Below are 144,179 nucleotides of genomic sequence, written 5' to 3'. Positions count from 1 at the left end.
CTCTCTCCAAACTTTGACGTCATATACCCCTCCAATAGGGAGTTTCCACCATCTCAATACATTCTTCAGGTGCACTTTCTTGTGGCGAAGTAATAATATGTACCCATAATCTTTGGACAGAGCTGAAACTTGCAGGCTTCACTGTGGGATGGAAAGTACCAAATTTCAAACCAGTTTACCTGTTACATAGTGTGTGTTACTTGAAAAAAGTTTACAACAGCTAGGCCATATTGGTAGGCTTTAGTCTTCCCCAGCTCTGACTGCTTACACTATGGAATAAAATACACCGATAAGCCACAACATAAAAACCACCTGCTTGAACCAGTTTTTCAGATTCAAAATGTAAACTGTGTAAACACTTAATATTTCATTATGATATGTGTACATATGTAAGCAGATAAGCATAAGTAAATTGCATTCAAAAGTTAAATTTTTTAACTAAAATTGAAATCTTGTAAGCTCATTGGGAGGGGGGGGCGTGCATTGTCAATTTAAATATCTTGCCACATACTGGTGTTCATGATGTTAACAGATGCTCCAGGACCTGTAGAATATTTCATATTTAACAAGAAATAAAGATACCTGCCATATTTTGAAATGCATGGCATCTAATCCGACATCAGTTTCACCCTTCTTCCCTCAATTGGAATTACATGGAATTAAAACATTTTTAAATATGAAAATTCTACAGGTCCTGGAGCACCTGTTAAGACAGATATGATCATGAACACCAGTGCGTACCAATATATTTAAATAACAAAACAATGCTCTATTAATTAAGTGTTTGTAGACATATTTATACAGTTTATAGCATTTTTAATCAAGAAGAAAATTGGTTTAAGCAGGTGATCTCCATTTCAGATAAGCTTTTTTTTTTTGACTATTTATTTAAAAATTCTAAATTCTAAATGTATGGTGTTTTGGGGCGTCAATTTATGTCAATAATAAATTTTGTGAACTTGCCTTAGATGCACGATTACTTGGTATTTAGCAACATACACAGGTGGATACGAAAGCTGTGTCTACATATGTTTGATAAATCTGGTGGAATTTGTTACACATACATTTGCACACAAATTTCTGAAAATATTGATAAATGAGACCCACTAAATGGACCTATCAGTTATGCCAAATTCTCTGAATTGACCACCAAACTTGGTCGGAGGATGTCAGTATGTCCTGGAACAACGTGTTTCTGATAAATTAATGAGCATTGCCAGTTTGATGAAGAGTCTATGATTGCTCAAAATGTTGCTTCATGACATTTAATAAATTATAATATTTAGGAGGCAGGACCAGTTTAAGCATGCAAGTGTTAATCCTCAAGATTGTTTGCATATTACCATGGTTTTTTGATTCCAAAAACAAAAACTATCTGAATGACAAACTTTAAGTAAATAATTGCTTTCACAATATAAGCTATTATTCAGTTGCTCTGTTTTGCTTCTGTCTTTCCCTGAAACAATACTTGAAAAGTTTCTGAAATTTATCTTGGGAGCTCAGACGTGACATATCTTAGGGCTGATTAATGAATGATGAAAGAAATAATTAATAAATGAATGTATGAATGAAGGAATAACTGACTACTTGGTCATCATGTGCATCTGAAACACTGTAAGCTGTTTCACTGTTGGCTCTTAGTCACTGAAATGATTCTTTCAAACCAAGATGAAAAACTACTTAACTCTTTATATGTTCCAACATATCCAAGTTGGAGGAGCTGAGCAATCTGATATTCTGAGTTCCCAGGAGAATACTCATATGTTTTCATTGGTGAGATCACACACTCATAGTCCTCATCAATCATTTCATTTCTGATTATTGTTTTCCTTGTTTTTGATCCTCCTCCGATGACAGAGTATTGTCCAGGAGTTTTCTGCCATTCGTCATAGTGTTTCTGGAGTCTCACTAACCCAGCATATCGTGATAGGTTCTGGTTAAGCTGTGACAGAAAACAAAGTGGAGAAATGAATTAAGGAAGATTCATAAGTTTCATAGCATTGGTTTCATATTGACAATGTATGAGTTGTGTCCTTTAATATGAGTAAATAGGAGGTTTTACTGCTTCACATTTGCATCCATGTTGTCACTACAAGAGAGAGATCTGCTCTCAATTGGTCTTCCCAGAATAAAAAAAAATGTTCCTTCCCAGAAAGATTATCATTCATAGCCATAACCATTATATTACAAAAGCTCCATCACACAATCGGCTTCATTTACATTTCAAAAAGTGAACATTATTAGTGTGGTTACGTCAGCAACCACAGTCTCTGCAAATTTCTGCAGGCTACTCCTCCTTCAGCTTTTAAGGTAGACATGCCACTCCAACTTAATAATATTCCGCTTGGTTCAGTGCAGTGCACTTATAGAAAGCTTCTTTCCAAATATTGAAAGCTTTTGAAGAAATTCTTCCATTGATAATTAATTGGGAATGTAAAAACTTGTTTAACAAAATAACTCTTGAGCCCTGTGATGACTTGGTACATATGATGCTCTTTCAGCTCGACAAACCATTCCAACTTTGTTATATTCACCTTGTCTCAAGAGTAGATTGCTTTATTTTGAGTGGTCTGCCATTTCTATACACCAATCATTGAATGATAAAGTGAACACTTAATTTGGATAATAATGTTTGGTAGGGAAATAAGGCACAATTTGGTGACATAGTGCTATTATTTGACAGTCTACACAATGCTAACATTCTCTTCTGGTAACAGCTAAACAACTGCTGATGCAATCACACAAAAAGTATTCATAAACTTTACAGGCAGACCCAGGAGGTGAGTAGTGAAATGAAGTAACAAAATGGATGTAATAAAGCATATGGAAAAACAATAAACTGGGATACTGGTACATTTACATTTTTTTCATTTAGCAGACTTTTTATCCAAAGTTATTATTATAAGTGCATATGTTTCTCAACAAGTGAAAAGCACCAAATCCATAAATAGCAAAGCATGCTTGTCGTGCACTAATAACCAAAAACAATAGTCAAGTAAATGCAAGTAAAAAAAAGGCAATATAAGAGGGATATTGGGGGGTAAATCATCATCTGAGGACTAAAGTGTGTTTTCTGTCTGCGTCAAAATATGGGGGGGATTCTGCTGTTCTGACAGGGGTAGGCAGGCCATTCCACCACTGCAACTCAACCACCTGCTGTTCCTAATAAGGGCACTACAAGGTGACCAGTCCTGGCAAACCGGAGTGGTCTTGCCGGGGTGTAGGGAGCAATTAGTCTGGATGTACAGTCTAACTGCCAACCAATAAAGCAAGCAAAGAAACAATCACTAGAAACACTCGATACATCTGTGGGAGAACAACAAGCTGTGTGTTGTTGTTAAGATTTACAGAGTTTGAATTATCACAGGCAAAGGAAATCATGGCTTACCTCTCTTTGTACTGCATTGCGCAGAAGTTCTGATTGTTGTCGGATGTCTTGTTCTCGACCAATAGTCGTTGCCTGGATGACAGCATGGTACAGGCAGTTCTGACCATCAGAAAACACTGGAATCTCTGAGCCATCTGGGTGGACAATTGTGTAATGGCCAACATGGGGACTTTGCACTCCTCGGGCTCTGTCTGTCATTCTTTTGAAAAAGCCCCCCTCACTGAAAGAGCAGATCAAAAATATTATATACAATTTATTTTTAGACTTTCAAACACTTTGTTAAGCTATTAGCAGCCAAAAACAGCAATATCCTTCTGAATGTTCAAGGTTAATAAAATGTCTAAAATGTAAATGAAGAGCTCAGAAGTACGTACTTTTCAGCATTCTTTGGCTTTTTGGTCAGTTTGAGAGTGATGTATCCTTCTGACGGGTTATTGCCAGGGTAGGTATTCTCATAGATTGGTTGTCCATCTTTGTTGGACATTATGACCTTTATACCTTTGCCCTGAAGCAGGCTACTTTTTGTGAGGACATAGAGGTCCAGTTCAGAAGCTGGATGATCTGTGCTAGAAATGCTACTTATATAATCCTGAAGAGTTTGTGTTTCGACTTCAGACAAATTCTCTGTTACAATCTTTCCTGTGGATTTCATATTATATCTCTGATGCTGCTCCTGGAAAAAGTCTTTGGTTTTGTATCTGCCAAATACATTGCTTGAGGTATTTCCAATTGCCTCTGTTGCCTTACTAATCTTCTTCCGGAAAATCCCTTTCATAAGTGTTGTTGTATGTGTGGTACATGCCTCACTGAATGCCTGGTATACCAGGCCTGAGATTGTTTCCAAAAGCTCATCCTTCAGGCGTATCACATCAGGGAGATTATGTCTTTTGTCATCATTATTGTCATCGTTCTCAACATGCTGCTTAAATTCTTCAATCAATTTGGAGACAAATTCATTGGCAACCTTATTTGTTGGGATCGAGTCCAAGATTTGAATTAGCACTGTGCTGTTCTTTGCTATCACAATACTTCCATTGATGATTGCTTGGACCTTGCCAGGTACTCTTGCTTTGTCCAAGAGTTCTGAAGCTTTTCCACTCACCTCAGCGAGTCTGTCAATAACCTCATGTACAGTGGTGCAGTCTGTCATGAGACTAGGAATAACACCATTGACCATTGATTTTGTCATTGCATCAATGTCTTTCTCGTTACTTTTGTCAATCTTGAAGTCCATATCTTCTTTCTGCAGAGCTGACATTGGAACACCAAGGCATATGAAGCATGTAAGTGTGTGATTCAACTTAATATTTCTTTTTATTTCATCTTCAAAGGATTTTCTAAAAACAGAATCCACAAGTTTCTTCAAGGCAGCAGTAAGTCCTGCATCAATTGCGTAGTTCAATGCATAGACTGTTGTCTGTTTAACAACCTCTTGCCCAGCATATTTGCAAGCATGTTTTAAAGTCTGTTTCACCACAATATCTGTACCCATCCTCTCTGTGCTTCTAGACACTGAAGAGACTGCTGACATGGCAGTGGCTTTAATTGACATAAATGTGGTTTTCCCTGATTGGATGACGCTTTTAGCAACAGAGGAGAGGGTCTTTGTTCCATTTAGTAAGCCTTTTGTGGCATTGTATACAGACTTGACAGTTGACTTGATTGCTCCAAATCCAGCAGTGAGCAATGATATTCCAATGCTGATGCTTTTGGAGATGGCCCAGGACGCCCAACTAAAAACTCCAGTTTTCATACCCATAAACCCACTAATCATGTCAGAGACACCCTCAGTAATGAATCCAAGACCAACCTGAGAGGCAGAGCCAAAGGATAATGCACAAACAAGAATACCACCTAGAACCTGGGCTACACCAAGTAGAAAACAAAACAAAGCACTCAGATTAAATTTTGGTTTCTGTTTTACTTCAAACACAATTCCAAGACCATACTCATACATGCTCTTGAGCTCATTTGTGGTGGCAAAGTCCTTCTCATCTGAGAGTAAATATACTGAGGATTCTTCAGTGATGGCATCAGAGTTATTTCTCTCAACTTCTTTAAGTTTGTCCAGAGCATTGGCTATGTACTCTCTCCAAGCTTTGAAAATATCCATCCGAGCTTGCATCTGGCTTTGAAAATTGCAAGCACCATCATGATGCGGCTCAAAGTGTCCTCTCATTGCCATCTGACCAGCAACTGCGGTATTTGATGTCTCTGAAATGTAGACATCCACAGTCTCCATTGACTCCTCAAGTAATTTCATAGCCTCTGCTTTATAGTCTTTCTTTGCCAAGTTTATTGTGATGTAGGCTTGGTTGTAGAGGGCCACAGCTCTGTAGAATGGATCGCATTCTGCAACCTTCTGCCAGCAGTCTTTTGCTCCATAGTCACACTTTGTTTTAGTGCGACAATGCAGGTCAGTTCTAATCACAGCTTGTTTGAGATAGTCATAGAATTTATGGCTTTGACCCAGTAAAATCATCTTGCAAGTACTGGTCAACTGTCCAAACAAGTCAGCTTCCAGGTCAGAGAAATTCTTGTGTTCAATAGTATGCTCAGAAAGCGTGAGCCACAATGCCCAGGCTTCTTTGAGAGCATCAAGAGCAGGCTTGTAATCAAGTTTCTTACCTTGACGTCTGATAGTATCTTCCACATTATGTGCCTTCATTTTTAACAAGTTATCTCTCTCTTGCTCTGTATAATTTTTGTCAAATTCTTTAAGAAATTTGCAAAATGTGGCAAACAGTTTTTCCTTCATTTCATTTACCAGCAGCTCATTAGATTCCATCTCAGAAATGCGATGGACTTCATATTCTTCTCTTAGCTGCCTCATGATCTCCACTGGTTGGCCTTGGTATGCTGGTTCCAGATGGTCAAGGTGGAGTATCATCTGCACCATACCAGGGTTTCCTTTCCTAGCTGTACGTCCAAACACTTGTTTCTCCACTCTGCGGTTACTGGGAAAATGTGTGAGGAGGACAAAGAGTCCACCACACTGATTCACCTCATGATCCACTTTTATGTCTGTGCCACGTCCTCCCAAGTTTGTGGCAATAATGATGTTTCCCTTCGTAAATGTTGTTTCCTCAATGTAATCCCTTTCACTGATTGTGTACATGGTGATCTGTCGACATTGAGGTTCCATCTTCTTCTGAAGCTCATTTGCAGTCTTCACATCTTCACACACCACCAAGACCACCTGCCCCCTGTCCGCAGCTGCCCATGTCTTCTCGCAAATCGCCTCTACCCAATCGGAGTAATCACCACTAACCTGCTGGGTAGGGAGTTCAATCACCTTGTTTTGGCGATGAGATGGTATCAAATAACTGTCTGTTTTGTAATGCCTTTTCAAGAACACTTTGTCTGAATCCCCACCCAATGTTCCAGATACACCAAAAATTCCACTTCCTTTGAGGTATCTTTTGAGGAACTGCATATTGGACATATAATTTGTTACACTGGACAGAGAAGATATTGATAGCTGGTGCTTCATCTCCAGAAACTGCTGCAGGCCATCGCCCCAGCGTTTGTTCTTTTCCAACACTCCACTGGCTTGGTAGTCCACAGGGACAATGGCATGGTAGAGATGTCTGTCAGACTCACTGACATCGCTTGGCATTGCAGCAGATCAATCATGGACACATCAATCATGTACTCTCTGCCCTGTGTCATTGCAATGGCCTTCAAACCATTACTCACAAACACTGGCAATCGATTCTCCAAGTACTGCTTAAGGAATGAGGGGATAACTATAAAACCTTCAGTGTCTTTTGAGTTTGGCTCGCACACATCAGAATACTTGATTTTAGATTTCAGCTCTTGAACAGATGCCTCGATGAGTGCTTTTTCAGACATTATTTCACTTGCATGACCATTCTCCAAAAGGAGCATTTTGATGTTCATGTCTTTGTCCATTTTTTTGTCATGCAGTGGTGCTGCTTTATTGTTTGTAACTCTATAACATTTGATGGAAATAGCCTGTTCCAAAGCTGTCTCAAAAATTGAGAGCAGATCATGTTGTTCTTCCACTCCAATTTTTGTCATGAATGTTTCAATGGCTTTCCAGTTATCATCTTGAAAATCATTTGCTTTATCCTCCTTTTGTACCTCTGACTCATTCTGCATCAACTGATCAATGTCATCTTGTTTGTAAAATCCTAACTGTACCCCTGGGAGCAAAATGTCAAATTCTGAAAAGTGTTCTGATGCTTTTGAACCCATCACAGACATCTTTGCAGCTTTGTGGAAATGCTGTAGTCCAGTCATCCATTCCGTCTGCCCAGTTTCCTCCATTTCAATAGGTCGACAGCAGCACAGCATGGACCAAATGCTTGCAAGGACTTGCTCAACATGCCTCATGCCACTGGCATCATGTGAAAGAAATGTCATCTGAACACTACAGTCCAATGTCATGTAATCTACCTCATCAACTATTACCAAGTCAAATTCCCTATCCCCACGAGTGATTTGTCTTTCAAATTCCTGTCTCAGTGTATCTGCAGCAAAGTCACTCACAGTTCCATACACAATTTGATTAAGGTAGGCATCCTGTAGTCTTTTTTCATGACATTCAGGTGCACTCTCATTTTTCAGTGGTGGTGGTGGCACAACAGAGGATGTTATGCCAAACATGTCATAGAGTTTTCTCCATTCCTCTTGGTCACGTCTTGCAAGAACCGGAGAACTGGTCACAATATCAACCTTGGCTCCTCTGATGGCCTGGATCACTGCAAACATAGCTAGGATGCATGATTTCCCTTCGCCAGTACCAATTTCAAGGAGGCATCCTTTATCTTCAGTTGACTGTGATAGGAGAAGTATTAGTAAAGAAGCCAGCTGGGTGATTCTGGGTAAATATCCCTCAATATTCTCTCCTCCCTGACTTTCAGTTGTTGAAGATTCTTTAACAGCCATGGAGATACCAATAAGGACATCTTTGAGGGTACGAATGTCTATCTTGGTGAAATTCAACAACTTGATATTATTTTTCACACGTATAATCTTTATTCCTTTGTTTGCATCACTGAGATTCTTCCACGTGTATAGTTTTTGGTATTCAGGAAGGTCCTCTGCTACTTGTCTTAATACTTCCTCAATAACTGAGACAAAATTGTCTGGGCAATTTGTATCTTGAATTTCACTCAATATTGAGTCGATGTCTTTGTCAGTCTCTCCTTCTACAATCCCTTGCAGTGTCTCACATGGATATTTATCTCGTAGGGCAGAGAGAGTGAGGAGGAGCCCAAGTCTATAGGTCTGCACTTTATGAAGAACTGACTCTGTGGTCTTCTGGTCCATGCTACTAACCCCTCTGAGAAAGAGCATTATCTCTACAGTTGTCCAGATGCCACTGAACAGGATTTGACTCAAGTGATTTTTGCTGATCTGTGATACATCTGGGAAGAGGTCAAGAAATGTAAACATAAGTTTACTGGCCAGAGTGTTATTGACAGCATTAAGTTTCTCCATTAAACATAGAAATAAACTGTAGTTTTTATTCCAGTTGAGGTGTGTTTTCTCTTCTTCTTGGTTGTCTTCCAGTTTTAGTTGAGTCACTGCCTTGACTAAGCTGAACCTCTCAGTTAGTGACAGTTGTGTACTCTGGAGTGCTGTCTCCAGGTTAAACACAGGCCAGATGGAAAGGCCTTGTTCTTGACAAAATTGAACTATCAGTTCTGTCTGAAGGTTTCTCATTCTGTCTTCTAAAGTTGCATTTACAGATGTTTCATTCTCAATTATCTGGTTTTCCAAAAGTAGGTCGTTGAACCTCTGCCTGATTTCATTTGACTAGAATCAGAGAAATCAAATATGTGAATTAGTAAAATTTCAAACTGTAAAAGCATATACTTAAAATGAATCTGGGGGCAGGGCATTATGAAAAACCTCAACTGATAGCTTGAAAATTAATAATTGTCATTTTAAATTCCAAGCTACTTTGGTTCGCCAATCATATCCCCCTTGTTGTGCTACAGGTTAGTTATGTTGCATAATGAATTTCCTCACTACAATAGATATACAAATTCTACACACCCTTATTGAAATTGTCATGTTTTTCCGACTTCAATCTGACCATGCAACCATCAAAAGTGAAAAGCATGGGTAATCATTCGGAAAGACAATTGAAAATAAGAAACCTACAATACTTTGGTTGCATAAGTGTGCATAGCCATTTATTATGGGGGTTGTAGCTGTGCTATCAAATCAGTTATACTGTGACTTTGAAAGTACATTTCGGTTTATCATATTCAAGAGATTAATTCGATAATTTTATCAGTTGCATATATTGGTTAGAAAACAACACACTGTACCTCATCCCGATCTATAGCAGCTGCATGTTCTTCTACAACTTGCTGTACCACATGGGTGTGCTGATGATGTGTCTCCTCTCCGCCCCGACTTAGACTCAGGTTTATCCTTGACTGTACTTTTGACAAGTTAATTCTAGCCATCTCATTTTCTCTGTTGATTTGTTCTTCAATCCGCTTCTCTCTCTCCATGCTAATCAAACGCCGCAGTTCTGCTTCTTGTCGCAACTTTTCATTTTGTTGCTGTTGCCTTCTCAGAGCTTCTTGATGTTGCTCTTTTTGCTCCTGGCGAATGCGGTCTTCTTCAATTTTTGCTTTTGGGAAAGGGAATGAGCCATTAAAAAAGGAGCTCCATTCAAAATGTATTTAAATAATTTTTCTGCTGTTGACCCAGCTATCAGATGACAGAGGAATAGTGGAATGTTACAGCGGAATGTTTCTGAAGTTTCTGTTTGTCTAACAAAATAATTCACTCACAATAAGCATTTTTATATGATATGAATAATTATAATATTAAATTGGCTTATTCAAATAATTTTGCCACTCAAAATCTCAATAAAATATTAATTCATGGAATAATAAAGTAACAAAACACACTTTACAGGCGTTTGCTTTCATTTCCGCGCACAATACGAACAGCTGAGACGACTTGTGAAGTTTGTTCCGCTCCCACAATAAAACTGACGTCCGAAAACTTTGATAAATCCTACATTATTTGTGGAAATGCATTTCCGAAGAATTTAGGGGGAATTTAGTTTGGCTCATGTTTGATAAATGAGGCCCACTGAGTGTATATCCAGTACCCACTATTCTATATCCACTATATCCATCTCTAGATCTGTTCAGGTGGCAAGTTTATTCCATACTTTTGGCAGCTATTTGACAGTATTTAAAAAAAATAAAAAAAATGTTTTAATCTTACCATAGTTGGGGCAAGTAGCAACTACACTGTGTCCGCTACAGTGCAGTTCAATCAGAGATCGGTCCAGACTTTCTTTAATGGTGAATGTGTTACCCCAGCCAGTGGTGGCTGAGGTGAGACAAACTTCTCTCTGATCCCCATATTTCAGCTTTAGGCATTCATGCCGGGTTTTCTGTATATACTTTGCTTTTTGACAGGCGGCCAGAGTTTCCTGGTGGGAAAAAATAAATTTTATGTAGTTTTGTATCTTTCTTATACATTCATTTTTTTCATGCATTACAAATGTTTTTTGATATTCATTCGAGTGAGTGAGTCACAAGAAAACGTACTGAACTGTGGATCTGTGTGTAGTGCCAAGTGTATGGGGTCTCATTCTTCACTGTGATGTACGAGGGCCCGGACCCCATGGTTCAAGCTCTAGAACACAGAAAGAAAGCTTTATTTCATCAAGATTTTACTAGCAGAATTATATTACAAGGGTAAAGACAGGGTAGGCGCAGACCTTCATTTGTACATGAACCCTGAACAGAACAGTGTTACAAATGACAAAAGAAAAAGCATAAGTACTCTGTTTAGAAACAAAGGCATTCCAGAATCTCAAAGGAGGAAATAATAATCACTGTTTTATGTCTTACATTCACTGAGCATTTTATTATACTAATACTTGGTTTCCACAAGCTGTTGAAAACATTCCTTTGAGATTCTGTTCCATGTTGACACGATTGCATCACGCAATTTCTGCAGACGTGTCAGCTGCACATTCATGCTGTGAGTCTCCCTTTCTACCACGTCCCAAAGGTGTTCTAATGGATTCAGATCTGGTGACTGGGAAGGCCACTGAACAGCACTGAACTCATTGTCATGTTCATGAATCCATTTTGAGATGAATTTTTCTTTGTGACATAGTCCATTATCATGCTGGATGTGGCCAGTAGAAAATTGTGGCCAAGAAGGGATGCACATGGTCAGCAAAAATACTCAACTAGGCTGTGGCATTCAATGATCAATGATTGATTGGTGTAGGAGGGAGGCGAAGTGTGACTCTGCCATTTGTGAGGTGGGGGTTCTGGTGTGTGTCAAAAGGGACAAAGGACAATGCTGTTTGTAGTACCTTTTGACGAGTTCCAGACCAGTGACGCCAAGAAGATAAGGGATAGATATATGGTGGGTGGATGAGCGGTTCCCGGGCAATTAGGCCATGAGGGCCATTAAAACTCCCGGGAAAAGAATGTGCCTAATATCTTATGACCCCACACCTGGTCACTTCCAGGGGGAAAGACTCCGGGCAGTACCACAGTGCCCTCCTTTGGGCACTGCTGTCATTACCCCAGGGACTACTCTCTTGGATGAAAACCTCAAAACTGTTGTTGAGATGGTCAATAGACCCGGTACAATATTGTAAACATTGCCCATGTGATCCTTGTTGTATTGCATTATGCCCATTGTAGTAATAACATGAATTACATGTAAAATGGATACACAGGAGGGAGGTTTCATGATAACTGCATCATAACAAAACATTAGGAAACCATAGTTTCAATCACTCAAGGGAAAACCTACATGTCCTCTCTTGGTAATCATCTCATTTTCCCTACACAACAACCCCCAACGGTGTGGGTCTAAATTCCAGATTCGACAACCCCACCAGTCTAATTTATGGCACTGCCGCCTGGATCAAACACATGATTTGGCATAAAAGCCAGGGAGACAAGCCTATCAGGGAAGATCGCACTCGACTTCCCACACTATGCATACTTTGTATATGTGTGTAGCGAAAGCAGGCTCGGTAAGACAATGTCACTCTATTCTTTTTATCTTCAATTTGTCTTTTCGTAATTGACTGTGTGATTCTACGCTAACTGCCTACCCGTCTGCAAATAAATTATTTTGTTTGTAACTTGCGTGATCTCCATGACTCTAATTCATCTTGTACCTTTTCAGCCTAAATTACAACTGAATATTGAGGGGGACAATGGGGACCAAAGACTGACCAATCGGCAGTCCCTTGGCACAGGTGATAGTTCTAAGCTGTGAGGCCAGCAAGTTTCTGCCAACGTAAAGGGTCAGCTAGGCACGGCTCTTGTGGTTTGACGCGAAGGGAACCCCTGGGCGTTACGACGCTGGTTCCTGTCAAATTACTCTAAGGAGCCCAGTTAATGCTACGCCGACCTGGGCTCGCAACTATCATGACAGTGTTGCATGTATTGTGTTGACTGGACCCTCAGCCTCTGAGTTCTACACCGAACTGAGATATTCAGCAATAATGTTAATCGCGAGAACATATATTGAGTAATAGTGGCGCAGGTACGAGTCGAGTGTAATACGTGGCAACAGACCCAGTATATTCCTAAACATAATTGTGCTCTGTTCGTGTGCGGAGGATGATAATTAAAATCTTTCATTCACTTCCAAACAGCCAGGAAAGAACACGTCGTCCCTTCACCTCCAGCTATTCCCTCATAGGTCTAGCTGTGCAGGTTCTACAAGTGGTGACCCCGACGTGATCAAATTTCATTATGTAAACAAACTTCATCCATGTAAGATTCGTCTGCCGAGGCTTACAATGGGTGAGGTGTCTGAAGTTTGTTCCTTCTGGTGGTGTTGTTGCATTCCGGCATGATACCCGTTACCGCGGGTGTGTGGTTTTTCTTCCATCTGGTTTTGCTGTCCTTGGTGTGGTGAGTAGCACAATTTATTTCATATCGGCATATGTCTGGGAGAGTTGTGTTATTTCACTGCATGTACACTGTTTAGGGAATCGACATATCCTGTACAGGGCTGGGACCGTAGAATCCAGTCATATTTGCAGGTTACTACCTCTCAGGGTATGTAACGTAATTATTGGAGGAGGTAAAGAGAGAGATGTGCTTGTTTTGTAACGGCGCTGTGTTGCTGTGGCTGTTAGCTTAAAGAGCAAGAAGGCTTCGGTAGCAACATGTTTGCAAACAAGCATGTCACAGAGAAGGTAAAAGTGTTTAGATCTGTATGTAGAGATGAGTGGTTTATGAGCTGGTAAGCTTTGAAAGTTGATTAATAATACATATATGTGTGCGGTCTGTTAGGATGCGCATATATAATATTAATTTTGGAGTAAGCTTGAGCTCCGTTAAAGGTGGCAAGTTTCTCCATTATAATTGCAGAAATTGTTATAAGTTGCAACTGGGTGCTAAATCAGGGGTATAGCCTAGGTTCTAGGTTCCAGACCTAGAAGCGGAGTCTGGGGAGTGCTGATACTAAACCCAGGGTGTCTGTGTTCCACGGCGGGTATACTTCTCAAGCCTTTTGATTGTGGTGGTTATAACAAGTATGGTGTTTAAGACTTGAGACTATCGGGTATCCGTCCGTAGGGAGCAGCAGTTTTAAGTCTCAGTGATTGAGGCCTGTATCAGTGGTTGCGATATCTCTGTATACTAGGCCCGATGTTACGTCATAGGGCCGCTGGGTGCCACTGTAAGCCAGTCATAAGTAACATTTGGTCTCATGCGCTGGTCAGCTTGCTGACTTCCCCCTCCTGGAGCATACATTGTTAGCCCCCACCGTTGGCACGCATGCCTGTGGGGGAGAGCTAGAGAAGGATTCTTAGAGGCGCCTTCTTGGGCCCTCTTTTCTCACATTCCAGAACAGGAATATTGGAGATGGTATAAAGATGTTTCATGATAATCCCAGGTCAGAATATGTTGATGTTTGATGTTATTCTGATTGGTTCAGTGCGACTGGTATAATGGTCTAGTTTTTGTAACAGTCTACCGTTGATATCATAACCATTCAGGAGCCGAGGGGAAACTGGGCAAAAGCTGTCTCTGTAGAAGCCATGTGTTTTAGCCCCCTGCCTGGTGGGCCTGGCTGTAAATTATAGATGGGTGACTCACTTTTAGGGTCAAGAACTAAGGCCTGGATTTCGGAGATAAGGAGAAGAAACCAAACAGTCTGGGATGTCTCCTTTCCTTTCATTCACCCAAATCAGGTTTATCCCAAAGGTATATTACCATGAGAGGCACAAAGACATATTTACAGCATAATGCAGTTATCATGAAAACTCCCAACTACAGCATTCATAGATATGATGGGGCGGCCTGTAGCATAGTGGTTCAGGTCAGGAAGGGCTGCCATTTGTGAGGGGCCTAAGAGCTGGGGTTTCAATGTTGTTTAGACTACCTGTTGGGGAGTTAAGATGTATGAGTGGTCCAAGGCCAGTTGGGTCATGGGAAAAGAATCCTCCCAAACATTGGTGACCTCCCTGTGACCCCATACCTGGTCACTTCCAAGGGGGAAGATTCCGGACAATGCCACAGTGCCCTCATTTGGGCACTGCTGTCATTACACCGGTGACTGCTCTCTTAGATTAAATATTCAAAACTGCTATTAAGATAGTAAATAGACCCGGTAACACCTTGAAAACATTGCCCATGTGATCCTTGTATTATTGCATTAAGTCTTATGTAATGGTAACAGGAATTGCATGTAAAATGGATAATCAGGAGGGACGTTTCATGATAACTGCAACATAATAAAACATAAGGGTAATCTGTTTGGTATGGATGTGATCTGATAAAATCAAGGAATCGGATGAGATACATTTCATACCAAATGGAATTTAATAAACTATAGTTTCAGTATCCCAAGGGAAAACCTACACGTCCTCTCTTGGTAATCATCTCATTTTCCCTACTCAACAACCCCCAACGGTGGGGGTCTAAATTCCAGATTTGACCACCCCTCCAGGTTGATTTATGGCACTGCCGCCTGGTTTCAAACGTATGATTTGGCATAAAAGCAAGGGAGACAGACCAATCTGGGAAGATCGTATTCGACTTCCCACACAACATGTCTTGTGTATGTATGTATGTATGTATGTGTAGCAGTGGAAGATCGTATTCGACTTCCCACACAGCATATTGTACGTGTATGTAAGTATCAGGAAGATCGTATTCGACTTTCCATACGGCATATTCTATACTCTGTGTTTGTGTGTAGTCCAAGCAGGCTAGGTATGATTATTTACTCTATCTCTATTCTTAATTTGTATATTTTATACTTGATTGTGATATTCTAAAGCTAATAACCTACCTGTCTGCGAATAAACTATTTTGTTTGGAACTTGCGTGATCTCCATGACTCTAATTCATCTTGTACCTTTTCAGCCTAAGTTACAACTGAATACTCAGGGGGAAATGGTGGCCAAAGACCGACCGATCGGCGGGGCGGTACACCTGTGGTAGTTCTAAGCTGTGCGGCCAGCAATTTCTGTCCCTTAAGGGTCAGGGGACACACGGCTCTTGTAATCTGGTGCGAAGGGAACCCATGGGCGTTACGGCGCTGGTTCCTGCCAAATTAGCTCTAAGGAGCCCAGTTAATGCTACGCCGACCTGGGCTCGCAACTATCATGGCAGGTTTGCATGTATTGTGTTGACTGGACCCGCAGCCTCTGAGTTCTCCACCGAACTGAGATTTCAGCAGTAATGCTAATCCCGGGAGCATATATTGAGTAATGGTGGCGCAGGTACAAATTGAATGTAATCACTCCCGAGGTCCGCGTAAATTGCAAACCCAAATTCCTAAATTATATTTTAAATGGAGTCAGATAAACAAGTAAAACTATAGTAACCACTAAGCGTACAATACGGCCCCGTTTGAGAACGGAGAATATTAAGAATTGTACTGATCCGTTTCTGGCCAGCTATAAGCGGGATATGGGGCAGGTCAATCCATATCCGACCCATGGCAACGGACCCAGTATATTCTTAAACATAATTGTGCTCTGTTCTTGTACGGAGGATAATAATTAACCCAACTAATGTTCTCCCAGCAACGCCAGAAGGACAAGCACGCAAAACCCCCTTCGGCCCCCGCTAAATTCCGTCATTGGGTTAGCTGTGGGGTTTTACACCACAGCAGATATAAGTCTCCACCCCTCTGATGCGCTGCTACAAGGTTGGGGAATATTCTGCACGTGGTGCCTATGTCTAGACCTCTGAGACTGGGGTCGGGTGTCGCCTCACAGAATTTCTGTCTTTCTGAGCTGCTGGAAACTGAGTCCTCTGGCATGTGCTACCTGTATTGGCAACAGTTGTATACTTGTAATTAAATACATAGGCTATAGTTTGGAAAGCATTTGTTATAGGCATGTGGATAGTTAAATATACAAGTGTTCTGTAATAAATGTCAAATAAACTTAGCCCTGGTAGGGATACATTCTTAATAAAAAGGATGAATTCCCTGATTACATAATTTATCCTATTCGGATAAATTAAATTATTTAGGCATAGGCCAAATGTATAGTGCATCTTGGTGTACCATATTAGTTTCCTCTGCTTCACTTTGTGTGCTCTAGTTGCACCACTGTGAATGCAGAGAATTTATATTGTTATATACGGTATACTGCATGTCTGTGCATGTCATTTAAGAATTGTTAGTTAATAACACTAATATACTTACTTGGATGCCAGTTAGATTAACTGAGACATGTGTATACTTAAAAATCTAATTGTATGTTTGTGTGGTTTCTCCCACTGACTCAAAATATATATATTAGAATATTTTCTAGACCTTAGATAAACTAGTTAATACCATGAAATGAACCCTTTAAAGTTTTCACTGATTTACAGTGACCTGTGGCATCTGTGCCTATACGGTGAGGTGTTTACAACAGGAGAGGTCTTTATAGCCCAGTAACACTGAATTGGCTTATATTTTTGAAGGTGTTCCAAATGAAAAATGTTTAAGCAAATTTCAGAGTAAAAGAGAAGAAGCAATTCCTCCTCTTACATCTCTGGGCATAAAACTTAACAAGAGGGGGGTCATTTTTTGGCAAGGACTGATTTATGGGTCATTCTACTCCCCCCACAGTTTCAAACTTCTCAGTTCCTCACTGCCCCCCTCACAGCTCCCACTGCTCCCTTTGTGCGTCTTGTCTCTCCTTCCCTAAGTGTTTGTCACGTGTGGTGTTTCTTGTTGTAAGAGCAGTGAACCTGCACTCTCAATGGTTTATCTTGAGGGAGTGTATGATTTGTTTTGTTTTGATGTATTGTTTTTGATCCATTTTTTAATTTGATTGCAGATTTATGCAGACATTCACCCTGCATAAATGTGTATATTTTTATTGTTTTTAATCATTCTTTAATTTGATTACGGATTCATGCAAACATTCACCCTGCATAAATGTGTATATTTTTCACGTTCATTATCATGGCATGTTATGTTTCATGTTTAGTTTGTGTTACCATTTCCTTCTCAAATCTTGTCATGTGATGTTATATTGTTTATTATTATCTTTTATATAAATCCTATATCTAATGCATATATGGTGCATTGTAACAAGAATACTGAAATCTCTGCATGGCCGTGTCGCAACTCGATGGTTTAACCTCTGATTCAATATAGGTAGCAAATCAGGTGGCCACTGGTTTCTAACACCTCATTAATAGAAATATCATGAAGGAAAACTGGTCGGAAGCGCAGGCGTTTCTCTCCATCAAAACATTAATTATTCCATCAGACCCGTCCCATCGCGTGTGGCCGAGCCTGCAGAGCTTATGTTATGTGTCTATGTACTTTAACTACCTCCTGCACCAAGTGTAATAGGCTTGTCACCTTTCCTTTTATTCACCCAAATCAAGTTTCTCCCAAATTGTAAAGTATATTGCCATGAGAGGTACAAAACCATATTTACAACGTAATGCAGTTATCATGACAACTCCCAACTACATCATTCATAAATGTATCTTGCAAACTTTTTCCCATGATCACACCAAGCTTGTTAAAAGTTCAGTCCACCCCGCGGATGAAGAGTGCGGGCTGTAACTGATCTGATGGGCTTGGTGCAACAGATCGTGCATGGCCTGACCATCATTACACTATCCAACGTCTTAGACGCTCCTGATGGAACACACTCCAACCTACACGACACCTGATCTCAACCCTCTCCAGGTATCCTCACAGTCAACCCTCTCCAGGTATCCCCCCACAGTCAGTCCTACGACCCGGGGTGTCCAAAGGAAACCATCTGAGGGATTTTCTATGACCCCTCGGGAGGACGGTCCGAAGTGTCTCCCACTGGGTCAGAGGGGGGAGCTGTAGCAGGGAGGCGAAGTGTGACTCTGCCATTTGTGAGGTGGGGGTTCTGGTGTGTGTCAAAAGGGACAAAGGACAATGCTGTTTGTAGTACCTTTTGACGGGTTCCAGACCAGTGACGCCAAGAAGATAAGGGATAGATATATGGTGGGTGGATGAGCGGTTCCCGGGCAATTAGGCCATGAGGGCCATTAAAACTCCCGGGAAAAGAATGTGCCTAATATCTTATGACCCCACACCTGGTCACTTCCAGGGGGAAAGACTCCGGGCAGTACCACAGTGCCCTCCTTTGGGCACTGCTGTCATTACCCCAGGGACTACTCTCTTGGATGAAAACCTCAAAACTGTTGTTGAGATGGTCAATAGACCCGGTACAATATTGTAAACATTGCCCATGTGATCCTTGTTGTATTGCATTATGCCCATTGTAGTAATAACATGAATTACATGTAAAATGGATACACAGGAGGGAGGTTTCATGATAACTGCATCATAACAAAACATTAGGAAACCATAGTTTCAATCACTCAAGGGAAAACCTACATGTCCTCTCTTGGTAATCATCTAATTTTCCCTACGCAACAACCCCCAACGGTGTGGGTCTAAATTCCAGATTCGACAACCCCACCAGTCTAATTTATGGCACTGCCGCCTGGATCAAACACATGATTTGGCATAAAAGCCAGGGAGACAAGCCTATCAGGGAAGATCGCACTCGACTTCCCACACTGTGCATACTTTGTATTTGTGTGTAGCGAAAGCAGGCTGGGTAAGACTATGTCACTCTATTCTTTTTATCTTCAATTTGCCTTTTCGTAATTGACTGTGTGATTCTACGCTAACTGCCTACCCGTCTGCAAATAAATTATTTTGTTTGTAACTTGTGTGATCTCCATGACTCAAATTCATCTTGTACCTTTTCAGCCTAAATTACAACTGAATATTGAGGGGGACAATGGGGACCAAAGACTGACCGATCGGCAGTCCCTTGGCACAGGTGATAGTTCTAAGCTGTGAGGCCAGCAAGTTCCTGCTGACGTAAAGGGTCGGCTAGGCACGGCTCTTGTGGTTTGACGCGAAGGGAACCCCTGGGCGTTACGGCGCTGGTTCCTGTCAAATTATCTCTAAGGAGCCCAGTTAATGCTACGCCGACCTGGGCTCGCAACTATCATGACTGTGTTGCATGTATTGTGTTGACTGGACCCTCAGCCTCTGAGTTCTACACCAAACTGAGAGCTTGGTACCCATGTGATAGTTCTAAGCTGTGAGGCCAGCAAGTGTCTGCCAACGTAAAGGGTCGGCTAGGCACGGCTCTTGTGGTTTGACGCGAAGGGAACCCCTGGGCGTTACGATGCTGGTTCCTGTCAAATTATCTCTAAGGAGCCCAGTTAATGCTACGCCGACCTGGGCTCGCACCTATCATGACAGTGTTGCATGTATTGTGTTGACTGGACCCTCAGCCTCTGAGTTCTACAACGAACTGAGATATTCAGCAATAATGTTAATCGCGAGAACATATATTGAGTAATAGTGGCGCAGGTACGAGTCGAGTGTAATCACTCCCGAGGTTCGCGTAAATTTCAAACCCAAAATTTCTAAATTATATATCTTAAATGGAGTCAGATAAACGAGTGGAACGAGTGTAACCACTAAGCTTTCAATACGGCCCCGTTTACGAACGGAGAATATTAGGAATTTTACTGATCTGTTTCAGGCCTGAGACGGGTGCGTGGGGGTTGGACCCAAAATGCACGACTCAGAAACAAAGGTTAGATAAAGTCCCGTCAGGGCTTTATTCGGGACGAATCCCAGGAGCGTAGTCAAAACAAGCAATGTCCATACACGTAGATCCAGCCAAACAAATATTAAACAAACAAACAGCACGGTGCCGAGGGAAGAGGCAAACTCGTAGTCGGTAAACGTGCAGGGTGGTCCGGTAGCAGGAGAGCTGTCAGCGGGGCAGATGTACAGGCGGACGGCAGGCAGAGTCGTAGTCGAGGGCGATGCGGAAGTCGAAACCATAAAACAATCAGCGAGGCAAAAGTACAAAGACGGTAGGCGAGGACGTGGTCAAAAACAAACAATGGTCAAAGAAACAATAACAATAACAAATCAATAACGATGGTCGGTAAAACAGGCTTGGATCTTAACGTGAATCAATCAGAAAATAATGCTCAAGAGTTGCGTAGTAAAACTAGAGGCAGACAATTTCGCGAAGAACAGTTGCGCGACTGGGCTATAAATGCGGGTGTAGACAGGTGTAGACAATTAGTTAGAGCGTAGCAAGGAAATGGAAAACAGGTGTGATGGATGACAAGTTTAACAAGGAGATTAGTAATCGTTAGTAATAAACCTATCCTGCCCTAGCATTAGTAAATTAGTAAATGACATGCACGAGAAACGTAAGGTAGCATGAACACATGATTAGTTTGGTTAGTTTCTACCCAATCCTGATCTAGCGTTAGTCGTTTTAGTAAATAGACAAATGGAAACAATTAGGGAGTGAATGACAGAAGGAGCGAGAGAGAAAAGGCGGAACGCAAGGTTTGCGGAAAGACATGTAAAAGTGTATGCATAAACAACGACCAGTTAACGTAACAATAAACATAAATCAAAACATAATACAAAACGAAACTAAGACGATAACCATTCAACATAACAAGGTAATATAATCGTAACGAAACATAACTAGACATGACGAGAAAATAAATCGTAACAAGAAATAAACTAAACAACATGACGAACCTAGACTAACATAATACATGATAAGACACTACGTGACTAAGACAACAGGAATAAACATAAAACTAGGCGAGACAGACCTGAAACGTGACAAGGCCAGTTGTAAGCGGGATATAGGGCAGGTCAATCCATATCCGACCCGTGGCAACAGACCCAGTATATTCCTAAACATGATTGTGCTCTGTGCGTGTGCGGAGGATGATAATTAAAATCTTTCATTCACTTCCAAACTGCCAGGAAAGAACACGTCGTCCCTTCACCTCCAGCTATTCCCTCATAGGTCTAGCTGTGCAGGTTCTACATTGGTATTAACGGACCCAAAGTGTGTTGAGAAATCATTCCCCACACCATTACACCACTGGCACCAGCCTGGACTGTTGACACAAAGCATGTTGGGTCCATGAATTCATGCTGTTGGTGCCAAATTCTGACCCTACCATCTGTATGCCTCAGCAGAAATCAAGATTCATCAGAGCAGGCTATGTTTTTCCAGTTTTCAGCTGTTCAATTTTGGAAAGCCTGTGCCCACTACAGCCTCAGCTTTCTGGTTTTGGTTGACAGAAGTGAACCCCGACATGGACTTCTGCTGTTGTAGCCCTGAGATGCTTTTCAGCTCATCACAATTGTGCAGATTGTTTATCTGAGTTACTGTAGGCGTTTTGGTTTGCTCTAACCAGTCTGGCCATTCTCCGGTGATGTCTCATCAATAAAGCAATTTCCGTCTACAGGCAACAACAATCATGCCATGGTCGAAATCACTGACATCACATTTTTTTCCCATTCTATTGGTCGATGTGAACATTAACTGAAACTCCTGACCTGTATCTGCATGATTTTATGCATTGCGCTGCTGCCATATGATCGGCTGATTAGATAATCGCATGGATAAGTAGGTGTACAGGTGTTCCTAAGAACAACCTCTCATTTAGAGATGTGCTTTGCACAAGACAGAACCTAGCCAATACAGTATATTGTGGAAATCAACAAGCTATGTACACACCTTGTATTTTTACTTATATTGCTGTGCTTCTAAATTATTCTAAACTACACTTATTTGACAATTTGACAAGAGATCTATGCAAAGCACTCTGCTAATAAAGTGCAATTGAAATATAAAATAATTAGAGGTGCAATGAATCTATAGAAATTGGAAGTCATTAAATTCAAATGACAGATAAGTATTACCTTGCGTCAGTAGCAGTGATAAAATTATTTGAGGATTAATAGTTACTTCGTTGGATTTTCTTGAAAACACTTATTACCTTATTGTCTTTTAAATGTTCTTTGGGTAGACTAACTTCTTATAACAACATAAGTAGGTTGCAATGATACCTATCCTCTTCAGTAATCTTATTGATGTTTTACAATTAATTTAGGAATGCCGTAGTACCCAGTTCAGAATATTCAGAAGTGCATAACTAGCTATAAAATGTAGAGCAAAAGCTTGAAATAATTTGAGGGTCATTGGTTATTGTCAAGGATCAGAATAACAAGACCCAGTCGCAGGACCACCAGATCTTTATTGAAACTTTGGCAGGTTAAACAGGCGGAAGTCGATAGCCAGCAAACAGAATCAGTAGGGGTAAGGTAGTTTGTGGTTAATTATCCAGACAATGGGTCAACTCTTCAGCAAACAGGTACAATATGGATCCAAAACGTAGTCATGGTCACAGGCAAAGGGTCGATAACAGGCAGGCTAAGCAGAGCAGTGGAGCATCCTCTACAGCTCTTGGTTGGTCCGTCTGGCCATTGGTCTGGGGGTGGAAACCAGATGAGAGTTGAGCCTTAGCACCAATGAGCGTGCAAAAGGCCTTCCAAAATTGACTGGAAAACTGAGGGCCCTGGTCTGAGGTTCCCTCCAGGGGTAGGCTGTGCAGACGGAAGACATGCAGAAGCAGCAGCTCCACGATTTGTTTAGAGGACTGGAGCTTGGGCAGGGCTACAAAGTGTCCGAACTAGGAAAACCAGTCTACCACCTTCAGGATAACAGACATTCCCTTCGCCACGGGGGGGTCAGTTGGGGCTTCAGCCTGTGATGGTTCCCCAGACCCAGTCTACTTGGGGATTGTGCAGGAAGAGCCAGGGTCTGCCCAAAACCACCAGAACCAGAGGCAACTTCATGATGTAGGAGACTATGTCCTCCTGGTGGTTGCCGGAGATTTGCAACTGAACAGGGGAGGTGATGGTGTGACCTGGGAGAGAGTGGATGTCAGAACTCAGAACAGATCAGGTTGGCGTTGGACCCGGAGTCGATCACAACTTGAACTTGATGATGAGCCCCCTCCTAGGAGATGTAGGTAAGTATAGTGAACCTTGAGGTTGAGAGGGACTGATTTGTGGTGGCGCCCATCAGGACCCCCTCCTTTGCTTGATGGGCATTGTCTTTTAAAGGACAATTACATACGTGGCCAGGTCAGAGATGCTCAAGTACCTGTCTCTCCCTCTCCGGTAGTGAGAGATGGGTTTGCCCCACCTGCATGGGCTTAGATTCTGGTTCAGAAGGCTTTTGGGGAACAGAACGCCTCGTACAGGAAACCAGTGAAGGCTGGAGACGGTTGGGTTCCCGGGCACGCCTGGTCGCTTGCTATTCCGTCAGCCAAGTGTTCACTTGGAGGACCACTAGATTCAGTTCAAAGTCCCGAGTGAAACTTTGGCAGGTTAAAAGGTCGACTGATGTTACATAAACACAGAATAATAATCAAAGAAAATGGTTGTTTATTTTTCCAGTAAACAACCATTTTCTTTGATTATTATTCTGTGTTTATTACTGAGATATAGTCTTTACATTGTGTTGGATGCAACCAACAATAAACAGTCCACCCGCCAACACTTTGCATATCTCTGTTTGCAGCTTGGGTTGGTGAGTTAAATATAAGATTTTGAAATGGCATGGAACCACTAAAATTGCTTAAATTTGAAACAATTATATTATCCCAAACATTCATTTTCATCTTATGGCACCACTGCAGCCATCAACGTCAGCCATCGCTATCAGACCTCAATTGCTTTGGCACAATTGTCAAATGACAATTATCTCAAAACAATATGTGAGAACCTCCACACCATAACATCTCTTGCTCACAGCAGATCACCATTTCTCATTGCTTTCTACAAATTGCAAATGTGATGCACATGTATGCTAATAATAAAGGACAACTTTCTACAATTGGCCCAATAATCAAAAGCATAGGTTTTGCTGATCAGAATAGATTATGTTGTTTTATGTTTAATAGTTTTACTCTCAAACACATCTGTGCAACTACTCTTTGTGTATGCTATCATCTGCAAAATGGTCCACCCATCCATCATAATATGTCAAGTAGAGATTCACCATTTTAGTGACATGGTATTGATGTAATGTCGGCGGGTACTGTACGCCCTGAGAGCAAATAAACAAACACAGCCGATATCGTAGCTATTGGATAGCTACTGTAATGATGAATCGTTGAAAAGCTATGGTTGTGAACTGATTTATGGTAATAAAACTCAATGATTTCTTGTCATTCTCAACAAGCTGATGTTTGATGTCTGGTTCATAACTGGCCCATTATGAATAAAGTACATTCAGTTGCCCCACACTTTTATCGTAACCGGTGTACAATAGTGTTTACAAAAGGTCACTGGAAGATACAAAGATCGGATAAATTATTAATATTCTCTCATCATGTAGCAGCCCCAAAGCCGTGAAAAGTGAACAGAAACATTGGAGGCTAGCTAGCTTCATTATAATCAAACAAAGCCTGCAACTAGAAAGGAAATGCATGGAAATAACCGCGCAAATTGTCACACTTACTGGGCGAATAGTGAATAAATAATCCATGGATAAAACTAATGTAGGCTATTATTTTATATTAATAAAGTTTTCATCTTTGTAATTGACAGGTTTATCAGCTTCATCAGCAGCACTGTTATCAGCGGCAGAGTATATTGTCCCAAAAATAAAGAGCAAATAAATATATTAAGCTACCCTATTATTTTTTTATATTAGCCTATTTTTCATATGCGATCATCAACAGCACCATCATCATGCAAAAACCAAAATATTACAACCAAGAACATTTCTAATAACAGTAGGCTATTAGTACCAATATCAAAATAACATGTGGTCAAAATAATACTATGGTGGAATCATATCAGCATAATAGCAGCTTAATGTAACCCAGGTTTAAAATGCATTAACCTGTAGAACTGCAAAGATTACTAACTTATTCGATTTTATTTAAATATCTAATAACATATGTCAAAATTATATTAAATAAATAAATATAAAGATAATCGTTCTTAAAATAATCAATGTCATGTAACAAAATGTGATTGCTGAAGCAAAATGACGATTAGGGTCATATGTCATGTTAGAGCTTCACCCTGTGGATAAAAAAGGTACTACATTACATTACAGGCATTTGGCAGACGCTCTTATCCACAGCAACGTACAGTTGATTAGACTAAGCAGGAGACAATCCTCCCCTGGAGCAATGCAGGGTTAAGGGCCTTGCTCAAGGGCCCAACGGCTGTGCCGAACGGCTTTTTGTGGCTACACTGGGATTAGAACCACCTACCTTGTGTATCCCAGTCATTTACCTTAACCACTATGCTACAGGAATAGAACAGACTGCCAATAGCTAAAGAAAAACAGATGAATGAGTTAGCTGCACAACAGACGTGTTCATGTGAGCTGCAAAGAAAGATGATTTAAGATTACAGATAAGTACAGAAAGTACAGAAAACCTAGAAAGAAAAAATAAACTTTGATATTTGTGATTAAAAAAAATCTACCTACAGAAAGTAGCTAACCAGCTAAGTAGCTACAAAACGCTCTGGGCTGCGTTTCCCGATAGCTGTGTCTCTTAGCATTTTACGAAGGCTCGAAAGGTATACCTTACTAAAGTTGTTTACTTTTCTAGGCGTGTTCCCCGAACTATCACTAAGGCGGTTGCTTAAAGGATCGCTTCTACGTGCGGCATTACTAGGCCCATCGATTCGCTCTAAGATCGATTATTCACTCCATGCAGTGACTGCTTGACTGCGTTGAGAGAGAAAGTAGTGTTCTTTATGAATAAAACACTGTAGGAATACTTAAAAATTTTGCTTTTATCACAAAAGGTGGCAACTTTTTAATATAATTAAAAACTTACAAACTAAATTATCCAACCATATATATAATTTTCGCCAAATTATATATACGGTATGTGATACGGTTTGTGGCTACGCCACCGAGCATGCCATGTTTTATTTACATTATTTTTGTCATAAATGACTTTGCAATCGGGGTTGATTTGCCAGAAGCACCATCACATTACTGGTGTAATTCACTATTTTCTCTGATTAGCTGATGTTTTCAATAAAAGCGCACCAACAAGCAAAACGCTCCAACACGAAAACAACATAAGGTATCGCAAAAAGAAAGAAAGAAAAGAAATTGAGATTTTTTAGAGGACATATCGCTGAATAAAGAAACATTATTTTCCAGTTTTAGGACTATGGTGTCCAACAAAACAAAGAAAGAACTATGGTTAAACATTTCTCCAGCCCATTCGGTTTATATCACCAAACTCGTACGAACAACGATGCCTAGAAGCTGCTGTGTCGCGTTTTGCACCGCCAACAACAAGACCCTAACCTTGAATTGGCATTGGTTCTATAAATCCGGCCATGTAGAGAGCTGCAGCTGCGGAAAGGGGCAGTCAGTTGGGACGGTAGCTACACACCAGCATGCCAGCGGGACCGACTCTTCACTAGTTTAACACTCACTGAGACTGTGCACTGTAATGTTTCTTTCTATCAATGAAGAAACTTGGGTTCTTGCAATTCATTTATCCAAGACTGGTTGTGGTAGGCGGCACGGATGGTCCAGTGGTTAGCACTGCTGCCTCCCAGCAAGGAGGTCCTGGGTTCGAATCCCCGTCGGCCGGGGCCTCTCTGTGCGGAGTTTGCATGTTCTCGCCGTGTCTGTGTGGGTTTCCTCCCACAGTCCAAAGACATGCAGGTTAGGCTGATTGGAGAGTCTAAATTGCCCGTAGATATGAGTGTGTGAATGAATGGTGTGTGCGCCCTGTGATGGACTGGTGACCTGTCAATGGTGTATTCCTGCCTTTCGCCCAATGTATGCTGGGATAGGCTTAAAGATAGCGGATTAAAGATAATGGATGGATGGAATGGATGCTTGTGGAAACACGGAAGTAACAACTCGCGCAATTTAGAATTCCATGGATTGTTTGGTAATGTACCGTTTTGCTGTATGTATATTCTGATTGGATTTTAATTATAAAATACCTGATTAACAGTGACTTTCTTCACTTTGTAGGTGCAATAGTCACTGCTGTTTTGCCTCGCTGTTTTATTTGAAGTTCGTTTGGTTGCGCTTATCAGGCAGGCGGAACCTGCCTGCTGTTGAGTACGTTCGCTAGTGCCCCGTGTTGCACGGCTATAGACTAGTTGTTGGCCGGACGACCTAAGGTGCGCAGCGGCTGGTGCGCGTGGTGTATATTACACCTCCGTGCCTGGAGTCTTCTTGGTGTGGCTTCTTAGAGGCGAACCTGTACTTTTCTATTTTCTTTATTTTCTTTATTTTCATGTATTGAAGCAACTGGTATAGGTAGGCTGTAGTTATTTCTTGGACTTTTAGGACTTGTCTCTTGTTGTATGGTGGGCTCGGTGCTGATTGGTGGCGGGGTTAGTCAATAGGGGTACCCTCCTCACGTGTTAGTGTGTAAGTGTTAATGGCACCTGAATCACATATAGTATCACCTTGTTTGTAGTGAGGCTTGCTGTGAGAGAGCACTGGGTTGTAACTACACATTGGGAGCCCTGAAGGTGAGTATGCCCCGCCCCATCCCATCAGCGTCGTCACCCACCATCCTTAAGCTTTACATCAGTCTATTTTATTCCTATTTATTCTGGTAAAATTGGCATTCAAAATAAATATATTTTTATACGAATATGAGCATTTGTCTTGACCTCATTATTGCCTTCCAGCATCAGAATTGATTTAATAAAGTAATTGCATTTAACTTAGACCACGTCTCTGTCTTATTATCAAACTGTAAAGGGGGCCTCTTATATTGTGTGACTGGGCGTACTTTAGTTTGAACCTTACATTTATGCACCCGGTTACACCAGCTAACCTCTCCTTCTCTAATGCTAGACGGAATCACCCAAGGAGGGCGACTAGGCTTGGAAGGAGGACTACCGAGGCCGGGGAAACACGGAGATTGAACGGCCCCGTCACGCGCTGTCGCGTGAATTCCGGTTCCTTTTTTCGTTATTTTTTGATCTCATTTATTTTAAGGCCGGGAAGGGGGAGGAGGCAGTAGTTAATCGGCCAAATTTGTTGAAGTACAGAAAAAAAAAAGAATTACTTTTCTGTTCTGGACATTTGTGATGCGCTCTGAAGGCGCCCAGAGAATGAATACAGAAACCCCCTACAGAAAATAAAATAATTTCTGTTCACCTCTCGCTCTCTCGCTGTGTTAACGGAGGTAAGATTTATTTTTGGTGAAAAGGTGAACTCCTCTTACTGAAGGTGTGTGATTGAGTTTGGAATAATCTATTAACAGCAAACTCAATATTTGTAGTTTTGTAATACAGAAACCTTCTCATGAATGTGTGTGCTTATTAGCTCCTGCAACCCTAGAGCTTCTGAGTTGGCCTATGATGCAGATTGTTGTTTTATGCTGTGTTATTATATTGTCATTAGTATCAGAGTGACGGTGAATAAAGATTTACACTTCACGCATGGGTTACATTAACAGCAGCATATGGCACCTTTATTTATTGTTCATTTATTCGTTGATTCGTCACCATGAACCATGGACACAAGAACGATTTTGCAGGTGATATTATTATTATTAGTAATATCGACAGTGATTATCAAATGAACAACATAAATAAAAACAAGGCGGCACGGATGGTGCAGTGGGATTCGAATCCCCGTCGGCCGGGGCCTCTCTGTGCGGAGTTTGTTCTCCCTGTGTCTGCGTGGGTTTCCTCCGGGTACTCCGGTTTCCTCCCACAGTCCAAAGACATGCAGGTTAGGCTGATTGGAGAGTCTAAATTGCCCATAGGTATGAGTGTGTGAGCGAATGGTGTGTGCCCTTCGATGGACTGGCGACCTGTCCAGGGTGTATTCCTGCCTTTCGCCAATAGGCTCCAGCCCCCCTGCGACCCTGTTCAGGATAAGCGATAATGAATTAATTAATGAATAAAAACAATAGGCTATGACACTGAATGTGGATGTAATCATCGGTCACTTGGGCTGAGAAGCGATCTGTGCAGGGAACTCTCTTCCAGACCTTTTCAGCGTATCAGTCGATGTGTCCATCACGGCCTCATCCTCGTTCATGCGCGGGTGTGCCCGTGAACAGGTGCGTTTGGTCTATGCGGAGCAAATTGGATACGAGATCTTCTTCGTACAGCTCAGAAAATAAATCAGTCCCTGGAAAGTAATTAGTTCAATCTGAAAATGTCATGGGTATGGCGCCAAACTTTCCTTTAAACCAATCGTGGATCTCAAACTTTTCCCTTGATTAACAAATGTGTCGATGATCTGACGAAACAATCAGGAATTAACATCACATCGTGTTGAATGATGATTACAATTTACAAAAGTTAGTTTTAATCACTAAGCAGTGGCAGAGACTTCCCCTGCTTTTTCTTGAGTAGGCTATCCATACAACGATTCATTCACAAAATACTCAGTACCTTCCTTCAGATGTAGCCAGCTCTCCCAAATTAGTAGGGATGAGGTCAATGATTAGTTTAAAGGAAAGTTTTGAAATTCTGAGCTCACGAAACGCCACTGCCTTCACACATTATTTAGTAGCCTATGGCTTATGCATGTAATTATATTTGCATTACGAAATCGTGCACATTTTATCAATATTATTTGCGGACACATGTAGACTTCTTTCTCTGCAGTCCGCACTCACTCTCGGAAAATAGACTGGGGTGGAAATAATCTGCAATGCGTAGATTGTAAACTGGTATTGCTGGTCATTCTGAAAGCTAACGCGGTAGATAACAGAGTGATGCATCTTTTTTTATAAGTGTAGGCTAGGCTACTTAGTGGTTAATTGATTAGCCCCATGATTGAAACGTTTGTTAATCAAGATAATTTAATGAAATTCTGAGCTCACGAGACGCCACGGCCTCCACACACTCCTTCTTCGCGCTGGTATATATTCACTCCATGCCACTCCACAATAGGCTACTTACCCCATCTGTTGTTTTATTCAATGTTTGGCTATTTCTATATTTCCCTCTTCTTTCCCCTCCGTATTACTGCGATCATGCCAGCCGCACCGCGAAAACCGTCGGTCACGCTATCCGCACTTTATATCTTGGTGCGCATGATGATGATTGCTTTTAAAATACTTTCGGTTTCTATTTTGGAAAAAAAAATCCTCTAAAAAATATGTCATTATTTAAGACTAGGCTACGTTTTATTGGCTGAATCATTTATTGTGTGTAGGCTAATTAGTTTTTCTGAAGAGACAAACATCTCATGTAGGTATGTAGATATTTGCTTATGTTTTACCTTGAACGTAGATGTAGTTTACTAGTCCTATTCAATAACTCGATACTTATATTGATGTTGTAACTTCAAGTGATGCCATCTGTAAGCTAAGCCCAGTTTTAGGTTTAGTTTAACGAACGTCCACGTCAACATAATAATCTTCTTGAAGATACACTATGTGACGATGGACAGCAAATACAATAGATAATAAAAAAAACCTCCTAACACTCATTCAGCCTCCCTGGCACAGTATCTGACGCATTCACTTCCTCGTGACATGCTAGGGCAATATATGCTAATGTTGATGATGCAAAATTACTGTTATCATTATTTAGCATATCATAGGCTTCTTTAATGTGTGTTTCGGTTTATAAGTTATACCAAGACGTAATTCTGTCTGGAATGCAGCAGCGACTTTGCACACGTTGCCACCCCGACACCCTAATAAAGTCACACTCGTCAGGATCAGGCAGTGATACAGGGGGGATCAATGTTCATGAAATTAACGTGGGCGTAGAATGAGTTCACTGGTCTGGCAAGTCCTCAACACTGTCTTTTGCCAAAGATAACCAGTTACCTCTTTCCCTGAGTCACAAACTTGTCCTTGCATTGATGCTTGGTAGCTTTCACAACCTTGCGTCCAGATGTGTTATACTAGAGGGAATTGCCAGAATTAAAAGATAAAAATTGAATTGAGGAGGCTGCAAGCAGTTGCAGTTTATTTGTAATAAAATCAGTCAATTTACTCCGTAAATCATTCACTTTTATCAACATTATTTGGGGAAACATGTAGACTTCTTTCTCCGCAGTCCGCACTCACTCTCGGAAAATAGACTGGGATGGAAATGATCTGCAATGCGTAGATTGTAAACTGGTATTGCTGGTCATTCTGAAAGCTAACACACTAGAAAACAGAGTGGTGCATCTTTTTTGATAAGTGTAGGCTAGGCTACTTAGTGGTTAATTGATTAGCTCCATCATTGAAACGTTTGTTAATCAAGATAATTTAATGAAAGCACGAAGAGGTCAGTGATTAGTTTAAAGGAAAGTTTTCCGCCTCACCCAATTCTGAGCTCACGAGACGCAACTACCTCCACACACCCCTTCATCGCGCTGGTATATATTCACTCCATGCCACTCCACAATAGGCTACTTACCCCATCGGTTGTTTTATTCAATGTTTGGCTATTTCTATATCACCCTCTTCTTTCCCCTCCATATTACTGCGGTCACGCCGTCAGAACTTCGAAAACCGTCGGTCACGCTATCCGCACTGTACACGGTGCCCATGATGACGATTGGTTTGAAATACTTTTAGTTTCTCTTTCGGTTTTACTTTTAGTTTTTATTTTATTTTCCCTCTCAAAAATATGTCATTGTTTAAGCCTAGGCCGACACCCTGTTGCAGAAAGATCACACTTGTCAGGATCAGGTAGTGATACGGGGGGATCAATGTTCTTGAAATTAACGTGGATGTAGAATGAGTTCACTGGTCTGGCAAGTCCTCAACACTGTCTTTTGCCAAAGATAACCAGTTACCTCTTTCCCTGAGTCACAAACATGTCCTTGCATTGATGCTTGGTAGCTTTCACAACCTTGTGTCCAGATGTGTTATACGAGAGGGAATTGCCAGAATTAAAAGGTAAAAATTGAATTGAGGAGGCTGCAAGCAGTTGCAGTTTATTTGTCATAAAATCAGTCAATTTACTCCGTAAATCATTCACTTTTATCAACATTATTTGGGGAAACATGCAGACTTCTTTCTCCGCAGTCCGCACTCACTCTCGGAAAATAGACTGGGATGGAAAATCTCTGGCGGCACGGATGGTGCAGTAGCACTGCCGCCTCACAGCAACGAGGTCCTGGGTTCGAATCCCCGTCGGCCGGGGCCTCTCTGTGCGGAGTTTGCATGTTCTCCCCGTGTCTGCGTGGGTTTCCTCCGGGTACTCCGGTTTCCTCCCACAGTCCAAAGACATGCACGTTAGGCTGATTGGAGAGTCTAAATTGCCTGTAGGTATGAGTGTATGAGTGTGTGAGTGAATGGTGTGTGTGCCCTGTGATAGACTGGCGACCTGTCCTGGGTGTATTCCTGCCTTTCGCCCAATGCATGCTGGAATAGGCTCCAGCCCCCCTGCGACCCTGATCAGGATAAGCGGGTTCAGATAATGGATGGATGGATGGAAATGATCTGCAATGCGTAGATTGTAAACTGGTATTGCTGGTCATTCTGAAAGCTAACGCAGTAGATAACAGAGTGGTGCATCTTTTTTGATAAGCGTAGACTAGGCTACTTCGTGGTTAATTGATTAGCTCCATCATTGAAACGTTTTGTTAATGGAGATAATTTATTGAAAGCAGGAAGAGGTCAGTGATTAGTTTAAAGGAAAGTTTTGCGCCCCACCCAATTCTGAGCTCACGAGACGCAACTGCCTCCACACACCCCTTCATCGCGCTGGTATATATTCACTCCATGCCACTCCACAATAGGTGACTTACCCCATCTGTTGTTTTATTCAATGTTTGGCTATTTCTATATCTCCCTCTTCTTTCCCCTCCGTATTAGTGCGGTCACGCCGTCAGAATTTCGAAAACCGTCGGTCACGCTATCCGCACTGTACACGGTGCGCATGATGAGGATTGGTTTGTACTACTTTTAGTTTCTCTTTTGGTTTTACTTTTAGTTTTTTGTTTTTTTCCCTCTCAGAAATATGTCATTATTTAAGCCTAGGCCGACACCCTAAGTCCTCAACACTGCCTTTTGCCAAAGATAACCAGAGTTACCTCTTTCCTTGAGTCACAAACTTGTCCTTGCATTGATGCTTGGTAGCTTTCACAGCCTTGTGTCCAGATGTGTTATACGAGAGGGAATTGCCAGAATTAAAATATAAAAATTGAATTGAGGAGGTTGCAAGCAGTTGCAGTTTATTTGTCATAAAATCAGTAAATTTACTCCGTAAATCATTCACTTTTATCAACATTATTTGCGGAAACATGCAGACTTCTTTCTCCGCAGTCCGCACTCACTCTCGGAAAATAGACTGGGATGGAAATGATCTGCAATGCGTAGATTGTAAACGGGTATTGCTGGTCATTCTGAAAGCTAACACAGTAGATAACAGAGTGGTGCATCTTTTTTGATAAGCGTAGACTAGGCTACTTCGTGGTTAATTGATTAGCTCCATCATTGAAACGTTTGTTAATGAAAATAATTTATTGAAAGCAGGAAGAGGTCAGTGATAAGTTTAAAGAAAAGTTTTGCGCCCCAACCAATTCTGAGCTCACGAGACGCAACTGCCTCCACACACCCCTTCATCGCGCTGGTATATATTCACTCCATGCCACTCCACAATAGGTGACTTACCCCATCTGTTGTTTTATTCAATGTTTGGCTATTTCTATATCTCCCTCTTCTTTCCCCTCCGTATTAGTGCGGTCACGCCGTCAGAATTTCGAAAACCGTCGGTCACGCTATCCGCACTGTACACGGTGCGCATGATGAGGATTGGTTTGTACTACTTTTAGTTTCTCTTTTGGTTTTACTTTTAGTTTTTTGTTTTTTTCCCTCTCAGAAATATGTCATTATTTAAGCCTAGGCCGACACCCTAAGTCCTCAACACTGCCTTTTGCCAAAGATAACCAGAGTTACCTCTTTCCTTGAGTCACAAACTTGTCCTTGCATTGATGCTTGGTAGCTTTCACAGCCTTGTGTCCAGATGTGTTATACGAGAGGGAATTGCCAGAATTAAAATATAAAAATTGAATTGAGGAGGTTGCAAGCAGTTGCAGTTTATTTGTCATAAAATCAGTAAATTTACTGCGTAAATCATTCACTTTTATCAACATTATTTGCGGAAACATGCAGACTTCTTTCTCCGCAGTCCGCACTCACTCTCGGAAAATAGACTGGGATGGAAATGATCTGCAATGCGTAGATTGTAAACGGGTATTGCTGGTCATTCTGAAAGCTAACACAGTAGATAACAGAGTGGTGCATCTTTTTTGATAAGCGTAGACTAGGCTACTTCGTGGTTAATTGATTAGCTCCATCATTGAAACGTTTTGTTAATGGAGATAATTTATTGAAAGCAGGAAGAGGTCAGTGATTAGTTTAAAGGAAAGTTTTGCGCCCCACCCAATTCTCAGCTCACGAGACGCAACTGCCTCCACACACCCCTTCATCGCGCTGGTATATATTCACTCCATGCCACGCCACAATAGGTTACTTACCCCATCTGTTGTTTTATTCAATGTTTGGCTATTTCTATATCTCCCTCTTCTTTCCCCTCCGTATTAGTGCGGTCACGCCGTCAGAATTTCGAAAACCGTCGGTCACGCTATCCGCACTGTACACGGTGCCCATGATGACGATTGGTTTGAAATACTTTTAGTTTCTCTTTTGGTTTTACTTTCAGTTTTTTGTTTTTTTCCCTCTCAGAAATATGTCATTATTTAAGCCTAGGCCGACACCCTAAGTCCTCAACACTGCCTTTTGCCAAAGATAACCAGAGTTACCTCTTTCCTTGAGTCACAAACTTGTCCTTGCATTGATGCTTGGTAGCTTTCACAGCCTTGTGTCCAGATGTGTTATACGAGAGGGAATTGCCAGAATTAAAATATAAAAATTGAATTGAGGAGGTTGCAAGCAGTTGCAGTTTATTTGTCATAAAATCAGTAAATTTACTGCGTAAATCATTCACTTTTATCAACATTATTTGCGGAAACATGCAGACTTCTTTCTCCGCAGTCCGCACTCACTCTCGGAAAATAGACTGGGATGGAAATGATCTGAAATGCGTAGATTGTAAACGGGTATTGCTGGTCATTCTGAAAGCTAACACAGTAGATAACAGAGTGGTGCATCTTTTTTGATAAGCGTAGACTAGGCTACTTCGTGGTTAATTGATTAGCTCCATCATTGAAACGTTTGTTAATGAAGATAATTTATTGAAAGCAGGAAGAGGTCAGTGATAAGTTTAAAGGAAAGTTTTGCGCCCCACCCAATTCTGAGCTCACGAGACGCAACTGCCTCCACACACCCCTTCATCGCGCTGGTATATATTCACTCCATGCCACTCCACAATAGGTGACTTACCCCATCTGTTGTTTTATTCAATGTTTGGCTATTTCTATATTTTCCTCTTCTTTCCCCTCCGTATTACTGCGGTCACGCCGTCAGAATTTCGAAAACCGTCGGTCACGCTATCCGCACTGTATACGGTGCGCATGATGACGATTGGTTTGAAATACTTTTAGTTTCTCTTTTGGTTTTACTTTTAGTTTTTTTTCCTCTCAGAAATATGTCATTATTTAAGCCTAGGCCGACACCCTAAGTCCTCAACACTGTCTTTTGCCAAAGATAACCAGAGTTATCTCTTTCCCTGAGTCACAAACTTGTCCTTGCATTGATGCTTGGTAGCTTTCACAGCCTTGTGTCCAGATGTGTTATACGAGAGGGAATTGCCAGAATTAAAATATAAAAATTGAATTGAGGAGGTTGCAAGCAGTTGCAGTTTATTTGTCATAAAATCAGTAAATTTACTCCGTAAATCATTCACTTTTATCAACATTATTTGCGGAAACATGCAGACTTCTTTCTCCGCAGTCCGCACTCACTCTCGGAAAATAGACTGGGATGGAAATGATCTGCAATGCGTAGATTGTAAACGGGTATTGCTGGTCATTCTGAAAGCTAACACAGTAGATAACAGAGTGGTGCATCTTTTTTGATAAGCGTAGACTAGGCTACTTCGTGGTTAATTGATTAGCTCCATCATTGAAACGTTTGTTAATGAAAATAATTTATTGAAAGCAGGAAGAGGTCAGTGATAAGTTTAAAGAAAAGTTTTGCGCCCCAACCAATTCTGAGCTCACGAGACGCAACTGCCTCCACACACCCCTTCATCGCGCTGGTATATATTCACTCCATGCCACTCCACAATAGGTGACTTACCCCATCTGTTGTTTTATTCAATGTTTGGCTATTTCTATATCTCCCTCTTCTTTCCCCTTTATACGGTGCGCATGATGACGATTGGTTTGAAATACTTTTAGTTTCTCTTTTGGTTTTACTTTTAGTTTTTAGTTTTTTTCCCTCTCAGAAATATGTCATTATTTAAGCCTAGGCCAACACCCTAAGTCCTCAGCACTGTCTTTTGCCAAAGATAACCAGAGTTACCTCTTTCCCTGAGTCACAAACTTGTCCTTGCATTGATGCTTGGTAGCTTTCACAGCCTTGTGTCCAGATGTGTTCTACGAGAGGGAATTTCCAGAATTAAAAGATGAAAATTGAATTGAGGAGGTTGCAAGCAGTTGCAGTTTATTTGTCATAAATTAAATATTTATTAATAAATTTACTCAGTAAATCATTAAATAGCCTATGTATCCAACTTGATAAATTATGAACAATGATTTGTAAAAAAGGAGGCTTGACTATAGGCAGTTATAATAAAACAGAATGATTGAGCACAATAATCTCATCAGCAGACATTGTATCAATAAGCTGTAGATTGCAGAATGCATATTTGGCCTGTAACTATATGATATAAATGCAAGGAATTATTATTATTATTATGAATTGTGTATCACTATTATTATTTGACTGATATCACAATGAATAGTTACATTTGGGGAATTGGATATCAGTGTTCAGACTCAATGAGAAAGTATATTATTTCTTAGTAATTTATTCATAGTATTTTTTGATTGAATGGCCTTAATAGACTTGTGTTAATGCCCTATTACAGGATGGATGACCTTATCATTTCCTGAGGGAGAGAAATGTTCCAGAGCTCACCATGAATAGAATGATAGAGGTTAAGGTAATCAGCATCCATGAGAGTAGTGCATATTTATTCATACTTTTGACAATGAACAATGAGCAATATGAGAATATAACAGTTGATAGAGACCATGATAAGTGAGAAGTAGTTTTACATACACTACTTATGGGTTATCCCATCTTATCTACAGAAATAATTATAAAATGTTTTGTGGTATGTTTCCAATGGCATGAAATCATGTGTGGGCATATTCGTTTTTTTGTTTATAGTTTTACATTTTTCATTTACCACTTTGAAAGTCTTATGGTAAAATTACAAATTCACAATTCAGCTGTGATTGAACAAAATAATTTCATAATGATTCTAATATTTTGAACACATGAACTCCTAGATTATGAACACTTCAGAATTGTAATAATATTACCACATGCCATTTTTTCTGCAGGTACACAAATATATATTTGTAATATGTGTGGTACTGTATCCATAGGAGTAATATATTGGCGATTATGTGCTCTAGGTATTCAGTGTGATTACCAAGAAAAAAAAAATCAGAATTTCATATCCTTTCTCTTACGTACGGCACTGTGGACCCAGAAGCAGGCCAGCATCCAAGCTCATCAACCATTGGCAGAATCATCACAAGGCTCAGATATTTTAGATGTGATTTATGTTGGAAGTGCTGTAAATAATTCTACAGATGATCCCAGTTTAGGTCAGAACACTTCTGCATTCCTCACAGAGTATATACTGGAAGAAAGCAATATCATGACAATATACACTGGAGACCTGTCTACAACTGATGAGCAAAGCCTGGAAGACGCCTTGCCTCTGACACCAGAAAAAACATAATTGTTGTCCATCGCAGCCAGGGACTCTCTGAGCTTATTGCACATCACAGTGATGAAAATCTGTCTCATACAGTCTGAAATTCAAGTAAAGCTTCTACTTCCAAATGGACAATATGAGATGGGACAGGATGAAGGAGGGGTTCTCAGAGATTGCCTTTCGGAATTCTGTCATGAATTCTATGAGCAGTACCTAGAAGCCACCCTTTCTTCGGTATGATTATGGGAAGCAAACATGGGAGCGTATAGGGCGGATCATTTCTTTTGGTTGGCAAAAAGAGAAATACCTCCCCATAAAACTCTCATCCAAGAGCCTGCTTTTGTTATTGAGCAGTGGACAAGCATGCTTGCCCCTCTCAACAAGCAGCTTGAGGACGTGGGAGCTGTGTATGAAAACATGCAGCCAACAGCAAGGAAAATGATAAGATCACTTAAGTTCCCCGCCACAATGAATGCCCTAGAAAAGGTAATGGCAAAGCATTTGACAGCATACCTGCGAGAGTGTGATACAAAGCAACAGTCTCTGTTTCTGAGATTGTGCACAGGCTCAGATCTTTTTCTTGGCAAGACTATAGATTAAATCATCATGACGTCACAACAGCAAATAACTTAGTTCCGGGTGGATAAGGTTGAGGAATGTGAATGGTAGGCAGTGTTTTCTGTGTCATTTAACCAAGGTACAAACAGGTAAAGTCAATGTTGGAATATAAAAATAATTTCATGAAAACTGAACAAAATAGTTTGACTTATATGATTTATATGATGCTAGCTAATATAACGTTAATGTTAGATGTGAGCACCCTCCCTATCGTTGTCGCTAACATTAGCTAGCCAACATCACGAACATGAATATCTAGCTAGCTAGCTAACTAGTTTTACAACAGATGTAATGTTTCATGTGAAGTTATCAGCCCAGTGTTTCTCCGTACGGCCGATGATTAAGATATCAGTTAAAAGGAACTGTAATAGTAAACAAGATCTGCTGCTTGCCTTTCAATACCTAGCGAACAGAGATTATCTCTGAAGTGAGCAGCATCTGAAGCTCTGAGAGAGGAACTTATGCTCTGAAGCTCTAAGAGAGCAGCTCACAGGATCTGAAGGTCTGAGAGAGCCGCTTATGCTCTGAAGCTCTGTGGCACTCAGATTGGTCAGCTGCAGCACGCAACAGGAACTTCAGACCAAACTGTGCTTCTTGCATCACGCAGTTCCTGTATGTCCGGTATGTGTGAGGGAGGTTCTCACTGCTCTGTATCATATGTGTGAGGGAGGTGCTCAGGGCTCTGTATTGTATGTGTGAGTGAGGAGCTCAGGGCTCTGTATTATATGTGTGAGGGAGGTGCTCAGAGCTCTGTATTGTATGTGTGAGGGAGGTGCTCAGGGCTCTGTATTGTATGTGTGAGGGAGGTGCTCAGAGCTCTGTATTGTATATGTGAGGGAGGTGCTCAGAGCTCTGTATTGTATGTAAATGGTTGGCATTTATATAGCGCCTTTATCCAAAGCGCTGTACAATTGATGCTTCTCATTCACCCATTCATACACACACTCACACACTGAGGGTGATTGGCTGACATGCAAGGCACCAACCAGCTCATCAGGAGCATTTGGGGGTTAGGTGTCTTGCTCAGGGACACTTTGATCGAACCGGCAACCCTCCGACTGCCAGATGACTGCTCTTACTGCCTGAGCCATGTCGCCCCTGTATGTGTGAGGGAGGTGCTCAGAGCTCTGTATTGTATGTGTGAGTGAGGTGCTCAGGGCTCTGTATTGTATGTGTGAGGGAGGTGCTCAGAGCTCTGTATTGTATGTGTGAGGGAGGTGCTCAGGGCTCTGTATTGTATGTGTGAGGGAGGTGCTCAGAGCTCTGTATTGTATGTGTGAGGGAGGTGCTCAGTGCTCTGTATTGTATGTGTGAGGGAGGTGCTCAGAGCTCTGTATTGTATGTGTGAGGGAGGTGCTCAGAGCTCTGTATTGTATGTGTGAGGGAGGTGCTCAGAGCTCTGTATTGTATGTGTGAGGGAGGTGCTCAGGGCTCTGTATTGTATGTGCGCGGGAGGTGCCCAGGGGACACTTTGTAATTATGTTGGGCTGTGTAATCATGTTTGGTTCCATGTAATCACATTGGGTCTATGTAATAACATTGGATCTAAGTATTCACATTGGGTCCTTGTAATCACATCTGGTCCAGGGACACACAGTTAAGCACTCCAATCTTTGCACTCTTGGGCCACTGCCAGAAACCAAACAGCCAAATACCCGTGTATCATTGAGTCTGTCGAGACCAACTTAAAATCATCACTTCCAAGTATTGGAATCTGTGTGCGTAAATAATGCTGAAGGCAGTGCATTAGTTGATTTTCTAACAATCCATTGTAGAAAAAGTTATATCTCAACCACCATGAAATACTGAAAATGACATCATTCATGAATATTGAATGCAGCTGCTCCACTGTATTCTTCTGAAATGATAAAATCATAGATGTTATTATTTTTAAATTAATAATAATAATAACGACAATAACAATACTTAACTACTACCACTACTACTACTACTAATAATAATAATAATTATTATTATATTTTAATTCATTCAGCTATGGGATTCCAGTCATCCACACCAAGCTAAAGTAGCCTATTTTAAGGGAAAAGTGTTTAACAGACTTCATTCAGACTTCAACAGCTAAGCTGCTTATGTTGTTTTGTTTTGCCAGACCCTTGTTGGCCTATACCACCGTGGCAGACATCTTTGCGTTGTCATCCCGGCATAAATGCTACTTATTAGTTATTTAGCGTTAGTATTGGTCTTGAATGTGCAGTTCACTTATGCAACAGTAAGATACAGTAGAGAGACACTTCTGGATATCGGTTAAGTTGATCAAGAGTTGCTAAGACTTTCTCCAACGCTTGGATTCCGCTTGGCCCAGCCGGAAAGTTCCAGCAGCGGCGTCTTTTGGTGAGCTGTGCAGCCGACAGGCAGAGCGTTCAAGGCAGAAGTGTGGCAAGATGGGTGGGCTCCATGCTAGGCTAAAGGCTTGGGCTACAAGACCTCCGCTACCTAGCCTGCTGCTAGCTAACGTTTGCTCCCTCGAAAACAAGATAGATGAGCTGAGGACTAGGATGACAAAATACCTTGGATTTCCAGTGATTTCACGTAATGGCTTCTCCCTGTCAGAGTCAGAGCACAGCTAGCTCTCCTGTCGGCTGGGAGCATCTGAAACCGTTTCCTGCAGAGGCTAGACTCTACAGCAGGGGTCGGAAACCCTGGTCCTGGAGAGCCGCAGGGTGTGCTGGCTTTCGTTGTTACTTGGCATTCATTGATCAATGAAAGCCGTTGATTGCACAGTTAACTCACCTCACCTGGTTTCTTGGGTCTGAATCGGTTGCTTATTTTAAGGTGGAGACGAAAGCCAGCACACCCTGCGGCTCTCCAGGACCAGGGTTGCCGACCCCTGCTCTACAGCATCACTGTTAGTTCCATTATATGTTACTGACCTCCGGCAGAACAGGTCCATACTTATACACTCATTCCCACCTGCTCCCACCTAAACTCCTTCTTTCCAACTGCACATCAGTTTTGTCTCAGATATTACATATATGCTGGGCAGAGGTATTGAACTATGGATGGCTTGGATCTTGGATAGCTGCTGGGTCTCCTGCCATTTGTTTTCACCTTAAAGTCAGCAGCTAGTTTAGAGGCAAGAAAGGAGTTGAGTGGAGTTACCTGTGGCTTTAACTGATAACCTATGTGCTGAGTAACAATGAAAGCCAGCAGAACCAGGGCCTCTGGACCTGTGCAGGTTGGGCTAACTATTGTCAGTCACAAGAAATTGACCACATTGTCCTAGCTCCCCCTAGTGGAATTAATGTCTCTGGATCCAATTGCATATGAAAAAGTGTCATCTTATTTTCTACAGATGAGCATCACAGCAAGTGAGCGTAAGCAGATCTACTACTCTACAGAGGGCCCCGCGAGGTTGTTTCTTGTCCTGAGGTTGTCTCTGGACAGGACTAAACAATTCTGAAATTGGATGGAGCAACAAAGTAAATGGTTTGCATTTATATAGCGCCTTTATCCAAAGCACTGTACAATTGATGCTTCTCATTCACACACACACACACACACACACACACACACACACACACACACACATTTTGCCTCCTGGTTGGCATTGGGTGGCTGAGTGAGAGAGAGATATGGAGTCCGCATTTCTAGCCTGGGATCTATTGCCATATCTGTCTTGAGAGACCACACAAAGGACTTAAGTATTTCAGAATTACGTTCCAATATATAGGTTCCAATTAATGTGACCATACAATGAGTATACAATGAGAACTATTCTCTATTAGTGTGATTATACAATGAGTATACAATGAGAACTGTTCTCTATTAGTGTGATTATACAATGAGTATACAATGAGAACTGTTCTCTATTAGTGTGATTATACAATGAGTATACAATGAGAACTGTTCTCTATTAGTGTGATCATACAATGAGTATACAATGAGAACTGTTCTCTATTAGTGTGATTATACAATGAGTATACAATGAGAACTGTTCTCTATTAGTGTGATTATACAATGAGTATACAATGAGAACTGTTCTCTATTAGTGTGATTATACAATGAGTATACAATGAGAACTGTTCTCTATTAGTGTGATTATACAATGAGTATACAATGAGAACTGTTCTCTATTAGTGTGATTATACAATGAGTATACAATGAGAACTCTTCTCTATTAGGGTGATCATACAATGAGTATACAATGAGAACTCTTCTCTATTAGTGTGATTATACAATGAGTATATAATGAGAACTCTTCTCTATTAGTGTGATCATAGTTAATATCTTGCGTTGTGGCCACAGAGTAAAATATGGTCACTTAATGTGTTGTCGCACTGCTCTATGCGTTTTAGCAAACATGTTTTCTGCATTATTCTTGACTGAGCCCGGAATATTGTTGCACTGCATTATGGGGCGGACCATAAGGACCCACTGACATCAAGCCAAAAATATGTTGCTCACAGAGTCGGCTTGTAGAAAAATGACCTGTTTCCATTCAATTTCAGGGTCAAACCAAAGTGTAGGCATCTTTTTAGCACATTGCGTATTACATCTCTGAGTCGGGGTGGCCCCGCCCCAAAAATAATACCTGTTAAATCTAGATTTTGAGGGCCCCTTCCTATTCTTCAGGCCTTGTTATTCCCATGACCTGCAATTGCATGGCTCTCATTCCTGCCCGAAGGTGTGATACGTTCAAGTATCTGCTTGTATTCGGGTGTATTATTGTTCAGGTGCTGATCTTCTTTTGCCCATGTCATCAGTCTGTCCTGAGCATTTTGGTCAATGGTGCCCATCTTCTTATGCTCAGTAATTATCTTCATGTAACCGGCTTTGTAGTAAAGGTTTCTTCCTGCATCTGAAAGAGTTTGATAGTTTCCTGCAGGTGCACAAACTTGTATACCTAGAGAAAAAAACATAAACATAAACATAACATTATAGGCGGCCTGTAGCATAGTGGTTAAGGTAAATGACTGGGACATGCAAGGTCGGTGGTTCTAATCCCGGTGTAGCCACAATAAGATCGGCACAGCCGTTGAGCCCTTGAGCAAGGCCCTTAACCCTGCATTGTTCCAGGGGAGGATTGTCTCCTGCTTAGTCTAATCAAATGTATGTCGCTCTGGATAAGAGCATCTGCCAAATGCCAATAATGTAATTTAATGTAATTATATTACAGGCAGACGCTGTTATCCAGAGCGACGTACAATAAAGTGCATAAACAACACATTTCACAACAAAAGCAATCCTGAACACAGTCTACTGATTTGTTGAATTGATAAATGTGATTGCCTTCAGAAAACAAATGTTGTGGCGTTAATGGTATTGTACAATCCTAAACCATAGTTTGTTTTGAATGGAGTGGCTCATCTGTCCACACATGCTTTTTCCAGAACTCAGGCTCTTTAAGGTACTACTTAGTAAACTGTAACCTGGGCATCCCATGGTTTGCACCTTGCAGTGTAGCCTCTGTAGATATTGTGAAGTCTTCTGTCCAGAACTGTCACTGCCTCCTTAAGAGTGTTTCTGACCTGTCAGACAGGACTTTGGGGCGGTTTCTTCATTATGGCAAAAATTCTTATCAAATGAACTGTAGACGTGTTCCTTAGCCTACCAGCCCCTTTGAAGTTACTGAGCTCACCAGTGCTGTCTTCCTCCTTAATGACGTTCCAAACAATTTGTTTTGGTAAGCTTATTGTTTGCCTGACTGTTTGTCTCATAATGGCTTCCTAGACTTATATAGACTGATATAACTCTGGTCCTCATGTTGATAAACGGCAATAACAGACTCCAAGGGCAATCAAAAGCCTAGAATCAAGACTAGATACTGAAAATGTTAGAAGACTAGATACTGCATTGATGTTAGATGAGTGAGCCATAACAGGGGGGAAAGGAGCTGTGCTTTCTTTTAATGATTTTTTACATAACATGTTATTTAGCTGATGCTTTTATCCAAAGCAGCTTATAGGTGATTTGATTAAGCTGGAGACAATCCCTCTTGAAGCAATGCCGGGTTAAGGGCCTTGCTCAAGGGCCCAACAGCTGTGCAGATCTAAAATTATTCTCCAAACTTTTCCATTTCATTCCCTCAAGCAATTTTTAAACCCACCAGCTCAGTTTGTTGTACATTGAATGCAGTCTCTTCTTCCACATTCTTAATTTTCAGGCTTCTTACAATATAATTAACTTAATAAAGAGCCATCAGCTACAGGTTCTCTGGATGTAACAAAAGAACCAATGGGAGGAAGTGGAGAATGCGGTTATTTTTTTATATTCAGAAAACCTGTAGCTTCTCAGTTAAGGCTCTTGCTCTTGATTACTATACCCCTTCTTCTTGATTACTATACCCAATGGTTTTTCACTCACATGTATGTGGCTATTACACTATTAAGACTATTTTCTGAGGTTCTGGGAAGATATGGGGTTGGCCATGATCATGGCTTGTTTCAGCAAGGCCTCACCATCCCCACTCAGTAGTGTATCAGCCAACAGTGCCCTGGAGAGAGAAAGGGAGGAGAAGGAGGCTGTGAGTATCTCTTTGGTGTGAGGTCATTGTGACCCAAATGTAACTGTGGATAACTGTTAAATCAGTATTTTGTCACTCAGAGCAATATGCCTCCCATAAGGGCTGTATGATCTAATGTCCTTCCACAGGGCAGTAGTGTGGACCAGCAGCATCCTCATCCTCCTCTCTGGCTCTGTGCTCTGATATCAGCACCCAATAAACATGCTAGTAACTTGCTACCAACAGAATTTCAAAACATAAATGGGTTAACTGCACAAATTAATCAAGTTGAAGTCATATTCTCCTATTACGTAATCTCACCCAGGGACTGTATGCAACGGAAAAATGACATTTCAATTTGTATATAACCACCCCTGCCTACAATAACCGTTGGGGTATAGGTTTTGGTGTGATGCTACTGAAGCATGTATTTTAAAAGAACAGAGATGTACAAACTGTTCATGGGAATATTGAAGTCCATAGTTGCAGTTGAGTGTGAACTAACTCTGAGGTAACTGACTACACGAATCGGCATGCCACGCTATACCACTGGTTTTAATGTAATTTAAATGAAAACTATTTGACCATTTGAACACTGACTTCTGCACCATTTTTTATTTTGCTCAATTTTTTATTATAATCTAGAATATAATATATATAATATATAGCTAAATGTGGAGAGGCTACATGACAAATTTCACTTGGCTGTACACACTTAAAATAGGGTGACTGAGGGCGCATCTGGGTCTCAAAAGGCTTTAAACCGAGTTATGGTTGCTAAAACAAGTCTTTTTTTTCTCATTTTAGTGGGTGTCTACAACTGAGTAAGGATGTAACATAGCTATACCAAAATCAGAACCAAAATCATATTGTAGCCCACTTGAAAAATTACAATGAGATCGGTTGTGAAACTGAAGATATTGACAAAATAATATTGCTGCATTAGAGCACTGTCTAATGCAAACACGCCCTGATACTGTATGTCTTACCTGCATTCTGAGGCACACTTGCTTGGTCCAGTGGTCAAGGCAACGCGATGGTCCTGATAAAGAACCTGCATGGCCAGGTGTCCATTTTTGTCCTTTTTTGTCACCAGAGTATACAGATTAGAATGCTCTGCTTGCTTTGCATTTTTCAGTTTCTTTAAATCACCTATTTTTCTTCGAGCTCGAGCAATCGTGTCCGTTGGAATGAAATGATCCTTCTCCACAGTTCCCTGTTCACATTTGATTGTATTGCGTAGGCTATTCAATGCAGGAAAGAAAAAACAATATCAGTTAATTTTCCAGGAATCATCCTAAATCCATCACACTGCTTTGATTTGAAGTCAATTTTGAATTGACCACCCAACTTGGTAGGAGGACGACTAAAGATGTACAGTACAGTACTGTGCCAAGGTTTTAGGCAGGTATGAAAAAATTCTGTAAAATAAGAATGCTTTCAAAAATAGAAATGTTAATAGTTTATTTTTATCAATGAACAAAATGAATGAACAGAAGAAAAATCTAAATCAAATCAATATTTGGTGTGACCACCCTTTGCCTTCAAAACAGCATCAGTTCCTCTAGGTACACTTGCATACAGTTTTTGAAGGAACTCAGCAGGTTGTTCCAAACATCTTGGAGAACTAGCCACAGTTCTTCTGTGGATTTAGGCAGCCTCAAATGCTTCTGCCTCTTCATGCAATCCCTATGTTGAGATCAGGGCTCTGTGGGGGCCATACCATCACTTCCAGGACTCCTTGTTCTTCTTTAGCTTGAGGATAGTTCTTAATGACATTGGCTGTATGTGTGGGGTCGTTGTCCTGCTGCAGAATAAATTTGGGGCCAATCAGATGCCTCCCTGATGGTATTGCATGATGGACAAGTATCTGCCTGTACTTCTCAGCATTGAGAAGACCATTAATTCTGACCAAATCCCGAACTTGCAGAAATGCAGCCCCAAATTTGCAAGGAACCTCCACCATGCTTCACTTTCTTGTACCGCTCTCCAGCCGTTCGGCAAACCCCCCAGTTTGTCTTCTGCTACAGCCAAATATTTAAAATTTTGACTCAAGTAACTGAAAAAAAGTCCTGAGAACCTGCTGCCATTTTGTGCACCCCATTTCCTGTGTTTTCATGCATAGTTGAATCGCTTGGCCTTTTTTCATTGTCGGGGGTATGGCTTTTTGGCCGCAATTCCATAAATTCCATGAAGACCATTTCTGACCAGACTTCTCCACACAGTAGATGGGTGTACCTGGGTCCCACTGGTTTCTGCCAATTCTGAGCTGATGGCACTGCTGGACATCTTCCGATTGTGAAGGGAAGTAGGCATGATGTGTCTTTCATCTGCTCCACTAAGTTTCCTTGGCTGACCACTGCATCTATGGTCCTCAACGTTTCTTTGTGCTTCTTCAACCGAGCTTGTACAGCACATCTGGAAACCCCTCTGCCTGGGAGAGACCTTGCTGATGCAGTATAACTACCTTGTGTCTTGTTGCTGTGCTCAGTCTTGCCATGGTTTATGACTTCTGACATTAAACTGTCTTCAGCAACCTCACCTTGGAAGCAGAGTTTGGTTGTTCCTCAGCAAGTTTTAACCCTCCTACACAGCTGTTTCTGTTTCAGTTAATGATTGTGTTTCAACCTACATAATACATTGATGATCATTAGCTCCTGTTTTGTATAATTGGTTAATCACACACCGGACTATATGCCTACAAAATCCATGACTTTGTGCAAGTGTACCTAGAAGAATTGATGCTGGTTTGAAGGCAAAGGGTAGTCACAACAAATATTGTTTTGATTTAGATTTTACCTCTGTTGACTCACTTTGCATTTTGTTAATTGATGAAAATAAACTATTAACATTTCTATTTTTGAAAGCATTCTTACTTTACAGCAGTTTTTCACACCTGCCCAAAACTTATGTCCTGGAACAATGTGTTTCTGATAATTGAATGAGCATTGTAAGTTTGATGAAGAGTCTATGATTGCTCAAAATGTTGCTTCATGACATTTAACAAATTACAATATTTAGGAGGTAGGAGCAGTTGAAGCATGCAGGTGTTAATCCTCAAGATAGTTTTTTTGCATATTACCATGGTTCTTTGATTCTAAGGAACACTTAAGTGCAAAAACTATCTGAATGACAAACTATAAGTAAAGAATCGCTTTCACAATATAAGCTATTATTCAGTTGCTCTGTTTTGCTTCTGTCTTCCCTGAAACAATACTTGAAAAGTTTCTTAAATTTATCTTGGGAGCTCAGATGCAACCTATCTTAGTGCTGATTAATGAACGATGAAAGAAATAATGAATAAATGTATGTATGAATGAAGGAATAACTGACTCCTCGGTCATCATGTGCATCTGTAACACAGCACTTTGGCCCTTAGTTACTAATATGATTCTGTCAATTGAAGTAAACCAAGATGAAAAACGACTTAACTCTTCATATGTTCCAACATATCCAAGGTGAAGGACCTCAGCAATCTGATATTCTGATGTCCCAGGAGAATACTCATGTGTTTTCATTGGTGAGATCACACGCTTATACTCCTCATCAATCATCTCATTTCCGCATCCTGTTGTTATTGTTTTCCTTCTTTTTGGTCCTCCTCCAATGACAGAGTATTGTCCAGGAGTTTTCTGCCATTCGTCATAGTGTTTCTGGAGTCTCACTAACCCAGCATATCCTGACAGGTTCTGGTTAAGCTGATATAGAAAACAAAGGAAGATTCATAAGTTTCATAGCATTGGTTTCATATTGACAATGTATGAGTTGTGTCCTTTAATATGAGTAAATGGGAGGTTTTACTGCTTCACATTTGCACCCATGTTGTCACTGCAAGGGAGAGATCTGCTCTCAATTGGTCTTCCCAGAATAACTAAAAATGTTCCTTCCCAGAAAGATTATCATTCATAGACATAACCGTTTATTCCAAAAGCTCCATCACACAATAGGCTTCATTTACATTTCAAAAAGTGAACATATTAGTGTGGTTACGTCAGCAACCGCAGTCTCTGCAAATTTCTGCATGCTACTCCTCCTACAGCTTTTAAGGTAGACATGCCACTCCAACTTAATAATATTCAGCTTGGTTCAGTGCACTGCACTTATAGAAATCTTCTTTCCAAATATTGAAAGCTTTTAAATAAATTCTTCCATTGATAATTCATGGGGAATGTAAAAACGTGTTTAACAAAATAACTTTGTACATATGACGCTCTTTCATATATATTCATTTATATCCACCTTGGCTCAAGAGTAGATTGCTTGCGTAAAGCTTTATTTTGAGTGGTCTGCCATTTCTATACACCAATCATTGAATGATAAAGTGAACACTTATTTTGGAATATAATGTTTGGAAGGGAAATAAGGCACAATTTGTTGACATAGTGCTATTATTTGACAGTCTACACAATGCTAACATTCTCTTCTGGTAACAGCTAAACAACTGCTGAAGCAATCACACAAAAAGTATTCATAAACTTTACAGGCAGACCCAGGAGGTGAGTACATTACATTACATGAATGGCATTTGGCAGACACTCTTATCCAGAGCGACATACAGTTGATTAGACTAAGCAGGAGACAATTCTCCCCTGGAGCAATAGTAAATAGTAGATAGTAAATAGACCTGGTAACACATTGAAAACATTGCCCATGTGATCCTTGTATTATTGCATTAAGTCTTTTGTAATGGTAACAGGAATTGCATTTAAAATGGATAATAAGGAGGGAAGTTTCATGATAACTGCAACATAATAAAACATAAGGGTAATCTGTTTGGTATGGAAGTGATCTGATAAAATCAAGGAATCGGATGAGATACATTTCATACCAAATGGAATTTAATAAACTATAGTTTCAGTATCCCAAGGGAAAACCTACACGTTCTCTCTTGGTAATCATCTCATTTTCCCTACTCAACAACCCCCAACGGTGGGGGTCTAAATTCCAGATTTGACCACCCCTCCAGGTTGATTTATGGCACTGCCGCCTGGTTCCTGTCACGTTGCAGGTCTGTCTCGCCATGTTTTTTGTTTATTCATGTTGTCTTAGTCACGTAGTGTCTTATCATGTATTATGTTAGTCTAGGTTCGTCATGTTGTTTAGTTTATTTCTTGTTACGATTTATTTTCTCGTCATGTCTAGTTATGTTTCGTTACGATTATATTACCTTGTTATGTTGAATGGTTATCGTCTTAGTTTCGTTTTGTATTATGTTTTGATTTATGTTTATTGTTACGTTAACTGGTCGTGGTTTATGCATACACTTTTACATGTCTTTCCGCAAACCTTGCGTTCCACCTTTTCTCTCTCGCTCCTTCTGTCATTCACTCCCTAATTATTTCCATTTGTCTATTTACTAAAACGACTAACGCTAAATCAGGATTGGGTAGAAACTAACAAGACTAATCATGTGTTCATGTTACCTTACGTTTCTCGTGCATGTCATTTACTAATTTACTAATGCTAGGGCAGGATAGGTTTATTACTAACGATTACTAATCTCCTTGTTAAACTTGTCATCCATCGCACCTGTTTTCCATTTCCTTGCTACGCTCTAACTAATTGTCTACACCTGTCTACACCCGCATTTATAGCCCAGTCGCGCAACTGTTCTTCGCGAAATTGTCTGCCTCTTGAACTCCAAAGCAACTCTTGAGCATTTACTATTTGATTACACGTTACGATCCAAGCCTGTTTACCGACCATAGTTATTGATTTCTGTTTTGTTGACCACCGCTTGTTTTTGACCACGTCCTCGCCTACCGTCTTTGTACTTTTGCCTCGCTGTTTGTTTTATGGTTTCGACTTCCGCATCGCCCTCGACTACGACTCTGCCTGCCGTCCGCCTGTACTTCAGCCCCGCTGACAGCTCTCCTGCTACCGGACCTCCCTGCACGTCTACCGACTACGAGTTTGCCTCTTCCCTCGGCACCGTGCTTTTTGTCTGTTTACTTTTTGTTTGGCTGGATCTACGTGTATGGACTTTGCTTGTGTTGACTACTCTCCTGGGATTCGTCCCGAATAAAGCCCTGAGGGGTCTTTATATTACTATTGTTTCTGAGTCGTGCATTTTGGGTCCAACCCCCACGCACCCGTCTCAGAACAATTTCGCCAACATGGACCCGGCTGACTCAACCGCCATGTTCTACGCACTCCAGGAACAAGGCGCCATTGTCCAGCAACACTCGCAAGGAATCTCCGAACTTCGTCTGGAGATTCGTGAGCTGTGTGCGGAGATGAGGAGACTCGCCATCGCGGTCCAGCCACACCCACTGGAGGAACCTGCCAACCTGCCTGCACCTCTACCCTCCCACCCCATGGGAACCTGGCAATTCCGGGAGCCACAACAACCCCCCCCGGAGAGGTTCGGCGGAGAACCGGAGAGATGTAAGGCGTTCCTGCTCCAGTGCGACTTTGTGTTCAGGCAGCAACCTCAGACCTACAACAGCGATGACCGCCGGATCGGCTACGTGATGGGATTACTCAAGGGGAGAGCCTTGGACTGGGCGACAGCTGTGTGGTCCGGGGGTTCATTCCCTCCCCGGTACCCGGAGTTTGCCGAGGAGATCCGCAAGGTTTTCCAGCATGCATCCAGTGACCAAGAGCCATCCCAACGTCTGATCGCCCTTCGCCAAGGCAGGAGAACTGCGGCGGACCATTCTATCGAGTTCCGTACTCTCGCGGCAGCCACCAGCTGGAATGATGCAGCGTTGGCTAACCTGTTCCTGGCCAGCCTGAGTGAAACTCTCCAGGACGAGTTGGCGCGACTGGAACCTATTACTGAGTTCGACCCACTCGTCCGTGCCACCATCCGTTTGGACAACCGTTCCAGACAACGCCGGACTGAGAGACTGGTCCCACCCGGCCAGCCATACCCCAGGCGAGTTCCAAGTTCCCGACCTGAGGAGAATCAAACCGAAGGACTCGAACCCATGGACCTGTCCCGTGCCGGTATGAAGATCTCAACCGAGGAACGGGCACGTCGGAGAGCTACCGGTTCCTGTTTCTATTGTGGGAGGCTGGGACACACCCAGGTTCAGTGCACCTTCCGATCCAAGAGATCTGTCGAAGTAAGAGCGCTCGACAGACATGAAGGGTCTGCCAGGGACCAACCATCGTCCCTCACTTTCTGCTTTGTTGATCCTCCCCGACAGAACCATCCAGGTTAATGCGTTGGTGGATTCCGGAGCTGACGCTAACCTCATCGATGAAAGAATGGTCATGGAACTGGACATCCCCACCCTCCCACTACCCCATCCCGAGAATGCTCGGTCTTTGGATGGAAAGACCTTTTGCCGCATGACGCACATCACCAAACCCATCCAACTGATCATTTCTGGGAACCATCATGAGATGATTCAGTTCCGCGTCATCAGGTCCCCTAATGATCAGCTCATTTTGGGATTACCCTGGCTCCAGAGACACAATCCCACCATTGACTGGAGTTCATGCCTGATTCAAGCCTGGAGTCATGAGTGTCACCAATCCTGTCTTCGATCCGCTCCTGCACCAGCAGAGGGTGCACCCAACCCACCACAAATCCCCAAGCCCACCCTGGAGAAGGTGCCCACCCCTTACCATGACCTTGGCACGGTCTTCTCCAAGACACAGGCACAGACGCTTCCCCCTCATCGACCCTACGACTGCGCCATCGAGCTGCTACCCGGTTCCACACTCCCCTCAAGCCGGCTATACAATGTCTCCAGACCTGAAAGGGAGTCCATGGAGAAATACATCCGGGACTGCCTAGCCAATGGACTGATTCGCCCATCCTCCTCACCTGTGGGCGCCGGATTCTTCTTCGTACAAAAGAAGGATGGCTCCTTGCGTCCCTGCATTGACTACAGAGAGCTAAACAACATTACGGTAAAGAACAAATACCCTCTGCCCTTGATGGACTCCGCCTTTCATCCCCTACATGATGCCACCATTTTCACCAAGTTGGACCTACGCAATGCCTACCACCTGGTTCGTATCCGAGAGGGTGATGAGTGGAAGACCGCCTTCAATACCTCCCTTGGACACTTTGAGTACCTGGTCATGCCATTCGGCCTCACCAATGCACCTGCCGTTTTCCAGGCACTAGTGAATGATGTTCTTCGGGACTTACTGGGCCGCTACGTATTTGTTTACCTGGACGACATCCTTATCTACTCCACCAATGCCAAGGAACATGAAACACACGTCAGGCAAGTTCTCCAGAGACTGTTGGAGAACAAACTGTTCATTAAGGCGGAGAAGTGTGTCTTCCACACAGACACGGTCGAGTTCCTGGGCTTCATCCTGGAGAAGGGACAGATCAGGGCGGATCCCAAGAAGATTCAGGCGGTCACTGACTGGCCTACGCCTTCCACTAGGAAACAACTTCAACGCTTCTTGGGATTCGCCAACTTTTACCGCAGATTTATTAGATCCTACAGTCAAGTGGTCTCCCCCCTCACCAAGCTCACGTCTACTGCCATGCCTTTCCGTTGGGGTCCCGAGGCGGAGGGGGCATTCATCAAGATTAAGAGACTCTTCTCCTCCGCTCCTATCCTGGTGCACCCCGATCCCACTCGCCAGTTTGTGGTGGAGACTGATGCTTCCAACACTGGGGTGGGAGCCGTGCTTTCGCAAGTTTCTTCCTCTGACAATCGGCTGCACCCTTGCGCCTTCCTCTCCAAGAAGCTCTCACCAGCAGAGAGGAATTACGACGTAGGGAACCGAGAACTTTTAGCAGTCAAATTGGCTCTGGAGGAGTGGAGGCACTGGCTGGAGGGATCTGAGAAGCCTTTTATCGTCTGGACCGACCATAAGAACTTGGCATACCTCCAGACGGCCAAGAGACTGAACTCACGCCAAGCTAGATGGGCGTTGTTCTTCGGAAGGTTCAACTTCACTCTCACGTACCGCCCGGGGTCTAAGAATGTCAAACCAGATGCCCTGTCCCGACAATTCGACACCTGTCCTGAGCGTGAGGCGCCTGAGAACATCCTCCCGGGTTCCTGCATCGTTGCTTCCGTAACCTGGAAGATTGAGGCGGTGATCCAGAGGGCTCTACGGGAGGAACCCGATCCCAGGTCCAACCCGGGAACACGTCTCTACGTTCCCTCTGCTGCCCGGACACCGGTGCTCCAATGGGCTCACTCGTCCCTCCTGTCCTGCCATCCCGGCTTTACCCGCACCTTGGCGGTGCTTAAACGAAAGTTCTGGTGGAGCTCCATGATCCCTGACACCAGGCGCTTCATCAAGGCTTGCACCACCTGCGCCAGAAGCAAGGCCTCCCACCAAGCCCCTGCTGGTCTACTCCAACCGCTGCCCGTGCCCAGCCGACCCTGGAGCCACATTGGGGTGGACTTTGTTACTGGACTTCCCCCTTCCGAAGGTAACACCACCATCCTCACCGTGGTGGATCGTTTTAGCAAGGCAGCCCACTTCATCCCCCTACCTGGATTACCCACCTCCCAAGAGACCGCGGACGTACTGATAAAGGAGGTGTTCCGCATCCACGGAATCCCCGCAGACATTGTATCCGACCGGGGCCCACAATTCATTTCCCAAGTGTGGAAAGCCTTCTGCCTGGCCCTCGGTGCCACGGCCAGCCTCTCATCCGGCTATCACCCCCAGTCCAATGGGCAAACCGAGAGGGCCAACCAGGATTTGGGAGCCGCACTTCGTTGTGTCTCAAACCAGAATCCGGCTTCATGGAGCAAGATGCTCACCTGGGTGGAGTATGCGCACAACACCCTGCCCTGCGCCGCTACCGGAAAATCTCCCTTCGAGATCTCTCTTGGCTACCAACCTCCACTGTTTCGTGACCAGGAAGCCGAGATCGCCGTTCCCTCCCTCGCCACCCACATGAAGCGCTGCGCTAAGATCTGGAGGGATGCCAAGGCCGCGCTTTTACGCACGGCAGACCGTAATCGGCGCTTCGCGGATCGACACCGCACACCAGCTCCAGCCTACAAACTAGGTGACTCCGTTTGGCTGTCCACTAAGGACATTCCCCTCCAAGCCACCTCTCACAAACTGCAACCCCGCTTCATTGGTCCCTTTAAGATCCACAGCATTATTAACCCATCCTCTGTTAAACTGTCACTCCCTGCTTCACTTAAAATTCACCCCACATTCCACGTTTCATGTATTAAGCCTGTATCCTCTCACCCCATTTGTCCCCCCGATCCCCCACCCCCTCCCCCCCGCATCATTGACAACCACCCTGCATTCACTGTGAAAGAACTTTTGAACATTCGTAAGAGGGGCCGTGGTGTGCAATACTTGGTTGACTGGGAGGGCTATGGCCCTGGGTCGCTCCCAGTCTCATTCTGGACAAATCGCTCATCAGAGACTTCCATCGTGACCACCCTGAGAAATTCCAAGGACCGCCAGGAGTCGGTCGTTAAGGGGGGGGTCCTGTCACGTTTCAGGTCTGTCTCGCCATGTTTTTTGTTTATTCATGTTGTCTTAGTCACGTAGTGTCTTATCATGTATTATGTTAGTCTAGGTTCGTCATGTTGTTTAGTTTATTTCTTGTTACGATTTATTTTCTCGTCATGTCTAGTTATGTTTCGTTACGATTATATTACCTTGTTATGTTGAATGGTTATCGTCTTAGTTTCGTTTTGTATTATGTTTTGATTTATGTTTATTGTTACGTTAACTGGTCATGGTTTATGCATACACTTTTACATGTCTTTCCGCAAACCTTGCGTTCCACCTTTTCTCTCTCGCTCCTTCTGTCATTCACTCCCTAATTATTTCCATTTGTCTATTTACTAAAACGACTAACGCTAAATCAGGATTGGGTAGAAACTAACAAGACTAATCATGTGTTCATGTTACCTTACGTTTCTCGTGCATGTCATTTACTAATTTACTAATGCTAGGGCAGGATAGGTTTATTACTAACGATTACTAATCTCCTTGTTAAACTTGTCATCCATCGCACCTGTTTTCCATTTCCTTGCTACGCTCTAACTAATTGTCTACACCTGTCTACACCCGCATTTATAGCCCAGTCGCGCAACTGTTCTTCGCGAAATTGTCTGCCTCTTGAACTCCAAAGCAACTCTTGAGCATTTACTATTTGATTACACGTTACGATCCAAGCCTGTTTACCGACCATAGTTATTGATTTCGGTTTTGTTGACCACCGCTTGTTTTTGACCACGTCCTCGCCTACCGTCTTTGTACTTTTGCCTCGCTGTTTGTTTTATGGTTTCGACTTCCGCATCGCCCTCGACTACGACTCTGCCTGCCGTCCGCCTGTACTTCAGCCCCGCTGACAGCTCTCCTGCTACCGGACCTCCCTGCACGTCTACCGACTACGAGTTTGCCTCATCCCTCGGCACCGTGCTTTTTGTTTGTTTACTTTTTGTTTGGCTGGATCTACGTGTATGGACTTTGCTTGTGTTGACTACTCTCCTGGGATTCGTCCCGAATAAAGCCCTGAGGGGTCTTTATATTACTATTGTTTCTGAGTCGTGCATTTTGGGTCCAACCCCCACGCACCCGTCTCAGTTCCAAACGTATGATTTGGCATAAAAGCAAGGGAGACAGACCAATCTGGGAAGATCGTATTCGACTTCCCACACAGCATATTGTACGTGTATGTAAGTATCAGGAAGATCGTATTCGACTTCCCACACGACATGTCTTGTGTATGTATGTATGTATGTATGTATGTATGTATGTATGTGTAGCAGCGGAAGATGGTATAACGACTTTCCACACGGCATATTCTATACTCTGTGTTTCTGTGTAGTCCAAGCAGGCTAGGTATGATTATTTACTCTATCTCTATTCTTAATTTGTGTATTTTGTAATTGATTATGATATTCTAAAGCTAATAACCTACCTGTCTGTGAATAAACTATTTTGTTTGTAACTTGCGTGATCTCCATGACTCTAATTCATCTTGTACCTTTTCACCCTAAATTACAACTGAATATTGAGGGGGAAGACTGACCGATCAGCAGTTTGGCACATATGTGATAGTTCTAAGCTGTGAGGCCAGCAAGTTTCTGCCACTTAAAGGGTCGGGGGACGCACGGCTCTTGTAATTTGATGTGAAGGGAACCCCTGGGCGTTACGGCGCTGGTTCCTGTCAAATTAGCTCTAAGGAGCCCAGTTAATGCTACGCCGACCTGGGCTCGCAACTATCATGGCAGGTTTGCATGTATTGTGTTGACTGGACCCTCAGCCTCTGAGTTCTACACCGAACTGAGATTTCAGCAATAATGTTAATCGCGAGAGCGTATATTGAGTAATGATGGCAGTTGTACAAATGTAATCGAATGTAATCACGCCCGAGGTCCGCATAAGTTGCAAACCCAAATTTCTAAATTATATTTTAAATGGAGTCAGATAAACGAGTAAAACTATAGTAACCACTAAGCGTACAATACGGCCCCGTTTGAGAACGGAGAATATTAAGAATTGTACTGATCCGTTTCTGGCCAGCTGTAAGCGGGATATGGGGCAGGTTAATCCATATCCGACCCATGGCAACGGACCCAGTATATTCTTAAACATAATTGTGCTCTGTTCTTGTGCGGAGGATAATAATTAACCCTACTAATGTTCTCCCAGCAACGCCAGAAGGACAAGCACGCAAAACCCCCTTCGGCCCCCGCTAAATTCCGTCATTGGTTTAGCGTGGGGTTTTACAATATGGAAAAACAATAAACTGGGAGACTGGTACATTTACATTTTTTTCATTTAGCAGACTTTTTATCCAAAGTTATTATTACAAGTGCATATGTTTCTCAACAAGTGAAAAGCCCCAAATCCATAAATAGCAAAGCATGCTTGTGGTGCAGTAATAACCAAAAACAATAGTCAAGTAAGTGCAAGTTGAAAAAAAATATAGGGTATATAAGAGGGATATTGGGGGTAAATCAGAAGGGACGACATCTGGAGACTGAGGTGTGTTTTCAGTCTGCATCAAAATATGGGGAGGGATTCTGCTGTTCTGACAGGGGTAGGCAGGTCATTCCACCACTGCAGCTCAACCACCTGCTGTTCCTAATAAGGGGACTACAAGGTGACCAGACCTGGCAGACTGGAGTGGTCTTGCCGGGGTGTAGGGAGCAATTAGTCTGGATGTACAGTCTAACTGCCAACCAATAAAGCAACCAAAGAAACAATCACTAGAAACACTTGACACATCTGTGGGAGAACAGCGAGCTGTGTGTGGTTGTTAAGATTTACTGTTTGAATTATCACAGGTGAAGGAAATCATGGCTTACCTCTCTTTGTACTGCATTGCGCAGAAGTTCTGATTGTTGTCGGATGTCTTGTTCTCGACCAGTAGTCGTTGCCTGGATGACAGCATGGTACAGACAGTTCTGACCATCAGAAAACACTGGAATCGCGTAGCCATCTGGGTGGATAATTGTGTAATGGCCAACAAGGGGACTTTGGACTCCTCGGGCTCTGTCTGTCATTCTTTTGAAAAAGCCCCCCTCACTGAAAGAGCAGATCAAAAATATTATATACAATTTATTTTTAGACTTTCAAACACTTTGTTAAGCTATTAGCAGCCAAAACAGCAATATCCTTCTGAATGTTCAAGGTTAATAAAATGTCTAAGATGTAACTGAAGAGTTCAGAAGTACGTACTTTTTAGCATTCTTTGGCTTTCTGGTCAGTTTGAGAGTGATGTATCCTTCTGACGGGTTATTGCCAGGGTAGGTATTCTCATGGATTGGTTGTCCATCTTTGTTGGACATTATGACCTTTATACCTTTGCCCTGAAGCAGGCCACTTTTTGTGAGGACATAGAGGTCCAATTCAGAAGCTGGACGGTCTGTGCTGGAAATGCTACTTATATAATCCTGAAGAGTTTGTGTTTCGGCTTCAGACAAATTCTCTGTTACAATCTTTCCTGTGGATTTCATATTATATCTCTGATGCTGCTCCTGGAAAAAATCTTTGGTTTTGTATCTGCCAAATATATTGCTTGAGGTATTTCCAATTGCCTCTGTTGCCTTACTAATCTTCTTCCGGAAAATCCCTTTCATAAGTGTTGTTGTATGTGTGGTACATGCCTCACTGAATGCCTGGTACACCATGCCTGAGATTGTTTCCAAAAGCTCATCCTTCAGGCGTATCACATCAGGGAGATTATGTCTGTTGTCATAGTCATAGTTCTCAACATGCTGCTTAAATTCTTCGATCAATTTGGGGACAAATATTTCATTGGCAACCTTATTTGTTGGGATAGAGTCCAAGATTTGCATTAGGACTGTGCTGTACTTTGCTATCACAAGACTTCCACTGATGATTGCTTGGACCTTGCCAGGTACTCTTGCTTTGTCCAAGAGTTCTGAAGCTTTTCCACTCACCTCAGCGAGTTTGTCAATAACCTCATGTACAGTGGTGCAGTCTGTCATGAGACTAGGAATAACACCATTGACCATTGAATTTGTTATTGTATGAATTTCTTTCTCATTGCTTTTGTCAATCTTGAAGTCCATATTTTGTTTCAGCAGAGCTGACTTTGGAACACCAAGGCATATAAAGCATGTAAGTGTGTGATTTAAATCAATATTTCTTTTTATTTCATCTTCAAAGGATTTTCTAAAAACAGAATCCACAAGTTTCTTCAAGGCAGCAGTAAGTCCTGCATCAAGTGCATAGTTCAATGCATAGACTGTTGTCTGTTTAACAACCTCTTGCCCAGCATATTTGCAAGCATGTTTTAAAGTCTGTTTCACCACAATATCTGTACCCATCCTCGCTGTGTTTCGAGACACTGAAGAGACTGCTGACATGGCAGTGGCTTTAATTGATATAAATGTGGTTTTCCCTGATTGGATGACACTTTTAGCAACAGAGGAGAGGGTCTTTGTTCCATTTAGTAAGCCTTTTGTGGCATTGTATACAGACTTGACAGTTGACTTGATTGCTCCAAATCCAGCAGTGAGCAATGATATTCCAATGCTGATGCTTTTGGAGATGGCCCAGGATGCCCAACTGAAAACTCCAGTTTTCATACCCATAAACCCACTAATCATGTCAGAGACACCCTCAGTAATCAATCCAAGACCAACCTGAGAGGCAGAGCCAAAGGATAATGCACAAACAAGAATACCACCTAGAACCTGGGCTACACCAAGTAGAAAACAAAACAAAGCACTCAGATTAAATTTTGGTTTCTGTTTTACTTCAAACACAATTCCAAGACCATACTCATACATGCTCATGAGCTCATTTGTGGTGGCAAAGTCCTTCTCATCTGAGAGTGAATATACTGAGGATTCTTCAGTGATGGCATCAGAGTTATTTCTCTCAACTTCTTTAAGTTTGTCCAGAGCATTGGCTATGTACTCTCTCCAAGCTTTGAAAATATCCATCCGAGCTTGCATCTGGCTTTGAAAATTGCAAGCACCATCATGATGCGGCTCAAAGTGTCCTCTCATTGCCATCTGACCAGCAACTGCGGTATTTGATGTCTCTGAAATGTAGACATCCACAGTCTCCTTTGACTCCTCAAGTAATTTCATAGCCTCTGCTTTATAGTCTTTCTTTGCCAAGTTTATTGTGATGTAGGCTTGGTTGTAGAGCGCCACAGCTCTATAGAATGGATCGCATTCTGCAACCTTCTGCCAGCAGTCTTTTGCTCCATAGTCACACTTTGTTTTAGTGCGACAATGCAGGTCAGTTCTAATCACAGCTTGTTTGAGATAGTCATAGAATTTATGGCTTTGACCCAGTAAAATCATCTTGCAAGTACTGGTCAACTGTCCAAACAAGTCAGCTTCCAGGTCAGAGAAATTCTTGTGTTGTTCAATATTATGCTCAGAAAGCGTGAGCCACAATGCCCAGGCTTCTTTGAGAGCATCAAGAGCAGGCTTGTAATCAAGTTTCTTACCTTGACATCTGATAGTATCTTCCACATTATGTGCCTTCATTTTTAACAAGTTATCTCTCTCTTGCTCTGTATAATTTTTGTCAAATTCTTTAAGAAATTTGCAAAATGTGGCAAACAGTTTTTCCTTCATTTCATTTACCAGCAGCTCATTAGATTCCATCTCAGAAATGCGATGGACTTCATATTCTTCTCTTAGCTGCCTCATGATCTCCACTGGTTGGCCTTGGTATGCTGGTTCCAGATGGTCAAGGTGGAGTATCATCTGCACCATACCAGGGTTTCCTTTCCTAGCAGTACGTCCAAACACTTGTTTCTCCACTCTGCGGTTGCTGGGAAAATGTGTGAGGAGGACAAAGAGTCCACCACACTGATTCACCTCATGATCCACTTTTATGTCTGTGCCACGTCCTCCCAAGTTTGTGGCAATAATGATGTTTCCCTTCGTAAATGTTGTTTCCTCAATGTAATCCCTTTCACTGATTGTGTACATGGTGATCTGTCGACATTGAGGTTCCATCTTCTTCTGAAGCTCATTTGCAGTCTTCACATCTTCACACACCACCAAGACCACCTGCCCCCTGTCCGCAGCTGCCCATGTCTTCTCGCAAATCGCCTCTACCCAATCGGAGTAATCACCACTAACCTGCTGGGTAAGGAGTTCAATCACCTTGTTTTGGCGATGAGATGGTATCAAATAACTGTCTGTTTTGTAATGCCTTTTCAAGAACACTTTGTCTGAATCCCCACCCAATGTTCCAGATACACCAAAAATTCCACTTCCTTTGAGGTATCTTTTGAAGAACTGCATATTGGACATATAATTTGTTACACTGGACAGAGAAGATATTGATAGCTGGTGCTTCATCTCCAGAAACTGCTGCAGGCCATCGCCCCAGCGTTTGTTCTTTTCCAACACTCCACTGGCTTGGTAGTCCACAGGGACAATGGCATGGTAGAGATGTCTGTCAGACTCACTGACATCGCTTGGCATTGCAGCAGATGAGGACACATCAATCATGTACTCTCTGCCCTGTGTCATTGCAATGGCCTTCAAGCTATTACTCACACACACTGGCAATCGATTCTCCAAGTACTGCTTAAGGAATGAGGGGATAACTATAAAACCTTCAGTGTCTTTTGAGTTTGGCTCGCACACATCAGAATACTTGATTTTAGATTTCAGCTCTTGAACAGATGCCTCGATGAGTGCTTTTTCAGACATTATTTCACTTGCATGACCATTCTCCAAAAGGAGCATTTTGATGTTCATGTCTTTGTCCATTTTTTTGTCATGCAGTGGTGCTGCTTTATTGTTTGTAACTCTATAACAATTGATGGAAATAGCCTGTTCCAAAGCTGTCTCAAAAATGGAGAGCAGATCATGTTGTTCTTCCACTCCAATTTTTGTCATGAATGTTTCAATGGCTTTCCAGTTATCATCTTGAAAATCATTTGCTTTATCCTCCTTTTGTACCTCTGACTCTTTCTGCATCAACTGATCAATGTCATCTTGTTTGTAAAATCCTAACTGTACCCCTGGGAGCAAAATGTCAAATTCTGAAAAGTGTTCTGATGCTTTTGAGCCCATCACAGACATTTTTGCAGCCTTGTGGAAATGCTGGATTCCAGTCATCCATTCCGTCTGCCCAGTTTCCTCCATTTCAATAGGTCGACAGCAGCACAGCATGGACCAAATGCTTGCAAGGACTTGCTCAACATGCCTCATGCCACTGGCATCATGTGAAAGAAATGTCACCTGAACACCACTGTCCAATGTCATGTAATCTACCTCATCAACTATTACCAAGTCAAATTCCCTATCCCCACGAGTGATTTGTCTTTCAAATTCCTGTCTCAGTGTATCTGCAGCAAAGTCACTCACAGTTCCATACACAATTTGATTAAGGTAGGCATCCTGTAGTCTTTTTTCATGACATTCAGGTGCACTCTCATTTTTCAGTGGCGGTGGTGGCACAACAGAGGATGTTATGCCAAACATGTCATAGAGTTTTCTCCATTCCTCTTGGTCACGTCTTGCAAGAACCGGAGAACTGGTCACAATATCAACCTTGGCTCCTCTGATGGCCTGGATCACTGCAAACATAGCTAGGATGCATGATTTCCCTTCGCCAGTACCAATTTCAAGGAGGCATCCTTTATCTTCAGTTGACTGTGATAGGAGAAGTATTAGTAAAGAAGCCAGCTGGGTGATTCTGGGTAAATATCCCTCAATATTCTCTCCTCCCTGACTTTCAGTTGTTGAAGATTCTTTAACAGCCATGGAGATACCAATAAGGACATATTTGAGGGTACTAATGTCTATCTTGGTGAAATTCAACAACTTGATATGCTTTTTCACACCTATAATCATAATTTCTTTGTTTGCATCACTGAGATTCTTCCACGTATATACTTTTGGGTATTCAGGAAGGTCCTCTGCTACTTGTCTTAATACTTCCTCAATCACTGAGACAAACTTGTCTGGGCAATTTGCATCTTGAATTTCACTCAATATTGAGTCTATGTCTTTGTCAGTCTCTCCTTCTACAATCCCTTGCAGTGTCTCACATGGATCTTTATCTCGTAGGGCAGAGAGAGTGAGGAGGAGCCCAAGTCTATAGGTCTGCACTTTATGAAGAACTGACTCTGTGGTCTTCTGGTCCGTGCTACGAACCCCTCTGAGAAAGAGCATTATCTCTACAGTTGTCCAGATGCCACTGAACAGGATTTGACTCAGGTGATTTTTGCTGATCTGTGATACTTCTGGGAAGAGGTCAAGAAATGTAAACATAAGTTTACTGGCCAGAGTGTTATTGACACCACTAAGTTTCTCCATTAAATATAGAAATAAATTGTAGTTTGTATTCCAGTTGAGGTGCATATTCTCTTCTTCTTGGTTGTCTTCCACTTTTAGCTGAATCACTGCCTCGAGTACGCTGAACCTCTCAGTTAGTGACAGTTGTGTACACTGGAGGGCTGTTTCCAGGGTAAACACAGGCCAGATGGAAAGACCTTGTTCTTGACAAAATTGAACTATCAGTTCTGTCTGAAGGTTTCTCATTCTGTCTTCTAATGTTGCATTTACAGATGTTTCATTCTCAATTATCTGGTTTTCCAAAAGCAGGTCGTTGAACCTCTGCTTGATTTCATTTGACTGGAATGAGATAAATGAAATATGTGAATTAGTAAAATGTCATCTGGGGGCAGGGCATTATGAAAAACCTAAACTGATTGCATGAAAATTAATAATTGTAATTTTAAATTCCAAGCTACTTCAGTTTGCCAATCATATCCCCCTTGTTGTGCTACAGGTTAGTTATCTTGCATAATGAATTTCCTCACTACAATAGATATACAAATTCTACACACCGTTATTGAAATTGTCATGTTTTTCTGACTTCAATCTGACCGTGCAACCATCAAAAGTGAAAAGCATTGGTATTCGGAAAGACAATTGAAAATAAGAAAGCTACAATACTGTGGTTGCATAAGTGTGCACAGCCAATTATTATGGGGGTTGTAGCTGTGTTATCAAATCAGTTATAGTCTGACTTTTAAATTACATTTGGCATAGATGCATTCGATAATTTTATGAGTTTCATATATTACACACCGTACCTCATCCCAATCTATAGCAGCTGCATGTTCTTCTACTACTTGCTGTACCACATGGGTGTGCTGATGATGTGTCTCCTCTCCACCCCGACTTAGACTCAGATTAATCCTTGACTGTGCTTCTGACAACTTCATTCTAGCCATCTCATTTTCTCTGTTGATTTGTTCTTCAATCCGCTTCTCCCGCTCCAAGGTAATCAAACGCCGCAGTTCCGCTTGTCGTCGCAACTTTTCATTTTGTTGCTGTTGACTTCTTCTCAGAGCCTCTAGACGTTGTTCCTCTTGTTTTCTTAGAGCCTCCTGACGTTGTTCCTCTTGCTTTCTTCTGAGAGCCTCCTGATGTTGTTCCTCTAGTTTTTTTCTCAGAGCTTCTTGACGTTGTTCCACTAGTTTTTTTCTCAGAGCTTTTTGCCGTTGTTCCTCTTGTTTTCTTAGAACCTCCTGACGTTGTTCCTCTTGTTTTCTTAGAGCCTCCTGACATTGTTCCTCTTGCTTTCTTCTGAGAGCCTCCTGACGTTGTTCCTCTTGTTTTCTTAGAGCCTCTTGACGTTGTTCCTCTTGTTTTCTTAGAGCCTCCTGATGTTGTTCCTCCAGTTTTTTTCTCATAGACTGCCTACGTTGTTGTTCCTTTTTCTGCTGTTGGTGCTGCTCCTGGCGAATGCGATCTTCTTCAATTTTTGCTTTTGGGAAAGGGAATGAGCCATTAAAAAAGAAGCTCCATTCAAAATTTATTTCAATTATTTTGTTTCTGCTGTTGATCCAGCTAATGTTACAGCAGAATATTTCTGATGTTTCTTTTCCCCATTCTGATGGTTGATGTGAACATTAACGGAAGCTCTGCATGACTTTAAGCATTGCATGCTGCCACAGGATTGGCTGATTAGATAATTGCATGAATATGTAGTTGTACAATTTTTTCCAAATAAAGTGCTCAAAAATTTCCACACCAAACCTTCCAAGAATGTTGTTTCCAAATGTTCAGAGGATGTTTAAAAAAACTCTCTAGGAGCTTGCCACTACAGAATACAGAATATTTCATGCTAATAACGGTAATGTTAGGGGAATCATATTGGAACCTAAAATTATTAGCTGGGAACCAGCTGCAGAGAATTCTCCAATTTAGCATGGTCATACCTCCACCCCCAGCCATAGGAAGACAGACAAAGCATATTAGTACAAGTGCAAATGGAAGTGCCAACAAACAACCAGCTATTCATATATCTCCCACTTTTTGTTTCACCTTGATCATGTTTTGTTGTCCTGAGTGCTTGTATAATGACAATAAAGTTTAATATAATTCAGTTAAATTTGCCTGATACAGACTGCCCCCTCTATATCCAGTGCCCCTGTTCTATATCCAGCTCCTCCTACTCTATATTGAGTCCCTCTATTCTATATACAGTGCATCCGGAAAGTATTCACAGCGCTTCACTTTTCCCACATTTTGTTATGTTACAACCTTACTCCAAAATTGAATAAATTCATTTTTTTCCTCAAGATTCTACGCACAACACCCCATAATGACAACATGAAAGAAGTTTTTTAGAAATTTTTGCTAATTTATTAAAAATAAAAAACTAAGAAGTCACATGCACATAAGTATTCACAGCCTTTGCCATGAAGCTCAAAATTGAGCTCAGTTGCATCCTGTTTCCACTGATCAACCTTGAGATGTTTCTACAGCTTAATTGGAGTCCACCTGTGGTAAATTCAGTTGATTGGACATGATTTGGAAAGGCACTCACCCGTCTATATAAGGTCCCACAGTTGACACAAACCGGAGCACAAACCAAGCATGAAGTCAAAGGAATTGTCTGCAGACCGCGGAGGCACAAATCTGGGGAAGGGTACAGAAAAATTTCTGCTGCTTTGAAGGTCCCAATGAGCACAGTGGCCTCCATCATCCGTAAATGGAAGAAGTTCAGAACCATCAGGACTCTTCCTAGAGCTGGCCGCCGTCTAAACTGAGCAATCGGGGAGAAGGGCCTTAGTCGGGGAGATGACCAAGAACCCGATGGTCACTCTGTCAGAGCTCCAGCGTTCCTCAGTGGAGAGAGGAGAACCTTCCAGAAGGACAACCATCTCTGCAGCAATCCACTAATCAGGCCTGTATGGTAGAGTGGCCAGACGGAAGCCACTCCTTAGTAAAAGGCACATGGCAGCCCGCCTGGAGTTTGCCAAAAGGCACCTGAAGGATTCTCAGACCATGAGAAACAAAATTCTCTGGTCTGATGAGACAAAGATTGAACTCTTTGGCGTGAATGCCAGGCGTCATGTTTGAAGGAAACCAGGCACCGCTCATCACCTGGCCAATACCATCCCTACAGTGAAGCATGGTGGTGGCAGCATCATGCTGTGGGGGTGTTTTTCAGCGGAACTGGGAGACTAGTCAGGATTGAGGGAAAGATGAATGCAGCTCCAGAGTGCTCTTGACCTCAGACTGGGGCGACGGTTCATCTTTCAGCAGGACAGCAACCCTAAGCACACAGCCAAGATATCAAAGGAGTGGCTTCAGGACAACTCTGTGAATGTCCTTGAGTGGCCCAGCCAGAGCCCAGACTTGAATCCGATTGAACATCTCTGGAGAGATCTGAAAATAGCTGTGCACCAACGCTCCCCATCCAACCTGATGGAGCTTGAGAGGTGCTGCAAAGAGGAATGAGCGAAACTGCCCAAAGATAGGTGTGCCAAGCTTGTGGCATCATATTCAAAAAGACTTGAGGCTGTAATTGCTGCCAAAGGTGCATCAACAAAGTATTGAGCAAAGGCTGTGAATACTTATGTACATGTGATTTCATAGTTTTTTTATTTTTAATAAATTTGCAAAAATTTCAAAAAAACTTCTTTCATGTTGTCATTATGGGGTGTTGTGTGTAGAATTTTGAGAGAAATAATGAATTTTTTTTTTTTTTGGAAGAAGGCTGTAACATAATAAAATGTGGGAAAAGTGAAGCGCTATGAATATTTTCCGGATGCATTGTATAGTATGCCCATTATATGTTCAATAGCCATATTCTATATCCAGTGCCCCTATTCTATATCCAATGCCCCCTGTTCTATCTTCAGTATTCCCTATTCTATATCTAGCACCTCTTACTCTATATTGAGTACCTCTATTTTATATTCAGCACCGCCTACTCTATATCCAGTACCCCCATTCAATATTCAGAAACCCCAATCTATATCCAGTACCCCCATTCAATATTCAGTGCCCCTTATTCTATAGCCAGTATCCTCTACTCTTTATCCTATGCCAACTTTCAGACACTCACTGACCACCTTATTAGGTGGACCTGTACACCAGCATGTTAATGCAAATATCTAATCAGCCAATCATTTGGCAGCGAAAACGCCTTGTTAATGAGAGAGGTTAGAGGAGAATGGGCAGACTTATTCCAGCTGACAGGAAGGTGACATTAACTGAAATAACCACACATTACAACAGTGGTATGCAGAAGAGCATCTCTGAACACACAACACATCAAGCCTTGAAGTGGAAATGCTACAGCAGCAGAACACCACTTAGTCTAAGAAATACCCAAAAAAGTGGACATTGAGTGTATATCCAGTATGCCCCTATTCTATATCCACTACCCCTTATTCTACTGCACATCCAGTGCTCCTTACTCCACTCTGTTCTTCCTTGTCTGATGCAATATATACATACAGTAAAAGCAATATGTAGCATGCTAGGTTTCTTCAATGCCTGTTCAGGTGGCAAGTTTATTCCATACTTTTGGCACTGATTACAGCTATTTGACAGTATATATAAAAAAAAAAAGAACTTACCATAGTTGGGGCAAGTAGCAACTTCACTGTGTCCACTACAGTGCAGTTCAATCAGAGATCGGTCCAGACTTTCTTTAATGGTGAATGTGTTATCATAGCTAGAGGTAGCTGACATGAGAGAAGCTTCTCTCTGATCTCCATATTTCAAATTTAGGCATTCATGCGATGTTCTCTGCATATACTCTGCAGTTTGCCAGGGTGCCAGAGTGCCTGTTTCCTGGTGGGAAAAAAAGTCATTTTATCTAGTTTTGTATTTTTCTCATACATTCAATTACAAATGTTTTATTCTCATGACATTTTTTGATACATTCATTCAAATGAGTGAGTGAGTTACATGAAAACTTACGGTAGGATGGTTGGATAGATTACGATGAGGTACGCCTAACTCATTTAGATGCTGTGTTACAGCCTCCACGATAAAAGAACACGTCTCATTTGAGTAGTGCCAAGTGTATGGGGTCTCATTCTTCACTGTGATGTATGAGGGCCCGGACCCCATGGTTCAAGCTCTAGAACACAGAAAGAAAGCTTTATTTCATCAAGATTTTACTGGCAGAATTATAATTCAGAATTGAAATTATTTGAGGGTCATTGGTTATATAAATTTTTAACTAAGGCAAATCTGCTTGGCTTAATGTCTTTCCAATTTGAAGTTTTGTTCTCTTCCTTACAGCTAACATCTCCTAGATCTAACAAATGCTCCTTCGGCCTTGTCGGGGAAGTCAAGTTTAAGTTCAAGGTGAAATATGGTCAATTTCCGAATCCAGCCATTTTAACACCCTCTTCTAACTACCGAACCGCACTCTAAATACCGAACACAGGCCAGAAACTGTTAAAACCCTAGACTAAACTAAAATGAAAGTATTCAATTTAATTTGTTAATTATTTCCAAAATATATCAATTATCAAATCAATTACCAAATATGTTGATAGGCAGAGCAACCTGTAGGATCAACGTGTATCAAAATGCACAACAAAGATGAAGATCTTATTAACATAAACATAAAAATCAATGTCTAAATCTAAAGACAAGGGTCAACTACAGAAAATAATGAAAGAAAGTGCCAAACCTCAGCATGCGTCTTACAAAACAGTCCCACAAAACTGAAAAGAAAGGGGGTGAGAATCTTGCCCTCACACGCACAGGTGGAAGCTGGAAACTGGGAGAGGCAGAACTGACTTAGCTGAACTGGCAATCTACTTATTAAAGTTCCCCTAAGTTGTTAGAAACAGGACTGAGCAGTATGATAATTTCATCAAAAGATTCATGATTTTAGTCTATTGTAGTCTCCTGCAACCATTTTTTGTCAGTTACTGAATACACTACTGAATTAAGCGGCCAATCCCCATTTCTCCCCACATCCCCTCATCAACTTATATTCTTTCCATCCCACTCCACAACAGTTTACTTACTCCTTTCTTTTCTTCAGTTTCATTCCTTCTTCTAATCCCTCTTCTTCTCTGTCTTTCAAATGGCGTTTGAGATTGAAATGTTTCACAATGACAACAGGAATAGAGTAAACGCCATATACCCGACTTTCCACTGATGCGTCCTTTATATCATCTCGTAAGCAGACATATAACATTCCTTTCCTGCTCTGAACATCGCCTCGTGATCTGAACGTAGGCTACTGGATAAACCGGTATAGGCTGAATTGTTGTCTTTGCATGCATGTAGGAGAGAGCCGGGGCGAAAGTGACGGAGGGCGAAAATAATGGGAGCCGCAATAACGTGGTTATGTGTGCATAGGCATACAGTGCATGGGTTTGGTGGAGCTACTGTCATAAAACTTTTTTTGCGCGAGATAAGTAAAAAAAAACGGTCTTTTCGATTGAACCATTGTGTTTAAGTTCGCAAACATATGTAATTTTTTTTCTTTTTTTAAATGATAGTGCGTTTTTTCACGGTAAACATTTTTTTAAACTGTATGAACACTTAATATGTAATTGCATGATCTGTACTTATACAGTACAAGCAGATAAGCGTAAGTGAATTGCATTCAAAGATTACATTTTTAAATGAAAACGGAAATCTACGAAAGCTCATTGGGGGGAGGCGGTGCATTTTAATTTCTTGGAATGTACTGGTGTAAGAAATAATAAAAGCCACCCGCCATATTTAAAAATGCTTGGCGTCTACTCGTACATTAGTTTCACCCTTCTTCCCTGCATTGGATTTACATGGTACTGCAAATGGTGAAACTCATGTTAAAAATTAAGTGTTTATAGAGTTTATACAGTATAAAGTATTTTTAATCATGAAAAAAACTGGTTTAAACTGGTGGTTTCAATGTTGTGGCTGATCGTTGTATAGCGTGTGCCGAAACAAAATCATTGACAGAGTAAGTGTTGATGCTTTTCTGATTGTTACCGTTTCGCAGAAGCTATGTCTCAGAGTGCATGGACAGAGACCAAGTGGGGGAACAGAGTGGCGCACTGGCACGGAAAATTTTTTGGGGAGAACACTGTATATTTTTGCGTTCATATTTCCTTATTTCATATGTTTTTTGTTGAACTGCATTTGAAGAATAAAAGTCACGCTGTAGCGCAGATTAGCAGCACTAGTGCAGTCGCGCTGTAGCTCAGATTAGCAACACTGATGCGGTTGCGCTGTAACTCATATTAGCAGGTGTAGTGCAGTCGCGCTGTAGCGCAGATTAGCAGCATTGATGCGGTTGCGCTGTAGTTCAGATTAGCAGTGGTGGCGCAGTCACACTGGTCTGTAAAAGCAGTTGCCGTCACTACCGCCAGATGGGGAAGCATTAATTTGCACAGTGCTCTTAGAAGGAGGTCTCAAAGGAGACCATCTCAAGAGCATTAAAGAGCTGAGAGGACATTTTAAAAAAGTGGAAGACCAATTTAAATGTCTGTCTGATGGAATACAGAATAGTGATGCAAGATATTATTGCATGTTTCGTTAAACCCTTGTGCCGATGCCCAAATTTCAACGTTTTAGGGGTGTGTCGTCAAAGCACAATGGGGCAAAGCGGGGACGCTGGGTATATGGCTAACAGTAAAAAATCATATATTACTTTATGGCGGTGATATTCTTTGTTGTTATTTTGTAGTTCTAATTTCAGCAAGCCCAATGCTGATTGAAATGACATTGCATTCAGAAATGTTTTTGCCCTGCATTGTTTACTGAATGTTGGCTGCCCTGCCTAGTGTCTATATTACATTTCATGATCTTATATATTTATGGACACGACTGTATAAATGCGTCTAAAATATATCCATATATCCATATCTAAATAGGCCAAACAGTCCAAACAACAAAGTAAAGTTTGAAGTCTCTTGACCATCTCATCTCTTAACCTCTTAATATGCATTGTTTGGACTGTTTTCCATGGTCCAGTGTTAGACACCAAAGTATCATGATTAAATTGTATCACGAGGTGCCTCTCGATTCAGGGAGGTAAATTCCTCCTGTGGGGCAAAAAAAAGAAGAAAAAAAAGAAGCAAATTTTCTTTTGAGAAGAAACTGTGCCCACGGAATGGACACCACAAAATGTCACACACCATTAAGCCAAGGGCACCTCTGCTGGGAAAGGCCAGAAATGGTTCTGTGTCGAGTCCCGTGTCAGAATAGAACTCGTTGGGAGACCAACATTCGACGACTGCACTCTGGAAAACATTCTGGAAAACGAAGACTTTTATTTTGGCATCATTGGTTCATATCACATGACACCAACAGGCATAAATACAACATACTCATTAAGGGAAAATAACATTTTAACCGGCAGGCTGAACAGAACGCAGGCTTTTTAATTTACGTCTCCGAAAGAGGAAAAGAAACAGCTTAACTTGAAACACCCTCTGTAAGTAACGTTTCTTTAACCACCAACGCCCCTACTCCCACTCCAAGAAAAAAAACTAATGTTCATTCGCCTCAGTCCTTTTTCCAGCTTAACTGACCTCACACCTGATTTCTGTAAGCAATCCACTTTGCGAAACGTGAAAAATGATTGCTACTTAAGAAGGCAACGATGCATTTTTTGTAATTTCTTTCTTTTTTTTTTTTTAAATGAGTGAGTGAGAAAAGCAACGTGGTAGGGCTATTCAGACCCTACGTTGTTTACTGTGCTTTATTGGTAAAATGCGAGCTGAAAGAGCACTGTGCTCGGCCGTGCCTTCTCTCCCGACCGGTAGTAACCGGCTGCCGGCACTCCGCCGCCGTCTTCATCCCGCGTAACCTCCGCCATCGCTCGCTCTCCCAGAGGGTTAGTTCACGTCTTTGAGAAGAAAGCTGTATTTCCCAAAGTCATTGTCGTTTGGCGCTATGAGATGGTCTTTCTTGGCTTTGGCGAGTTTCATCAGCAGGAACTCCCGCCTGTCGTTCCACTCGCGTAGCTCCTCGCTGCCGTGGGCCAGTTTGCAGCTCTCCTCCTCCAGGCAAGTGCCAATCAGGAACCTGGAACCAACCAATCAACCAATCAATCAACCAACAATCTGGCACAGGACACAAACCTGGGAGTGATCGGAGGCACATCACTGTTACACTTCTTCAGGCCCGTTAAAGTGGTCATTATATACAGTGGCCTGTATTCAGACCCCTTCACTTTTTGCACTTTATTGTGTTGTAGATTTGATTGTAATGCCATTTTGCCCACCCATCTGCACCCAATAACCCATGATAAAGTGAAAACTTGTTTTTAGAAATTAGAAACCTCTCATTTATACAAGTATACAGATCTTTCATTAAGTACTTTGTAGAAGCCCCTTCAGCAGCAATTACAGCTTTGAGTCTTCTTGAGTAAGTCTCTACAAACCCTGTCCACCTGGATTTGGGCAGTTTATCCCATTCTTCCTGGCAGATCTTCTATGCCCAATCAATACAATATACCATAGGTGGACTCCAATCAAGTTCTAGACACATCAAGGATATTTAAAGCAAACAAAAGCACCTGGCCACAATATGGAGTTCACTTTGACATTAAGGGATTGAGTGTAGATTGTAATTTATGCATTTAAAATGAAATCTACAACACAATCAAGTGTGCAAAACCAGAAGGGATCTGAATACTTTATGAAGGCAATGCAACTCATATGGCCACATTCATAATGAGCCTCATTCATAAGGGAGTGGCCATAGTCATAATGAGCCTAATTCATAAGGGGGTGGCCATGGTCCTAATGAGCCTCATTCATAAAGGGAGTGGCCATGATCATAAGGGAGTGGCCATGGTCATAATGAACCTCATTCATAAGGGAGTGGCCACGTTCATAAGGGAGTGACCATGGTCCTAATGAGCCTCATTCATAAAGGGAGTGGCCATGGTCATAATGAGCCTAATTCATAAGGGAGTGGCCACGTTCATAAGGGAGTGGCCATGATCATAATGAACCTCATTCATAAGGGAGTGGCCACGTTCATAAGGGAGTGACCATGGTCCTAATGAGCCTCATTCATAAAGGGAGTGACCATGGTCATAATGAGCCTAATTCATAAGGGAGTGGCCACATTCATAAGGGAGTGACCATGGTCATAATGAACCTCATTCATAAGGGAGTGGCTACGTTCATAAGGGAGTGGCCATGGTCATAATGAGCCTAATTCATAAGGGAGTGGCCACGTTCATAAGGGAGTGACCATGGTCCTAATGAGCCTCATTCATAAAGGGAGTGACCATGGTCCTAATGAGCCTCATTCATAAAGGGAGTGACCACGGCCCTAATGAGCCTCATTCATAAAGGGAGTGGCCATGGTCCTAATGAGCCTCATTCATAAGGGAGTGGCCACGTTCATAAGGGAGTGGCCATGGTCATAATGAGTCTCATTCATAAAGGGAGTGGCCATGATCATAATGAGCCACATTCATAAGGGAGTGGCCACGTTCATAAGGGAGTGACCATGGTCCTAATGAGCCTCATTCATAAAGGGAGTGACCACGGCCCTAATGAGCCTCATTCATAAAGGGAGTGACCATGGTAATAATGAGCCTAATTCATAAGGGAGTGACCATGGTCCTAATGAGCCTCATTCATAAGGGAGTGGCCACGTTCATAAGGGAGTGGCCATGATCATAATGAGCCTCATTCATAAGGGAGTGGCCATGGTCATAATGAGCCACATTCATAAGGGAGTGGCCATGGTCATAATGAGCCTCATCACATAATGAGTGGCCACATCTCACGCGTTACCTTTCACAGACTCTGAAGGTGCCGGTGGGGAAGCGGTACTGCCAGCAGTTTTGGTCATCCTCAGAGTTGAACACTTTCTCCTTGTGCTTCTCGGAGGTGATGTGCTGCTGCCACTGCTTGTCGCTGTTGCAGTTCTTCCCACACAGCCAGCAGTGGTTTCCCGCCTGCAACCCAAAAGCAGCGCAATCACACCAACGATCCTTCGCGCTACCAGAAACTGCTGACAGTCCTAATCTGCGCCTCATTAAGGGCAGTCGAACACCAGCTGGTGATCGTAATCTTAAACAAAATGACACTTAAAAAGCAGGTGAACGAGCAGCAGAAAGGCGGCCATTTTGTAAGAAGCAGGTTTGAGGTTTCTTTTGAGATAAACGTGCGGGTGTCTCCGTGCGCAAGGAAAGGTTCCCCCCGACAGCGCCTCCCTGCCGGAGGAAGTGACACGCACCACTTCCTCTGCGTAGTCCGTAGGCATGTGGATCTGCTTCCCGTTCTCCCTGGAGGAACCGTTGGAGGTCTCCTCACTCCAGCCGGGCTTCTGGGACTGCAGCCACTGCTCGTACAAGTGCTCCATGTCAGGAACTACAGAGGGGAGGAGAAATGGTAAAACGGAAAACACGGACACTCACTGACCACTTTATTAGGCATTTCATTTTTTTTTCCACTTATTGTTGTTCTGCTGCTGTAGCTTATCCACTTAAGTGTTTCCGCCCGCACGCTTTTTTGTTTTCGCACTATTCTCTGCAAGTTCTAGAGAGAAAAATCCTGTACCCTATCCAAAGCGCTTTACAACTCATTCCACCCATTCACACACACTCACACACCAACCAGCTCATCAGATGCAATTGTGCCAATTACCTCCTGAGCTAATGTCACCCCTACAAGCACAGAGATACCAGACTCAACAAAGGGTAATGCTACAACTAGCTGCCGAGTTGCAGGAACAAATCAGGTTCTACTCACGACTGCAGAAGAGCGAATGGCTGAAATGCAGCTGCCGATATGGTCTGTACTCACTGTTGTTGTCCTTCATGTATGTCCACATATCCCTCTCCTCGGGACTGTGTGCAAAGCTGCAGTTTCCGATATACTGGCACTTCTTACCAGCGGCCACATGCAAGCAGATCTGCCGGGAGAAAGAAATTTAACGTTCTGCACCGAGAGCGCGCTGCACCATTCAGACAGAATAAAAGAGTAGGGATGCTTCCGATTCCAAACACAAAATTTGGCAAAGCACAAAGCGTTTTATACAAATATTTATTCCTTCCAAATTTATTCAATATTAATTGTATTCAGACGCTAATCCATACGGCTACAACTATGCGCCAAAAAGGGCCATAATCAACCAACGGAACGCAACTGACTTGCATAACTGACTTCAGATGGGAGGTTCGTTTTTCTCCCAAGCCATTTCTGGCATCACTTCATGGACAAAGTCATGGAGGACAGAACTCTGACAGTCTGTTGTGCACTGCTAGGAGTGAGCTGCTTTCGGTGGACACAGTTAACAGCTAAATAAATGAGCCAGGCAGGGCTGACCCTGAGTCCTCAACAAACGGACTTCACACAGCATATATGGGACAGCGCACCTCAAACTGAGAAGGTATTGGTTTCTTGGTGGGAAGCGGGCGGATTGTGGTCCACTTCTTGCGCTCCACCGAGCTGACCAACACGACTCTCCTGTCTTTAGACCACCTGTGCACAGAAGAGAGGAGTTTGCAGCTGACCGTTACTGTCGAACGGTTTTAAATGAACATTCCATTCAGTTCGCCACCAACGCCTCTTTAACACAAGTGGATGTGACTTAGGTCTAACAATGCCAGCAAGCTGATTTGCCGCTTACCTGTCATTTCTTTTGTCAAGACGCCATCTTCAATGTATATCTTAATACAGCCACGAGGGGACGGGCTCTGAACACAGACGCTATGGGAGGGGCTCTGAACACAGACACTATCGGAGGGGTTCTGAACACAGACCCTATGGGAGGGGTTCTGAACACAGACACTATGGGAGGGGCTCGGGACACACACACTATGGGAGGGGCTCTGAACACACACACACTATGGGAGGGGATCTGAACACAGACACTAGCACTGCTTGGATACTCACGCATGCCGTGCTTTGGCGTTGCAGTACTTCTTGTTCTTGTCCGGTTCGCTGACCTGCCCATTGCGCCAGCACTGTCCGCACACAAACTGAATCTTCAGGTTCGGGGGTCCGAACTTCTTAATGGCACTTGGGGCTTGCTGAGGGGTAAAATAACAGTCGCACAAACTTTAGCTGCATCAATTCAAGACACCCAGATTCAGCTTGTCTGGCATATTCCGAAGAGCACAATGCAATTAGTAGAGAAGGGATACAGTAAGGTCATACAACTAGTACCGAAATAGACATGCATATTCCATTGTACCAGTGTAAACCTGGGCCACCATCGGACAACCACACGCATTTACGATTTGTCCACCCCAGAGCAATAAACCTCAGAACAGTGTTCTCAACTCCAGTCCTTGAGACCCACTTGTCTGACGGTAATCAAGATTTAACTAAATCTTGAATGGTGGTTTGGTTCAGTCATTAAATCAGGTGCATGAGTTCCTGGTTACAACAAAAACCTGGCAAGTGACTCCCGAGTTGAGAAACACTACCTTAGAACAATTGCAGTATGCAAACGTATGAACAAAAATTTTGCAGGCAATTTCGGAATTCACCGACCAGACATGAGATTACCTCGATGCATTGCGAAGAGACTTCAGCGGTTCTGTACTTTCTCGACTCCAGAACGATGCTTTCGTGCGTAATACCTTTGAGAAAACGGGGAATGGCAGCGTTTCCATGAAATCTGTCGCCTTAAACATACTGTGAACATTTCAGCTTGCCGCCTCCAAACTGTAAAACCCCAAACAACAACAAACATGACACCTGATTTGCTCTCAGCAATTCCTTGCACATACAAGGCCGAACATTTTTTTTTAAATGTTAAAAAAATAACTCTGAAAACCTATAGGACCGCTACCACACCTTCCAGAGTTCATTCAGCGTGTTTTAGCTAAATGAGTATCAATTTACCCCTTTCTGGAAGAACCCCAGACACATTGCGACACTACACTCGGTGGAAACACCAAGCAGAGGACAGATCCAGTCAAACACACCCATGGTGGGCAGTCTTAGGGAGTACACAAAGGGAGAAACTGTGGGCAGCCATCCTTCATAATGAAGAAGGACTAATCCACACAGCACTCAATTGGTGTAATGGAACCTACGAAACACTCAAAAAGTGCAAACCCCACCTTCTGGTCCCCTTGGTTGGCTCAATTACATTACATTACATTACATGACTGTCATTTAGTTGACGCTTTTACCCAAAGCGACTTCCAGTGGATTTGAGGTTAAGAGCCCAACAGTCGCACAGATCTTATCGTGGCTACATACCAGGGGGGCCTGAACCACCAACTTTCCGGGTCCCAGTCACATACCTTAGCCACTAGGCTACAGGCTGCCCCAATTACACCAAGCAAGACCAAATTGGCCACAGAAAAGTATTTGAACACAAAACAATGACGTATTTGGTCTGCGAGGGGGGGGGGGGGGGGGTCTCTGGGATACAAGGGGGAGGAGCTGAAAGCCCCCGGGCTGTAGGAAGCTCACCCAGGTCGTGCTGCATCATCCACACTTTGAGTTCGATGAGGCTGTGGGCGAAGAAGCAGGCGTCCTCTCGCACGCAGCCGTACCGCACCTCGTGCCGACACAGGTCCAGCTGGCACTGCAGGGGCACGTAGGCCCGGATCTTGGAGTAGCAGAACTTGGGCTCACGCAGGATGTGGACCAGGCACCTGGGGGGGGGGGGGAGGAGAGGGTCACGCCTCGCAGAGGTACAGCCAGGAGGCGGTGGGGTTTACACTCAATTCATCCTACCCAACTTCGATTTCCTGAAATTGGCCTGAACTGAAATGGAATTCACATGACGTTACGAGAGTGAAGGACTCTTTCAGTCCCAAGGCCACTATGGGCCCATATGCGAGTGGCCCTCCCCAAAATCCCAAGGGGTTTGGACTTTGGTTGAGAAAATTTAGTAGGCTTTTAATCGGGGGTCAAAACAAAAGTATGGGAGTCATTTTGAGGTTTAAGGTCAAGAGTTCGGCACGATTTCATGAACTTTTTTACTGGACTGCATATGTAAAAGTTCACAGGGTCTCCGAGATTCGCTGCTACCTTTACCTGGCCAGGAAAGTGCTGAGAGCTCATCTCAGAACCAGGGAACACACAACCAGCGTTAGCACATACCACACAACCAGCGTTAGCACATACCACACAACCAGCGTTAGCACATACCACACAACCAGCGTTAGCACATACCACAAACCCGCCGTTAGCACATACCACAAACTCGCCGTTAGCGCGTACCACAAACCCGCCGTTAGCGCGTACCACAAACCCGCCGTTAGCGCGTACCACACAACCGCCGTTAGCGCGTACCACACAACCGCCGTTAGCGCGTACCACACAACCGCCGTTAGCGCGTACCACACAACCGCCGTTAGCGCGTACCACACAACCGCCGTTAGCGCGTACCACACAACCGCCGTTAGCGCGTACCACACAAATGCCGTTAGCGCGTACCACACAACCGCCGTTAGCGCGTACCACACACCCGCCGTTAGCGCGTACCGCACATACCACACAACCAGTGTTAGCACATACCATAAACCCGCCGTTAGCACATCCCACATACTCGTGTTAGCGCGTACCACACACCCGCCGTTAGCACGCCCCACACACTCGCGTTAGCACGTCCCACAAACCCACCGTTAGCACGTCCCACACACTCGCGTTAGCACGTCCCACACACCCGCTGTTAGCACGTCCCACACACCCGCTGTTAGCACGTCCCACACACTCGCGTTAGCACGTACCACACACCCGCCGTTAGCACATCCCACACACTCGTGTTAGCACGTCCCACACACTCGTGTTAGCACGTCCCACAAACCCACCGTTAGCACGTCCCACACACTCGCGTTAGCACGTCCCACACACTCGCATTAGCGCGTACCACACACTCGTGTTAGCACGTCCCACACACTCGTGTTAGCACGTCCGACACACCCGGCGTTAGCACGTACCACACACTCGTATTAGCACGTCCCACACACTTGTGTTAGCACGTCCCACACACTCACGTTAGCGTGTACCACACACTCATGTTAGCACGTCCCACACACTTGTGTTAGCACGTCCGACACACCCGGCGTTAGCACGTACCACAAACCCGCCGTTAGTGCGTACCACACACTCGCGTTAAAAGGGTTGCGGTAGAAATAGGGTGACTGAGGCCAGCAGTTACATGGTCGTTGGCGGAGCATTGCCGTCTTTTCAATGGGTACATCCAGCTAAATTAAGGCATTGAAACACTGTGTTTTGTAGGTCACCCTGAGGAAGGACGAGGCTGTAACTTTGTATCGACCGCCTTACTTGGAGTCTTCGAAGCTGTGCTTTGAGACGGAGTGGGAGCACAGGGCGGGGTTGTCCTTATTCTTATTACTGATGATCCTGGGTTTGTGGTCGAAGCACACCTACAAGCAAGCAGATTCAGGTTGAGTTCTGTTCATAGAATGAGGGGGCATGAACAGAAATTAGCGAAGGATAAACTCTGCACAGAGATTAAGAAGTATTTTTTGCCACACAGAGTGGCCACAGTGTGGAATAGCTTGGCAGATCATGTAGTGTAGGCAGAAACACTGGGGGTTTTCAAGACGAGACTTGACACTGTGCTCAATACCATCTAGCTTTTCGGTAAATAAAGCATTAGGTTTGTGGTACTGTAGGAAAGGGCAAGCTTTCCTGGGCTGAATGGCCTGTTCCTATCATTATGTCACATCATTACCCACATTAGAACAGCAACACTGCTCAACCCACCCGCAGAAACAAACAAATGACTGGGCGAAAGTCTACCAAGTCGTTAATATATTAGTGAAACTACACTTTACATACTGTAGATGCATGTTTATTCATATTTATTCAGCCTCCACCTTAATCTTGCACATGGCTCTTAATTTTGCTCTTAATTTAATCTCTTTCGTACTTAAATAGATTTTTTCTCCTTTTTCAATTTAACCTTCACAAATCAGAACTGAACAAACAATGTAAATATAAGGATCTTAGATTCCAACTGTCATTTTTATCTTGAAAGCACAGGGATCTAAGACCTGAGTGCAAACTAAAGTCCATTATTGGGAATATCAGGTAGGGTGCAGTGTGTTTGCAGGGTGAGCTTCAGACAGCTTGCTGAGCATTGTGCATTTACAGGGTGCGTTTCATACCATTTTCGGAGTGCAGTGCGTGTTTGCAGCACCTACGTACCCATTACATTACATTACATTACATTATTGCCATTTGGCAGACACTCTTACCCAGAGCGACATACAGTTGATTAGGCTAAGCAGGAGACAATCCTCCCCTGGATCAATGCAGGGTTAAGGGCCCAACAGCTGAGTGGATCTTATTGTGACTACACCCGGATTAGAACCACCGACCTTGTGTGTCCCAGTCATTTACCTTAACCACTACACTACAGGCCGCCCCCCACACGTACCCCACACGTACCCCACACAGGAAATCAAATGTCCCACGATTGTCTTGTAAGATCTTGGGGACGGTCAGGTTGACCTTTCCATTGGCGCCGAACGGGTCGAACAGCAGGTCTCTGCAGATGAAGCCTTTTCGCTCCAGAGTCCAAACGTCAATCTCCTCCTGGCAGTAAGCAAATGTGCAGTGGCCCTGGTACCGACACACGTCGCCCGCTGCCACATCTGTTCAGGAACGTAAATGGTAAATGGTTGGCATTTATATAGCGCCTTTATCCAAAGCGCTGTACAATTGATGCTTCTCATTCACCCATTCATACACACACTCACACCGATTGGCTGCCATGCAAGGCACCGACCAGCTCGTCAGGAGCATTTGGGGGTTAGGTGTCTTGCTCAGGGACACTTCGACACAGCCCGGGCGGGGGATCGAACCGGCAACCCTCCGACTGCCAGACGACTGCTCTTACTGCCTGAGCCATGTCGCCCCTCAAACGTGCACAAACAAGCACACAAACAAGCACAAACAAACACGAAACAAAGATCGCCACTTTGCCACGTCCCTAACACATAAAACTAAAAATAAGAACCTTCAGTGAACCTAAGGTTTTAGTGCTGACCATAACAGGTCTAATAGGGTTCTTAGTACATACAGTCCCTGACCATACATATAGTACATAGTACATATAGTACTGACCTTTACAGATGTAATAGGGCCCAACGTATTGGTTAGTTGGCCTTGGCCGTATTGGTTTCCAGTGCCGGTCCTCCGAGAGCTTGATTCGGCCCAGCAGAATGTCCTTCTTACATTTGTGATCCTCAGCATATAAACTATAATCCAACACTCCGGGCCCTGATGGGAGAGAGGACTGCTGGGTACGGATGATGCACATGCACCCCTGACACGCGAACCCATAATCTTGCAGGTTGAATTCCTAAAAGGCATACGGCTGCTATCTGCTTAACTGCCTCATCAATGTGATATACGGCAGGGCAACCCTGTTCCTGGAGATTGAACGTCCTGTAGGCTGTCATTTCATTTTCATTTCGACCCTAATTTGGCACAACGGATTGTACCAATTCGTAGCAAGACAACATGTCAAGCTGTTGAATGATGTGCGCTTTGTAAGGGTTGCAGTGAAAGCCTACAGGACATTAGGATCTCCAGGAGCAGGGTTGGCCAGCCCTGATGTAGGGATGGCACAGGGCCAGAAGAAAAAAAAAAAAAAAGAAAAAAAAGAAAAAAAAGGAAAAAAAAGAAATCAGTGAAAAATGTTGAAATGTTTCCTTACCGCTTTTAATGAAGCAGGAGATACAGGCCTGTTTAAATTCATGTGTATCAGCCAGAGGGTTTTTGGACAGATCCACTCCCTCAGATACACTGAAGCCCATCCCGACAGGTGGGCCCAGAGCTGAATCATTAACACCAACCTGACAAACGCAAGGCTAACGTTACAAATACAGACACCAACGCAATGCTAACGTCACAAATACTGACAAATGAAAGGTTCACTTCAAAAGTACTGAAAAAAGACATGCAATAACTTCACAAATAGTGACAAAAGCAAAGCTAGCTTCACAAATACTACAGTAATGCACACTTCAAATAAACGCAAGGCTAACGCTACAAATACTGACACCAACGCAATGCTAACTTAAAAAAACTGACAAATAAATGCAATACATACATGCTGATAAACAAATTACTGAAAAAACAACTTACTGGTAGAAAGCAAGGCTGTCCGTACGCTGGATTATCAGGTGGAAATGTTGTCAAATTGCATTTGAAAGACAGAAGGATGTCAGACACATCAACATGAGCGATTACACAAATTCAAGAACACATTTTAAGCAACGTAGAGAAAACAACTGCCAACAGCTGATTTCATTCCAGCAAGACAAGTTTCCAATTACAAACTTACGATAAAATGCAAATGCTCCTTTTAGGAGTACATGCCATGGTAGTGCAATCACAATGTTCTAAATATAAACATGCCATCCAAACGGAGTTTTGTACATATTAGTGCATAATTATCAAGCTGAGAATCTGCCAGCTTTGACAAGTACCATATTTATTTGGTCTTTGACACACCTTCGACACACCTACAAATGGAATCAGCTACAGGTTACTCTCAATTTTGACAGGAGGGTGACAGAGGGTGTCAGGTTCAAGTTTTCATCCAACTTGTACTTGTTTTCTTAATTTATTTCTGCACCATTTTATCTTGTTTGCTCCCTTCCTGGGATATGTTAACACACTGCAGTGTATTTGTTGTATACCAAGGGCGCCACTGTAAGAGATTCCCTTTCAATTGGCCTCTCCCAGTTCAAGTAAAGGTCTCCAACCAGGGCACAGGTGTCAGAGGAGGAATGCAGTTTTCAGACAGACTGGTTTAAAAATGAACATATCCTGCGGCTTAACATAACATAACATAACGCGTCAGAAATCCACATCCCTTGCCCTGTACTTGTGTCCCATTTAACATGTTTGGGCTGAGAAGTTCATACATACCTGTCTGAGATTCGGATATGGACAGACTATCCAGCGAATCCAGGGGCGAGCTGTAAGAGTCCAGCCCAAGCGGAGAGTACCCCGTTTGGTGATAAAGGGGGGGCAAATTGACAGCGGGAACAGGTACAAATGAATGGTTGCCATGGAGAGAGGGCATATGCAGGACACTGGAGTTACTGCTGGGAATACTGGGAATACTGGGAAGACTGGTGGGCAGTGGGACAGGTCCCTTCATGGTGGGAATAACCTGAAACACAGCAGAGTCCCAAACAGGGTCAGTTCACTGAGGGAGGAACCGCATTACTACAGAGTCCTCCCAACCTCACTGTAATATGTGATTAGTCATCCATGCTATATGCTGTGATATAATGGTTTTACTATTCTTAAGTGTTCCAAATCGCCAAAACTGTGGTATTGCTACTTCTTGGTCAGTTTGTCTGATTATTCTACAAGGGTTCAAGTTCATTAACCATGTGATCGGTATGGAAGACGAATCGAAAGCTCCAGGATGGTATGAGAAGCTGAAATACGAAAAAAGCTGCCAGCAGTTACCCTGGCTCAATCAGCTAATTAGCCATACCTTGCGCGATGCAAATTAGACCACAATAAAATTCTACAAGACGAGATTTATCAGCTGCTGCTTATATCACAGAATGTGGCTAGGAATGAGTGGGCTAAGTAAACAATTGAGAGCAGAAGTTGGTCTGAAATCCAGAAAGGGCTACGGCCCGCCTCGCCCATCCCTGGAGTAGAACGAGGTAACGCGACGCCACTTGCCATGGGAGGCTCCGCCGGCCCCGCCCGGTCCAGCAGCTCGTCCAGGTCGTCTCCGATGATGTCGGTGTCGTAGTCCAGCCGGGACTCGGGGACGGGGTACGACTCGTTAGCCCTGGCCCCGTTCACCAGCGGGGGCGTGGCCACGGGCGCGGTCAGGGGCGGGGCGATGGGCGGGGCCGCGGGGGGCTTCTCGGGGTCGTGGGCCTCGATGGGCGAGACCGAGGACATGGCGCTGACGGGCGCCGACTCGCACTCCGCCTTCTCGCCGGCGAAGGTGTTGGGGGCGGGGCCGGGGCCTGCCGGGGCTCCGCCTATCTCCTGCGCGTGCTGCAGGACTTTAACGACACAGCGAGGGGGAGGAGTCAGCAGCCAGGCCGATCGCAGCACCGCAAACAGGACCCCCGTCAGGTCAGCCACCGCGTACAATGCTGCCGAACTACTCACCCGTTTCAATGTCCTCCACGGACTCGGACCCTTGAGAAAACTGTGAAGAATGGAAGAACAAATAAATGAAACGTTTTAGATCAAATTAATCTGTAGAGGGCATTTCAGAGCAAACCCCAGCGTAAAACCCCACAACAGCAATAGAGAAACTCCCTACGCAGCCGGATGGGAATAAACCTAGGTTCAGCAGCCCTAGGGGCGACATGGCTCAGGCAGTAAGAGCAGTCGTCTGGCAGTCGGAGGGTTGCCGGTTCTATCCCCCGCCCAGGCTGTGTCGAAGTGTCCTTGAGCAAGACACCTAACCCCCAAATGCTCCTGACGAGCTGGTCGGTGCCTTGCATGGCAGCCAATCGCCGTCGGTGTGTGTGTGTGTGTGTGCGTATGAATGGGTGAATGAGAAGCATCAATTGTACAGCGCTTTGGATAAAGGCGCTATATAAATGCCAACCATTAACAATGAACACTAACAACCAAAGCAGTCACCTTTAATTTCAATCCATGCAGCGCTTTGAGATTGTTCACTCAATGTAAAACGCATAATACATTTGATATATTATTATTATTACATCCCTTTAAAATAAATTCCCTCCATTTTAGTGGACCAAAATGTAATTGGACAGTTGGCTTCTCAGCCGTTTCTGATTAGTCAGCTGCATTCAATCGCTCCCATGGTGCAGACTGTGCAAGTATAAGAAACCTTTCAGTATCTAATCTTGATTTGAGGCTTTTGATTGCCTTTGGAATCTGTTATTGCATTTGCTAATATGAGGACCAGAACTGAGCCAATTGAGAGTGAAAAAAGCCATTATGAGACTGAGAAATTAGAAAAAAAAGAAATAGCCCAGGGGTGAAAGATTAACCACAATGCTACGTTATCAAAGAACAGTCTCCAAAAAAACTAAATTGCAGCGCAAGAACTTTGTTGCTTTGAAGACAAACATTTTCAGGTGAAAAGTCTTTGACACAATTGTATCTTCTTTCTTTGGCTCCTCATGTAGAACTAAAGACAATGATTTTGACTACACAGGATTTCCACAGGGTCACTCCGACCGACGTGGACACAGCCTCTCAACGTCGTTGAAAACTGGCAGAGCGTAGGAGTTTCCATAACCTGCCGTTTGCACACCAGAGCACCTGTAAGGCAGAGATAAGGCCTGGAGCCTACCTTATCGCTGTTCACCCCAGAGCTGCCGGACCCTTGCAGTACATTTAATGCAGGCTGAAACGGACAGATGCACAGATTAGAGAAGCAAGAACCCCGCCCGCCCACCCACCGATAGCAGAAGCAGGTTAAATCCCAAACGGACAGCATGGTGCACTGAACAGAGCCGTGCAGTTTTTAACACCGGCAGCCATTTTACACAGGCCCCGTCTCTAGACATCTCTGCAGCACATTACGGAAAAAGCTGCACGTAGAGGTCAGGAAATAACAGTTGCAAATAGCATTAGCCATATTGCACATATTTTACCACAGTATCAATTAGTTTAAATTAGATTTTTCTTTTGAAACAAACATCCAAACATCCTATATTATCGGGTTTTGCAGCCTTTTCACCAGTCTATAATGTGAGTCTTTGTCCCAATGAGGGCTAAAATTAGCGACTTACAAAGCAGTGCTTCACAAATTTGAGATTTTGGCATAACGTGGCAACCATGCTGTGAGTACAACCAGTCAGGTATCAGAGCAACCACACTGAAACCTGTCCCAGTGTAGGCTGTGACAAGGTTCAGTGAATGTTAGCTAAAAAGAAAATTCAATCAGAAACAAATCAAGAGATTCAGCAAACTCCAGGCAATACACACTTGTAGTGCTAATGCCGAGCCCTTACCTTACTCCGTACATACGCTTTACGTATTTTTAGGCCCAACATTTTTGCCAACTCCTGTGTCAGTTTTATGACACTTGGATCCTGCAAGGGGGGGGAAAATGGGGAAAAAAAGAGGAAAAAATAAATCAAGGAAAACAATTTCCCCAAGTGGTGAGGACTGGGTAATTGGGGACGAAGAACATCAGCTGAAATAAGGACTGACCACAGACTGTAGAAAAATAAGCCTGTTACACTACCCACTGACTATCCGAGGGCTCGTGAAGAGCCCTTTGAAGTTGGGGAAGAACAAGTTTACCGGTGCCGCCATTTTGTACACTTTGGACCCAGAGACTGGGGCAGTAGGGAAGCTGATGCGGCTCCTCACACTAAGCGTGTGTGAGAGAGAGAGAGAGAGAGAGAGAGAGAGAGAGAGAAGAGAGAGAGAGAGTGAGAGAGAGAGAGAGGAGAGAGAGAGAGAGAGAGATGTAGAGAGAGAGAGAGAGAGAGAGAGAGAGAGAGAGATGAGTAGAGAGAGAGTGAGAGATGAGAGAGAGAGAGAGAGAGAGAGAGACGTAATCTGTCCCTGATTCGTCCAAAAAGTACTGCTGTATTGCCCTAATAAAACAAGAAAAATCACGACATTAACCACTTGGTTAATTAACACTTGATTGGGACTTACGTTTTCTTTGCGGGAGAACATGTTTGACTTTGCATTTGACCGCAATTGTACCAGTGAATTTACATTGAAAACGGTTCTGAATGACATTTAATGGAGCCAAACGCAGTGGCGCTTGCGGGCACAGTTGAACAGGACAGAGAGCACACAGTGAGCACGCACATTGAGCAGCACAGTGAGCAGGCACAGTGAGCACGCACAGTGAGCACGCACAGTGAGCAGGAACAGTGAGCAGCACAGTGAGCACGCACAGTGAGCAGGCACAGTGAGCAGGCACAGTGAGCACACAGTGAGCAGCACAGTGAGCAGGGACAGTGAGCACACAGTGAGCACACACAGTGAGCACGCACAGTGAGCACGCACAGTGAGCACGCACAGTGAGCAGGGACAGTGAGCAGGGACAGTGAGCAGGGACAGTGAGCACGCACAGTGAGCACGCACAGTGAGCACACAGTGAGCAGGGACAGTGAGCAGGACAGTGAGCAGGGATAGAGAGCAGGCACAGTGAGCAGCACAGTGAGCAGGGACAGAGAGCAGGGACAGAGAGCAGGGACAGAGAGCAGGGACAGAGAGCACACAGTGAGCACACAGTGAGCACACAGTGAGCAGGGACAGTGAGCACACAGTGAGCACACAGTGAGCACACAGTGAGCAGGGACAGTGAGCACACAGTGAGCACACAGTGAGCACACAGTGAGCACACAGTGAGCAGGGACAGTGAGCACACAGTGAGCAGGGACAGTGAGCACGCACAGTGAGCAGGCACAGTGAGCAGGCACAGTGAGCAGGCACAGTGAGCAGGCACAGTGAGGGCACAGTGAGCAGGAGCAGTGAGCACGCACAGTGAGGGCACAGTGAGCAGCACAGTGAGCAGGCACAGTGAGGGCACAGTGAGCAGGCACAGTGAGGGCACAGTGAGCAGCACAGTGAGCAGGCACAGTGAGGGCACAGTCAGAACGCGCTTTTGGCCACTCGGGGACTGACGGGTGAAAGCAAACACAAGCTCGCACCTGCGGCACGGCTAAGGAGCACTCGGCCACAGCCTCGTACGCCTCCTTGTGCCTCTCCAGCTCCTTCAGGGACCGGGCCTTGCGGTAGAGGGCTCGGTGGTTCCCCTCGTTCCGCTGGAGGGCCTTATCGCAGTCCCCCAGGGCTTGGTCGTGGAGACCCTGAAACACACAACGCAGGTAAACCATTATTAGCTATTCGACAGGGCATTCCTGGGTGAATCAAAGCCAACCAAAATGCGTCTCAACTTCAAACAAAAGAGCACATTCAACAGCATCAGGCGAACAGCCAGACAGCCACACCTGCCAATTTAAAATGATGTCATTTAAGGCAATTCTCCCTTTCTCAGTATAAAACACTGGGAGCTAAAAGAGAGCCAGTGTATCCCAGTGGTTAGGGAAGTGGGCTTGCAAAATCCAGGGACGTTTGATTCCAAGGTGGGGTATTACCATGAGAAATTGTATTTGAATTACTTCAGTAAATATCTAGCTATATATAAGATTTATTTAACTGCATTTAAAACAAGAAACGTACAGAAGCGGCCTGTTTCTCCCTCAAGAAAATCCAAACATTCACGAGGGACTATTTGCAAAGTAATAGCCCAGTTTAAAAAGTCAAAATCGGCATTAATACTTCCTCATTAATTATTTAATTAATGTCGAAAGCCGACGATCGATTTCAACACTGAACCCCCAAATGAAGAGCGCCCTTTCCTTTTGTTATACTTACAATGTTTAAGTAGGCGGCCGCACGGTTCGCGTACAGCTTTTCCAACATCGAGCTGGAGATGCTGATGTCCTCTGAATCGGCGTAATCAGCGATGCTCAGGCCCTCGGTGTAGAGCTCCACCGAGCGTGCCCATTCGCCCTCGTTATAAATGTCATTTCCCTCACCAAACAGCTTCCACACCAGCTCCCGAATGAACACCTGCGAGGGCAAACAGCGCCAGCGGCTTGCGTGAGTGCTTCGGCCTACGCTAAAGGCCAGTTCATAGTCAAACGATATACGACCGGCCGACGGATATAGCCAAATTGCCACCAGCATTCCATTATCACCCGACTTTGATTTTGAATTTATTTTGCTCATAAAACGTAGAAACACGCAACCGATAAGAAGGCATCTCTGAATTTGAGTCATTCGCAAGTTCGAGACGCAAACTGCTTGATGAAGCTTCGCGAAAGAAAATAGAGCAGATCGGCAACACGTCACGCCCCTTCTCGGGGTAAGTATAACATTGTGGGAATCTTTTGACAACAAAATCCAATGTTTTTTAAATTATATGACCAACAAGCTGAAAGTATTTTGAGCATTTCCATACCAAGTTGACATTATATGATGAGTAGTTTGAGGATGAGAGCTTTGTTTGACACCTGCGCCAGTCTCCATCTGCGCCTGTGCCAAGTCCGGCGGTACACTGACCTTACGTTAAATCACTTCAACACATTCTCACCGGATCGATCGACAGACAGACAGACAAACAGACAGTAGTGGATAAATGGATAAATAGATAGACAGTGTCAAGTAACGTTAACTGGCTAGCTAGCTCCATGTCTAGTATATAATTTGTATAGATAAGATGTATATATAGATACAAGTGCATCTAAAAAAATTAGAATAATTATTATTCTTTTGTTTTTATTCAAAAAGTAAAACTTTTATATATTCAATATACAAAGTGTAATATTTCAAGCCTTTTTTTTTTTCTTATTATATTATGGCTTACATCTCATGAAAATGAAAAGTCCAATATCTCAAAATATTTTAATATTACATGTCAACCTTCTGAAAAGTATGTTCATTGATGCAGTCAATACTTGGTCAGGGCTCCTTTTGCACGAATTACTGCATCAATGCAGCGTGACATGGAGGCAATCAGCATGTGGCACTGCTGAGGTGTTACGGAAGCCCAGGTTGCTTTGATAGTGGCCTTCTGTATCTGTATCTGTATTGTTGGGTCAGGTGTCCCTCATCTTCCTCTTGGTTCAGGCCCGGCGAGTTGGCTGGCCAATCAAGCACAGTAATACCATGGTCAGCAAACCAGAAGCATGAAGTGCTCTAAAATCTCCTGGTAGATGGCTGCGTTGACTCTGGACTTTATAAAACACAGTGGACCAACACCAGCAGATGACATGGCAACCCAAATGGTTAAATGGCTGGCATTTATATAGCGCCATTTATATAGCGCCATTTATCCAAAGCGCTGTACAATTGATACTCACACACACACCGACGGCGAGTAGCTGCCATGCATGGCACCGACCAGCTCGTCAGGAGCATTTGGGGATTAGGTGTCTTGCTCAGGGACGCTTCGACACAGCCTGGGCGGGGGATCGAACCGGCAACCCTCCGACTGCCAGACGACTGCTCTTAATGCCTGAGCCGTGTCACCCCAAATCATCACTGACTGTGGAAACTTCACACTGGACTTCAAGCAACTAGGATTCTGTGCCTCTCCACTCTTCCTCCAGACTCCGGGACCTTGACTTCCAAATGAAATGCTAAATTGACCTGAGCAACGGTCCAGTTATTTTTCTCCTTAGATGCTTCTGATGTTGTCTCTCTGGTTCAGGAGTGGCTTGACACTAGGAATGTGACACTTCCTCTTGATGCACCGACTCCAGCCTCAGTCCACTCCTTGTGAAGCTCCCCCAAGTTCTTGAATCGGCTTTGCTTGACAATCCTCACAAGGCTGCGGTCATCCCTGTTGCTTGTGCACCTTTTCCTACCACATTTTTCCCTTCCGGTCAACTTTCCATGGATATGCTTTGATACAGCACTCTGCGAACAGCCAGCACTTTTTAGCAATGACCTTCTGTGGCTTACCCTCCTTGTGGAGGGTGTCAAAGAGTGTATTCTGGAGAACTGTCAAGTCAGCAGTCTTCTGAGCTAAGTACTGAGTGCATAAATGAACATACTTTTCCGAAAAATCCTTCTTCTTTTTTTTTTTTTTTTCTTCTTATGTAACATTCTAATATTTGGATACTGGATTTCTTTATTTTTGTGAGCTGTAAGCCATAATAATCAAGATTAAAAAAGAAAAAGGCTTGAAATATTTCACGTTGTGTAATGAATCTAGACTATGAAAGTTATATAGTTATACGAAATATATATACAGAGTGAGAGAGAGAAAGATAATATTTTATTGATTACTATATATGATATTTATTATTATTGTTATTGAACATCTATCTATCAATACAAATTATATACAAGACACGGCGCTAGCTTGTGAGCTAGCTAACATTACTTGACACTGGTGCTGAGCATCTATTTATCCATTTATCCACGTCTGTCTGTCTGTCTGTCTGTCTGTCTGTCTGTCTGTCTGTCTGTCTGTCTGTCTGTCTGTCTGTCTGTCTGTCTGTCTGTCTGTCGATCGATCAATCCGGTGAGAATGTGTTGAAGTGATTTAATGTAACGTCAGTGTACTGCCGGATTTGGCGCAGGTGCAGATGGAGACTGGCGCAGGTGTGAAACAAAGTTCTCGTTCTCAAACTACTCATCGTAAAATGTCAACTTGGTATGGAAATGCTCATCTTGTTGGATATATAATTTTAAAAATTATCGGATTTTGTTGTCAAAAGATATAGCTAATTTTGGTAAAATATCATATTACCACAATGTTTTACTTACCCCCAAGAAGGGGCGTGTACTTCAAAGTACCTGGATTTGCTGGACTGGTCTATTAAATATCAGAATGTTCTATAATAAGGTTGTCATGACAACTGAGCCACTGATGGGGTCAAAGTTCAATCCACGGTGGACAACGATGATGGCGACAACATCAAATCGTCCATCGTCCTATTATAAACTAAAAGTCGCTGTGACTCACCATCAAAGGTGATAATTACCGGTGGCAACCATCATACATCGCCCAACTATAAACTGGTTTTAAGACTAATCCTGGGAGCTACAATTAGGGAAAGCACTTACCTCATACTGTTCCTGCGTTCCAGGAAAGGGTAATGTTGACCTGTTCATAAACAAAACCGGTGTGAAGTTTGCATATAGATCACAGCTCTAGTTTTGAGGCAGATGAGCAAATGTAAGCAACACAATATATGACACCAACTGCAACAGAATATGAATTTACGTGTAATTATATACAATGCTGGAATATGGATTAAGTGCCGCACAACTTTTATTGAAACTAGTTTTAGTGTAAGCTTTATGTGAAACAGGTCAAAATATTTCAGTTGGTGCATCATTTCGGGTTAGGGTGAATAACCTTTATCACTTAACTAATCATTACTCATTCTTAATCTGACAATAGTGTCACCTCTGATTCTGCAGTCTCTTTAAAATTAACAAGCCACTGTATTAATTGTTCTCTCCAGAATGAACAAAAACCTTCAAAACTAAAAATCTAACCATGGTCAATTTAGAAGCCACAACTGCATACAGTAAGACTTAATGAACTACATTACAGGAATTTAGCAGTAATGTAATGAATACACTTCAAATTGCATGAGATTCCTGGCCACGCAAGTCAACTTAAACTATTATCTGCAAAGAAACAATTACGGGTCCCCCCTGACAAAGTAATGTGCTGCTCCTCTCTTGAGAACAGCTGCGTTTCGAAGGTAAACAGTGTTCCCTCCGGAGCCTGAGCGGAACCTACGCGCTTCAGGTCTCATCGGAACTCACTGTATGAACTGCAGTCCTTTCTGTATGTCCGCCCAGCGGCTGCTTCGGTCCTGAAATACAGTAGTCATTCTTCCATCCGGTGCCGGGTCGGTCCACACCTAAAATCGCATAAAGGCCAAGAATGTGCGCACGTCACCACCACGGAAGTAGCGCCCAGGAACTCAGGTATGACAACAAGCGTCAGCCTTTCCCTGGTCACGGCGGGCCACACTGCTACCCTCACAAGAGTACCAGCCATCCAACTAACATACGCTAGCCACCCCATACACGTAAAAAATAAATATATATATATATAGCTAGCTACGAACGTCATGTTTGGCATTTAGCTATTTTTACTAATAAAGCTACACCCTAAAACTAGTCATTGAGTTATCTAGTTGGCTCGTTAGCTCTAGCCCTCATCGCTTCTCGTGTGATATGATGTTTACGGATATGCAAGTATCCAATTTACCTGTCTGGGTTAGCTACACAGTACGAGTAGATTGGCTGATGTGGTAACGATAGTGAGGCGAAATTATTGGTAGTATAATTGAATCTCTGGGTGAGGAGCGGCTAAGTTAGCTAGCAACACTGTTCAACGAATTCAATACACAATAAAAACTGCCACCTATCGCTGTGTATGTAGCTGCTATAGGCAGACGCAAGGCGGAAAATTTGAGCGGAAATGTGTGCTTGCAGTTGGCTGCGATGTTGGCTAGCTTTAATGCCAGAAGAAGCTAGCGCGCTAAAGGTCTACAGCACAAGCAGGTTAGCAAGCCGGATAAGTGATATCGAAATCCGGAATGCGGACAAATGTCCGAACAAAGCTGAAGCTAGAAGTTATATTAATAATATGCAATAACACACGCAACTGGCAGGCACTATATTAGCTAACGTTAGTTAGTCCACTCATTTACGGTCGGCCTGTGAAGTTTCTGACTAGGCGCTAGCTAACGCTAGCTAAGCCAATGTAACATGTTAAAAACACATTTCAACACAAGGTACGCGCTCCTTAGCAGTAAGTATTCTGAGCACTGGAGCTGCCACATCCATTTCGCAGACTTACCCTTTTAAAAGTCCCGGTGAGTGGATATTCGGTATAACGCTAAATACTCTCTAGCTTGTCAACACTGCTTTTGGTTTTAGTAGGGGCCAAATGAAACTGATCTTGATGTAGCTACCGCCGCCGATTTTTTTTGTTCCCCTGAAAAAAATCTTGTCTAAAAGTGAAGAGAGTGCTGCTCCCTATCGACCACCTCCGAACTGCACTGCTGCTCAAAACACTGCCAATTTCCTCATTCACACGTAGCATACGAGTGCATACTAATTTACTGCACGAAGAAAGTGGTTGTTTTATTATATTATTTACTCTTAATTAATCAGTTATCGAATTTGTTTTTGTCAAGTAAACTCCCTTGCTTTATAGCTTTAAAGCTAGATCCTATCTATATATTTACAATCTAAATGGCAGGAAACGTATTATGTGCATTACTATATACAATGTAAATAGTATTGAAATGCATTTTTTAATTTATCATTTGTCATCATATTTTATATGAATAAATACCAAATTGTCACAATTTACCTAAATGAGAAAGTAAATACGAACGCAAACCAGTGATAAAAAATAACTACTCCTCAGGAACTATGCATATTACTACAATACAGCTACATGTAAGTAAACATGACAAATGATCCAAGTAGGAATTACAGACGTTTTTATCAGGCGATATGGTTGTAAATACCCTCAAATATAAAAAGTGACAGTCGGAACACGTCTGCCTCGTGTTCATTGTTTCATGATAAATCCCATGGGTTGGGATATACATAGAGCCAAATCAACAACGAAAAAATCTGTCACTGTCCAAATACTTACACACTGCACAGTATATGTGACTGGCAACTGTACACGAAAATAGTCTCCCTCGTATAGAGTGGGACATATTCTCTATTCGTTATCGACTGCACTTGAGTTTGATGCGAGTTGAATGCTCTGAAACTGCTGAGCTGATGTTGAGCTATTTGACCATGCACGCGCAATTACGCAATTCTCCAGACAACAATTTTTTACAGAGGAGGGATCCCCAAGCAGAGGCGCGAGTCGTGTGCAGGGATTATGACTTTCTCAAGGAAGCGCTGCTGGGCAGCTTATGCGTAAACGGTAAGCACAAAAAACCTCTTAACAGAGCGCGTCTGTTCACCCGAGTGAAAGCAGAAGCCGATTCCTCTGCCGGCCATGTCCTCGCTGTATCTAACACTCCTGCTCTTTTCTGGTGAGTACAGGCCAATCGTACTATTATTGCCTTTCCCCAATGTAAAAGATGTTTGCTAAGTTGTGGACTGTGTGTGTTGCATTATACGCATCCAAATTTGGTGAAGTATGCATGCTATTCGTGTGTATTAATTTATTGGATTTACTTTCTTTGCGGGCCTGCTTGATTTTAGAATATCCAATGGTAAACGCGAAACTTTTTACTCTCTGGAGAATCTTTGCCTTAATAAAACATTGTAGATGTGGTGCCATGGCTTTATGATCCTACTTCTGGCCAGAAATGTTTTGACTATTTACATCGAAGCTTCAATTAATATATTTTGTCTGTATTCATCAAAGTACAATGTAGTGTAAAGTGATGTACAAACATTTAGCCTACCTAAATACAAATTTGGGGGGGGGGGGGGGGGGTACACAACATTTTTCTTTAGGATTTAATATGCAGGTCCATGCAGTGATAGATGCATGTCCCTTAGTATTTCAGTACCATATTACATTACATTACATTATTGGCATTTGGCAGACGCTCTTATCCAGAGCGACGTACAACAAAGTGCATACCCATAACCAGGGAGTGACCATATAAGTGACAATGGTATTATGTACCCACGGTATGAACAATACCACAAAAAATATATATATTTATACTTTCCAGTGACAGTGCTTGGCTCAGTGCGCATATGGACATTCTCAATAACAGATATGAATGAATAATTATTATATCATTGCTATTGTATTTGTTCCTGGCACGGTGCTAATAATGACTTTATCAACAAATATGTTTGTAGAATGTGGCATTATTGGACGTCGCATCATATAGAGCATTCATCCATTCCTCGTGTGTAAGTCTCAAGTTAGGCTGCTTGGTTTGGTATCATCATAAAAAGAGATCATAAAAACAACCATGACTGTACACGCTGTTGGCTGCCAGCCCATCACATCTTCAAATGAACACTAAACATTCCATGTCCATTGGCTGCTTAGCTTAAATACACTGTTCTGTTTTACTTGTTCCGTTGCAGTTAGTGTGCTTTTGGCTGCCTCGGATGATTTACTTGTAAAGGCAGGAGTCCATTCACTGTCGTCTGTACAATACTGGCAGCTGGAGAACGGCCGTGTAGATCTGATCCCCTTTTTGTGCGTGGGAATGCTGGGCGCAGCGCTGTGAGCTTCCTCCTCTCCAGATCTGGAGATAGCACAGTTACAGGCTCATTAGCATCACACAGGCGCTCCACAGAAAATTGGTGCCTTATAAAAAGGGAAAGGGGGCACAAACCGCGTACCAGAACCAGGTTGAATAACTGCGAGGCATGTGTGCTCAACAGTAAAACCTCATATGCGTGTAGTTATCGGTTTATTGAACCCAATTTACATAGAGACTTTTTTATCTCCTATTTCGCCTGTGCATTTTGAGGAAAAAATTGAAATAAAAACTTTTTTATATCCGTGATATTGTCCTGATCACAAGGATTGATGTGACAGGGTTTTTGGCTCTCACAATGTTAAACTGAGAGTGATATTTGATTACAGTCTTGCAAACAGTTGTCAAAACTGTAATTCAATTACTCAGATACATTTACAGTCCACTAGTTTAAAAGTGTTATAAAACATTTATAGGCAGGCAGATGCTGCCTATAAATAGATGGAGATGTACAATTATCGGTCATCTCTCTTCCTGGTATGCTCAGCAGGTCATTGTTACAAATTGCCAGAAATAAGTTTGGAAATGTACCTTTGTGTAAGTAGGGAGAAAGGTGGTAATAATTCTAGACGACCAAACGCGGTGCGTGTGCATGTGCGTGTGGGTGCATGTGCGTGTGGGTACGTGTGCGTGTGGGTGCATGTGCGTGTGGGTACGTGTGCATGTGTGTGTGGGTGTGTGAGCATGTGTGTGTGGGTGCGTGTGCATGTGTGTGTGGGTGCGTGTGCATGTGGGTGCGTGTGCATGTGTGTGTGGGTGCATGTGTGCATGTGTGTGTGGGTGCGTGTGCGGGTGCGTGTGCATGTGTGCATGTGTGCATGTGTGCACGTGTGTGTGGGTGCGTGTGCGGGTGCGTGTGCATGTGTGTGTGGGTGCATGTGCATGTGTGCATGTGTGTGTGGGTGCATGTGCGTGTGCGTGTGCATGTGTGTGTGGGTGCGTGTGCATGTGTGTGTGGGTGCGTGTGCATGTGTGCATGTGTGTGTGGGTGCATGCGCGGGTGCGTGTGCATGTGTGTCTGGGTGCGTGTGCATGTGTGCATGTGTGTGTGGGTGCGTGTGCATGTGTGTGTGGGTGCGTGTGCATGTGTGTGTGGGTGCATGTGTGCATGTGTGTGTGGGTGCGTGTGCATGTGTGCATGTGTGTGTGGGTGCGTGTGCATGTGCATGTGTGTGTGGGTGCGTGTGCATGTGTGTGCGGGTGTGTGAGCATGTGTGTGTGGGAGGGGCCCACTATGAGGCCCACGGCAGTGAATAACTGGCTAAATACATACTACTCCCCCATAGACTCTACTCCCCCATAGACTCTCCTAAACGCTACTCCCCTATATACACTCTGCTATCTTACACACACACACACACACACACACACACGTAGCACTGTGTTAATGTTCATTTTCTAGGCCTGAGGACAATGGAGTGGAGTGGAATGGATATCTGGTCTTATATCTGATATTGAACACGTAGGGGATTATCTCTCAACCGACTCCTCATTAGCATACTGCACATACATTTGTAGGCAGGCGATTAAAGCCAAAGTAAAGAAGAGATTGTTCGAAGTTGGGCCAGTGCTACCAGTGCTGTGCATTTGCATGGTGTGTGCTTTTGTATGTACAGTGTGGGAGGTTCTTTCTGCAGGTCACTGAATTTCATTGAATTTCATTGTTAAGGCAGGGTGCTGTTTGGGGGCAGTGAGATGCAGATAATTCTGCATTGGTAACTCTCAGGTGAATCTGTTCCCTGTGTTGGTAGCTCTCATGTGATTGTGTTATCTGTGTTGATAGCTCTCATGTGATTGTGTTCCCTGTGTTGGTAGCTCTCATGTGATTGTGTTCCCTGTGTTGGTAGTTCTCAGGTGATTGTGTTCCCTGTGTTGGTAGCTCTCATGTGATTATGTTCCCTGTGTTGGTAGCTCTCATGCGATTGTGTTCCCTGTGTTGCAGTTCGTGTGGTCTCCCTGACTCCTGAGAAGTCCCAGAGGAGCAAGAGAGGGCTGCTGGAACTGGCTGGGGCCATCAAGTGCAGCACAGGGAGATCGGCCCTGTCCTACATGATGTACGGCTGTTACTGCGGGCTGGGCGGGCGTGGCTGGCCCCGCGACAGGGCAGACTGGTGAGGAGGCTGCTGGGAGACTTTGCTGTACTGGGTTCGGGGCCTTAGAGAGCATCCCGGCCAAATTCCCAATCTGATTGACCAAAGGACAGAACTGTGACAGCAAACTATGGGGTGGGGGCTACCAGAGGTGTAAAATCCAGATCCAGAAAATAAAAGTCCTCCCCAGTATTTTGTTCCTGTCACCTGAATGAGGTTATCGGTAGAAACACTTGGCAGGACTTTCACTTTCTGACCCATGGATTTCCCATCACTGTCTGCTACTGAGCTCAGTCAAACAAGGATACAAAAAGGGCATAACAGAACATTCCAGTAACATTGTGAGAACATTTTCAGTTAGGTTTTAGGAGTTAATTCCTGGAACTGTTTGCTAACTCATGTACATAGTAGAGGCAGAGACGCTTGGGTTGTTAAAAGTCCAGGACTGATGCAGTGCTGGATAATGCTGGTAAAACTGCAAACCGTGACAGGCAAAATAACCTGCTCTCAATCGGCCTGTTCTCATCATTGTCAGGACAGAAGAATCAAGTGCAGACTTGGGAATGCAGAGAAATGGCAGGCAGGGGTCAAATGGAGCAAACAGATATGAGAAGTAGCGTCAGATGTGCAATAGTATAAACAGGCACTATAACAGGTATAGTCCAGTCACTGGTAGGCAATCCAGGAACAAGCAACGGTTTTTGGACTCAGTCAAAGAAACCAAAAACAGGCAGATGTTGATATCAGGTAATCCAAACAACAGAACATGAAACAGACAGGTAACCGGGAAGTGGATGCTAGAACAGGGGACAGGAATACATCAGGTACGAAAGCAGACAAACTAGCAAGGAAAGAACAAACAGGCAGGCTAAAATACACTCAAATAAAAGACGACCAACAGGTGTGGGAGCTGGGGAATAGAAAACGAGGAACAGGTGAGAGGAATGAATGAATGACAGGAAGGAAGTCCATATAGGGTGTGAAGGGCAGAGACACATAGGGGAAGGAAGAAAAAAAAAAAGGACTGGAGAGTGAACACAGAAAACACTTAGAAAGTGGGGAGACAAGGAAAAAAGGGTGCGGAACATGACAATTATGTTATTTCATTTTATTTTGTTATATTATGACACCTGTTTTCCCCTTTGTTTAATCGGCCTCTCCTCTTTTCATCTGCTAAGGTGAATTCTGAAGAGTAGAACATCCCCAAGACTCAACTTATCAAGTCAACCACCATTTTAAATTCACTTCCGTGGCTTGTGCTCAAAAAGGCAACTGTTATAGACTAAATTGTAATGCATGATGTGTGTAAGTGCTTGCTGCCATGCATCACCCAAGTGGGGGTGTTGGAGATGAGTGCCCCCCTTCCTACTGCAAAATGTCCTTTAAGATACTTAAAATGGTAAGCAAGATGCTATTTAAATGCAGTTTTACCCATTCATTCAAGCCACCGCCCGAGCCAAGTGTTATAGCTGATCATTTTGTGGTGTGGGGTGGGGGGCATCGATTCTCCTAAAGAGCAGCCATTTGGCAGGCACTGTTCTTGTTTGTCTAATATTTTTAGAGTGCCTGGTTTCCTGGTGTTTACATGCTGGATACAATGACAGGGTTGTGCACCGGGGTGAACAGAGTATTATTTTGTGCCCAGTCTTGAGGTTTGGTGTTTCTCTGGCGGAACACATCCACCACCCACTTCCTGCTGTGACCCCAAAGCCATCAGGAGCACCCACAAAATAACTACCGGCAAAACTTATTTCAGTATGGGAACATCCCCGCTAAATTGTGCAGTTAGCATGAGTGAATTGGTGTGGTGGGTAGGGTAGCAAGAAAATTCTGACTGAGATTGTGAACATGACATAGGCAACAAAGAGAGAGAGAACAGATACAAAAAACTTGATCAAGGTGCCTAGTCCCAGGAACATATATGAGCATGATGTATTCTTCAAGGGTTTCAATTGTATCTGTATGGTCACACTAGGACTCGGAACCATACGGGGCGGCCTGTAGCGTAGTGGTTAAGGTAAATGACTGGGACATGCAAGGTCGGTGGTTCTAATCCCGGTGTAGCCACAATAAGAATAATCTGCACAGCCGTTGGGCCCTTGAGCAAGGCCCTTAACCCTGCATTGCTCCAGGGGAGGATTGTCTCCTCCTTAGTCTAATCAACTGTACGTCGCTCTGGATATGAGCGTCTGCCAAATTCCAATAGTAGTATAGTATATTACTGTCCTCTAGTGTCCTCGTTCCCTGTGTTCGATCTACACTTTGTTGTACATAAGCTTGTCTGCTAAATACTTTGTAATGTAATGTAATATGAACAAGGGTGGGGAACGGAAAGGTTGAAATTAAACTCGTAGGACGAAATGAAGCTCATAGGTCGAATGTGATATATTCAGTTTAAAGTGAATAGTGATAAGTGATAAATTAATAAATAAATAAATAAATAATAAAAATGTATCAATCAAATGAATAACCCAGAGTTGCCATAGTCATTTAGATGATACCCAGTACACATGTGATGCTGTAAGAGGATGCTGAAGACCAAATACTTTGCACGTGCTGCAAAAATGTATAAACAACACAAAATAATAACAGGCACACAACAGGTCCATAAAACTCAAACTCAAAGCCTTTATTCTGCCCACTAAATAATCCTCAAATATTTTGCTGAAATATACAGTACATTTCTCTGCAAATCTGAAGGGATATTGAATTCTCTCGAAATCTTCCATTTCCTTGACATGTTCTCTTTGGATATTTCTCAAGAATACCACTCTTTTAGTAAGCCTAGGCAATCGTATGTATGTATCTAATGGCAACCTGACAGGATACATGCATATGATTTGGAACTGCTCCAGAAGGGCTCCGTGACAGAAGTCAGTATCTGTAGAGCTTTTTCATTCCCCACTTGCTATATAATATGCTTTGATTAAACTGTGTAACATAGTCCTGCATGTGTGTGCAGCTCTCTGATATACTGCGTGTTTCCCCTGTTTCATGAGAGGGGACTGCCAGCTGCAGGATCTCATTCTGAATAATCTGCTGTAATTGAAATAACCTAAACCGTAATCTTAAAAAAAACAGCAATTAGTGGCTTATTTCAGGATGCGCTTATTTTTTACAATGTGTTGAAGCCTGCTGTATCAGCCTTTATCTTTCTGACAGCTTTTCTTTGTTTTTTTTAAGTAAAAAAAAAAAAAAAAAAAACCTTTTCCAGAAAATTCCTATAAATCGTTCGGTGGTCTATTTAACGCATGCAGGAGAGACCTCTTGTGCTCAGCAGATCTTTCCACAGCATGTAAAATCTCCTGGTGGTGGTTGAATATCCCTACAGATAGAGTCCCATTTACCATAAATGAACAAAAGCGAGGGAGAAATTTGGGAGAATTCCCAAGCTCCCGGTGGAACTTCCCAAGCTCTCTTTCCTCCACCCAGGTGCTGTCACAGACACGACTGTTGCTACGGAACAGCGGAGTTTGCGGGCTGCCGGACCATGACCGACAGATACGACTGGACGTGTGAAGACCGGGTCCCGGACTGCGGTACGCTCATCCTGCAGGGGGGATCTGACCAAGCAGGCCCAGCCCTGGCTTTATACCGAAGCAGGCTAAGTACCTTGGCTGACCTGGGTTCATCATTGTTTTGGGTTCAGATACTCTTCTACCTTATTATTGAGCTTGTCTGGTGTATGGGAACCTGTGTAAACCCTGCCTTGGGTGGCTAAATTGTTCCAGGCAACTTCATCCAAGCACAGACACGTATTTGAATCCAAAACAATTACGTATCTGACCCAGGTTTGGCTCAAGGGTACAAGGGTAGTGTCTTACCCAGAAATCCTTGGGTTACAAGCTCAGTTCTCTACCCATTCTATTACACTGTAAGTCCTTCCTTGTGTCCACACCCTGCACACCTGACTCCCAGGTAAAGGGAGGGTGGAAAAACAGCAGTCGTCAGCCCTCGAGGAACAAGAATCTCTGATCTCTACTGTACAGCCTGTATTAACGGCAGCCAGCCTGCGTGAAGTCACTTGCATTGAGATAATTCAATGAATACAATCCAAAATCGTGCTAAAATATTGTCAGCAAATACAAATGCTGTGACTGTTTGGGATCCGGACGTCTCACCCATTTGGCTGCTGATGAAGCAGGAGAGCTGGGTCGTGCGTAGACTACTGTACATACAGTTGTTAGGACTCAATGAGCTGGCAGTTAGAGTGTGGTTCAGAGAGAGTGGTTAAGTTGGGGAATACCATGGTCCCTTTATAGCCAATGGGAGGGTTATGAAAGGGAAGTGTATGTTCCAGGTTCCAGCGGTATTTTTAGACTTCACCACAGTCATTACAGTATTACAACTTGCAGTGTGTGCTATGCCTATTAAACACAGCAGAGGAAGTGCTGGGCAGCTCTGTTTACCATTGAAATACACACGTTCAAATGCAGTTCTTGCTGCGTTTATATAATGTTGCATTCAGATAATCACATGACTGGAAAAGTTTACAGATGTCACCTTCACCTACTCTCTCTCTTTTCCCAGATTCCCTGAAGGACAGGTGTGAGAGAATCCTTTGCCAGTGTGACAGGGAAGCAGCAAAATGCCTAAGAAAAGCACCATTCATTCGGAAATATGCAGTCTGGCCTGACTTTCTCTGTGGCTGTGAATATCCAACATGCAGTTTTTACTGATTCAATAAATTTACGCTTTGGGCTACGAAGCCAAGTATTGTTTTCTATCAAAATGAATGCATTTACCAATTGTTTTTTTTCCAACAGTGACAGAGTATTTAAATTGTTCCATATGCGTGCGTATTAGTATCCATACAGTTAACATGCAGTTAATTTTCCATTAAAAAATGTTTAAGGAACTCCAAGAAGCCCATTTATCATCTCATGTTCCAGTTACTGTATTTATTTAATGCACATCGCACAAGTAGTGCTAACCCTAAAGCATATTTAATTGGTGAGACATAAATAGTTCCAAAGGAACCTTGTGATTCCATAGAAGAACCCTGTCTAATCCAAAGGTTCTTCGTCTGGGAGCTTCATATCTACGATAGAGGGTTCCATAAATAACTAAAAAGGGTTCCTCTACGGAGACAAGCCAAAGACCCTTTTTTCCTGGGAGTGTTTGGCAAGTTCAGTGTGCTTAAATGTACAATAGGTAAGATATTTGTCTTAAAACATTGTTACAAGACCATCGGAAATCCCTTCCTATCATTGCAAAAGGCTCACTGACATGTTGTCTCACCCTCTGCCTGTGTTTATAGTCCTTAAATTCGGGTTTTAAAATATGCAGTTGACGGGCCAGCACTCTGTACCAAAACATTGTATAGCTGTACAATAATTCAAGCTCTTTGGTTGAAAATGGTTCTAATTGCCACAGCCAATAACATGTAAATATCAGCGCGTTCACGGAGAATGGCTGGATTAAACAGTGTTGTGGTATAAGCGTGTTTGTTGCTGCTATTCCTCTCGACTGTTAGAAGTCCAGAATTACCTATTGTACCACTATTGTACAACTATTTGGTAATGCAGCACTGATAGAAATCTCAGACATCCCTCTAACATAAACAGCATGGTACAATGTGTGAAGTGCATAAGGAATCACAGAATGGGTGGAGCTCACATGACTCCCCCAAGACTCACGGACTTGATCATGATGTCACAGTTTCGAACAGTGAAATAATTTGGCCAGTGTTAGACAGTGTTTGATACCTCCTGACACATGGTGTTTTTGAAGACTCCCAGTGATACACCTACAGTATTAAAGGTTTACAGTCCTTCAACACTAACAGACACTGGACCAGGGAGGGCCGAGTGAACAGCGAGCAAATCCCTTGCCAGCATGAGAGTATGTTTCAGCTGAAAATGTCCTCCATGTTCAGAACCCTTCTGATGTGCAATGGATGAACAGAAGGAGATAATAATAGGATTGTGATGAGATCATAGCGAGATCCTGACTAGAGCATAATGAGATCATAATTACATATCAGTGAGTTCATCAGGAGATCATGATGAAATAAGTTAGCTGCTTATTGTGGTTATTTATGGTGGAGAAAAGAAAAATCCAGATTGAGTCTGACGTTTCGTGAAAAGGTGTAAAGACAGACGGAGCAGGTTGACAAGCTGTTTGCTGGTTTATCCGTATAAAAGGTGTAATGGCTTAATATGCTCTCCACACTTCCTCCCATTGGCAAATCTGTGGTCAGGGTGTCCACTACTTCTGCCTCTGCAGAGATAATCATCAGTTTACGTCACTAGGTACAAAATGTTGGTATTATACAGCCTTCATCCGCAGGACACAGAGCAGCTCTGTCACAGAAGAGGAGCACTTAGGAAACAGAGATGGCAGTTAGTCACAGAGATATCTGGTAGCAGCCTGTCCACAATGGTCCAATTAAATTACAGAGACATTTGTTGTCTTACACTCCCAAACGCCTCTGCCCTAGCTACTGCCCCACAGACAGAGCTCATACAGTTTCCACACAGCTCATAGAGCTCATACAGAGTTCATGAAGAGTTCATACAGAACCATACAGAGTTCATACTCCCAACGAGGAAGATAGATACCCACTTCAGTTTAGTGCATAGTAGGCTCAATGTCTAATGTTTACATATGTCAGGCTTCAGAAGAATGGACCCAGTCGCAAACTCACAGAATTTCCAATAAAAGTCTTTATTAAATCTCTGGCAGGTTAAACAAGCAGAAGTCGGTAAAACTGCTAACTGCTGGCAAACAGGAATGTAGTAGGCAAAGCATTTGTAATCGACAATCCAAGCAAGGGTTTGTAAATGGGGCAAACAGACACAACAAAGGAAATCAAGAACATAGTCGCGGCCACAGGCAAGAGTTTGATAACCAGTGTCCAAACAGGCAGATAAACAGAAACAAAATCCAAAAACACAAACCGGGAATCCAAACAGCAGGTCATACAGAAATGGATGTAACAGCAAATCCTCAATTTATATGTAATAATTCGACAGGTCAAATTCAACAGGTTTTTTAAAGTCCTTTATTGGGATATTCTGTGCTGTGTGTAAAAATGTACATTCACATTAACCAAGAAATACTGACAACATCTTTGAGATTACATGACAGGTTTATTGGTTAAGAAAAAAAGAGGTAATCAAAATCACTTCATTTTACATTCATTTTAGAATAAAAAAGTATTTTTAATTCAATTCAAACAGCAGCGTATTGTGTCTGAAGTTATATGTATTTACTTTAATTGTGAAAATGAAATTGGGGAATACATTTTGAATGTTCAAAGAGAGATCCTTCCAACCATTAAATCTAATTCTGTAGAGAACATTCAAAGGCTGCCTAGCAAAAAAACTAAAATAAATACACTGTAACATTCACCCATTTGAAAAAGGGGTGCTAGCTGACTTTGGTCTGTCTTGTTTAAAGCAAGAAAGGGTACCATTGTTCCATGTTTATTTTCAGCAGCAATATCATGCGATGAAAACCAGATAGCAGTATTGGTTTCTTTAACTGACTTGATGCTTTAAAAAACTCTGCTCTGGAAGGTTTTCAAACTTTATAATGAAATAAGTTTTGGACCATGATCAGAATTATTCTGTTTTTATAAACTCAGGATTGCGATAGACACAATTGTAAACATCATGTTAAAATGGGTAAATGGTGAGGACCCAAAAGCCAGACACAAAACAAAACTGGACAGACCAAAAAGACCTGACTGAACAGCTGAATAACCAAGAGCTCTGACAAGAACTTTAATGGTCTAGCAACAACACGAGTGTGAACTGAGACCAAATAGTGATAGGAAGACTAAATAGTGGAGACAAAATAGTGACTAAATAGCATTGGAAATCTAACTAATGATTGACTAAGTGGGAGTGAATGATCTGCATGTGCCAGTACTGATTGAGTGATTGACAAGGGTGTGAGAAATGTGATCAGAACTGAGGGCAAACAAAATCAGTGCTCATGGAATAAAGAGGTGATATGTAATACAATACACAACACAAAACAATCTTACAGTTGATAGACTAAGCATGGGACAACCTCCCCTGGAGCAATGCGGGGTTAAGGGCCTTGCTCAAGGGCCCAACTGCTGCGTTGGGCCCTTGAGCAAGGCCCTTAACCCTGCATTGCTCGCCTGCTTAGTTTAATCAACTGTACGTCGCTCTGGATAAGAGCGTCTGCCAAATGCCAAAAATGTAATGTAATATAACTTCCAGTTCCCAGTTATGTACCTTAGCCACTAGGCTATAGGATGCCACTGTACAACATGTGGAACCTTACATCACCGGCCTCTGCTTCATCTCCACAGCCAACGATCTGGGTACCAACCTCACATCCATACCATCGAATACCTTTACAGCAGACCTTCAACACTAACAGACACCCGACCAGGGAGGGCAAAGTGAACAGCCAGGCCAATCTATTTCTCAATCATATCTTATCTGATATGTGTATGAGTACCAGTTACAGCTGCAGAATGCAAGTGTATCCTAGAGACGTTACTGTGCTCAAGTACAGGCTTGCACCAGTGTAATTTATTGAGCTGTCAGCAAATTAAAAACAAGGCAATTGGTTGGAAGAAAAACCAGTATGCAGACTGGCCGTCAAAATGCATTCCCCAAGCTAGACCGGAGTTGTGCGCCCCTGCTTTATAGAAAAAAGGTCGTTTGTTTTCATGAGATTTTTCATGTATTTTCCTCCCTCTCTCTACTCACATTCTATTTCTACACCTCCAAAAGCCCAATTTCAGTGACACCCAAGCACATCCTGCCCTTTTTCAATAATTCAACATTTTGTCAGCTTGTCTTCGCTGCAGTCAGATTCTCTCGTGTGGGTTCTCCTCAGTCACTGATATTCTAACACGCATACAGGTGTCATGTTATCAAAGGGAAATTATTCAAATGCCCACTGCTGAGTTCTGCTCTGCTTGCAGCTGGTGCTTTTAACCTCAATATGTAGAAGGAAGAGAATCTGTTCTCATGTATTGAGCACATGCAACCTTGCTAACCATGGTGTCGGAGTTTGGGGTGCTGAACTTTAAATGCCTACCAGAATCTTAGAATTAGTGGATCAGAACTGGTAAAATGTTGTATTGCATATAACCAGCTAATAAGTCATTACAACTAGAGGGTCATTTGTTTAAACAGACGGGTCGAGCTAATGCTGTCAGATAAATTATGGCAGTTTTGTAATACTCTTCATAGACAGAGTTTATTAAAACATTTAACTGAATTATGAATGAGGTTTGGTGGATTTCTCTGCAGGCTTTTCCTCAAAATGGCCGCGCATATCCCTTACCTGAACGCCATGAGACCTGCACGTCAGCACTCTCTGCTGAAAAACATTGAACACCAGTTCAGACCAGCTCTCAGCTCGACATGGTTTATCTGATTGACCAGTTTAGACCAGCTCCCAGCTTGACATGGTTGAGCTGGTTGACCAGTTCAGATCATCTCCCAGCTTGACATGGTTTAGCTGGTTGACCAGTTCAGATCAGCTCCCAGCTTGACATAGTTACCAGCTCAAGCTTTGAAACAGCTGGTAGCTGGTTGACTAGCTCATGACCAGCTAGACCAGCTTTATGACCAGCTTGGCCATGCTGGTTGAGCAGCTCATACCCAGCAAGACCTGCTTATGACCAGCTTGCATCGCTAGATTTTAAAGCAGAGCTGTGCACTGGGCCCAGTCCAGCCTCGTGTGTGTAAGCAGGAACTCCACCTGTCCAGCACCTTGCAATGGCCAGCCTGATAAGGACCACGCCCTCTGCCTCACCTTTCCCAAAGTGTGTAATGCCAGTGGCAGAGTAGCCTCATGGTAGGTTGCTTAACTGTAGAGCTGCAGGTTAAACTCCCCGCTGGGCACATAGGGATGCTGACTTGCATCTGGAGAGATGTTGGGTCCCTAAAACAATGTAAATTACATCCATCTCAACACCTTGACAGAGTTTTACCCAAAGAATGTCATCTCAGTGAGCCCTGTTCCTTTCACAGGTTCCCTGGCTTGATGATACATCTGTGCATTTGTATCGTTAAGCCTGACGGAACAAGTTGAGTTCATGTATTTTTGTAGTTTTGGCATAAACTTAAGTAACTTTTGTAAGTTCTGCTCCACATCCAAATCCCAGATAAGATAATTGAGTGCAGGGCTCTCGTCCAACTCCAGAGGGCGGAATCCAGAAACAGGAATACCCGCAATGAGCATCTGGAGAGTTCTGTTTACATTCTGGCACTGCTGTCTTACTATTTTTGCCATCCAGTAGGTGGCGCCATGCACATAGTTTTCAGCAACAGCTGTATCAGTCCTTTTGTATATGGTTATTGGACAATAAGCCACTCAAATGTGTAACAGGTTGGAGAAATTGAAGAAATCTGATTAAACCGTTCAATCTCCAAAATGTTTCCATTGTCCTGCATCCTTGGGTGCATTCTTTATATACATGATCACATACATTCTATACTTATGCAACGGAGTGCAGTCTATACTGTTCATGCTTCACCACCAGTGCGTGCATGTGAGAACATGAACACTCGTTGGTTTGCAGTCATCAGTGTGCTAGTGGGAGTGTGTACTTGTTGGTTTGCAGGTGTGAGTGTGCACTCGTTGGTGTGTATGTGTGTGTGTGCACTCGGTGTGAATATGGGAGTGTGCATGTGTGTGTGTGAATATGGGAATGTGCATGTGTGTGTGTGAATATGGGAGTGTGCATGTGTGTGTATGAATATGGGAGTGTGCATGTGTGTGTATGAATATGGGAGTGTGCATGTGTGTGTGTGTGCACTCGGTGTGAATATGGGAGTATGCATGTGTGTGTATGAATATGGGAGTGTGCATGTGTGTGTATGAATATGGGAGTGTGCATGTGTGTGTGTGTGCACTCGGTGTGAATATGGGAGTATGCATGTGTGTGTATGAATATGGGAGTGTGCATGTGTGTGTGTGCACTCGGTGTGAATATGGGAGTGTGCATGTGTGTGTGTGAATATGGGAGTGTGCATGTGTGTGTGCACTCGGTGTGCATATGGGAGTGTGCATGCAGGTGTGTGCATGCTTGGCCTGTGCTATACCCTGATAAACATCCTGTGACTCCATGGTCATGCGACACCATTGACAGGCATTTCAGAGAAGGCCTTTATTTTGACTACCACCAGGGCCTCTGTGCCAAATTGTTCATAGTAACTTAATTAACTTTATTAATTAAGTGTGAATAATCAAATAAACCAAATGCCATGGTAGTAATGTCTATTTTCATTTTCTGAAAAGGGATATTGTCAGCAGCCACTGTTTCTTTTGGGAGAATTTCACAATGGAAATAATAACCTATACTGGCAATTGCTACTCTTTTCCAGAAGTTGGTCTGAACATTTGCCCAAGTTTTTACTCATATTACAAAAAGATATTCAACAACACCACCAAATTTGTGTGCTGTATTAATGATATTGGCAGAATGAACCCAGTGAACCCAGCGCTATCCAGTCTGGCGAGAAATAAACAGCTGGAGATTTGGTTTTGAAGTTACAAATTTCACAATGTTCAAATGTTCTTGTGGAGAGATGATGAGATCATTTTGGGGGAAGAGTTGGGTGAAACAAACAGTTTTTCCTGCAGAGGCTGGGAGATTGGGAGGGTGGTGCGGGCAGACAGACGGACAGAGGGACAGACAGCCATCACGCACTGCAGCACAGTCCCACACATTTGTTGGGAAGTCATATGCCCTTATTTTTTTATTTTTAAATGGTCATGTCAAATAAAAAAATATATATAACCAAAGGACCAGCAGGGCCGGATCTGGGAGCTTGGGAATTATTATTGGGGGTTATTAAAGGGATAGGAATATACAGGGACAGGAATACACAGGGATAGGATAAGATGAAATAGCAAAGGAAAGAACAAACAGGCGGGCTTACATACACTTATAAACTCAATAAATAAACTCAACCACTAACAGGTGTGGGAGCTGGGGAACTGAAAACACAGAGCAGGTGAGACGATTGAATGGAAAGGCAGGTAGGAAGTCCATATATGGAGAGAAGGGCGGAGACACAAGATGAGGAGAGAGGGAAAACAAGGAGCGGAGTGAGAACAAAGAGCACACAGTCTCTGTTAGAGATGGGCACAGAGAGCACACAGTCTGTGATGGGTACAGAGAGCACACAGTCTCTGTTAGAGATGGGCACAAAGAGCACACAGTCTCTGTTAGAGATGGGCACAGAGAGCACACAGTCTGGTAGAGATGGGCACAGAGAGCACACAGTCTCTGTTAGAGATGGGCACAGAGAGCACACAGTCTCTGTTAGAGATGGGCACAGAGAGCACACAGTCTCTGTTAGAGATGGGCACAGAGAGCACACAGTCTCTGTTAGAGATGGGCACAGAGAGCACACAGTCTGTGATGGGTACAGAGAGCACACAGTCTCTGTTAGAGATGGGCACAGAGAGCACACAGTCTCTGTTAGAGATGGGCACACAGAGCACACAGTCTCTGTTAGAGATGGGCACAGAGAGCACACAGTCTGTGATGGGTACAGAGAGCACACAGTCTCTGTTAGAGATGGGCACAGACAACACACAGTCTGTTAGAGATGGGCATACAGAGCACACAGCCTCTGTTAGAGATGGGCACAGAGAGCACACAGTCTGTGATGGGCACAGAGAGCACGCAGTCTCTGTTAGAGATGGGCACAGAGAGCACACAGTCTGTTAGCGATGGGCACAGAGAGCACACAGTCTCTGTTAGAGATGGGCACAGAGAGCACACAGTGTGTTAGCGATGGGCACAGAGAGCACACAGTCTGTGATGGGCACAGAGAGCACATAGTCTGTGATGGGCACAGAGAGCACACAGTCTGTGATGGGCACAGACATAAGAGCAGGATTCACCCCTCCCCACCAGACCAGCCCAGCCCAGGAGTTCCACAAGGCTCAGTACCAGGTCCGTAAGTATTACAGTTATCCAGCCATTACCCCCACATGTTAAATGGTAAATGGTTGGCATTTATATAGCGCCTTTATCCAAAGTGCTGTACAATTAATGCTTCTCATTCACCCATTCATACACACACACCGACGACGATTGGCTGCCATGCAAGGCACCGACCAGCTCATCAGGAGCATTTGGGGGTTGCGTGTCTTGCTCAGGGACGCTTCGACACAGCCCGGGGGGGGATCGAACCGGCAACCCTCCGACTGCCAGATGACTGCTCTTACTGCCCCCCCCCCCCCCCCCAGTTCAGACCGGGTGTTGGCCGTGAGTTGAATAAACAGGAGGAGGGAGGTAGTGTATGTGAAAAATGCCCAAACTTGCAGAACAAGGTGAATCAGCCTCAGAGCAACAGCGGGGGGTGACTCATGTCTTAACCTGCCTGACTCAGCACCTACCTCCTGTAGGACTGACAGTACAATATTGCACCACAAAAAGAACATCAAAAATCGACACAATAGTAAAGTGCTTGCTCTTGATGGTATTTTATTATCTGTAGGGAAAGTTATTTCCTTAGTTCAATTCCTTAGCTTATGTAGCTTATGGAGCATTTGTTTTGAGAGAAAAGCTTGGGTGAAATCTTTTGGTAATCTCTCAAAATATTACATTATTTTATGTTTGTTGTTTGATTGACAAGTGAAAAGTTCTTATCCCATTGGCAAATCTTGAAATAAGTCAAACTGTCTTACATTATCGGCAATATTTTTGCCTTATTTAGCAAAAAAAAGTAACTGCCTGCTGTGGCAACAGTCACGGCAGGGACAGGCCTGCGGTTCATTGGCACTGCGAGGAGCTCCGTGGTTCTTCAGCCCGCTGTGTGGAGCCAGCTGAAGAAACCCCTGCATTCCTTCTACCCCCGCTTCAGTCGACCCATTCAGAGGACATTCTGGCAGGACGACGGGCTTTGGATCAAGTGATACAGGCCCCCCATCGCGTTGGGAGATGACGAAGCCTGACTGTACCCCCTGCTTTCATTCCGCTTCATTCTGTTCTGGGCTCCCTTTCAAAATGGATCCCGTAATTGAGTTGGGCAGGAGCAGACAGCATGTGGCTTTGGTTAGGAGCTTTGTGCAGCGATGGAGAAGACCAGCGGACTTTCAGTTCTGCGCAAAGGCTCTTTCGCTCTCAGGATCCTATGACTCAGACTTCGGTCAACGAGGAGAAGTAGAAGTCAAGGATCATTTCGGGCAGCCAAGATGGCAGACTCTCCATACACTGCGTAACAACACAGGCTCTTTCTTGGTTTGATGGCATGACAATACTTCTGATACAGCCGTTCTGATACGGGATTTATGACACAAGAGAACAGCATTGTGTAAAAGTTGGCCATTGACCCCAGATCCAGGGTTACAGTCTATCCCAAGAAGGTGTATCAGAAGTGTGTTTAACATAAGTGCTGTGTCAGAATGGCTGTTTCAGGAGTGATGGGTCAGAATGACTGTATTTGGTGTGTTGTATCAGCACTGCTGACACAACACTTCTGATACAGTCATTCTGACACAACACGTCTGATACAGTCATTCTGAAAGAACACGTCTGATACAGTCATTCTGACAGAACACGTCTGATACAGTCATTCTGACAGAACACGTCTGATACAGTCATTCTGACACAACACGTCTGATACAGTCATTCTGAAAGAACATGTCTGATACAGTCATTCTGACAGAACACGTCTGATACAGTCATTCTGACACAACACGTCTGATATAGCCATTCTGACACAACACGTCTGATACAGTCATTCTGACACAACAGGTTGGATACAGCCATTCTGAAAGAACACGTCTGATACAGTCATTCTGACACAACACGTATTTTGGTATACTGTATTTTGCTCGCAGATGGGGATCAGACCTTTACTGTGCAACAGGAGGATTAATGATACTGGTCAGAGAAGTTCGTATGAGGGCTCTTCTTGTTCCAGAGAGCTTGTAGAAAATGTAGGTAATAGCATACATACATTCAACGGACAACAATTCTATCAACATTTCTCTGAGTTTTTAGTTCAGAGAACAGGACACTGACATTACCTTATTTTGTGTAGTATATGGATTTCCAAAATGCAAAGAAGGTGAGGTCCCCCCATGCTTGTTTTGCCACCCACATGTTACAAAATAAGGAACTGTTGTTGCTAAAGCAATGGCATTAAACATTTTCAAACAGTATATCCTGTTACCATAGTGATTGAAAATTAAACTAGCACTGTTAAAAACGGAATTAATTTAAAAAAATAAAAGAAACCCACACAAGCCCAGCCCTTAACTTAAGGGGTTAAAGTAGATATTTCTTTACATCTCAGGATAAAAAAAATCCATCCCACCAAGAACCTTGATAAAGGTTGCTTTGCGTCCTTTCATCTTCCTGGAGTGATTTTCTGTTCTTCCTTGCTGCTTCCTCTTTGACTACTTTGTCTCTTTTTAATTGACATTTAAGTTGACATAAAAGTAAAAAAGTTTCTCATAGAGAAAATACTGTTATTTTGAAAATGTTTTTTTGGTACTTGGTTTACTTGACACGGCTGGTATAAAAGTATCTTAATGAACTACTTCAAGTTGTTTCTGATCATTGGCTCATATATTTTACGAAACTACAGTAGTTGTAGTAGCTAAATATAATATCTCAAAATTGACCTATCCAGCCAAAATTGGCCTTTTCACCTGTGTGAACCATGTCAACCATGAAACGCAAGAGTACTCTCGTCTCATGCCCAAGTCTTGCATTAGAGTCTTGATTTAAAAGTTTAAAAGTTGTGGGATCCATGGTTCTCACAACCCGAGGGCTGTTTCCTCTGAGTCATCTTTGCAGGTACGTGCCTGTCCTGCGCTAATCTCTCCAGGCTCTCCCTGGCTCTGCTGAAGCACCCACCTGTGGTGGAGGCAAAGTTTTTTGGCAGAGTTTTTTCTCTGTCACGTTTCTAGATGAGGTGGGAGGGTGAAGCCGAGGTCATTGCTGTTCTTCGGTCGCCATTTTGTATGTGTGACGAACCTGGGAGAAATACATAATTGTTTTGAAATTAAGTACTTTTCTGTGCCTGATTGATCTTGCCTGATGCAACTGAGTCAACCAAGAGAACCGGCAAGGTTTGCACTTTTTGAGAGTATTATACAGGTACCAATACACCAGACAAGCTCAGTAAAGCATAGAAGTATTTGAATCCAAAACAATTACGTATTTGACCAGATCTGACGTGTGAAAGGATTAGTCATTTGACCCATTACACGCTTTAAATTGTATCTCTCATTTAGCTGCATTTTTCCAATTGTACGTGCTGTTCTCCTTTGAGTGGTTGTGTAAATTGACCTTGATTCATGCACAGAATTTTACTCACGCTAAATTAAGAGCAAACCTGTGTTTCGCTGAGCAGTGCGTTGGGAGCGTTAGACAAAACCGACCCATGTGTGGGTGCCGGACGCTGAACTCTCGAGAAGTCTCTGGAAGCTTCAAACAGCTGAGTCATGCGCAGAGACTGCCTCTGTCCGTCCCCGAGCTGAGATCCCACACTCACCCTGGGTCTAATGGACAGCAGATGTTGCAGGACCCCTGTTACAGGACCCACGTTTGTTTGAACCCTGCGTCCTGTTAAAGATCCAGACTGCTCTACATTTCCTGCGTTTAAAAAATGTATCCCCGCCCCCCTCCTAAAGATGTCAAGGGAGCCGAAGCACCACAACCCCAATATTAGCAATAAAGCTTGAAGCTGCTTCCTGTACGATCTGAGGGCTGATTAAGTCTCACTGGATTTTACAAGTGCGCCTCTTGAAGAATTCAGAATGTGCCCTTGACAATTTACTCGTTACATTTTGACAGTTTTTGCCAAACCACGTCTATGAGAAAATGCATTTGTCAGTCAAAATTGAGGACAAATGTTGATTGAATCCAGACTAAAGTCAAACATGAACTGCACCCCCAAACTGACACCAGTGCAGTGTATTTTGTTGCTGTTGTGGAAACAGCGGAAAACCCACTTCTTTACATTCCCCAACAATTAGCCACGTGGGATTATTCACAAATAAGGCGAGGACTGGCACTAGATTCTCTCCCGCTGGTAAGCAGGACCGAACGGCAGTAGGAAACTTCATTAGCTATTTGCAGGGAATGCACTGGAGAGCTAACTCTTAAATCTCCAACAGCACTATTCATTAAAGAGTTATTGGGGGAAAATCAATTACAGTATATCTTCTGTCCAGCAAAGAACCGACTAGGTGCATGTTATTAAAGTGACAACTTTAATAACATTGCTAATGGTATCACAAATCCAATGGTGTATAGTTTGTTAAGCTTGCATAAAACAACACAGCATTTTTTTAAACCTGCCTAACGAAACCATATAATTTTCAATATGCACGCGGAGACTGTTATTATGCCAGACATTTTAAAACAAAATAAATATTTTGCGATGCCTCCGTCTAAATAGAGGATATCCTTTGGAGGACTTCCCAGGAATCTCTCATCTGAGTGAATATGCATGAGGAAGACTGCAAAACACCTTTAACTCACTACATTACATTACATTATTGGCATTTGGCAGACGCTCTTATTCAGAGCGACGTACAGTTGATTAGACTAACAGGAGACAATCCACCCCTGGAGCAATGCAGGGCTAAGGGCCTTGCTCAAGGGCCCAACGGCTGTGCAGATCATATTGTGGCTACACCGGGATTAGAACCACTAACCTTGTGTGTCCCAGTCATTTGCCTTAACCACTATGGTAAATGGTTGGCATTTATATAGCGCCTTTATCCAAAGCACTGTACAATTGATGCTTCTCATTCACCTATTCATACACACACTCACTCACAGACTCACAGACTCACAGACTCACAGACTCACAGACCAACGGCGATTGGCTGCCATGCAAGGCACCAACCAGCTCGTCAGGAGCATTTGGGGGTTAGGTGTCTTGCTCAGAGACAATTCGACACAGCCCAGGCGGGGGATCGAACTGACAACCCTCCGACTGTTGCAAACATCCAACAGTGTATGTATGCACAGGCCTATTCACATGTGTGCAGTTGCGTGTTTTTGTTCACATGCCTGTGTGTCTAAGTGTTCATGTGTTTGCATGTTTTTATATGCATGCCTGTACGTATGTGTTCTTGTGCAGATGCCTGTGCATGTGTATATGTGTACATGCCTGTGTGTGTGTTCTTGTGCAGATGCCTGCACATGTGTGTATGTGTACATGCCTGTATGTGCGTGTACGTGTATGTGTGTGTGTGTGTGTGTATGTGCATGTGTGTGTATTTCAGCACTACGGTGGTGAAGCAGAGAGCAGGGGATCGAACACCAGTCAGGTGGAGTGTGACATCAATAGCATCTGTAGCCCCTCCTCTGTCACTAAGACAGCCCTGCATACCACAATTCTAATCTATACTGAAATCTTTACCAGCCACACCCACACATTGGTGCTACAGAAGTGTACCTCCCTCCGCCGGGCAGCCGTAAGGAAGGAGACACTCGCCCTCTTCCCTCATTTCCCAGACACACTCCTCCGCTTCGAACACTCACTCCTGAGCTATAAACAGCCCGCTCTCGTCCCTCGGGAAGAGAGAGGCACGAGACACAAGCGCAGAAGTGGGCAGCGAAGCCTTACGGGTCAGGTGGAGGAGGGCTGGCTGTCGTCACGGTGGATTATGTCCTCCCCGCAACCGACACCAGGGCACTCGGTTCCAGCACGCAAGCGCCAGACTTTAGTTCCGAATGTGCTGCATCACAACTCGCTGCCTGAGCTGTCTATGCCCACACCACCAGCCTCACTGCAGACTGGCGTCTGCCAAAGGAGCACAAGACTGCAACCTAGTCTATATAGTGTGCAGTGCCACTGTAATGCATGCAGAGCGGTGTGTTCTGCAGTAATGCATGCAGTGCGGTGTGTTCTGCAGTAATGCATGCAGTGCTGCTTGTTCCACTGTAATGCATGCAGTGCTGCTTGTTCCACTGTAATGCATGCAGTGCTGTGTGTTCTGCAGTAATGCATGCAGTGCTGCTTGTTCCACTGTAATGCATGCAGTGCTGTGTGCTCTGCAGTAATGCATGCAGTGCTGCTTGTTCCACTGTAGTGCATGCAGTGCTGCTTGTTCCACTGTAGTGCATGCAGTGCTCTGTGTTTTGCTGAAATGGACAAAACGCTCCACATCCTGTATATTCCTCCAACAATTTTTGCCCCCAATATTGCCTTGCTTGTCAGCAGCTGTCAGTGGTGGTAGAGTAAACACTCAGACATTGCACTGCCGAGCAGCCCTCCTGGCAAACTGAAGACAGGAACGCTGTCACGGTGTAAGGTAGGGAGTGATATGTTACTCTAACAGTATCCATTAATACTGGAGCAGTGCCGGAGCAGTGGACAGGAAGTGCCGGAGCAGTGGACAGGAAGTGCAGGAGCAGTGAACAGGAAGTGCCGGAGCAGTGGAAAGGAAGTGTAGGAGCAGTGAACAGGAAGTGCCGGAGCAGTGGAGTTTATCAAAGTCCAGGATGTGAGAATATATTACATCTTTTATGCTACTATCTTCATCATATCATCATCATCATCACATGATTTCCATTTCACAGATCACAGAGCCAACAATTGTCAAAGCACATCTCCATGAGTCATTACATGGCTTAAAATACTTTTATTAACACAAATACAACAGGTACATTATTTAAACTATTAGGCTTCATGAAAATGTATAGCATCTTTCTCAGTGCAAAGTAGCCATGCAAATAAGTAAAAGGCTGCATTCTCATGGAACTTTGAGTTTACTTAAAGTTAAACTTTAGTTAAACTTTAGTTAATCTAAACATAAAATGTAAATAATGTCAATACAAAATAACAGAAATAAGACTCCAAGACATTTCTAGTAGATGCACGGGTATTATTTTCTTTGGGCCGTGTGCTCTATGTTGTGGCAGCCTGGGAGCACACCACGAAGGCCCCTTAGATTACGAACGGGCAATGAGTTAAGACTAATCAAGGCAAAGGGACATTGATTTAACTAACCAATCAATTCAGCGCATGTGGAAGAAAATGTGTAACACCCACCCAAAAAGAATGCTCAGCTCAAATGGTAAGAACTTGTTGAGTTGATATTTTGTGAAATATGTTTTGCAATATATTCTCGCTTAAAAACCTTATCAAGATGTAAACCAAAAATTGCCAAAAAATGGTATGATGGGGGACCTTTAAGCAGGCTTCACACTTTAAGTAGGCTTCAGGCTTTTTAAGTAAGCTTCAAAATTTATATGGCCTTCAGACTTTACAAAAGCTAAGAGATCATTGCTTTTCAGCTCCCCGTAGCCAGAGAAATCAGACTGATTTTGATCTTATGCAGTTTTGTTTGAAACTTTTTGCAGGTACAAACACAACCAGCTCCCCCCCAGTTCTAGTAATGTGAAACCCTGAACTGAAATCTGCTTCTTCAACTGGAAACCTTCCCAGAGTAAAAGCCATATGAGAACTTCAGGCTGAAAGAATGAATTAAGAGTGAAACACACTTCAAACAAATAGCAACCAAAGAAGAATCACAATAACATACCTTCTCATTGGTCCCTTTCTGTCCTTCTGACACAGTTCTGAATTTTATTGGTCAGTATGACACCTGCACCCAATCTTCAGTTCAGTTCAGACCACACTCTTACCATGAAGTGATCTTCTCACAAACCCCCTTGTGTGTGTGCATGTATGCTTGTGTGTGAGAACATAGTGTGTGAGAACAACATTTTTAGAGTTATACTATATAGACCGTATGATTTATTTCCTCACAAACACACACACACACACACACACACACACCTGAGTCTCAGGTTCCCACATGTTCCATGGAGTCTGCACTGTGATGTGTCTGCTATGAATGTCAGATTTTCCTTTCTGGTAAATGTTATGTGTTGCCGTGTTCTAGATTTACTAGTTTTCATTTTCAGCATTCCCTTGCATGTGTTGGAAGTCTTTACCATGGACGGATGGCTTTGGATTAAGACCATTCTGAAAATGCGTAGGCCTAACTCATCATGCGGCTAGACTGGGTAAGCAAAACAGGAATTATGTGTCTGGGTTGTGTAAGGTTTTAATCATTCAAAAGTATTTCTTTCCCCTTTTGAAAATATGTGGAGTTCAACCATAGTTCTCTCAGTTTCTAGCTAACTGTAATGTCTGTAAAGGGAAGTAAAGTTCCCTTCGCGGAAGGGTCACGCATGTACAACAGCAAAAAAGAACAACACTTTCCAAGTAAATGTTTTGGTTAATTTAGTTTACCGTGGGTCCTGCTCTGAAGATGACTGCTACAGTGGAGACTTAAAGGCTGCTAATCGGGTTGCATTTCTGTATCCTGAGAAACACTATAGATGATAAACATCAACAATGTTTATTAGCATAACTGTGTCACTTCTCCTTCCTTCATGTGAGGTCCTGTGTTTGACAGAAGAGTCTTACGTCGTCGCAGACGCCTGACGGATGTAAAACCCATATCCATTTACACAGACCTCTTTAAGCTGACACAGAGTGCATTAAATGAATTTGATCTGTTTTGGCATTGCCATTCCCATGCCCCCGTCTCTGAATCAGGAGAGAAGGTTTGTGCCTGCAGTGGTAGGACCGGGGGGCATGGTGCTCTTTGGCCAGCCCACAGAGGGGGGTAATTCAGGGTAACAAATATACCTGGGTAAGTGACGGCCCCATTGAGGCTCACACCTACAGACCAGTCTGTGAACTCTTAATTCCAGAGATTGAGGCCTGCTAGCTCCCTCACACAGAGATTGGGGCCTGCCAGAGATTGGGGCCTGCTAGCTCTCTGACACAGAGCGATTGGGGCCTGCTAGCTCTCTCACACAGAGCGATTGGGGCCTGCTAGCTCTCTCACACAGAGCGATTGGGGCCTGCTAGCTCTCTCACACAGAGCGATTGGGGCCTGCTAGCTCTCTCACACAGAGCGATTGGGGCCTGCTAGCTCTCTCACACAGAGCGATTGGGGCCTGCTAGCTCTCTCACACAGAGCGATTGGGGCCTGCTAGCTCTCTCACACAGAGCGATTGGGGCCTGCTAGCTCTCTCACACAGTGATTGGGGCCTGCTAGCTCTCTCACACAGAGCGATGCGATTGGGGCCTGCTAGCTCTCTCACACAGAGCGATTGGGGCCTGCTAGCTCTCTCACACAGAGCGATTGGGGCCTGCTAGCTCTCTCACACAGAGCGATTGGGGCCTGCTAGCTCTCTCACACAGTGATTGGGGCCTGCTAGCTCTCTCACACAGAGCGATTGGGGCCTGCTAGCTCTCTCACACAGAGCGATTGGGGCCTGCTAGCTCTCTCACACAGTGATTGGGGCCTGCTAGCTCTCTCACACAGAGCGATGCGATTGGGGCCTGCTAGCTCTCTCACACAGTGTTGTCTGTCTGGCTGTGACTCCTGGGATGCTCCTCTGAAGATTATTAAACCATAAAGCAAATGCAGAGAAAGCGCCCAGTGTAATCTCAGTTTGCCTATGCAGTGTGTGTATGTGTGAGTGTTAGTGTGTGTGTGTGTGTGTGTGTGTGTGTAGCACACACAACCACAAATACACAAATTAAAAAACACAATAAAAACAATAGCTTGCACCCCCTGCTATAGCGTGATAGTTGCGTGTGCGTTCTTCAAACATTGCTGAGATCTTACACGACATGAGCAAAAGGGACAAAAATTATAATTTCCGGCGGCTTTACTGTTTTAATTAGGCTATGGCAGGTATACTAAGTTGCGAATGCGTCGTTCAAAAGTTTACTGCAATCGCGTTACAATTACATCGTAATGCAAAAGGATGCCCGACCAGAGTGGAACACAGACACTGGAATGTGAACGGTGCCCGTGACAACCCCAACCATTTGGTAGAACACTGTCAAGCTGCTTTTGCCAATTTGGTGAAAACGGGCGTTGGCGCATTCCTCTCCTCTGATGCAGAGCGTTAGTCACGGGCAGCCCTGCTCTGTCTCAGGCGCCGTTCGCCCCGTCTGCCCCAGCTTGGTGCTGGGATGGGTCTGCGTTGGCAGCGCCCAGGGAGAGAAGGCGCTTAGTGTGACACGCAAAGCATTTCAGTCCGTCCTGTGAAAAAATATCCATTTACTTGTCACGGGGGTTGGCCTGCTGAGGTCATCCGCCTCGGGGTCTTTTAATCCAGATCAGGAGGCCGCAGGCCCGGACCCTGACAGTCAGTCTGCAGGTTTTACGTCGTTAGCGCTTACTTGTGTAATTGAACGTTTTAATGAATTCATTAACTCACTTTCATCTGGTTACCTATGTAAGAAAAAAAGGAAGGCCTTTCGAACTCGACGGACATGATGCTTATTTACGGGAACGGCAGTTGCGAAGAATGCATGGAACATACAGAGCCCAGGCTGAACCCAGAACCTTTCCCGTGACTAATTTTTATACATCTCTAAGCCTTGGTCATGATACTCTATAGGAACGATACTTTACGCAAAAATAGGAAGGATGTTGTGAATCTGTAGTGTCAGTAGTGTATTGTCCATCCTGTTTTAATTGAATTAACATGTCTGTTAACTTGAGTAGTTTCTAGTGTCTCACTCCCGACTGCAATTGTGGTAAGATCAAGGGAACGTGTGGCCAGCAGACATAATGACAGATATCTCTTACACCTAGATCTCAATTGGCTGCTAGATTTACAGTGAAAACAAAAACCACCCACCTCTGACCTAGATTAATTTATTTATATAATTACATTTTGTATGTATATTTAATCAAAACATATACAATTTTAATTTCACATAAGCAGCATAGTTTGGTGTACTTTTGTGGAAATCACTTTCACAGTCATTCTATTATTTGACTTTTGTGCTAAACAGCTACAGGTGTTTGTAAGGAAGTCGACTGGTGATGTCATGTATTGAACTGGTCTGTGTGCACTTTAAGCACAATTTTTTAAATAATGTCAGTGTCACCATTTTGATTGTGGGTTGAGCGAGTGAGCTATTATTCCAACGGTCCCCTCTCAGTCCTGTACACTCAGAGAGCACTTTATTAGGTATATATTAGACTTATTTTTTTTACTTCTACTGCTGTAGTCTATCCACTAAGAGTTATGACGCATTGTGTGTTCAGAGATGCTCTTCTGCACACCACTGTTTTAATGTGTGGTTATTTGCATTACTGTCACCTTCCTGTCAGCTTTGACCAGTCTGATCCTTCTCCTCTGACGTCTCTCATTATCAAGGCGTTTCACTGGCTTTTTTAATCTATTTTTTTTGCACCATTCTTTGCAAACTCTAGAGACTAGTGTACATGAAAATCCCAGGAGATCAGCAGTTTCTGAGATACTCAAACCACCCTGTCTGCCACCAACAATCATGCCACAGTCAAAGTCACATTTTTTCCCAATTCTGACAGGTTGATGTTAACGGAAGCTCCTGACCGGTATCTACATGATTGTATGCATTGCACTGCTGCCACACAATTAGATAATCGCATGAATAAGTGGGTGTAATAAAGTAAAAATATGTTCCTAATAAAGTGCTCACTGAGTGTATATATGCTGCATTTCGCCATCAGCCAGAAAATAAACTGTTAACCGAGCCGGCTGAAACTGACCATGTGATCTGGAAGTGTGTGGGAGGAATACCTATGAGAGCCCATGATCCCATTAGAATTCACTGTACAGAATAGTCAGTGCGCACAACGCTGCCTCAGAGCTCTTTAACGAGCCCGTCTGAAAACCGTGAACTTCAAATCATGGGAAAGACTCCCCAAGTCCTAGAAGACAAGATGCCCTTTGAATTGGTCATTTTCTCAACCAAGGGCATGTTTTAAGAAGAGGCGAGTAGCTTTGGTGTCAAACTCACCCTTTTCGATATCATGCTGTACATTTAATATTCAGTTCGTTTTCAAGGTTCCATTTCTGATGGCATCCCAATTGCTGACCGTATAATCATACTGAACATTATTCAACTGCAGCAAATAAACTTCCTGAGAGGGGAGGATCACTTCTCCCTATTCCATTGGTATTACATTTATATCAAAATGTACAGCAGTTACAATTCTTAATATTGGTAATATTTCTAAGGCAAAAAACGTCTGTCTTAAGTATTTTTGTCTTGTAATGAGACTTAAACTCTCCTCTCAGGTAGAAAATATTTCCTTGTTTTAAGCTTAACTTTTTGCTTGACAGGTGAAATTGTCCTACCCCATCTTGAAATGAGTAAATCTGTCTCACCTCAGTGAGATTAAGACATTTCGTCTTATTTCGCAAAAAAGTTATAGAAATAAGTCTAAATATAAGACTAAAACAAACTTGACTCAAACTTGTCCAAAGATGGACTTATTTTGGGGTTTTTACAGTGAAGTTTGAGATGCCCCCCGCACCCCTCTGGTTTGGTCATATGATAAGTCGACGCACAGTGGAGACAAACAGAGTCCTAGGAACACAATCCTGCTTTCGAGTGCATCATCTGGCAGGCCGAGTTTGGAAGGAGTGCCTCTCCCGTCATGCCGAATGCATTGGATCACACCAACTAGTTCGCCAGCTGACACCCCTGCGATACAGATCCTGGGTTCAATCAAAATTCCCTGCTTACACAATTTTAAGCCTTATGTTTTCGCTCCTTGTGCGACACTACTCATTGGCAGTAGCTGGAATTCTCTAAAGGAAACGAATGACATGCAGGTTACTGGAGCCACACCCGTATGTCCTCTGGTGCTGTTCCTAACACTGTCACTTACAAACCTGGTTTCCTCATATTTTAACTGGACATTATTATTGAGTGGTGCAGTCATTCTGAAATTAAAATGTAAAGCTTGTTTTGCCATCCCGGCCAGTGTGAAAATAAAATTGAGACAATTGAAGAAATTTGACTGGGCACACGTTTTAAGGCAGGTGTTGTTATGGCTTTTGGCTGAGTCCTAGTTTCCTCCCAGGTATATTTTCATCAAATACAATTGACTTAAGTTCTGCATTTCTTTTACAGAAAAGTATTTATTTTAGCAATATTTTTATGCTTGGATTTATTTGCCAAGTGCACGAAAAAGCTAAATATGATGATAATGTTTGGATATTTTCATAATACAGATCTGGCTGTCCTTTGTTGAAATTACATTTACTATGTTTCATTCTTCTGTGTAAGACCGCATTTGCAGATTAATTTTCTGTATCAGCCTGAATGCGTAACATTACCTAACTTTGAGCTCACCGTGAGTTTAACGTGTATCGATCACTTTCTGTATCCAATGATCTGGGGTGAGTTTCAGGGTAGCAACCTGTCTTGAAAATGCACGACATACTACAGACAGCTCTTGAAAATTTTGCCTGCGTTTCCCAAAACATGACGTGAGGACAATTTTTCAGAAGTAACTATAAAGAGTTACATGAACACAGCCTTCCCCTCAGTTAACTCTTCAGGTGTGTTTCAATACGTTATCAAAATGACATTAAGTAGTTTGTGCAAACAAATTACACTTCCTTCAACATAATTTAAATTAGACTATAGGCTACCCAATTTACTGAGGCAGTTTGAATAGGCTTTTTCAAAAGTGAAAAACGTGCGTGTGAGTCAGTACGAAGGCTGAAAGGGATACATTACAGGGCACACGCAATATTTGGAATCTCATGACTCATGGACATTTTTTTTCACGTGGCTACTAGAATAGAGCGACATGTTTCAGGGAACACTGGTAAAATGAGCGAATGACTAGAAAAGATACTTCAAGACATCCAGCTACGGCATGCTTCGGGAAACTCACCATGAAAAGCACTTGCACTACCCATACAATTACATCACACTACAGGCTTTTAGGTCTATTATGTTCTTGAAAATGTATTTTGTATTACCTTTACCATACCGCTAAAGCTAACTGAACAGTTATTTATGTCAAATCTAAATGAAAATGTGGTCTCGGGTTGACCTTCAGATACACACAAAGGTTAAAAACAAAAACTTAAATACAAATAATGCATTCACCACATTTCTTGGGAGGAAGCTAATCAGAGGTTTATGTGTTTGTAAAATAGATGTGTTGACTAATTTGTTGAAATTTCATCTCCTTGATGGGGAAATCTGAATGCACAAATATGAACATGAAGTAGCCTATTGAAAGTCTGCCAGACACCTTGTATTCAGCTTCACAGACATGCTCAACAGGATTTCATTCATTCATTCATTCATTCATTCATTATCCTAACCCGCTTATCCTGAACAGGGTCGCAGGGGGGCTGGAGCCTATCCCAGCATACATTGGGCGAAAGGCAGGAATACACCCTGGACAGGTCGCCAGTCCATCACAGGGCACACACACCATTCACTCACACACTCATACCTATGGGCAATTTAGACTCTCCAGTTAGCCTATCCTGCATGTCTTTGGACTGTGGGAGGAAACTGGAGTACCTGAAGGAAACCCACGCAAAAACCCACCCAGGACCTCCTTGCTGTGAGGCGACAGTGCTACCCACGGCACCAACCGTGCTGCCGGATTTAATTCAGTACTTTCATATAAACTTGTGTCTTAAAGAAACAAAACAAATTGTCAATCCCTTCTTGTGTAAGACACAGGAGCATATCTTTGCCATGGGCATTGCAAATATAGTGTTAGATTCATTTCTCTGTTCTCCATTTTTCTGCATTTTGGTTTATTTTTACCTTCTGTGTTCACCGTAGTCTATTTTCTGTTTCATTCACCCTCTTTCATTTGGGACACCTGTGCTCCACCTCCCACTCCTTATATGTACTTCCTTCCTGTCTTCCGTCATTTATTCCACCTGTTACTCGTTTGGTGCTTGTTAGTTGTGTCCTTGTTCAGTTTCTTGTTGCTAGTACGTCTTGTCCCATTTTCCAAGTCTGCCCTTGTATTCCTTTCCCCCAGTTCTAGCCTTATTCTGTTACCCCATTTCCTGTGCACTGATTTTTATTTTTATTATTTTATTTTTTTAGATCTGCCTGTTTTGACTTTCTGTGTTTTTGGATTTCCGATTAGCGTTTTTGCTGGTCTGGTCTGTTGCCTTGGTTTTTGAACTGCCAGTTTCATGCTTACACTCTGCCTGCCCCGTATGTACCTGTCTTCCTGGATTAGAACCACCGACCTTGCGTCTCCCAGTCGTTTACCTTAACCACTACGCTACAGGCTGCCCCATTACACAGTATCATTTCAACCAAAGGAAATATTAACGTATGAAACAGTACCTATTATTTAATATCAAATCCAATGTAATATTGCTTTATATTTTTTTCAGAGCCATTTCATTTCGCTCCATAAATCTACAACCCACAATAATTGCAGCTCAGTTTAAATACAGACAGAATGTGTCTATCTAAATGCATAAGCTAGTACGTGCCTGTATACTGTATATAGAGAAGGAAGTGAATACATTTTTAAATACTGAAGGAACAGTGTATCTGCATATATTGAAGAAACTGTGTGCCTGCATATATACTGAACACAGAAAGACATTTTTTCAATACTTCCAAGTGTTTACCTATTTGAAACATTGATGGCAGCACATACAATATATCCTTTACCCTTAATGTTGGGTGTAGAAACTGAAGGTAACATGTACCTATTTGAATACTTCAGGTAGTGTGTGCATGCTTAAAGGAAAACATCAACATTTTGGGAAATATGCCTTTTTTCTGATGTAGCCAGACTAAATAAGACAGCTTCGGTGTTGCTGTAAGGTGTATTTCTTCCATTTGAAGGAAGTAGGCTACTGACTCTTATAGGCTTCAAGTCTTTATGCTAAGCTAACATGTTATGCCAACATGGAAATTGAGCCAGTGAATGTTGAAATGTTATCAAACATCTCGTCTAAGTCTGGGTAAATCAGAAAAAAGGTATGGTTTTCTTTTCAATACTGAAGCCAGCATACCTATTTAAAAACTGCAGGCAGAATGTATCTATTCTTAAGCTTTAAGATTTTATCCATCTGAATATGAAAAACAGGCTACCATTTACTGCAGACAACATGTACCAATATCAATGCTGAAGCTAATTACTGAAACCTTTGTAATTACTGACGGAAATGTCTGTCAAGCACAGTTTGAACGTATGACTTGCAGTAAACTTCACCACAGAACACTACTTTGTGTCGTTACATTAGCAATCACACACCCAACTGTTAAACACATTTAGCCAAGCTTGCATTGTGTAATACACTTTCAAAACGTATGTGTGACCAGGCATGCCTTACACTTTCACTTGTGAATCACTAGGGGGAACACCGTTTTATTTCGGCGTGCGTCTGTGAATGTACTTACTTTTTAAATGTATTTTGTTATTTTCTGGAAGTAATGTTTTAAAACAAAGTTTTTATTAATACACAACATATTCATAAATGTCAAAGCTTTATCTAGTGATAAGTACAATACTTTTTTAAATATGTCAAAGCTGTATGAAGTGATACAGTGTAACTAACATATATTTATTGTAAATCAATTTGCCATTTTATAATTTTAGTGGCATATATTTAACTAAGCTGTTTAAAGTTCTCTCCTCCAAAATTACAGGTTTATTTGACTATTTCATATTAGAGTATGATAATCGCACATGCTTACCAATGGTACTGTATAATGTTAAATGCCTCTTTCATAATCACCCATTCTTACCCAGGTTTATACATTTTTGTATAATGTTAAACACCACTCTGAGCACTCTCATTAAAGTATGGCTATCACACCGGTTTGTGTAATATGTGTATATGTTAGACACAGCTCTTGTTTAGTACATTTAAAGTCTACATATTTAGTGGCCACAGCAGCTAGACTGTGTGGCCATTAAATAGAATATGTACATCCATTTAGCATGTACATCTACTGTAAATATCAAATGGAACATGAAATGGATTGTAAATGAAATGTCAGCAAGTATTATAACATGCCTTCTTAATGGAGGCAGCCTGTAGCCGAGAGGGTAAAGTACATGACTGGGACCCTGGAAGGTTGGTGGCTCAAGGCCTGATGTGGACATGGTAAGATCCGTGCAGCTGTTGGGCCCTTGAGTAAGGCCCGTAACCCTGCATTGCACCAGGGGGGAACCTCATCAACTGTAAGTTGCTTTGGATAAAAGCGTCATTTATTTTATTATTATTGTTGAAATACCAAGGAAATGAGCCCAATAAGGCAGCCACACAAAGCTTGATTCTTCAAAACAACAAACACATCCCCTTATTTTTATTTTATAAAACAATAAAGTTAAAAAGCCTCTGAAATTATGTTTCAAACTCAAAAGCAGCTCTATCTGAAATAAATCTAAGCATATATCACAGATACAATCAATCAATCCTTAGCAATACATCATAAAAAATGTATTGATTTTTTCACTATAATTAAAGCCATAGAAGCAACATCCTGATTCTAATTTAAAGCGTAAACGTCAATGCTAATTGAACATGCTTAGTTTTGGCAACTAACTTTTGGAATAGGAAACCCATGAATGACAATTACTTAGATGAATCCTTTCAGTATACCATCTTTTTTGGTTAAACTATATAATTCAATATGTAAGTTAAAACTGCATTATACCATCTATGTTTTTATTGTACAAGTACAACAAAAAATGAAACAAAATAAATAAAAAATCCATATCTTATTACAATCAGGGGTCAATTTTGTTTTGAATAATTACAAAACCATCAAAGATATCATTGATACAGTAAATGGTTTACATTACACACATTACACACATTTCCCATATAAAATAGCTCACTATATGAAAAGACAGATTAATTAGTTCTATATATAAATGAGCAATGCAGTTTTGTAAAGATTTTTTTGGAAATATTAAATCTGCACATTGTTACATTCAACAAATGTAATAAACTGTGACACAGGTTGAATGGCTGTACATTTAGTCAAATGAGTTAGAACAGGAGAGATTTAAGAATACACTGCCTAATATTAGGGTGACAAGTGCAAGGGCAATAAGGATTTTTAGGGGCATTATGATGGTGAAACTGAGACACAACTGCCCCCAAAAGCCCCTTATTCTCCCAGCGGTGGTGCATTTGGCATTGGCCAGATATGTGGACACAGGTGACAAATGCATCAAGTGTTATACATGTGCAAACTAGGTTAATAGGTCTTATTGCTTTATTTAATATTTCCATCAACTAAAATAAGAAAAAAATATTATTAGTAGTAATTAGTAGTAGTTGTAGTAGTTTCTATTTTTGTGAGTACTATTTTATGAGTATTATTTTGTTATTAATATTAGGCTATTATTAATTAATAGTAACAGCAATAGTATTAGTAGTAGTAGTAATAGTAAAGGTAGCAGTACTATACAATAAAAATAACTACCATAACTACCATATTATTATTATTTTGATTAATAGTGGCAGCAGCAATACTACTAGTAGCAGCAGCAGCAGCAGCAGTAGTAGTAGCAGTGGTAGTAGTCATTGTAGAATTGTTTTAATGATGGGTCCCTTTACTTGTGTCTGTTGAACAGGCCATTACTAAGTTGTGAAGGTTGTGACCTGCTGTGTAACCTGCTTTCGTTAATTCATACTGCTGCTAGTTAATGAGAAAGCAGTTATGACAGCTGTGTGGTTGACTTGTCAGTTGTTCTGCAAAGCGTAGATTAGGCATAATGCCAACATTTAAACACCGACATGTTGCATCTTTAGGATTACTAACAGACTCTTCAGGGGACCCTTAAATGCTGAGCATTGGGAAGTTTAAAAATGTGTCACAGCTCCATTCTATTGCAAAGCAATCTTTGTTCTGTTAGGCTGCTCTGTATAAGCCGATAATGTCTCTGTTGTGATAAGCTACTGTGTACGGCACTGAGAACATCACTGTCGTGATAAGCCACTGTACACAACACTGAGAACGTCTGTGTCGTGATAAGCCACTGTGCCCAACACTGAGAACGTCTCTGTTGCGATCGGCTGTTCTGTATGAAGCCGAGAAGTTCTTGGTTGAAGCTGAGAGTGTGAGTGTTGGAAGCGGGACTTTGCGGGCCAGTTGGATTTCTATTACACTCATCTCGCCCCCAAAATCTCGCAACCCAAATCACAACCAAGACCTGCTCATCCATTCTGGCCAGCCACTCTGTCATCATGCTATGAATAATCTCCGCATATCCAATGTAAGGTTGTGTTCAGTTAATTAAGTTATGTATTTGAACAGTGTTTAACTGCCTAAAAGGTGCCATGTCCTCTAGTATGCAAAATATCTCTAGCTGAACTCTTGTGATTCTGTAAAATATCTGTAAACATGTTACAGACCCAGTAAACCCAGTGTTTTTAATTATCACAGTAAAACAATATACACCACATCCACCAAATGAAATGAAGGTAACAGATTACAATTATTATTATTGAATAAATAGAATGTAATATTATTGATTAATCTGTTAGCTTACCTTAATTTTATTGAGTAAATAGGGGTGTCATTTTTTAGTGTAAACACACCTAAAGCCACGCCACATAATTACCAGAAATAGGCTATACAATACCCAAACCGTATCTTATCTTGTCGATGTTGAACTATTTTTCGGGTATGAACCATACACAAAACCAAAAGCATGTAGATATATGCAGGTTACACACTTTGAGAATGAAATTGCCTCGTCAGCATCGCCTATTGCAATTTAGATAATGAATTTATACATTTGAGGTTCTGATTACACAGGGCCTTCCATAGGCAGTTGAGTGAACAAACATAGTTATCAAAAGATTATTCGGGATTCGTGTAGGCTAGTTGTATCATAATTAAGAATTCAAATAGTTTATAGCTATTGATTTCCCTCGACATCATTCTGAAATAAACTCAACACATTTCTGCACGCAATGTATTACCGCTTGCTGTGTCTAAGACGTATAAAGTCTCTATTGGGCGTTTAACCTGATTGAGTCGCAGACAGTGTTATGGTTATTCCCAGGAGAGTTCAGGTATAGGCTACACACTCGCTTTCAGACACAATCTGTCTGCATTCAGTCGGGAAGAGAAAACGCAAAAGAAAGAAACACACGGTGTTACTGGACTGAAAGAAAACCGACATTAAACTATTTTCAAAAAGAATAGTGCCATCTATCACTTGCGGTATAATGTATTTTAGCGTTGACATGTAAATTCCAAATCTTTACTGTAATCGCGTTGTATTCTGCAAGCAATGTAGATATTCTCACACCTGCTAGCCATTCCAACCATGTGAAACAGACGATGTAAGAGTGAACACCTTCTAAAAAGACATTGCATATATTTCCATCTGGTAGAAAACAATTACTGAATAATTGATGTAAACTTACCCTAATTATTTCAAGCAGTCGATGAGGCACGTATGCTTGGTTTTTGCGTGCCGTTGTTTCTTTAAGTAGGCTATACGTGCGCCTAGTGGTGAGATCAGCCGTGTCTGGCGGTCCTGACTCATTGCATTTTAAGATTGCCAGCTCTTCAAACATTTCTTCATGGTCACGCCACGGGGTAACAAGGGGCCAAAGAGTGGTCTGTCCACGTTTTATTTATAAATATACAGAAAACCTTTAAATATATAAACATATATTAACGCCAAGCAAACCACATTGGCTGATCGCAGTGTAGTCCCTTTAAGGTTTTGAGTCGGGAGGGTCGGTGCTAGCGGGTGGCCGACCGGAAAGCTACGTAGAGATTCAGACTGCATTGGTCACAGAGCTCGTTACTGTTGATTTTAAAATTGAGAAAAAGTTTAGCGCGTGTGACACTGTATATGGAGTTCTGACCAGTTTTATTTTCCTAGAAATCACGTCCAAATATAGAATTCGTGGAGGGACATTCCTAGAAATCCAGGGGACATCAAAACGTTTTTGTAATGGTCTTCCTTGTCCCTCAGGCAAAATGTGCTGTGGAACTCAGCTTTTCCCTCCTTCACCCGTTACAGTTTTGTGTAAAAATAGAGGTCAATTAAATCATATACGAACAATTTTCATACAGTCAAATACACCAGCACTGCAACACCACACAAAATGAACACAAAGTGTACTTGCCATCATTATTTATTACTTGTGTTTATTTATGCACTAGACGTCCTCCCCATGTTTCAGTTAACTTAGCCATTACGGTGCAATCTCCGTAATTTCTTAACCACGGCAAAGTTACTTGTCTTCGGTTTCGTGTTCGCTACAGTCTATTCGTTCGTAGCGTTGCATTAAGTTAATACTTCTTCTTCAAAGGTTATGTAAAACTCAAACTCTTCACATGGAAAGGTATAACGCTGGACGTAATTATGTAATTATTTGCTCGCCTGTTCATTCCGTCTGAACGGAAGGAATTGGTGTCGCCTGCAGTAGCTACGGGGTTCCGAAATCTTCTGCTGGTGAGTTGCAAGAGGGAGGCCTGTTACAATATATGAATTGCATGCGAAAAAGTAAAATATATAGGAATAGCACACATATACATAGAATATAACAAACATTAACTTTATTACATTTTTGGTTAATCTAAATAAACATTATTCAGATAAAATGCCTTCCTTCCACTTACTGTCCAAAAAGCTTATTTTTAAGGAATAGCGATTCTAATGATGAAACATGCCCATTCTGCTGAACACTTTTGCTCATCGGTCTCTGTGGTGTTAGACCTGAATGAGCCAGTTCCCATGGTTGCAAAGGAAGCAGACTGAAGACGGTGTGTGAGAGTGTCTGCTTGTGTTAATGGTGTGTGTGTGTGTGTGTGTGTGTGAATGTGGGCGTGTGTGTGTGAATGTGTGTTTGTGTTTGTGTGTGTGTGTGTGTGTGTGTGTGTGTGTGTGTGTGTGGATGGAGGTGTTTGTCTGCACATGTGAGCGTGTGTGTGCTGAGGGGAGGGGGGTTGATGTTTCAGTGCGCGCTAGAGGCAGATGAGTCCCTGGAGATATATCACAGTGAGCCATATAGCGCACTGTAGATCAGAGACTTCATCGATAGTGATTTTTTTCTAAAGAGAGAAAGAATATTTTATATGACACTGAGATTCTGTAATGTTGTACTTGTAACATATTTCGGAATTTTGTTCTCTTGTCTCTCAATAGACACAGAAACTCAAGGCGGCCATTGTATTTTTAAATACAAAAATCACATTCCTTTTGCTTAAAGGCACGGACGGGGTTCGAACCCGCGATCTTCGGTTTACGAGACCGACGCCTTACCACTTGGCCACCGCGCCTGCGCTGTTTTTGCAGACAATGCTTCATTAAATGCGGACTCAGCATAGGCATAGCTCTTTCTTATAGTTGCTTCTAGTATGACGCAGACGTTTTCAAGATAGATCTTTTTCTCGCTAACATTGCAAATTCTGCTTCGCGTAGGACAGCCGCAGGTTTCCAAGCCTATCCACCAAGTAAAAATGTAAAATGTAAAAAAGAGCGAAATAAATAATAATCTAAATAAAACAATGTATTTATATTACGTATCCATCCCCATGGATCTTGCTGTTTTTACGTTTATTTAACATTCGTACTGTGTCCAAATTTCCCGGTAGCTGTACATAAAACGCGTTTAAGTTTTAAGTTCATGTTTGTATTCGCTTTAAAGATCTGTTGTTACGTAAACTAAACTAGTAAAAATAAATTACGCAGAATAAACGCTTTTTCATATCTATGAGTTTGCAGAAAGAGTCCAAAGGCAATTTGTTTCATCATACTATCCTAATAACATTACGTTTAACTTTAAAGGGATAGCACAAGTCTAGAGTTATGTCCCCCCAAAAAAAGAAATACAAATATAAATGTTTCACGGGTAGAAATAACAGACTCGTAATGTTGTGTTTTAACAATGCAGTCCGTAAGTATTTGGAGTGTGAATTTGAGTTTTGAGTTGTGTAGGAATTACATCCCTTTTTTATACACAGCCCCTTCAATTTTAGGGGACCAAAAGTAATTGGACAAATGAACACAAACTGAAATACAGTCACCATATTCAATATGTCATTGCAAAAGTACAAAAAATGTGTCACTGCCCAAATACTGTTCTGAATAGAGAATCTATTTGTCCATTGTAAACGAGACTAAATCTATCAATTAAAGCATTGGAAACGGGCAAACTTGCATTTCAAGAATAAGAAAAAACACAAGCATTGCAAACCAATGTGATGATCAGAGATGTTCTATATACTAACTAGATATTCAACATATGTGATATTTCAAATGTAATATTTAAGCTCTGAGGCAGCTTAACCATATTCCAAACATTCAACATGATTTAATGTGCTTGCACTAATGAATTTATCTCTTGATCTGAATGGCTATTGTGGATACTTTTGTGTTAATGGCTGAAACATATGCAATGCGGGAACATAAAATAAAAAAGGGCTGTAAAAAAAAGGGCAAAGAAATTGAAGCCATATGAAATGGTTGCAAACTTGCCAGGCAGGGGACACAAGTGCATGTTCTCCCCCACGGATGGTGAAGAAGATGGTGAGGGAGGCCATGATCACAGTTTAAGAGCCCCACTGGTGTAAATCATATTCAGATTCAGATCTGAGCAGGCATGATAATCATTCAAATATTACCATCGGACATTCTTCTGTCAATCATCCGTTGGTATTTCTGTTTGCGGCACTGCTGTATTTGCTCGGTGTGACTCACTGGCCGGACCTCTGTCTCCTCACCTGGTGGTACTGTTACTGCCGTACACTAGCCTGTCTCCTCACCTGGTGGTACTGTTACTGCCGTACACTAGCCTGTCTCCTCACCTGGTGGTACTGTTACTGCCGTACACTAGCCTGTCTCCCCACCTGGTGGTACTGTTACTGCCGTACACTAGCCTGTCTCCTCACCTGGTGGTACTGTTACTGCCGTACACTAGCCTGTCTCCTCACCTGGTGGTACTGTTACTGCCGTACACTAGCCTGTCTCCTCACCTGGTGGTACTGTTACTGCCGTACACTAGCCTGTCTCCTCACCTGGTGGTACTGTTACTGCCGTACACTAGCCTGTCTCCTCACCTGGTGGTACTGTTACTGCCGTACACTAGCCTGTCTCCTCACCTGGTGGTACTGTTACTGCCGTACACTAGCCTGTCTCCTCACCTGGTGGTACTGTTACTGCCGTACACTAGCCTGTCTCCTCACCTGGTGGTACTGTTACTGCCGTACACTAGCCTGTCTCCTCACCTGGTGGTACTGTTACTGCCGTACACTAGCCTGTCTCCTCACCTGGTGGTACTGTTACTGCCGTACACTAGTGGGGCATGGAGGACTCTGATGTGCACTGGGCCGAGTAGTAGAGTACCAGCACGCACTCTCCATTCTTCCCGTCTGGCCTCAGGTGAACCCTCAGAGCCCATGGGCATATAAATGTGGCCCAGGTGGATTCTGTGATTTATTCCATAAACAGCCAGCCAGGGATCACCTGGTTACATTTTTTGCTTTTTCTTCCAGTTATGGTGCTGCAGTCTTCCGGGGCCCACTGCACCTCCTGCTGTCCAGCAGGTACACTGCACCCTACAAAAAAGCTTTGGCCGTGTCTGAATCAGCCACCTTACTGTGTCCTCAAAGTACGTGCTGTCTACTAAACATACTGTGTACTGTTTTAATGCATATTATTTAGTACACGATGAGCAATATGCTAAAAATATCTTCCATAACATTTTCCCACCTGCATTGTCACATCCTAAGACTGTTGTGGCCATGCTCAAAGGTCATTGCTAATGTTGAAGTAAAATTCCAGGGAAGCCGCACACTTTTTAAAGCTAAGCTGCATAATATTTATGGGACTAAAATTGTCGTTCACATCCTTGAATGTATACTCCCAAATATACTCAATGAACCCCCGAAATACAGTGACCTCAAAGTATTCAGACCCTTTGCGTAAAAATATGTTTTCACCTTGTGATTATGTGTTATGAGTGTAGATTGGTATGCCAAAATGGCGATTTTATCCATTTAAAATTAAATCTAAAGTTTCATGCTACTGGCGGCATGGATGGCACAGTGGGTAGCTCTGCTGCCTCACAGCAAGGAGGTCCTGGGTTCAAATCCCTGTCGGCCGGGGCCTCTCCGTGCGGAGTTTGCATGTTCTCCCCGTGTTTGCGTGGGTTTCCTCCGGGTACTCCGGTTTCCTCCCACAGTCCAAAGACATGCACGTTAGGCTGATTGGAGAGTCTAAATTGCCCATTGGTATGAGTGTGTGAGTGAATGGTGTGTGTGCCCTGCGATGGACAGGCGACCTGTCCAGGGTGTATTCCTGCCTTTCGCCCAATGTATGCTGGAATAGGCTCCAGCGACCCTATTCAGGATAAGCAGGTTAAGATAATGGATGGATGAATGGAGTTTCATGCTACTAACTATGGTTTGTGCATTTTGAGATTTATAGAGATAGACGTGGTGACGTGGGTTATACCCACAAGAGATTGTAATGTAAAAAGGGCATGTTACCTAGGTGAAGGTAAAATATTAATTTTCGTTCACGATCACAGGATGGTTAAAGATGCTGTGCTGAGACGTATTAGCTTACAAACTATATGCGATCCCCCCCCAGCTCAATCCCGGCCATGGTACAGTCCAAGCTGTCATTCCTTCTCTGTTGTCCTGTTGACTCTTTAAAAACAAACAAACAAATTGCTGGATGATGAATTTCTGATTAAACTTTATTATGTATTTCAAACAATGAGAACTGGACATTTGACAACAACAGACCTGTACTTGCTTGTGCAAAATATAAAAGGAAAATGCCTGTGTCTAAATTGTAATGCTGTTAATTGGATTCAATATTCATCTATTTCTTGTTCCTCACATTCTTGTGCCTCATAAGAATTTGTGGCACATATTAATACTCATTAAAATATGAGTATATGACGGCATTATACCATGTGAAATGTTGCTTGTTAGAATGTAAATACTGAAGAACAAAACATTACAAAACAAATACACCTATTTGTATATTGATGTACAGTATATATTTGTATTTGCCACCAGAGGGAGCAATTCTAGGATTCATCCGTACAAAAAAAATAGTCAGCACTTCTGATCCTGTAAGTTTGTTGGGAAAGACAGAGGTCACAAACCTTAAAACCAAAACTGCTGTAAAAATGATGGCTGGACATGATATGTTAGAATTCACTGCACAAAATGGCCGTTTCTAAGTGAGCAGATGCAGTGATGAGCCTCACAGTCTGGTATTGAATCAGGGCTCTGCCAGTGCTGGCTGTGGCTGGCAGTCCCTGCAGGCTTCCTGTCAGTCAAACCCAGCTGGCTGATATAAACACGTGTCACGTCCACATTTGCATAGCATTTGACAGGTAAAGCATTGGAATATTCAGTGTGAGGTCCAACAGATGAGGCTTCACTTTAGAAAGTCTTTTGAATGTTTTCGCGAATTGAAATTAATATCTGGGATAGGCAGGTTGCTGAGAGATTTATACAGGTGAGGTCACTAAGCCAGGTCATTTCAGTCGTTCATAAGGAATCATTTAATATATTATTATATATACAGTACTGTGCAGAAGGCTTAGGCACCTGTATAACATTCTGTACAGATAAGATTCTTTAAAAAATAATTCAATGAAAGGTCCTAAATAAATGTACTATACATTTTACATTACATTTTTAGTAATTTGGCAGAATAGTTCAAAACTGAATCAAATCGATATTTTTTGTGACCACCCTTTGGCGTTAAAACTGCATCACTTCTCTGATAGCCAACAATGCCCTGCAATTCTATAAGACAATCAGCAGGGAGGTTGTTCCAAGCATGTTGGAGAACTTGCCACAGTTCTTCTGCAGACTTTGGTTGGCTCCTTGCTTCTGATCTCCTTGCTTCTGATCAGCTTTGATCAAGTTTTTATGTAAAAAGTAGTCAACAGCTTACAGTAATATGTTACTTTAATGAATATTTTGGAAACCTCAAATGTGTACTATTATACTAACACACACACAAAAATAAACATACAAATAAACATACATATAATAAAGTCTAGGGTGCCTAAGACTTCTGCACAATACTGTATATATATCACCATCTGCTCAATCACACGTAACACAAGGATTTATTGCAGCTGATGATGTTACTGTGTGCTGATTTTTCATTTGTTTAAATTACTAAAAAGGCTGCATATGTTAATATGCTCCTCTCTGAGATTTCCTAACTAAGTTTTTCTGCAATTAGGAATGCATTTGATGAACAATGAATGCGCCTTTTCAATATATACATTATGTGGCCGTGATACAGCACATCAGACAGGCATGCTAATGCTGTGATGCAATAATTATAATGCAAGAAGAACAGTAATGCTTTGTTAGAAATAAAATGCAAGAAGAAGGCTAATGCTATATTTTAAAGCGATAAGAAGGCTAATGATACAACATCAATATAATGCAATGGTAATGGCTGTGACAGATGGCTGAACGATCAGCAAGTCCAATGGCATACAAGTAAGTGTAATAGCCTTTCTGTCGTTGAAGGTTGAAAACACGAGGAGAAGTCTAGTCTCTGCTGGGTGAGTCCCAGTTGTTTATGTGTACCCACACTTAGCTGGAGAAGGAACGGCTGGCTGTCACGCTAGCCCTGGAGGAGTGAGGTCCCTAGTTGGAGCTGGACAACAATAAACGGTAACAAAGACATTTATGTGTGCGTTATTTTAAATGAGCGATTTCACTGTTAGAGTGCAAATATGGAGTGGATGTGTTGCGTGTGTTTGCCCTGGGAAACAGCCGGGTATGCACCCCCGAATTTAGCTCACTCCCGTGCTGGATTCTCCGGGACAGTCCCGGATTTTCTGTCCTGGAAAACGAAATGTCCCAGAATCTAAGTATTTTCGAGTGTTGCATACATTAGTATTGCTTAATGACAGCGTGTCCAGTGTTCGTTCCTAAATGTAACAAATGGTGCATTGACGTTATTAACCTTCACGAATTACACTCTTTATTTTTGTAATGAAAGAGGAATTGGCACCAAGCACAAGGTAGTTGCGCACCACATTCCTTCAGGCTCACGCACCTTGACAGTCCGGCTTACTCAGTTTGCCAGCTTCGTATGTGTCCAGAATGTTTACAGAACTGAGGCAACCCTAATGGAAATAGTGATATGAATTGCGAAAAAAAAATTAAACAAACAAACACAAACACAGTATGATTATGGGGGTTTGGTGTAGGTAGTGTGTCGATTCAGAGCCCTCTGTCACAGAGTGGAACAAACTTTTCTGGTCTACACTGGTGACAAGAACCTTGCCACATCCTAGAAGCTAAGAGACTCAATCCGCACCAGGACGCCCCCCCCCCCCCCCCCCCCCCCCCCCCCGTCGCTAACTGATACATCCTATTGGAATGGCCAGAAATGCCCTGCTCCAAGAATCTGAGGCTATGTTGCAGCTCATAAGTGATGTAGCCAGGGGCCATGCCCCACTGGTCCTTAAATGTAATAATACAATTTATTCTAAAACTCACTGATAACGTGGCTAAAACAACTACAAATTGGTAAAGCTAGGGTTATATGATTGTTTGGTTTAGTTTCTATTCAGAGGCACTTTGCACCAACTGCAATAGTGAGTGTGTAATTAGGGAGGATTGCACGCATTAATATATAGACATTTCCATTAGGGAACTAGTGTAATTACATGCCTTAGTAAGAGTGCGCCGGCTCTCATTAAACATGTCACAGTCTCTTATGAGCGGTTAAATGAGAACGGTTAGCATTACACTACCACTCGCTGATTAATTGATGGAGCATTTTCTGATCCTCACTGTTTGTGGCTACCAGCACTCTGATGGGGAACTTCATTAAACGTCAAAGTCCTGCAAATACTGCACTAAAGGTTTACCTTTTAATGACCATCTGTCAGCCCAGGTTGTACTGCACACAGCTAATTATACCAGCTGACAGTGTGCTTAGGTACTCCATCAAACTTTTTTCCGTCAAACAGCTTTCAGAGAACTCTGCTCATCGAAAAGGTCAGGGATATTTAAAACAATGAGAGAAGCTCCTCTCATACAAAGAGACTGGCTGCACATTTAATTTGACTCGGTTTTCAAGATTCAAGCGCGTACATGTGTATTTGAAGTAAAGAATTGCTCCGAATGAGTCCCCCTCCAGGACAGTGTTATTGTACGAACTCGATAATAATAGGTGTTTTACCGGACATTGGTTTGATATAGTAATATTATAATAATATGTTAATAAATTATATGAATATATTAATATTCTGACAGGAGCTCTCAATACCTTTTATATTTATTTGTCAGTCTCCGTAGGCCCTGGGTCCAAACAACCTTTTTTTATTTTTTTTTATTTGCACTGATTCCACTGTGTGGAGTCCACTGAAGACAGTGTGCAGCTGATGATTGCATTACAGAGCAGTGCAAGCAAGCAGTGAGACAAGCACTGCGCCAATGCAATGTGTGTATTCGCATGCGTGCGCGTGCGTGTGTGCGAGTGTCTGTGCATGCATGCGCAGGTGTGAGTGTGCGTGTGTCTGTGCATGCATGCGCAGGTGTGTGTGCGTATCTCTGCGTGCATGCACATGTGTGAGTGTGCGTGTGTCTGTGCATGCATGCGCAGGTGTGTGTGCGTATCTCTGCGTGCATGCACATGCGTGAGTGTGTGTGTGGATGTGGGTGTGTGCATCATGGACGGCTTGTTGTGTGTGTGTGTGTGTATGTAAGTGTGTGTGTGTGTGTGTGTGTGTGTGAGTGTGTGTGTGTGTGTGTGTGTGTGTGTGTGTGTGTGTGAGTGTGTGTGTGTGTGTGTGTGTGTGTGTGTGAGTGTGTGTGTGTGTGTATATGCTTCTGATCTCTCTAACGTGCCGGTGTCCTACCCATCCTTTCTCCCAGCCGAGAGAGGGGAGTAAACAAGCCCCGGTGGGGGCCCCACGTGATTGGCTGAAGGGGAAGCCCAGAGTAACAGCAGGCTCTCAAGCCTCCAATAAACTAATGAAGAGTAAAAAAATCAACATTACAGCTTATCAGTGCAGTAGGCCTCTGTTACTAACAGGTGATCATTGAAATGCCTTCAGCCAGACATGCATGGCTCTAGAAACAAATTTCTCTGTTGTAAAATGTTTTTGTTTTTTCTAATATATGTTTGTTATGTATGGTTTTATTTTGTGTTATGTACTGGATGTTTCGGTAGTGCCAACTGTGCACATTTCACAAGCAGTCTAATTTTCTTCCCCTTAAGTACTTTTTTTGCCTATGGAAACAACATGATTAATGATAAGTATTATTATGAATACTACTAGTAATAAACAACAACCATGAGTATTATTAATACTAATAATATCATTCTTACTTTTCCAGGTAATTCAGCCAATAACTGCATAAATAATACAGTTATTAACTGCTTAATACACGTAATATGTGCTTAATATATAAAATTCCTGCTTAATACAGCTAATAACTGCTGAATTAATATAGCATTAAGTACTTAATGCATCTACCACATGCTTAATTAATTCAATAAATAACTGCATAATACAGATAACTGCTTTATGCTCAAAATAACTGCTTAATAGATCTTGCTTACAGCTACAGTGGGAGCAATAATTATTTGATCCCTTGCTGATTTTATAGGTTTGCCCACTTACAAAGAATGGAACTGTGTAGAATTTTTATCATAGGTACATTTTAACATTGAGAGACAGAATATCACAAAATAATCCACAATAACAACATCATATAAATTTTATAAATTTATTATCGTATTTTCGCATGAAATAAGTATTTGATCCCCTACCAATCAGCAATAATTCTGGCTCCCACAGTCCATTTAGTTTTCCATTAAGAAGCACTCCTAATCTCAAATCATTACCCAAAACACCTGTGTCAACTCGTTACATTGTTATGTAGCTGTATAAAAGACACCTGTCCACACAATCAATCAGATTCCAACGTTTCCACCATGGGCAAGACAAAGGAGCTGTCTAAGGACATCAGGGACAAAATTGTAGACCTGCACAAGGCTGGGATGGGCTACAAGAAAATAAGCAAGCAGCTTCGTGAGAAGTTAACAACTGTTGGAGCAATTATTAGAAAATGGAAGAAATACAAAGTCACCCCAATCGCCCTCGGTCTGGGGCTCCACGCAAGATCTCGCCTTGTGGGATATCAATGATCATGAGAAAGGTCAGGGATCAGCCCAGTACTGCACAGGAGGAGCTTGTTAATGACCTGAAGGCAGTTGGGACCACAGTCACGAAGAGAACCATCAGTAACACACTACACCGTAACGGATTAAAATCCTGCTGCGCGCGCAAGGTTCCTCTGCTGAAGAAGGCACATGTACCGGCCCATCTGAAGTTTGCCAAAGAACACCTGGATGATCCAGAGGAGGCTTGGGAGAAGGTGATGTGGTCAGATGAGACCAAAATAGAGCTATTTGGCATGAACTCGACTCGCCGTGTTTGGAGGAAGAGAAATGCGTAAAAAAAAAAAAAAAAAAGAGTACAACCCCAAGAACACCATCCCCACTGTGAAGCATGGCGATGGAAACCTTATGCTTTGGGGGTGTTTCTCAGCTATAGAGGGGAGGATGAATGGGGCCATGTACCAGGAAATCTTGGGCAACAACCTCCTTCCCTCAGTGAGAGCACTGAAAATGGGTCGTGGATGGGTCTTCCAACATGACAATGACCCAAAACATACGGCCAAGGCAACAACGGAGTGGCTCAAAAAGAAGCATATTAAGGTCCTGGAGCGGCCTAGCCAGTCTCCAGACCTAAATCCCATCGAAAATCTGTGGAGGGAGATGAAGCTTTGAGTTGCCAAGCGACATCCTCGGAACCATAAGGATTTGGAGAGGATCTGCAAAGTGGAGTGGACCAAAATCTCTGTGCAAGATCTGTGCAAACCTGGTGAAAGACTACAACAAATGTCTGACCTCTGTGCTTGCCAACAAAGGTTTCTCCACCAAGTATTAAGTCCTATTGTTCGATGGATCAAATACTTATTTCATGTGAAAATACTATATTTAAAATTTACAAAATTTATATGATGTTATTGTGGATTATTTTGTGATATCCTGTCTCTCAATGTTAAAATGTACCTATGATAAAAATTCTACACAGTTCCATTCTTTGTAAGTGGGAAAACCTACAAAATCAGCAAGGGATCAAATAATTATTGCACCCACTGTACATTACAGTAGTAAGGGTATATTACACTCATGGTATATTAATTATTCATTCATTATCCTAACCCGCTTATCCTAAACAGGGTCACAGGGGCTGGAGCCTATCCCAGCATACATTGGGCAAAAGGCAGGAATACACCCTGGACAGGTCGCCAGTCCATCACAGGGCACAAACACCATTCACTCAGACACTCAGACACTCAGACACTCAGACACACTCTCCAATCAGTCTAAC

At 42.7% G+C, this 144,179-nt stretch overlaps 3 protein-coding genes and 1 non-coding gene across 6 annotated transcripts; 1 reads left to right on the top strand and 3 right to left on the bottom strand.

Moving 5' to 3' along the window:
• Nucleotides 1-42,831: 42,831 nt before the first annotated feature.
• Nucleotides 42,832-61,867, bottom strand: LOC133115176 (uncharacterized). Of its 2 annotated transcripts, XM_061224947.1 has the most exons (6): nt 59,232-61,867; nt 58,859-59,078; nt 49,062-49,327; nt 46,619-46,873; nt 45,491-45,620; nt 42,832-44,030 (listed from the first exon to the last, which is right to left on the bottom strand). In XM_061224947.1, exons 1-5 carry the CDS (start codon nt 61,754-61,756, stop codon nt 45,518-45,520), a joined length of 3,369 nt encoding a protein of 1,122 aa, XP_061080931.1. In that variant the 5' UTR covers nt 61,757-61,867; the 3' UTR covers nt 42,832-44,030; nt 45,491-45,517. The 2 variants fall into 2 exon arrangements, with proteins under 2 accessions (XP_061080931.1, XP_061080932.1); XM_061224948.1 differs by lacking the exon at nt 45,491-45,620.
• A 10,656-nt stretch (nt 61,868-72,523) lies between these two features.
• Nucleotides 72,524-94,682, bottom strand: zc3h7a (zinc finger CCCH-type containing 7A). Of its 2 annotated transcripts, XM_061223780.1 has the most exons (23): nt 94,526-94,682; nt 93,481-93,578; nt 92,767-92,806; nt 89,563-89,760; nt 88,836-88,994; nt 87,171-87,251; nt 86,507-86,560; nt 85,342-85,381; nt 84,898-85,232; nt 84,121-84,367; nt 83,332-83,357; nt 82,901-83,039; nt 82,306-82,461; nt 81,628-81,833; nt 80,497-80,597; nt 78,673-78,857; nt 77,755-77,828; nt 77,137-77,273; nt 76,617-76,722; nt 76,045-76,153; nt 75,476-75,609; nt 75,031-75,194; nt 72,524-73,300 (listed from the first exon to the last, which is right to left on the bottom strand). In XM_061223780.1, the coding sequence occupies exons 2-23, from the start codon at nt 93,546-93,548 to the stop codon at nt 73,111-73,113; spliced, it is 2,949 nt and encodes a 982-aa protein (XP_061079764.1). In that variant the 5' UTR covers nt 93,549-93,578; nt 94,526-94,682; the 3' UTR covers nt 72,524-73,110. The 2 variants fall into 2 exon arrangements, with proteins under 2 accessions (XP_061079764.1, XP_061079765.1); XM_061223781.1 differs by lacking the exon at nt 86,507-86,560.
• pla2g10 (phospholipase A2 group X) lies at nt 93,566-103,754 on the top strand. The gene is made up of 5 exons (XM_061223783.1): nt 93,566-93,645; nt 95,533-95,732; nt 98,875-99,043; nt 102,455-102,561; nt 103,553-103,754. Exons 2-5 carry the CDS (start codon nt 95,696-95,698, stop codon nt 103,699-103,701), a joined length of 462 nt encoding a protein of 153 aa, XP_061079767.1. The 5' UTR covers nt 93,566-93,645; nt 95,533-95,695; the 3' UTR covers nt 103,702-103,754.
• Nucleotides 103,755-133,977: 30,223 nt separating this feature from the next.
• trnat-cgu (transfer RNA threonine (anticodon CGU)) lies at nt 133,978-134,049 on the bottom strand. The gene has a single exon. It is a non-coding gene; the product is annotated as a tRNA-Thr (tRNA).
• Between the last annotated feature and the right edge of the window lie 10,130 nt (nt 134,050-144,179).

Source organism: Conger conger, chromosome 16 (assembly GCF_963514075.1).
Source record: "Conger conger chromosome 16, fConCon1.1, whole genome shotgun sequence".
NCBI lineage: Eukaryota > Metazoa > Chordata > Actinopteri > Anguilliformes > Congridae > Conger > Conger conger.
This window is presented reverse-complemented; position numbering and strand designations above follow the sequence as displayed.

Excerpts from the sequence above, each read along its gene's own strand:
- zc3h7a (XM_061223780.1), bottom strand. The coding sequence starts at position 93,548 with ATGACTACTGTATTTCAGGACCGAAGCAGCCGCTGGGCGGACATACAG. Across the intron at positions 85,382-86,506 it reads CTGGGGTGAACAGCGATAAG|TTTTCTCAAGGGTCCGAGTC; the intron begins GTAGGCTCCAGG and ends CATTCTTCACAG. Across the intron at positions 76,154-76,616 it reads CAATACCTTCTCAGTTTGAG|ATCTGCTTGCATGTGGCCGC; the intron begins GTGCGCTGTCCC and ends TTCTCCCGGCAG.
- pla2g10 (XM_061223783.1), top strand. The coding sequence starts at position 95,696 with ATGTCCTCGCTGTATCTAACACTCCTGCTCTTTTCTG. Across the intron at positions 99,044-102,454 it reads CCCCGCGACAGGGCAGACTG|GTGCTGTCACAGACACGACT; the intron begins GTGAGGAGGCTG and ends TCCTCCACCCAG. Across the intron at positions 102,562-103,552 it reads AGACCGGGTCCCGGACTGCG|ATTCCCTGAAGGACAGGTGT; the intron begins GTACGCTCATCC and ends CTCTTTTCCCAG.
- LOC133115176 (XM_061224947.1), bottom strand. The coding sequence starts at position 61,756 with ATGGTGCAGATGATACTCCACCTTGACCATCTGGAACCAGCATACCAA. Across the intron at positions 49,328-58,858 it reads GCAATGCAGTACAAAGAGAG|CTTAACCAGAACCTGTCAGG; the intron begins GTAAGCCATGAT and ends TTTCTATATCAG. Across the intron at positions 45,621-46,618 it reads AAGTGTGCCTCAGAATGCAG|GGCACTGTTGGCTGATACAC; the intron begins GTAAGACATACA and ends TTCTCTCTCCAG.